At 44.8% G+C, this 136614-nt stretch overlaps 15 protein-coding genes, 1 non-coding gene and 1 pseudogene across 28 annotated transcripts in view; 11 read left to right on the top strand and 6 right to left on the bottom strand.

The window, feature by feature from the left end:
• The window catches only part of LOC120695190, a 19929-nt gene extending 5073 nt beyond the window's left edge, over positions 1 to 14856 (top strand). The window contains exons 9-23 of the mRNA XM_039978490.1: positions 1528 to 1596; positions 1713 to 1813; positions 1922 to 2006; positions 2128 to 2226; positions 2919 to 2987; positions 3070 to 3201; positions 5574 to 5668; positions 5769 to 5864; positions 6289 to 6305; positions 8888 to 9441; positions 10741 to 10842; positions 10978 to 11235; positions 11401 to 11526; positions 11643 to 12230; positions 12446 to 14856. Of these exons, the coding sequence (XP_039834424.1) occupies positions 1528 to 1596; positions 1713 to 1813; positions 1922 to 2006; positions 2128 to 2226; positions 2919 to 2987; positions 3070 to 3201; positions 5574 to 5668; positions 5769 to 5864; positions 6289 to 6305; positions 8888 to 9441; positions 10741 to 10842; positions 10978 to 11235; positions 11401 to 11526; positions 11643 to 12230; positions 12446 to 14224 (4170 nt within the window). The 3' untranslated portion in view covers positions 14225 to 14856. The remainder of the gene's footprint in view (positions 1 to 1527; positions 1597 to 1712; positions 1814 to 1921; positions 2007 to 2127; positions 2227 to 2918; positions 2988 to 3069; positions 3202 to 5573; positions 5669 to 5768; positions 5865 to 6288; positions 6306 to 8887; positions 9442 to 10740; positions 10843 to 10977; positions 11236 to 11400; positions 11527 to 11642; positions 12231 to 12445) is intronic.
• Positions 14857 to 17823: 2967 nt separating this feature from the next.
• LOC120671086 (arogenate dehydratase 1-like) lies at positions 17824 to 19585 on the bottom strand. The gene has a single exon (XM_039951327.1). It carries the CDS (start codon positions 19451 to 19453, stop codon positions 18200 to 18202), a length of 1254 nt encoding a protein of 417 aa, XP_039807261.1. The 5' UTR covers positions 19454 to 19585; the 3' UTR covers positions 17824 to 18199.
• A 3109-nt stretch (positions 19586 to 22694) lies between these two features.
• LOC120671076 (delta(14)-sterol reductase-like) lies at positions 22695 to 29621 on the bottom strand. Its single transcript, XM_039951315.1, has 13 exons — positions 29475 to 29621; positions 29246 to 29363; positions 29056 to 29126; positions 28006 to 28062; positions 25799 to 25890; positions 25550 to 25597; positions 24710 to 24830; positions 24585 to 24631; positions 24342 to 24423; positions 24050 to 24126; positions 23824 to 23943; positions 23342 to 23416; positions 22695 to 23260 (listed from the first exon to the last, which is right to left on the bottom strand). The coding sequence occupies exons 1-13, from the start codon at positions 29526 to 29528 to the stop codon at positions 23107 to 23109; spliced, it is 1116 nt and encodes a 371-aa protein (XP_039807249.1). The 5' UTR covers positions 29529 to 29621; the 3' UTR covers positions 22695 to 23106.
• Positions 29622 to 30117: 496 nt separating this feature from the next.
• On the bottom strand, positions 30118 to 47562 carry LOC120671059 (nuclear pore complex protein GP210-like). Of its 2 annotated transcripts, none has more exons than XM_039951298.1 (36): positions 47218 to 47562; positions 46322 to 46587; positions 45757 to 45926; positions 45450 to 45666; positions 44762 to 45108; positions 43842 to 44021; positions 43569 to 43707; positions 43336 to 43484; positions 42690 to 42801; positions 41658 to 42253; positions 41425 to 41548; positions 41016 to 41296; positions 40664 to 40768; positions 40520 to 40582; positions 40234 to 40425; positions 39918 to 39977; positions 39783 to 39851; positions 36339 to 36464; positions 36146 to 36265; positions 35846 to 35965; positions 35615 to 35770; positions 35477 to 35539; positions 35278 to 35405; positions 34587 to 34998; positions 33900 to 34002; positions 33621 to 33751; positions 33412 to 33483; positions 32992 to 33073; positions 32766 to 32873; positions 32523 to 32664; positions 31812 to 31895; positions 31515 to 31725; positions 31378 to 31432; positions 31196 to 31290; positions 31048 to 31108; positions 30118 to 30834 (listed from the first exon to the last, which is right to left on the bottom strand). In XM_039951298.1, exons 1-36 carry the CDS (start codon positions 47412 to 47414, stop codon positions 30464 to 30466), a joined length of 5907 nt encoding a protein of 1968 aa, XP_039807232.1. In that variant the 5' UTR covers positions 47415 to 47562; the 3' UTR covers positions 30118 to 30463. The 2 variants fall into 2 exon arrangements, with proteins under 2 accessions (XP_039807232.1, XP_039807239.1); XM_039951305.1 differs by having other exon boundaries at positions 30136 to 30834; positions 43842 to 44024; positions 47218 to 47561.
• Positions 47563 to 67949: 20387 nt separating this feature from the next.
• On the top strand, positions 67950 to 75788 carry LOC120671033. Of its 3 annotated transcripts, none has more exons than XM_039951269.1 (9): positions 67950 to 68205; positions 69281 to 69699; positions 69862 to 69998; positions 70724 to 70837; positions 70918 to 70986; positions 71719 to 71833; positions 72816 to 72976; positions 73051 to 73180; positions 73709 to 75788. In XM_039951269.1, the coding sequence occupies exons 2-9, from the start codon at positions 69385 to 69387 to the stop codon at positions 74249 to 74251; spliced, it is 1584 nt and encodes a 527-aa protein (XP_039807203.1). In that variant the 5' UTR covers positions 67950 to 68205; positions 69281 to 69384; the 3' UTR covers positions 74252 to 75788. The 3 variants fall into 3 exon arrangements, with proteins under 3 accessions (XP_039807203.1, XP_039807195.1, XP_039807210.1); XM_039951261.1 differs by having other exon boundaries at positions 73622 to 75788; XM_039951276.1 differs by lacking the exon at positions 73709 to 75788 and adding an exon at positions 73584 to 73672 and having other exon boundaries at positions 67951 to 68205.
• A 901-nt stretch (positions 75789 to 76689) lies between these two features.
• Positions 76690 to 79967, bottom strand: LOC120671052. Its single transcript, XM_039951288.1, has 4 exons — positions 79512 to 79967; positions 79121 to 79273; positions 78203 to 78408; positions 76690 to 77311 (listed from the first exon to the last, which is right to left on the bottom strand). The coding sequence occupies exons 1-4, from the start codon at positions 79917 to 79919 to the stop codon at positions 77104 to 77106; spliced, it is 975 nt and encodes a 324-aa protein (XP_039807222.1). The 5' UTR covers positions 79920 to 79967; the 3' UTR covers positions 76690 to 77103.
• A 4986-nt stretch (positions 79968 to 84953) lies between these two features.
• LOC120671022 (manganese-dependent ADP-ribose/CDP-alcohol diphosphatase) lies at positions 84954 to 86899 on the top strand. Of its 2 annotated transcripts, none has more exons than XM_039951244.1 (3): positions 84954 to 85481; positions 85582 to 85642; positions 85778 to 86899. In XM_039951244.1, exon 3 carries the CDS (start codon positions 85822 to 85824, stop codon positions 86776 to 86778), a length of 957 nt encoding a protein of 318 aa, XP_039807178.1. In that variant the 5' UTR covers positions 84954 to 85481; positions 85582 to 85642; positions 85778 to 85821; the 3' UTR covers positions 86779 to 86899. The 2 variants fall into 2 exon arrangements, with proteins under 2 accessions (XP_039807178.1, XP_039807185.1); XM_039951251.1 differs by having other exon boundaries at positions 85566 to 85642.
• A 1854-nt stretch (positions 86900 to 88753) lies between these two features.
• LOC120670999 (serine/threonine-protein kinase AFC2-like) lies at positions 88754 to 93744 on the top strand. 5 transcript variants are annotated; one of them, XM_039951196.1, is made up of 12 exons: positions 88777 to 88981; positions 89892 to 90084; positions 90601 to 90627; positions 90815 to 90968; positions 91104 to 91152; positions 91243 to 91357; positions 91703 to 91794; positions 92251 to 92386; positions 92485 to 92549; positions 92630 to 92727; positions 92820 to 92922; positions 93118 to 93744. In XM_039951196.1, the coding sequence occupies exons 1-12, from the start codon at positions 88886 to 88888 to the stop codon at positions 93268 to 93270; spliced, it is 1281 nt and encodes a 426-aa protein (XP_039807130.1). In that variant the 5' UTR covers positions 88777 to 88885; the 3' UTR covers positions 93271 to 93744. The 5 variants fall into 5 exon arrangements, with proteins under 5 accessions (XP_039807138.1, XP_039807130.1, XP_039807150.1 ...); XM_039951204.1 differs by lacking the exon at positions 89892 to 90084 and having other exon boundaries at positions 88754 to 88981; positions 93118 to 93699; XM_039951216.1 differs by lacking the exons at positions 91104 to 91152; positions 91243 to 91357 and having other exon boundaries at positions 88779 to 88981; positions 93118 to 93699.
• A 373-nt stretch (positions 93745 to 94117) lies between these two features.
• Positions 94118 to 98476, top strand: LOC120670968 (uncharacterized abhydrolase domain-containing protein DDB_G0269086-like). The gene is made up of 5 exons (XM_039951160.1): positions 94118 to 95487; positions 95579 to 95655; positions 96002 to 96113; positions 96212 to 96328; positions 97970 to 98476. The coding sequence occupies exons 1-5, from the start codon at positions 94234 to 94236 to the stop codon at positions 98318 to 98320; spliced, it is 1911 nt and encodes a 636-aa protein (XP_039807094.1). The 5' UTR covers positions 94118 to 94233; the 3' UTR covers positions 98321 to 98476.
• Positions 98477 to 98860: 384 nt separating this feature from the next.
• Positions 98861 to 102401, top strand: LOC120670986 (E3 ubiquitin-protein ligase RGLG1-like). Of its 2 annotated transcripts, none has more exons than XM_039951185.1 (11): positions 98861 to 99170; positions 99263 to 100022; positions 100138 to 100222; positions 100343 to 100483; positions 100573 to 100686; positions 100768 to 100865; positions 101166 to 101266; positions 101403 to 101510; positions 101640 to 101746; positions 101839 to 101918; positions 102107 to 102401. In XM_039951185.1, the coding sequence occupies exons 2-9, from the start codon at positions 99783 to 99785 to the stop codon at positions 101641 to 101643; spliced, it is 891 nt and encodes a 296-aa protein (XP_039807119.1). In that variant the 5' UTR covers positions 98861 to 99170; positions 99263 to 99782; the 3' UTR covers positions 101644 to 101746; positions 101839 to 101918; positions 102107 to 102401. The 2 variants fall into 2 exon arrangements, with proteins under 2 accessions (XP_039807119.1, XP_039807111.1); XM_039951177.1 differs by having other exon boundaries at positions 101622 to 101746.
• A 127-nt stretch (positions 102402 to 102528) lies between these two features.
• On the top strand, positions 102529 to 106412 carry LOC120670977 (28 kDa ribonucleoprotein, chloroplastic-like). The gene is made up of 5 exons (XM_039951171.1): positions 102529 to 103100; positions 103803 to 103904; positions 105412 to 105696; positions 105880 to 105946; positions 106102 to 106412. Exons 1-4 carry the CDS (start codon positions 102633 to 102635, stop codon positions 105940 to 105942), a joined length of 918 nt encoding a protein of 305 aa, XP_039807105.1. The 5' UTR covers positions 102529 to 102632; the 3' UTR covers positions 105943 to 105946; positions 106102 to 106412.
• Positions 106413 to 109651: 3239 nt separating this feature from the next.
• On the top strand, positions 109652 to 111103 carry LOC120670957 (tyrosine-protein phosphatase non-receptor type 23-like). The gene is made up of 2 exons (XM_039951152.1): positions 109652 to 110125; positions 110783 to 111103. Exon 1 carries the CDS (start codon positions 109725 to 109727, stop codon positions 110106 to 110108), a length of 384 nt encoding a protein of 127 aa, XP_039807086.1. The 5' UTR covers positions 109652 to 109724; the 3' UTR covers positions 110109 to 110125; positions 110783 to 111103.
• A 545-nt stretch (positions 111104 to 111648) lies between these two features.
• Positions 111649 to 116487, bottom strand: LOC120670947 (protein TRIGALACTOSYLDIACYLGLYCEROL 3, chloroplastic-like). The gene is made up of 11 exons (XM_039951140.1): positions 116269 to 116487; positions 115622 to 115718; positions 115390 to 115518; positions 114994 to 115089; positions 114793 to 114870; positions 114637 to 114698; positions 114474 to 114549; positions 112790 to 112897; positions 112492 to 112667; positions 112330 to 112414; positions 111649 to 112211 (listed from the first exon to the last, which is right to left on the bottom strand). Exons 1-11 carry the CDS (start codon positions 116379 to 116381, stop codon positions 112170 to 112172), a joined length of 1062 nt encoding a protein of 353 aa, XP_039807074.1. The 5' UTR covers positions 116382 to 116487; the 3' UTR covers positions 111649 to 112169.
• A 547-nt stretch (positions 116488 to 117034) lies between these two features.
• On the top strand, positions 117035 to 119878 carry LOC120670937 (GPI mannosyltransferase 1-like). Its single transcript, XM_039951134.1, has 4 exons — positions 117035 to 117385; positions 117910 to 118092; positions 118703 to 119256; positions 119342 to 119878. Exons 1-4 carry the CDS (start codon positions 117100 to 117102, stop codon positions 119654 to 119656), a joined length of 1338 nt encoding a protein of 445 aa, XP_039807068.1. The 5' UTR covers positions 117035 to 117099; the 3' UTR covers positions 119657 to 119878.
• A 387-nt stretch (positions 119879 to 120265) lies between these two features.
• TRNAR-CCG lies at positions 120266 to 120338 on the top strand. Its single transcript has one exon. It is a non-coding gene; the product is annotated as a tRNA-Arg (tRNA).
• Positions 120339 to 120686: 348 nt separating this feature from the next.
• On the top strand, positions 120687 to 122023 carry LOC120695189 (annotated as a pseudogene).
• A 158-nt stretch (positions 122024 to 122181) lies between these two features.
• Positions 122182 to 126702, bottom strand: LOC120670911 (probable UDP-3-O-acylglucosamine N-acyltransferase 2, mitochondrial). Of its 4 annotated transcripts, none has more exons than XM_039951121.1 (11): positions 126652 to 126702; positions 125019 to 125163; positions 124705 to 124906; positions 124537 to 124613; positions 124155 to 124204; positions 123732 to 123796; positions 123384 to 123435; positions 123247 to 123317; positions 123080 to 123146; positions 122626 to 122697; positions 122182 to 122510 (listed from the first exon to the last, which is right to left on the bottom strand). In XM_039951121.1, exons 2-11 carry the CDS (start codon positions 125143 to 125145, stop codon positions 122436 to 122438), a joined length of 858 nt encoding a protein of 285 aa, XP_039807055.1. In that variant the 5' UTR covers positions 125146 to 125163; positions 126652 to 126702; the 3' UTR covers positions 122182 to 122435. The 4 variants fall into 4 exon arrangements, with proteins under 4 accessions (XP_039807055.1, XP_039807049.1, XP_039807059.1 ...); XM_039951115.1 differs by lacking the exon at positions 126652 to 126702 and adding an exon at positions 125991 to 126131 and having other exon boundaries at positions 125019 to 125796; XM_039951125.1 differs by lacking the exon at positions 126652 to 126702 and adding an exon at positions 125303 to 126100 and having other exon boundaries at positions 123224 to 123317.
• Positions 126703 to 136614: the final 9912 nt, after the last annotated feature.

Genomic DNA, 136614 nt, shown 5'->3' with positions numbered 1-136614 from the left:
CCTGCGGTGGGAAAAATTGATTCCTGTGGAATTGGACCTGAATCGAAGCATTTGGGGGTGGTTAGCTCCATTAGTTTGGCCATAATCCTCCTAGAATCGGTCCCAACCAGGGCCTTGTTTTCCTCTGGGTGGGCCCACTGTTCTGGTATCTTGAGGTCAATATTTGAAAGGATTTAAATGTCAACTTGAAGGGGGTGAATAGTTGAAATCTGAAATTTCTACAACTTAAAAACAATTCTGTCAGTAAACTATGGAATGTCTGGAGATTTGTTCAGAATCTCCACAACTTACAGAGATTCCACAGAAATCTTCAGAGACTTCGGAAAATTTGCTAGAAACACAATTCGGCTACTCAAACTCAACCAAAAGTAGATCAGACAAATTTCCTGAGTTTATGGCCTTATTTCCACCCCTTCTACCCAGATACTTGCACTAAAAAACTTTCCAACAAGTAGATCGACAACAAACCCTAGACAAGCTCACTCCAAGCAAAAACTTCAACAAATCACAAGAAATGAACACAAAGACACGAGGATTCGTTTACAGAAGTTCAGTTCCGCACGTGGAACCTACGTCTCTGTTGAGGTACCCAAGAAGAATGTTCTCTTCTTGAGCTTGAACCTCCCCTTAGCGACTCCAAGGTCTGGCTAAGGTTACTTACTAACTTGTCATGGTTGTACAAACTTCCTGGGGCACACCACAAGCTTGGGTGCTCGACGGGCGACGCCTAGCCAGCTAGGAGCTTGAAGCTCCAAGAGTAACAAACAACAAACATGAAATCCATCGGCTTGGCATAGAACGAGATGCTCAAGAGATTGGAAATCAGCTCACTAACACTCTCACTTGCTCTCCCTTCAATCTCCCTCACCAAATCTCACTCGGAGCACTAGGGAGGAGTAAAAGGTGTCTTGAATGCTCAGGGAAGAAGGCAGGTCGAGTTAGGTCGAAGAGAGAGATACCCCCCTCACCCAAACCTAGCCGTTAACTAGTTAAGTTCCGAAGACTCTGGACCAAAGTTTCAGAGACTATGGACAAGTCCCCTCCGGAGTCTCGGCAAATGTGTGGAGACTCCACGCATGTCCAGACTCTGGACAAGATTCCGCAAACAGCCTGATTTCCAGAGACTTTGTAGAATTCTTCGGAGACTCCGAACAATCTGTAGAAAGCACTATAAGATATCCCAAGTGTTGAGCAAGTGCAAAGGTGTCTCATAGGTTTGTTAGATCATCTTGAGCACCTTATTTTACCGTAAAGCAAGTAAATTTCCTGCCCCTCTTGATAGTGCGGCATTACTATACTCAATTTCAAAAGTAAAATATTTAAATCCTTATGAGTTTCCAGTTTCCACCTTTCATTTCCTTTTTGGTTAACGTCTCCATGACTTTGTCCATCTACCACCGGTGATACCTGCTCATTATTCTTAACAATAACATCAGTCCCACATGAATGCGTCATTAATCCACCAAAACTCACAAATTGGCCCTAGATGTTTATTTCAATATTGAAACCAACTCCATATTTTCACAGGATGTTGCAGTCAAAATACTTATGGAGCAGGATTTTCATCCAGAGCGCTTCAGGGAATTTATGAGGGAGGTCTGTTGAACAGTTTTAATGTCGTTCGACTTTGTTATACCCACACAACTCTATATTCACATGGTTTTTATGCCTTTATGGGGTATCAGCTAATGTGTTTTTTCTTAATTTGGTAGGTTGCAATTATGAAAAGTCTGAGACATCCAAATATTGTTCTATTCATGGGTGCTGTCACTGAACCGCCGAACCTATCAATAGTTACAGAATACTTGTCTAGGTTTGGAAGTTCCTCTTGGTTATACCTTTGTTTATCTTTATATTATGATATCATAATGTTTTACCCACTAGGCTGCTTCAAACAATTCATGCCTATCTTTCATTTCAGGGGCAGTTTGTATAAACTTTTGCATAGGAGTGGTGCGAAAGAAGTTCTGGATGAGAGACGCCGATTAAACATGGCATTTGACGTGGTATTGTGTTATCTCATTTTCCCTACCTGTTCCTTCCACAGCTTTACATGCCCATGTTGTGAAATTAGAGCTATGCATTGTTACTTTGATACTTTCTGAACCCACTCTGCTGGTTCTACAGGCCAAAGGAATGAACTACCTGCATAGACGCAGTCCTCCTATTGTTCATCGTGACCTGAAGTCTCCAAATCTTCTAGTTGACAAGAAGTATACTGTCAAAGTATGGTCAATTAACTGCATATCTTATTGCATTTAGACAAACAAAATTTGCATGTGCATTTTGTCAGCCACATCAATGCTTTGCTGACACAATACACAGCTTGCTAAATATTCCTGTGCACGTCTAAACTTGCCCTAGCCTATGAATCTAATACTATCCAATCCTAGCAAACATGTGCTTTTTAGTAAGAGAATAGAGCTATAATCTTCCATGTTCTTGTTTTCTGTTGGATAGCCTGGGATTTGCTCCAGCCAGTTACGACTGTCTGGGGAATTTGTTCATTTTCCCTTCCATCACATGGGGATTGAGTCTAATCCCATTGCTACCAAACAAGCCCTTAAGTGTTGGCAGAGAAAGTTACTGAGAGAATAGGCAAAGAGTTCTAATGATTTTGTAGTAGTGGTGATATTTACAATCATGATTCCTTTTACCCTAAGCTCACATTGTCGCTCTTTAGTTAACATATTTAGGGGAACATCTGGGAGAGATGCTAAGTTCCCTAAACAAATATGAAGTTGCTCAAGTCTTGCCATAGCATGTGGATTTTCATTCCATTCTTCCTAGAGGATACATCTTAAATAATCTTGAATTTAATGTTGTCTTGACTTGGCTTTCTATTAAGTTTTTCTGATCACAACATTATATTAGAGTATCTACTTGGCCAAACCTTACAAGTTTTAACTATTCCCTAGGTATGCGACTTTGGCCTTTCAAGATTAAAACCTAACACCTTCCTGTCTTCCAAGTCTTTGGCTGGAACTGTAAGAGCCTTTCCACTTTTTCTAAAGTTCATCTCCCATTAATTGAAAAGTATGTCTTTGATAATCTTGTTTTAAATTTCAGCCTGAATGGATGGCACCTGAAGTGCTTCGAGATGAACCATCCAATGAAAAATCTGATGTCTACAGTTTTGGTGTCATCCTATGGGAACTAATGACATTGCAACAACCATGGTGTAACCTGAATCCTGCCCAGGTAACTTCACTATCTGTTATTCCCATTGGTGAAGTGACAAAACCTCTCAGGTAACTTCATTGGCAGGAGCTTCCAAGCTCAAAGAGTTCCTCGATAGGCCGCTGCCCCCGGCACCTTAGGTCCTTGGGGAGTGGTCTTGTGTTTTTTGTTCCTTTTGTAAGAGTCCACCTAAGGGTGTGAGTTGTACTGAGTACAGGGGTTGTCTAACCTCTGTACTCTTTCCTTTCTTCTATCTTAAATGAAATGACGTGCAGTCCTCCTGCGCCAACAACAACAACAACAACAACAACAACGTAGTCTTTTTTCCCAAGCAAGTTGGGGTAGGCTAGAGATGAAACCCGAAAGAAATAAGTTCAAGGTTCAGGCACAATGATAGCTAGTCTCCAAGCGCTCCTATCCAAAGCTATCTCTTTAGAAATATTCCAATCCTTAACGTCTCTCTTAACCGACTCATCCCACGTCAGTTTAGTTCTACCTCTACCCCTCTTTACATTATCGATTCGCTCAAGAACCCCATTACGCACCGGCGCCTCAGGAGGCCTTTGTTGGACATGTCCAAACCATCTCAGCCGATGCTGAGTAAGTTTCTCCTCAATTGGTGCCATCTAGACTCTAACGTGCCCATCTAGACTAACGTCTCCCCTCTCATGCCTAGTCGCGCTGAAATCGCACATCATGTACTCGGTCTTGGTCCTACTAAGTTTGAACCCTTTCGACTCTAACGTGCGTCTCCACAGCTCTAACTTCCTATTAACTCCTGTCTTACTCTCGTCAACTAGCACCACATCATCAGCAAAGAGCATACATCAAGGGATCTCACCTTGTATATCCCTTGTGACCTCATCCATCACTAAAGCAAATAAATAAGGGCTCATTGCTGACCCCTGGTGTAGGCCTATGTTAATAGGAAAGTCAATGGTGTTGCCATCACATGTCCGGACAAATGTCGTCGCATCCTTGTACATATGCTTAATGAGGGTAATGTACTTAGTTGGGACTTTGTGCTTCTCCAAGGCCCACCACATGACATTTTTCGGTACTTTGTCATATGCCTTCTCAAGGTCAATGAAGACCATGTGCAAGTCCTTCTTCTGCTCCCTATATCTCTTCATCAATTGTCGTATTAAGAAAATCGCCTCCATGGTTGACCTTCCAGGCATGAACCCAAATTGGTTTTGGGACACACTTGTCACTCTTCTTAGGCGATGCTCGATAACCCTCTCCCAAAGCTTCATCGTATGGCTCATCAGCTTAATCCCACGGTAGTTAGTACAACTTTGAACATCGCCCTTGTTTTTGAAGATAGGTACTAATATACTTCTCCTCCATTCTTCCGGCATCTTGTTTGACCGAAAAATGAGATTAAAAAGCTTAGTTAACCATACTATTGCTCTATCTCCTAGGCATCTCCACACCTCAATGGGGATACCATCAGGGCCCATGGCTTTACCTCCCTTCATCCTCTTCAAAGCCTCCCCGATCTCTACCTCCTGAATTCTCCTCACAAAACGTCTGTTGGTATCGTCAAAAGAGTCATCTAACTCAAGGGTAGGGCCCTCACTCTCCCCATTAAACAACTTGTCGAAGTACTCTCTCCATCTTATCCATAATCTCCTCATCCTTCACTAGCAGTCGATCTGTCCCATCCTTAATGCATTTGATTTGGTTGATGTCCCTTGTCTTCCGCTCGCGGACCCTAGCCATCCTATAAATGTCCTTCTCCCCTTCTTTCGTGCCTAGCCGCTGATACAGGTCATCATACGCCTTACCCTTTGCTACACTCACAGCTCGCTTTGCAACCCTCTTCGCTAATTTATAGCCCTCGATGTTGGCTGCACTCTTGTCAAGGTGGAGGCGCTTGAAACACTCCTCCTTAATAGCCCTTTGCACCTCGTCGTTCCACCACCAGGTGTCTTTCCCCTCCTGTTTGCCTCCCCTACTCACGCCAAACACCTCTGAGGCCACCTTCCGAACACATGTTGTCATCTTTAGCCACATGTCATCTGCGTCTTCTCCTTCTTCCCAAGGCCCCTCACCTAGCATCCTTTCCTTAAACGCTTGTGCCGCTTCCCCTCTAAGCTTCCACCACTTTGTTCTCGCAATCTTGGCATGTTTGTCCCGGTGGACACGTACCCGAAGACGAAAGTCCGCCACCACAAGCTTGTGTTGAGGGGCAACACACTCCCCAGGTATCACCTTACAATCTAAGCAATCACGTCTATCCTCCCTCCTAGCAGTCCTCCTGGCGCCATTCGAGAAAAAAAGATTGTTGAACACATTTTTTGTTTATCCACAAACAGTACGCACCTGAAGTGGTGCATACTGCATACCATATTGTATTGACCTTTATCTGCCTCGACACTATTTTGCAGGTGGTTGCCGCTGTAGGTTTTAAAGGTAGAAGGCTTGAAATCCCTAAAGATCTGAATCCTCTAGTAGCCGCGTTAATTGAATCTTGCTGGGCAAGGTATGCATTCTTATTCCACTGATATACCCCTTCCGTTTTACTTCTCTGAATTTTATCACAAGGACCTGGGCCTATTGTACTAATGCTATGTCTTTTGTAGCGAGCCATGGCGAAGACCCTCATTTACAAATATTATGGAAACTTTGAGACCATTAATTAAGGTTCCAGTGCCGCAGTTGAGTCGATCAGATTTGTAGTCTGCTTTATACAGTTACAGGAAGGTGTATTTTAGTGAGTTGTCCTGATAAGATCAACACAAGGGAGGGTTTCGATATTGACCTGCTATAATTGAATAATCCATCGACAGTACCACTCTACTCTGAGAATATGGTTTCCGTCATTTACACTAAAACGAATTGTGCAACTTCTTTCCACGTCTTAAGGTATGCTGCCATTTTCAGGAGTTCTGTTCCTTGCCAACATTTGTAAGTATCTATGGTTTGTTAAATGTGCGATTTACTTAGATATTTTTAAGAAGATTGAGTTCAGTTAAATACAAAATCAAACAGTATATACAATGTACATGAGGTAAAGGAATGCTGATGCTAAACCCAGACTATGTAGCTGCAGTGCTGTACTTTCCATTTTGTCTTCTGCTCAATTCACATGTTTTCTCACAGTGTATGCTGTATAGAACGTTAGAAATTTATTGCTTGGGGTTAAAGGAATGAGTTAATACATATTGAGGTTAGACGTTTTAGGCGAGTAATGCATATATATCAGTTGCTGGCTACTTCCATCAACTGCAATAACTAACTGAATGCTCAACATTATATTTTTGAATACCTCAAATACACAGTTTGATTAGTCTGGCCTGATAGCTGTTGCTACTAGTATTTGTGATAATGGAAGTTCCTTGGATTTCTCAGTCTGCATTTAAATTATTAGGCATAGTTGGTCTAGGCTTCTTCACTTTTGACTGGCTTTATGCTACAAGCACCAAGTTGATTGTGCATCACAATGCTTAACTGAATGTTCTTGTTCAACAGAACTTGTTTCTGGTGACTAATATTGTTTGTAAAGGTTGAGCGTTCATTGCTGTTTGCTGAGCTCTTACTGCTCCAACTTAATTTGCAAGTTAATTTACCCTTTTTTACTTGAAAAAATAGTAGTGCTGACGAGGCTATAATAACTACTTACAGGTCTGCATGTTGCTTTATTGGATATCGGATGGAACTATTAGTCTAACTTCCCCATGAGATGTAGGATGTGATGGTCTGCTAATTTGGATTTTCAATTTGTTTTATATTCGGAGTTCACCTGTGGTGATTCTCACATGAGAGAGTGCACTCTGGGGTTCGAATCCCCCGGCCATGTCCTGTAAATTCTAGTTTCTCATAGATTTCTTTGTACAGTATGTAACTAAAGGTAGCCATGAAAACAAAAGGTTTTGGCCGACTTGCTTGAGGCCTTCAGTTCCTATACCACCTGGACCAAGCAGTGCAGTTCTGTAGAAGTTGATGCAAGTCTGTATGTATGCCCGTTTCTTCATTTCTTGTAATGTAACATATCTTAAACTTAGGCGAGTGATAGTGATGATATTGTTGTCACCGAAAGCTGAAGATCACCAATAAAACATGAATGTTTTTGGGTTTCAGCCATGCTTGTGCTGTGGGTCCACGGCTTCACTGATTGCCGGATATTTCGTCCGTGCAGCAGATATGTCTGACCTGATGGGATAATTTCGGTGTCACGGAGATATCGTGCATATAATTTCGATCAGTGCATGCAAGTTTCTCTACGTCTCAGCATTTTTTTTTTCCTCACAAGCTCTAACATAGCACTCTCCGCATCAAAGAAAGTAAGACATATTTCGTTTCATTAGGCTAAGGCTTTGGCCGACATTACTCTATTAATTGGTCGTTTTGATACAAACTTTTAATCATGAATAAGTACTTTTGAATATGAATCTAACAACACCAATTTCAATCATAAAATTTCATATATACTAATAAAGTAATTTTTAGTTAAAGCATTGTTCTTACATTCTATTATACTTTCTCCGTTTCAAATTATAATTCATTTGACTCTTTAGAAACCAAGTTTGACCACTCATCTTATTTAAAAAATTTACACAAATATAGTCAAATTTAAATTCTTCTTGAAAAACTTTTATTAATAAAGCAAATTGCAACAAAAGAAGTGATATTTTACACAACTTTTTGAATAAGACGAGCGGTTAAATTTGAAGTTAAAAAGGTTAAACGAATTATAATTTGAAACGGAAGTAATTTTTAGTGGGCGAGTAACTTTTTGAATAAGTAGTGTTCACATCTTGAGTAGACACTTCAGTCACAAATCCCAGAAATGGAAAGGGGCTGAGTGATAAAAGGGCAGCAGCTGCCCGGGTTGCGAGCCTGCGACGGTGCGACCTGCTTCTCTGTGTCCTCTTCCTCCTGGCTTCGCGGCTCGCGTGCCTCCCTCCCCACCTCCTGGCCTCCCCTCCCTCTCCCCAGGCAATACTGACATTACGGTTGACCGTAAGTTGCAAAAGTCACGGTCGACTCCACCTACTCCACTGCATGGTGGATCCCACCACTCCTCCTTCTCCTTCTTTTTCTCAAGCGCTCCCGGCTCCTTTCCCTTCCCCTTTCTTCCTCTTCCTTCGTCCTTCCCTGATCCAGCGCAGGGGGACCCGAGTTGGGCGGAGGAGGCGCAGCAGTGGAGGGGGGTGGCGCCGCCGGTGGGGAGGCGCTGCAGGGGCATGCCGCCGGCGAGGTGGCACGGCGGGGCGGGGAGGGGCGCCGCCGGCGGGGAGGCGCTACGCGGGCCCGGGGTACTGCTCACCTTGCCTGCTGCAGTTTCCCGTTGTGGCGCGCCCTTGTTTCTCTCGTCGCTGCTCCTAGTGCAGAACATCTCCTCACCTTGAACCTGCTAGCGCCCTCGACGCAGGTGCTCCTGGAGCTTTTCGCGAGTTTTTTTATGTACATTTTTTGTTTCTTCCATTTGATAAATTTCTCTCTGTCAAAATTTTTCTCGCAAATTTTTTTTTATCTCACCAATTTATTTCTTGGAATTTTTTCTACCCACTAATTTTTCACTTGAATTTTTTTAACTCATAAAAAAATATCTGAATTTATTTTTTTTTCAGAAAACGACAAAAAAAATTTCTAAAAATAAAAAAATACTGTCAGAAAATCGACCGTACCGAGACTCCCGTACGGTTGACCGCAAAATATCAGTACCCCTCTCCCCATCTCGACCCGAAACGCTGACGCGAAATCAAATCAAACCGGCTGCTGCGTTCACTGTCCGAACCACCTCCCTGCCTCCTCTTCCTCGCTTGCTCCCCCAATCCATTCCTCCCGATTCCCAAACCCCAGAGGCGGCGCGGCCACCGAACCCTGTTCCGCGGGTTCGGCTTCGATTGCCTCAGCCGCGCCTCTCAAACCCTAGCTCCCTCCCCCACATGCTGCGCCCCAAACCCTAGCTTCCCCGCCATGCGCGCCTCCGCCTCCGCGGCCCCCATGGAGGCCTCCGCCTCCGCCCGCAGATCCGCGCCGGGCCCCGACCCCGGCGCCAAGAAGCCGCGCCTCGCGCAGCCGCCGCCGCGGGACCCCAGATCTTCGTCCTACGCCGCCGCCTCCAATGGCGCCGCCGCCAGCGCCGCCGAGCAGGCGCTGGTCGACGAGCTGCTCGGCCAGTACCGGACCGCGCTCGGGGAGCTAACCTTCAACTCCAAGCCCATCATCACCAACCTCACCATCATCGCCGGCGAGAACCTCCAGGCCGCCAAGCCCATCGCCGCCCTCATCTGCGCCAACATCCTCGAGGTGACCTTTGCCTTTTGACTCCCCCTCGTGCTCATCAAACTACCCCCTTTCCCCCTCAACGCACCATGTAAAAGTAATTACTAAGGCGCCGTCAGTCGTAGCAAGCACTGTCTATGTCTGATGCTAGATACAGTACATGTGCTATAGGTGGTGGTGTAGGGTTACGAGGCCTCTGTGCATTGTACTGGTGTTCATGCTAGCTATCGAGATCAATCGCTATTGATGTTGTGAAGGGAATTTCTGTGTGTAAAATCGCTGCAAAAGGAAATGCTGATTGACCTCTCAGACAATCTCTCTCTCTCTCTCTCTCTCTCTCTCTCTCTCTCTCTCTCTCTTGCGCCTGCGTCGCTCACTTTGATGCTAATATACGTGGTTTTATATATTTTATGTCATGAAGTTCCTTACTGGACTTGATTTCCCAAGATTTCATTCGCTATTTAAATTTCGGACTCCTGTGAAACGGCAAAACAAATATGAACATTATTGTTGGAACCATCCTCTACTAAGAGAGGGCTACAGCAGTTATCAGTGGTACTAGAATATCATAAGTTATCGGCTTATGTTTGGACACTGTAACAGGCTTCAAAACCATTTCATTCCTATGCTTCCACAAACCTGGGCACAGATTATGTCATTACGCTGCATTACCTGTTATGCTACTCTCATACCAACTGATGCTCTCTTGGCTTTTTTTGTACCCTATCTGATGAAACGTTGAATCTCAAAGGGTCTCAGAACTCAGAAAGTTCTACTCCAAACTGAAGTTTTTGATATATTGTCATGCAAATCTGAATGATGTATGGATGCACTGATGAAAGGACAGGAAATTATGAAGTGTAATAATCTATGCCAGAAGTGTGTCTGTGGCACGCGCCGGGCTTCTCACATTCCTTGATAACTGCCAAGCATTTGGTTGTCTTGGTTGTATTACTTCTTTCTGTAACTTTGCTGCTATCTTCAGGTTGAGGCGGCATATTATTTAGGCTCTTTTTTGTCCCCTTGTTTTTATGCTAAAAGGAAAATTACTGGATTCTTTGGAAGTAGGATCGAGTCCTAGTCACCGGAGAAAAGGGCCACACCATTGGATATGTTCTGTCTTCAAATCATATTTGCTAGCGTTCTTGTCTTGAATTCACATTCGAGGCGTATCAGTGTTGTTGGTTTTTTCCTGTTGCGCTGCATTAGTATAATCTTGCTTTTGTTTTTAGCTCTATCCACTATCTATAATGTTATGTGATTGTTATCCACTACGGATTGAGGGGCATACCTATCTCATTTGGCAGTTGCTTGTGCCTGTAGGTTCCAAGTGAACAGAAGCTACCATCTTTATATCTACTTGACAGTATTGTCAAGAATATTGGAAAAGATTATGTTAAACATTTCTCTGCAAGACTACCAGAGGTTAGTATCTCATGCTATACCATCTTCTTGACGTGGGAATAGAGGCAGTTCCAACCCCCGGAACAATAATTCTGAGAGTGTAACATGGACATCATAATGAACATGAGCTTCCTTGGTGTTTTTTTTTGTTGCTAGGTTTTCTGCAAGGCATATAAACAAGTTGATCCTTCTATACATCATAGCATGAGGCATCTTTTTGGAACATGGAAAGGAGTGTTTCCGCCACCTCCTCTCCAAACGATTGAGAAGGAACTTGGTTTTCAGTCATCTGCCAATGGATCGTCAAGTGCTGCACCATCGAGGCCTGATTCTCAGTCCCCGCGGCCATCCAATAGCATACATGTTAATCCAAAATATTTGGAAGCGAGACAGCAACTCAATCAACCAACTAAGGCAAGCTATATATTATTTCTCAACTTATCTGGACATACCCGTTCACTCCTTTGGCAGGAGAGACAATCAAATCGTGTACTGTGTGTAGCATTGAAGTTACCACTTTGTTCTATTGCACCTCATGTGATTTTGTTTCTCATGTTGTTTTTCCCTTACTTTGGACAGGGCATACTGGGAAGTGGTGCTAAGGCAGCTGTAATTGCTGATGCAGGCGATGATGTTGAGAGGCCTAACAGGCTAGGTACTGATAGAAGTGCAGGGCGACGATTAGATGCTCCTAACGCTAGGCCTGTGAGTTCTTATTATCTCTTTGGCTTTTTTGATACCTCTTGATGTAAAATGCAAGAAAGCCTCAATGCTCATTGTTTCATTCATATTTTCATACTAGTTTGACTATTAACTTGCAGAACATTCAGCGCACTCAGAGGGACCCTTTTAGCAATCCTGTAAATGAAAAGCAGGCAGGTAGGGATGTCAGGGGCCTTGGATTGTCCAGCATTTCGCAGCAAGCTGTTGTTGGAACTGGTCAAGTTCGCTCAAAACCCAAAGGTCAAGATGGAATCGGAGGGCTGTATTATGGCACTGATGTTGGCTCTTCTGAAGAACAATTTGACCGGCGCAGCAACTTTTATTCAAGCAAGGATGTTCGGCCATCAGGACCTGTACGTTTGGATAGCGCACTTCTTCCAACTCCTTCCATTAATTCTGATAGAATTGGTAGGCCTTCATCAAACAGAAGTTGGAAGCACTCCGAGGAAGAAGAATATGTGTGGGATGACGTACATTCTCAAGCAGCAGATTATGGTGGTAACAATACTGTAAGAAAAGGAGAATGGATGGCCGATGATGGCAACGCTAAGTTTGCAAGCCTCCAAAGGGCTAAATGGCCTGAGGTGGGAGCTGTTGAACATTTAGACCCAAACATACATAAACTAGATAGCTTACCAAGATTTGGACTTGCCACAGGTCAAGATAGAAGACATGCAGCATACTTGGTATGTGAACCTAAGCTATTGGAGAAGTATATTCAGTAATCATGAAATGTTCATTACTGTACATAATAATACCAGAGATGTTTTAAACTGTCTACTATGTTGTCTTTTTTTTCCCTTTCAATCTGAACCATTCACAATGAAATTTACTTTATATATATCTCCACTTTTTGTTCTAGTCAAAAGACTATAATGTTGTTGTCTTTTTAATTGCTCAGGATCATGAAGAGTACATTCATGGTAGGCATGAGGTGGAACCAAGAATTGATAGGGAAATTAGGCCTGATGGACAACAGCTCCCACCGCATCGAAGTTCCTCTCTCTGGGTGTCGCAGGAAAAAGTACACCCAGACATTGGGCTGGATCCTAGGATATCAAGGTTTTCCAATCAGCCAGGAGAAAGGTCTACAATTTATACTGGCACCATGTCAGCAAGTATCACTTCATCTGTATCTGTTGGGTTATCAGGAGCCTATGCTGGAAGATCAAGCCTAGATAGTGCAAACAGTGTACCAACAAGATCAACTGAGACCTTTGGGCAGCAGAAGCACAGATATTGGTCATCTTCCCCTCCACCAGTTCACTCACCTTCATCTACTGCACCCTTTGCACATCAGAGTTCTCCAAATCCTGCTGAGCCTGATTTTTATCCCTCCAGACCATTTTCTCAATTGGGCCAAAATCCTCAAGAGGAATATAGCCAAAGAGTGGCAGCATTTGCTAAAGATTCTCATTTTATTGCTCAGAATGCTGGACTTACTCAGGGACAACCTAGTCTACAGGCAACCCAGCAGGCACAAAAATATCCTACCTTACAGTCAAAGCCACATATCAAGCCAACTGATCAAGTGCAGGCAAGCTTTTCACGTGAAAATTCTCCTTCGCTGTGCAGACCTTCCATCCAGCTTGGAGAAGTCTCTTTGCCCACTGATTCCACCCCTATAAGGTCAGATTTGACAGGTGCTAGTAATTTGTTGGCTGGTCTCATTAAGAGTGGGTTCAAACCAAATAACCCCGGCGATCTTGCAAGTTTGAGGGCACAGCCTCTTGTTCCGAGTGGACCACTTCCACATACTCTGCCATCTGCTCCAATGGCTTCTTCATCACTGCAAAATGCAGCTGGTGAAAATACCACTCTGCAAACTCAGATAACCAACACTGCGCGTCCACCTTTACCACCGGGTCTGCCACCACCTCCATCAACACAGAGTGCGGAGAAAGCTGCACCTCTCTCAAGTCTTCTCAGTTCCCTGGTTGCAAAGGGATTAATCTCTACGCCAGCCACTGATTCATCCACCGCTGTCCCTTCACAGCCAAATGAATCAAGTGTCAATGCTACAAATGTCACAGCTGCAGCTATGCCTTTGCCAGCTCAGATGCCTTCAGTTGGTAAGGAGGCATCTAATTCAGTTTCATCTGCCCCAACAAACGTTTTGTTACTCAAAGCTGTTGAAATCAAGACAGGTGACCTTATTGGCCTGGAGTTCAAGCCAGAGAAACTTCGTAAGTACAATGAACATGTGATTAGCAGCCTCTTCGGTGACCGAAACTATCAGTGTAAAATCTGTGGTGAGAGGTTCAGTCTTGAAGAAGAATTGAGGTCACACACGACATGCGGTGGGTCAAGGGCATCTGAGACTAGCTTTGCTGGAATTGCACCTAAAAAATGGTACCCTAGCAAGAACAGTTACATTGATGGATCAAATGAAATGGAGGACAGCGCTGAGGCATCTGATGTGGATTTAAGTTCTGGGGAAGTGTGCGAGTTTATGGTCCCGGCAGATGAGAACCAAATCATCTGTGCACTATGTGGGGAGCCATTTGATGACTTCTATTCTATTGAGAAGGGGGACTGGATGTACAAGGACACAGTATTTCTGGAGTTCCCCAATGGAGAAAGCAACTGCGGAAGCAATGTTGAGGGCAAAGAGCAGGTGCCCATAGTTCATGTAAGATGTATGCCAAAGGACTCAAATGACGGCATGGAGGTGGACTAGCATATTATCGTGTACAGCAGCTGAAGCAGCCAGCTAAGTCTACTGGGGGCATTGAGATGGAGGGAGCGAAGAGGTTTGCACGAGGAAATGTGCAATGGCAGCTCATCTGTTGCAATGGGGCTGATGTCATACATGTAAATGGATTAGTGGGAAAGGTAGTATTGAAAACAAAATTTTGGTCAAGAGCTGAAATCGTCCATTTGTTTTATCGTGCCCTGTAGAAAGTGCTTTACACAAAGAATAAAGCCCCCCAAGGAGCACTTTGGCCATGTGAATGAGAATAATCGAAATCCTAATATTTTTGGTCTCCATCAGAGGGATCTTTCTGATGACAGAAAGAAAAGCTTTGTAAGAGCATGTCAAAAGAGTGTATTGTTTATTTACGAGGAAAAGGGGGATGATGCCCCGCATGTAATTCAGACACTGGTTTCTGACGGACACTTGCTCTCATCATTTTGAGTAGGGATTTTGTACTTGAGAAGAAACTGATAGTAATATAACATGATAGGAAGGGCAAAATGGGTTAGTTGTGATTGATTTGCTAGACCTGTCGTCCTATTTTTCTTTCCAGTGCCATATGTTTCTGGTAACGCGTTTTCGAGTTGCATAGATGAAATTCGACAGACAACAAACTCATTTCTTGGATGATGGACCTGATTGCCTGAATATCTTTTCTTTCTTATAACCAATGGATGTAAGGCTGTCACTCCTCTAATTTTGGATATATACTGTCTGGCAAAGAATATTATTCCATAATTATAAATTTGTCTTACAAGTCGCTTCATTTACCAACCTACTGTCCCCAGCTAGACTTCGAACTTGTACATGCAAAGATAATTAGGGGGGGCACTGTTTCCACATGCTTTGTAGTTTATTTGCGCTAGCTGTTCTCTTTTGGGTTAGTTGGATCCATGCCACTACAATTTCACGATTTTTGATTTCATGTTGAAATCGATGCCATTGAGTGGCATGATTTTCAACGTGAAACCCAATTTCACGGAGTTGTGGTGGCATGAATCGAATTTTCCCTCTTTTAAACTTCGTCAACCTGGTTACCGCGTACCTATACATTACGTGTACGGGAACTCAATTATGTGCTCCAAAGTCATTTTCCTTTGCCGGTAATCTGTCTGCGAATGTCCAGAATTGCCTTGGTCGGGACGGGGGGGGGGACTGGGCGTTTGTGTTGTTATGCCTACTTTGAAGTACAATTGTGCTTTTGCCCTTAGTTTTTAACTTGTGATTTTACCCTTTATTATTTATAAATTAATACGATTTACCCCTAATCAAGGGGCAAAATAAGGGCAAATATGCAAATTCTCAGAGCAAAATTGCAATGACTTGTGAAAAATAAAGGGTAAAATCACGAAATTAAAAAAAATGAGGGTAAAACTACAATTGCACTTGAAAGCAGAGACAAGAACATCATAAAAACCTAACAATTATATGCACCATTCGCCGCTGTTTAAGAGTTTCTAGAGTTGCATCTTTTGGGATGGAGTTAGTCAAACTTGTTTAAATTGAACCATAAAAAAATTCGGTAAAAATGATACATAAAAAAGTTATATAGATTGAGTTTGCCTGGTTCAAGACTCATCATACAAAAAATGTTTACACATGACATATCCTCTGGTCTTGATTGGGACTCCTGCTTTCACTTTCTGCAATTATTCGCGGGGACGAACTGCCTCTACCAGCGACCATAACCGGGATCACATTCCACTGCCTCCTCAAATTTCACCTACCAATAAAAATCTCGGTGGTAGTTTGCCCTCACGATGGGATCCGCTACGATGCGTTTAGTGTCGTGCGAAGACAGGAGCATCGTCTCTCGTCGGAAACGGCTCTCCTTTGGTACTGATCTGTCATGCATCGGATAGCAGAGCGTCAGAAAAGGAAAAAAAAAACTAGCACGATGTTTATCTTCCAACTAAGAAGGATTCACGCTTGTACAATGCTAGCCTCGACGGTTTGCTTGCAAAACCGAGCGTGTGTGGTGTGTATATATTGTGCCTTTTTTGTGTCATGTGAAACAGGTGTGGTTGTTTTTCTGTTAACTGACTAAATAAGTGCCAGTCTGCGGATCAAAAGGGGAAAAAAGGTACCATCATGCTGGAAATTGAACAATAGAAGGCAGCCGTTGCTTGCTTGTCTCGTGAGAGGACCCCCTCACTCCATATGATCTACTCTGATCTAGACTCAGGAGCTGGAGTCTGAGGGTGTGTTTGGTTGGATGTGTTTGTAAATGAAATGGTTCAAGTTAAATGGTCATCTTTTATTTGGCCGGGTGAACCGTATCAGCTCATCAAGGATGAAGCCATCCAACTCTTAACATAATCTTGTGCTAACACTGACGAATAATATGGGTCAGGAAAATTAATTGGATCACATCATCCAATCCTCCTCCGTACATGAACCATTTGCAAGATCCGACCAAACACACCCTGAAGGCCACGAATGGTCAGCCCCAGAGATTTTTAGGGCTCGAGATCTCCCAAACCCGTCAGTGGCAAAACGGCAAATGGTAAGGCTGTTTCCAGCAGACCTCGTATCCCATCCCGCATGCGGAAAAAACGTATCCGGAGTCAACTGTAGCATGTTCCAGCAGATCTCCGATGCGGATGTGCAAAATAGGAACCAGCCCGTCGCGTACCCCATATCTGCGCGCTTCTCTCTCCTTACCGGATACAATCTTGCCTAGATGCGCACGCTGCTGGAACACCCGGATTCTTTCCGAGTTGCAGGTGGTGGGCCAGAATGTGCATCCCATGTGATTTCCGCATCCGCAATGGTGTGCTGCTGGAAACAGCCTAACCCCAGAGATTTTTAGGGCTCGAGCTCTCCCTGTTTAGTTGGTGAAAAATTATTTGTTATAATGTTGTAGCATATTTCATTGTTATTTGATAAATAATATTTAATTATGGACTAATTAAACTTAAAAGATTCATCTCGTGCTAATCAATTAGACTATGTAATTAATTATTATTTTAAGTATTTAATACGTGTCCGAACATTCGATGTGAACGGATACTGTAGAATTTTTTTTGAAAACTAAACAACGAATCGGAGAAAGGCGAGTGTCGGTCTTGTCTGAATAAAATCGAGCGCTCAACGAGGACGGCCACCTACCAGAAAGAAAGTACCAAATCGGTGAGGAAGCGAGCAACACCTAGCTAGCTTAGCTGCCCACCTGCCGGCCGCGGCCTCCTTCGTCAGCTCCTCTCTTTCTCCACTCCTCGCCAAGTCCAAGTCCACTCGCTCTCGCACCAACCACGCCGCCGGCCGGCCCTTGAATCTTCTCGCGTCCTCCCCAGCAGAGCAGATGCCAACGCGGCAACGCCAATCCCAGCAGCCAACAACAGGAAGAGATTGTGCCCTTTTTCCTTTGTTATCTTGTTATCACGCGAGAGCGAGACAAGGAAAGAGATGGCGTTTTGATCGGTGAGCCGCCAATCCTTCAGGACGCGACGAGACATGTCTGTCAAGCAACAGATGTATCATGACTCTGCTGTAATTATGAAATAGTAGTATGCTGTAATTATGAAATAGTAGTAGTAGATGCACACTGCCTTCGGCAGGTTGGAGCCGGAGAAATAGTGTGAGAGAAAATACTATTGGTCTGGTTGGAACTGGAGTAGTGTAAGAGAGAAATATTGTTGGGCTGGAGCTGGCTGCCGAACCGAGCGGCAGACAGCAGTGGCTGTTGATGGTTTTCACTTGATTCCTTCCAAGGTTTGAAGAAGAAAGAATCTACTGTAATTACATACACCCACAGCATACAGCAAGAGCCCCCCTACATTTCACCGTTTCTTCGGATTTCACTACAAGAATTCAAAAGCTAGGAGCATCGAGGAGAATCATCGACCAAATGCAATGCAATCCTCCTCCAAATCGAAAGCGAATAAAAGAACATTTTCTTGCGCGTTCCTCTTTCTAATTAAACAGAAGCGTGGCGATCGATTCACCATTGATTGATCAGTGCTGGCTGGTGCTGCTGGTATTGTCGACGCGGGAGTAGGGCGCGGCGGCGGCTTCCCATGGCGTCATGTCCATGGGGTAGCTGCCGAGCACCCTGAGGAAAGAGGTGAACTCCTGGATCTCGGCGAGCGCGTTCTGCGCGCGGACGTCGGCCATGGAGGCCTGGAAGTCGATGTAGAACATGTACTCGAAGTGCTTGGCGGTGCCGACGTTGGCGTCGTCGACGAGGCGGATGGGGCGGTGGCGGTGCGGACGGCTCTCGATCTTGGTGAGCGAGATGTCGCGGAAGGCGAAGGCGGAGAGCACCTTGAAGAGGATGGAGGTGCCGTCGGCGTCGTGCGCGAAGACGATGCTGGTCTTGAAGGGCCGGTCGGTGCGCGGGACGATGGGCTCCCGCGCGAGCATGACGAAGCGGGTGACGTTGCCGGCGTCGTCCTGGATGCCGTCGGCGAGCACCTGGAGGCCGTAGAGCTCGGCGGCGCGGGCGGAGGCGATGGCGGCGGTGTCGCGGAGCCCCGCCGCGGCGACGTGCTCGGCGGCGCCGGCGGTGTCGTCGAAGGCCTCGCGCGCGACGTTGAGGCCCATGGCGTTGAGCGTGAGCTCGCACTGCGCGAGCGCCTGCGGGTGGGAGATGACCCGGGTGAGCAGCTCCCGGCGCACCCCCGGGAGCGCGAGCAGGCAGTGGTGGACGGGGAGCTGGACCTCGCCGACGATGTGGAGGCGATGGCGGAGGAGGAGGTCGTAGTTGCGGTGGATGCTGCCGCCGAGCGAGTTCTCGACGGGGAGCACCGCGCGGTCGGCGATCCAGAGCTCCACGGCCTGGAAGGCCACCTCGAACTGGTCGCAGGGGATGGCGTCGCAGCCCGGGTAGGCCTTGGCGGCGGCGGACTCGCTGTAGGCGCCCGGGACGCCCTGGTACGCCACGCGCAGCTGCGACCCGTGCATCGGCGCCGGGGACAGGTCGCTGATGCTCAGCGGGCGGGGAAGGTTGGAGACGGGCACCAGATCCAGCTCCGCGGGCGCCGGCGCCGCCTCCAGCGCGGGGGCCGGCGGCGGCGGCGGCCCGTTCACCCGCGGCGCCGGCTGCCTGCCCGAGTTGCTGGCGCAGGCGGCCTGCCAGCCGGCGCGCGCGGAGCGGGCGGCGGCGCGGCACGGCTGGGCCTGCAGGCGCGCGGATCTGCACCCGCCGCCGGGGCGGAGGTGGCGCGGCCCGGCGAAGAAGGCGTCGAGCACGGCGGGCGCGGCCTCCATCGCGGCGGCGGGTGGATTCGCCGGGCGATTTCGTTCCCCGCGCTTCGCGGCGCTTTTTTTTAATTTTTTCCCCTGTACTAGTCGGCTGGAGCGGTAGGTGGGTGGGCGGTGGGTGGCGGAGAAGGCAGCTCAAGCCACCCAAGCCAGCTAGAGACGAGGGGCTCGCGCGGGCGCGGGGTTTAATACGGTCGGGCTCAGGACGGGGGCGTGTGTGGTGGGCGGCGCGGCGGACCCCTCGCCTTGTCGTTGCGTTGCGTCTGGCTGCGCCGCGGCGGCCGGCGAGGTGACGGGTGGTGTGACGCCGCCGGGGATTGGTGGGGGCGGGCGGATCCCAACAAACGCAACGCCGCGGAGACTGACTGACTGGAAGCCGTTGCGCTCCTCCTCCGATCCCATCCCACTTCCCGCCACGAAATGTACTGCGGCTAGGGGTAAATTATTAGTCGCGGAGGCAAGTACCAAAAAGTTTTTAACTTTGGCTGGACAGAGAGAGACTTGGACGGTGCGTGCATTCTGTTCCGTTCCCCCGTCTCTGGACTGACTGGTGTGGTGTTTGGTGACAGCGGCGGCCGCCTGATCTGCCCGGCTCTTGGGCATCTTTGCAATGCGATGCTAGCAGCAATCTTTATTTCGAACGTGTTCGAAACGATTGTTATCGGCTTCGGCTGGACCTATTTTACGCAAATTAATTAAGATTACTGTGTGCTGCGAGATCTTCCGAACGATTGAGCGACCCCTTCTCGCTCGTCTCGGAACCCATTCGGCGTCACGGTTTCAGCCTTTCAGGAAGAGTACCTCACCCGTTGAGCTGACCACGAGCCGCTCCATCTTTGCTGGGGGCGCCCCCATCCAATTCTCTTGGCACGCTGCATAGCTGTTTGTTTGGATCACGAGACTTTTGTATAAGTCTCTCGAATTTATGGAGCTAAATAACCAAATAGGAGGAATTTTTTGAAGCTAAAAATATATTAGGAGTTAAAGAATGAGAAATCCCACTTGAGACTTTTTGAGATTTTTAGCCTACAATTTCATCCTACCCTGTGGTCCCCACCTCCTCTATCTCCATCATGGCTGGCTGCATGCATGCAGAATAAGGGTAGTAGGGTATTTTGTTCACTTTATTTAATGTCTTTTAGTTCCTCTAAGGCTAATCTCAGTGGAAGTTTCATGGAGAGTTTTATGACACTAAATATCATTAATTTTGCTAACGTGGCAAGGAGAGAAAATGACGAAGTTTCATAGAATGTGAGGAGAGTTTTTATCACCATGAAACTCATCTGGCACGGTTATCTAATTTTCAATTTAAATATCTAGGTCCATAAAACTCCCACTAAAATTGGCCTAATCCATGAAATCAAACAGGTAGACACTAAACATTTTAGCCTAGGGACTAAAAGTAATCTAAAGATTTTTTTAACCAAACAGGACCTCAGTTGCAGCAACGTGCAACGTGGCAGGCCACCCAGAGCCGTATGCGCCACGCCGGCGCATCTCCGTCCGCATGCCGCGCCGCATCCGTCGACACCAACCCGTACAGGAACCTGAACGAAAATGTCTCGTCCTGCCTTTTTTTTTTAGTTATTCGGATAGAAGAAACGTACTACTAGTGTCTCGTCTTGCCTAAGGTCATGTATAAAATTTTAGGTGTAAATCGATTCTAAAAAAAAGTTTTAGGTGTAAATCTATTTAAAATTTTTTAAGTGTAATTGTAGCACTTTCGTTTGTATTTAATAATTATTATTTTATTATAAATTAATTAGTCTTAAAAAATTCATCTCACAAATTATAAACAAATTGTATAATTAGTTATTTTGTTTAGCTGCATTTAACACTTCATGCATGCATTAAATGATTCGATGGAAAATCTTGTAAAATTTTAGAATTGTGAAGGAACTAAACAAGGGCCGTGTTTAGTTTCTCTCCCAAAAATTTTTGGAAACAGAATCTTGCCATTTAGAAGTACTAAATGAAGTTTATTTACAAAACTTTTTATATAGATGGGTTGTAAATCGCGAGGCGAATTTAATGACTATACTTAATCTATAATTAAGCCATACTTAACAAACAATTACTGTAGCATCACTGTTGCAAATCATGGATGAAGTAGGCTCATTAGATTCGTCTCGCGATTTACAACCCATTCGTGCAAAAAAAAATTATAAATAGATTTCATTTAGTCCTCTATACATGTGTCCAAATATTCGATGTGATATTTTTTGGTGTAAAAATTTGGGATCTAAACAGCGCCAAGGTCTAAGTTGGCTTGGAGCTGCCGCGTGCCTTCCATGACCATGCGGCCATGCCTCGCTGGACGCGCCACCCCCTGGACCTGGTTCCACTTCACACGTGTGTTGAAGACTAGTACCAGACCCCCTGGACCCGGTTCCAACGCAACGGGACGGCTCCCGGGGAGGATTCATCCCGTCTCACCCAATTTCAAAGCACTGAAGAGTATGATTAGGAAGGAGGTAGAGCGGCCATGGTTCCGAGTGACAACATCACCGCTAGCACTCGGATCTACCATGTTTACATATAGTTAAGGGTGTGTTTGATAAAGCTTCATTTAGTTCTAATTATTTTCGGAAACTAATTCTCTGAGAGAAGTAATTCTGCGGTTGAAAGTGATTCTCTTTGATTCTCTAGTATACAACAACAACATAGCCTTTTTTCCCCAAGCAAATTGAGGTAGACTAGAGATGAAGCAAGTTGGCGACAACATAACCTTTTATTCTCTAGTATAAGCTCTTAAAATCAAGATGGAGAATCTCTTCACAGAATTAGGAGAATATACTTTTTTTCAACTCCCAACCTCTTAGTTAACTTCACATAATCAGCATAGAATCACTTCTATGTGAAAAACTGTTTCGGTGAGTCCTTGCTAGATTCAGCGGAGAATCAGCTCTGAATTCTCTGCCAAATGGACCCAACATCCCTATCCACATTCGCTTGCCAAAAATCCAACTCCCTTCCAGCTCAAGGAGGATACAACCCTTGCTGCTCACCATTTCCTGTAACCACCTCATGTATCTCCACGCAAAAAGGACAGGCCTAATTTCTCGTCCAACGATCGAATTCAACAGGTAACAACTACTAGGAGTCTTTGACACATCAGGAGAGCGACAGAAACGCAGCTTATGTACACGCAGTTCTCTGAGCAGCCTGTGTGCTGCTGGTGTCTTGTTGGGCTGCATAACATCCACCTGTTTTCCTTAAAAAAAATATCCACCTGTGAATGCTTGTGTGAATGCTTGAGGCTGGAACTTTCCTTTTATCATAAAAAACACGCAGGAGTTCTGAAGTACACATCACCGCCACATGCACACGCATCGCTCCTGCCGTGCCACACCCTCTGCCGTTGCCAGCAGCAGTACAGTACAGTTCAGTTCCATTCTACTCCTATCTCCAGACAAATCAAGTACCAACACCCTCACCTTACCTTTGCACACTGCAACAACAACGTGGTGCCTCGACTCGAAACATAAATGTCCCGGGGATAACATACAAGAACTCAGCAAGCGCCGCATGCACACATAAGGTAGGATCCTCCAAGGCACGAGCTTCGCCAGGAGACCACCCAAGACCAATAGACAAGGCTAGGATGACCTGCTGCTTCAGCATTGCCGACTGTCTAAGTGCCAAGTAACGACTTCCAACTAGTACACATAAGGTAGGATCCTCCAAGGCACGAGCTTGCAGTACTCTGCCCAGATCTCCTTGTACTTCTGCGAGCACCTGGCTTCGTCGCGCCTTTCCCTCCAGATCAGTAGAATCAGCAGGTACGTCGGGTAGAAGTACGGGATTACAGAACTGCAAACAGAGGATTTCGACATTGGCTATCACTAGCATCCAACTGAGAAGATGGAAGCATAACAGAGATTCAAATGTCACCTGAATCCGCAGGGCAAACTGAACGAAAGTGCTAGCAGTAGATCTCCGAGATAATTGCAGTGTCTTGCGATGCCCCTGTAATTATTGGATGCCTTAGATCTTTATACTTTTACATTCACAACACAACTCAACAAACTTGATCTTTCTTTAACGGAGAAGGAAATGTCTGGGCTATCAAACATTTCAAAAAATATAATGACTGAAGAAGCAAGATACAACACAAGCACAAATTGCTACATCTCTGAATCTTACATAAAAATCATTTGGGGCCACTATTATCTACCTCTAGAAAATTTGCTTCTCACTCTCAACTTATCAGAATTAACTACACATATAGATATGCCATCTAAAAGAAACCTGTGACATATGGCTTTTAGTTATTTATAATCTATGAATAGGTTTTTAAGACAGCCTATAAATATTATGTGATTAACAAAGGGACATTGGGTTGCATGAATTGCACATGATGCATGTGCACTTACCAGTAGCCGGATGCAAGTAGCTTTCCCCCAACGACTTTGGGAGGTTTTCCCCATATAGGAGCTTTGGGGTCCTTCTTGAACATATGTTTTTGCTTGTTAGCTCCTCTGAACACCAGGTAGCTGTGTGCCGCATGGTATAAAGTATAGTGAACAAGGTTAGAATGCAAGGAATAGGCATGTAGCAAATATAATGCAAAAAAAGGTTCTGGAGAAAGAGCAAGAGTACCCAATAATGAAGATGCAGAAATTAGCTACAGAAGCTAAAAGTGATAGCTCCACTTCATTTCTCAAAAGCCACCAACCCTGACCAAAAGAAAAAAAATCATAAATTGTTGATTAGTTAAATTCTCAACCTACTGTTTTCATGCAGGAGACATCAATGATCTTGCATGCACGAAATCTGACAATTGATAAACACAAATCAAATTGATGTTAGGGTACGATTGTCTGCCTAAGGTACTCAATAGCTAGGATCACAGGTCAACATTTTCCATAAGAAGCGTAAACAAAATATATACCTGAATAGTGAAGGTGAAAGGAATGAAAACTAGATCACCAAACACCAGCATGAAACCCAGCCTTTCAGCAATAATGTCCCACCTGGATATAGCAATGAAAGAAATAAGAGGTCTCATCATTTTCGTTCAGGAATACTGGAATAGTAAGTTGATTATCTTTAATCTTCCCACAAGAGATCTCAACATATATTGTTCAGGATCATCGTTAATCTATTTACCACTGACCACATGTGATATACTTACGTTGAGGTCATGAATTCTTCATGGACGAAGTAATCTATAATATACCACTGCATGAACAACTATAATTAATTTTACAAATAATGGGTTAGAAGATGGTCAATTAAGATGATGGTTCTGTCCCATACCGCACAAAAGAATTGGTAGAGAATGACCGAAAGATTGACTGAACCAGCTAGATAGCTCTTCGCAAACAAAGAGAGGTTGATAAATAACCATGCCATCATTCCTGCCCTCACAAAAAAGAATCTGCAATGATTGAAAACATAGTTATCACGAACAGTTTATTCACGTCAGGTTATTTGTGGCGTGGTGGTCTGGTGGATAAGACCTTAAGGATTGGAATATCTCTAAAGAGATAGCTTTGGATAGGAGCGCTTGGAGACTAGCTATCAATGTGCCTGAACTTTGAACTTATTTCTTTCGGGTTTCATCTCTAGCCTACCCCAACTTGCTTGGGAAAAAAGGCTATGTTGTTGTTTTTGTGGTGGTGGTCTGGTGGATAAACAATACAGTACACAGAGGAGAAAATAAAGAGAGTACTCATACAGAATGTCTAACCTCAGCATTCCATTTCTTATCAGTATTATCGACTCTATATCTTAATACACCAAATTAAATAGCTACGGAACTTGACTTTCAGCACATTCCACACAACATCAATTCTTCCTCATTTCTAAACACTAAGTAGCATAATAAACAATCACTAAGAATTCCATTTAAGTTGACCAGGTAGTCTTCATAGACTACATGTATAAAATCAATTGATGCAAGTATGAGGTATGAGTTGACTACATTAAGGAACCTATGAATTTGGCAAAGGGTCAAACAGATTGTACATAAATCATAGGTGTATGTCAATCAACCAATAGCAAAACTCTCTTGGTAACCTTGATCCTATTTCGAAATTCTGACACAGCAGCAAGTCATATGCAAGCAAAAATACAAGAACGAAATTGCCAACATACTTGAGGTCAACTCCCATAAAATGAGGATTAAGCTGCACTCCCAACCACCTATTTAACAAAGTGATCAACACAGCAGGTATCAGTGATAACTAAAACAGAACTGCAATCAAATAAGCCAGTCATATTTTTAGATTCTCTATGCTTGATCTTTCAACAATAACAAGAATTTGTACAAAAAATTTTAAGTGTACAAATAAGCCAGTCATATATTTATATATTAGACACAACATAGGGTCTCCTAGAAGTTACCAATCTTCTATGAAGTTCCCACTAACATGTGGTTTCAAAGAAGAACTTTTGTGGCGGGACTTGGTGCCGGCAAAGTATAGTCCGAAGGAGACCTGAAATTAAAGAGTGAGATACCAATCAAATAGCTTTGATACAGTCTTGAGAATATAACAAAATACTGCATGATGAAAATATGAACGATGCTGGCCACATTTTTGCCAGCATCTCCATCGTGGCCAAACTAGCGGAAACCAGGGGGAGGAGCCAGAAAACATCAATGAGGGAGGCCAGCTTGTAATTGATTGATCATTAGGAGGGTCAAGCTTTAATTTTCACAAATTTACACGGCGAAAATTGGTGTATTTCTACTTTATTCATCTAGCCCCCTCGGCCTCTCCCCTCCCTCCCTCTCACCACCTGTGGCGGAAAAGTCTCACTTGGCCATTCCATCTCAAATCATTTTCTTGTGAATCTCTATCCAAATCCCCTATAGATTATTCATTTGATGATTTTTTTTTATGTTACGAAATCATAGTGGCAAGTCCTTGGGAGAGGGTTATCGAGCATCGCCTAAGAAGAGTGACAAGTGTGACCCAAAACTAATTTGGATTCATGCCTGGAAGGTCAACCATGGAGACGATTTTATTAATACGACAATTGATGGAGAGATATAGGGAGCAGAAGGACTTGCACATGGTCTTCATTGACTTTGAGAAGGCATATGACAAAGTACCGAGAAATGTCATGTGGTGGGCCTTGGAGAAGCATAAAGTCCCAACTAAGTACATTACCCTCATTAAGAATATGTACAAGGATGCGACGACGTTTGTCCGGACATGTGATGGCAACACCACTGACTTTCCTATTAACATAGGCCTACACCATGGGTCAGCATTGAGCCTTTATTTATTTGCTTTAGTGATGGATGAGGTCACAAGGGATATACAAGGTGAGATCCCTTGGTGTATGCTCTTTGCTGATGATGTGGTGCTAGTTGACGAGAGTAGGGCAGGGGTTAATAGGAAGTTAGAGCTGTGGAGATGCACGTTAGAGTCGAAAGAGTTCAGATTTAGTAGGACCAAGACCGAGTACATGATGTGTGATTTCAGCGCGACTAGACATGAGGGGGGAGACGTTAGTCTAGATGGGCAAGTGGTGGTCCAGAAGGATACTTTTCGGTATTTAGGATCGGTGCTACAAAAGGATGGCGACATTGATGAAGATGTTAGGCATAAAATTTCAGCTGGCTGGTTGAAATGGCGGCAAGCTTCTGGCATCCTTTGTGACAAGAGGGTGCCACAAAAGCTAAAAGGCAAATTCTATAGGACAGCAATTCGTCCGGCGATGTTATACGGTGCTGAATGTTGGCCTACAAAAAGGCGACATGTCCAGCAACTGAGTGTAGCAGAGATGCGGATATTGCGGTGGTTTTGCGGGCACACAAGGAGGGATAGAGTCCAGAACGAAGTTATTCGGGATAGGGTCGGGGTGGCACCAATTGAGGAGAAACTTACCCAGCATCGGCTGAGATGGTTTGGACATGTCCAACGAAGGCCTCATGAGGCGCCGGTGCGTAATGGGGTTCTTGAGCGGGTCGATAATGTAAAGAGGGGTAGAGGTAGACCTAAACTGATGTGGGATGAGTCGGTTAAGAGAGACCTTAAAGATTGGAATATCTCTAAAGAGATAGCTTTGGATAGGAGCGCTTGGAGAATAGCTATCAATGTGCCTGAACCTTGAACTTATTTATTTCGGGTTTCATCTCTAGCCTACCCCAACTTGCTTGGGAAAAAGGCTATGTTGTTGTTGTTGTTGTTACGAAATCATAGTGGCAAGAAAAAAGCGTGCACACATGAGACACACCCATGATCAAGGCCAATTGGGAGAATCTTTCACTCGAATTAACACTTAACTTATCTTATAATTACTTAATTCTGAACATATAATAACCTAAATATTGACATGGAGAGTTAAAGACCAGGTCATTAAGTTGGAGTGTTGGACATTCAGATGGTCTGGAAGCTCCATTCGCCCAAACGTACAGCGAGCGTAATATGCCATCTAAAATCTTTGAATGTTTATTTTGCATATGCATGCAAGGTACCCACTTCTCTTTTCCATTTTACACAAATGATGGCATCCAGGCACCCAAAATGTACATCAAGCAGTTAGAATCTTCATAAGCAGGTGCTTATGACATGGAAAGGTCCGACCAAGGTGGCACTTACAACGACACTAAAAATGAAGGTCGCGGATAGAAGCTCGAGTCCCCTGTCAGCCACAACCTGCAAGCATTGACAAACAGGAACAATCAATCGATAAATTCCTCACACCTAAGTGAACTCACAATTAGCATAAACCCAATAGAAATTCCACTATGCTCATCATCTGAATAGGACTTCCGTTCGGTCCTCGCTGAACCGGAGTGTAAATAGCGCAGCAATTGAACAGTTGAACACCGACGTGCAGGGCACCGGGATGAACAGGGGCGGAGCCATGTTGATTCCTGGGTATTCCCAGGAATACCCAACTTTTTCTAGCAAAAGTTTAGTGTATATCAAGTAAAACCATGAGTATAAAATATTTTGGGCCAAATACTCCATTTCTTGGGTTCGAATTCAATCGAAAGCATAATCCTAGTCTCCCAGTTTCTTCAAGCCAGCCCACTGCCACTCCAAACCACATCAAGGGGTGCAGCGTGTCTCTCACTCAACCCCCAAGTTTCACTGAGCCCTTCCCTAAAATTGATTTGAGCCAGCGTGAGCGACCATCGGTGGAGCGCGGCAACAAGGGCCAGAGCCAGTGCGGCGGGAGCACCCTACATGGCTATGCCATATGGCCAAAGCTTTTTTTTTTTGAAAAGTAATATGGCCAAAGCTTGAATTGTGAGCGTTGGCATCAGCAAGGGGTAGCTGGTGGTGGCACGGCAGCCGGCAGGCCAACAGAGGGGGCCGGCTGCCAAGAGCTTAGAGCTGAGCCTCTTGAGAGCTGCTGCGCAGCGCAACAGTGTTTGCACAAGGGGGACAGGGCAAATGATGGAGTATCAACATAGTAAAATATCATTTTTCTTATTTTTCTAGCTTAATTTTTTTAGTTAGTATTTGCATCGTTACTGCATATTGTAGAGCTCTATAAATTGAAGAAGAAATCAATTGATGAACTTTAAGAGCCCAAAACATGGGTAGCCTCCATAATGATCAATCGAGCATTTTGTTTGAAGTGGGAATACCCAACTTCAAAATCCTGGCTCCGCCACTGGGGATGAACAAGGGGCTCACCGTGGGAGTCATCCACCCCATGTAGACGCCGAACGCGCAGAGCCCCAGCAGCAGCAGGAGCGAGAGCAAACCTGCGGTTTACGCACGCACGCAAGCATTATTCAGCTGAGGAGAAGAACACCAGGCAATGCCGCTGGTTGCCCCATAGGGGTTCAGGGATCGGCCGCGCGTGGCGATAAGCATTGCCTACCATTGCAGCGGTAGTGGAGGCGGGAGGAGTCCGGGAGGACGGCGCCGGCAACGAGCTTCCCCGGGAGGATAGCCCCGGCGGCGGCGAGGTAGCCGAGGTAGGCGAAGAGCACCACCACCTGCACAGCACGGAGCGAGCACCACGAGCGCACGGTGAGTGACCGACGCGCAGCGACCGGAACCAGACCAGAGGAACGTCAGCGGCGAGCGATGAGGGACGAGGCACCCACCGCGCTACTGGAGGGCACCAGCGCGGGGAGCACGGCGGCGGCGGCGGCCTCCATTCTCCTCCGTCGCGGCGGGGATCTGTGGTGGCCTGCTGGGGGGCGCCTGCAGTGTCAATCAGTGGCGCGTGGTTCGCGTGGACTTCGGTCGCTGTCAAGGTTTTGGGCTCGACTCGGCCCAAATAAAACTCGGGCTGCCATTCCTTTTTCAATTTACAATTTGTTTACTCTACTATTGCATGGTTTTCTTATAAAAATATATTATGGCATGCTTTGTCTTATATACTTTTACCCTACTTTTAATCTTAGGACATTTATTGTAGTCAGACACATCACGTGCTTGCCAGATGGGAGTGCACGGAATCTGTGGAGACGAAACTGACGATTGCTCTGACGTGCGCACAAACGAATACGATTTGTAACCTCTGCGAGCTGATGTATCCCGTGATATGTTTTTTTTTTTTGGCGGGTACGTATCACGTGATATGGTTCGGTGCAGATCTAAATTATCCTTGTTTATAACGAGGCCCCACATGTGTAGTAGATACATATAGGGACACGATGTTATGTCATTTGCCCCGAGGCTCGAGTGTCCATGAAAATAAACTGGCATAGCTTTCCCAAAAAAAAAAAAAAGGCATCCAAGATCTAGCCGAACCATCAACGGTAAATACTACAGAAGAAAAGATGATTGTCTGAGCTACCCACCGAGGCTCGAGTGTCCCATGTACCGACCTTAATTTACATGTGTCCGCCAGAAGTCGATTAAGAACTAACAACAAAGTTTTTACACCTCTATCGTGGAGGAAATAGCGCCCGGACATACATCGCTCTTCACAGATGCTGCCACAACCTGAAAATCGGCAGCATGTTCTCACAGCAGGACATGCGCGTGCAAGAACTACATGGCTCCACAAGCTACGGGCCTAAATCACCCAGCAATTAAACGTTACAACAAACCACGCCAGCCCCAACGCTAACCTAGCTACACAAGCTCAGTACGTGTTCTGAGGGTTGAATCGCCTCCTGCCGTCGCGCTTGTAGTAGGGCGTGTCGTCGATGGTCCTCCGCACATACTCCATGAATGGCTGGGGCGTGTGAGGCGAGTGCTGGCCGTTAGCTGGGGATGCAGGGTCGGCCATCGGGGTGAGACTGGCTGCCGGTGCTCGCACTGGTGTGGATGCTGCCGCGTTCCTTGGCGGTGCACGTCTGCTAGGCCTCTCCAGCGACTTCATGAAGAAAGCAACCGTAACTACCGGTACAATGATGCATGTGAGGATAACCGCAAATGTGGTCAGGCCCCATGATGATGAAGGCTCTGCCTCCTCTCCTGTATCATAGCTGATCTCGACTTCTTCAGTCTGGCCTGCAGAAGGGGGGAGGGGAAAATAGTAACTACCAGCCCACCGCACTGCAATCTCCTTTGGTGTGTGGAACTGAAATCATGAATTATGTATGCACTAAAAACAAGAAATGATTTGGACTCCCCAAAGATGGTTCAGAAAGATGGTCAAGACATCTTAATTCTAGGTGATTAGCTTGTTACAAGGATTTATGCAAAGAAGATTATATAGCATACCAGTGGCAGGAAGAACGATAGTGACCTTGTCAGAGAAGGGTTGCCTTTTTAGCGCTTCAACCTACAAAAAGATGAGATCAGTGCATGGTTACCAAAACTAGACATTGATAAAACAAAAGAAGATGATGCCTTGTCAACTGTGACTCACCCTGTAGACAATTCGACTAGGAACACCCTTGTTCTCATTTGTGTCAGCACGGCTGACTGAGAGTAAATCTTTAGCATTCCAGAATAACTCAACATCTAGAACAGGACACACAATAACTTGACTATCAGTAGAAGGACAAGACAATCCCAACAGGTAAAGTTAAACAATAAGCTTTCTCATACCTGTATTTCCACTGATAGTAATGATGCTATGATTGCAACTTGGAGTCAAATTTAACTGCACAAGATAGCCACCCTCCTGTAGTCAATGCAAACAAAAAGCGCCGATGCACATGAGCAAGGAGGGAGAAGGCACCTACCTTCCCAGGTTCTTTGATGTAAAATCCCTTGACAAAAAGGGCATGTGCAGATCCTGTCACCTTCGGGTCTTCCTTTAGATTTGCACGAACTAAAATGTGTAAAAATCCTTCCTTCGGGTTCAACTTCACAGGTAGCAACTGTGCAGGTGGATATGGATGAAACAGGCAATAGGATTTCTTTGCGGCATGGTCAGTCCATGGCTCAACATACCTTAAGGGAGCAACAAATGTCAGAGCTAACTAAAATATTCAGGAGTTAGAGGAAGATGTGCGGACAATGATGTGAAGGAAGCATACCCAACAAAAGAAGGGTCAACCATGCATTCAAACGGGACATCAATTGGACTTGCAGAGGATCCAGTGTTGTGCTCAGTTGAATCACTTATTATAAAAGGAGAATGAAAAGGGTTAGCATAAGTGAGTCAAGAGTATCCAAAATACAAAAGTATGCATTGGTTTTCACTTTTCAGAATGGAGATACTTGCAGATACGTGTAATAAACTCACTCATAGTCTAATGCCATCCTTTTACACATATACATATTGCGCCTCTCCTTTTAGATCACAAACTGAAGCAGAGAACTTATGAATATGCAAGTACTAAAGAACCATTAAGTTAGTTTAGGTGGGCATTTTCCATAGTACCAAACACCATGTGCCAACTGTGCACTACAAATCAGTACTCCCTCCGTTTCAAAATGTAGGTCGTTTTGGCTTTTCTAAATTCATAGTGTTTGCTATGCATTTAGATATAACATATGTCTAGATACATAGAAAAATATATGAATCTAGAAAAGTCAAAACGACCTACATTTTGGAACGGAGGGGGTATGTTACAGTATTCACATATTCCAATCTAGTATAATATATAAACTTATGTCTCTTCAATCTTCATGAATCATGACGCAACGCAAGGACATTCACAAGGAGATAAGTAACTTCAGCTTTGACTATATTTTAATTTTAATTAGCAAAAATGTGGAAGCAAGAATGATACGAGCTTACAAACCTGAATCTTACAGAGAACTTATATCCATCGGGTGGGCCAGCAGCATTAGTCAGCATCTCTCCAGGAGCATCGACAACTATTTGGTTCACCTTGAGCACACTGACAGTTGTTTGCACCTTAAGATTCGAACCTTTGAAGATTACTGTTTAGAAAAAAGAAAGTGAAAAGTATCATCAACAAAAACATGGAATCTAGTTGATAATACATTATACAGTTTACTTGGGCACATGTTCTTAAGACAACCTTCTGCTACACCTTCACTACGTGCCTGTGCTTCACCAGTTACCCGATTGACAAGCACGATCTTTTCATTGCTACTTAACCAGTGACCAGATCCACGCGTGTCCATACCTACAACAGTAGCAATGTTATGACCTAAAAAAATATACAGTTGATAGGATAAAGTCAAATGATTATATAGAAAATTATATAGAATATATTAATAAGAAAATAGTTTCAGTGAACATACTGTCTCCAATAATAGTGAAGTTCAGGTGCTGGCCAGAATGAAGGATCACATCCCTAGGATACATTTGTGCACCAACAGATACCTAAGGAGTAAAACATTTAGAGTAAAAAAATGTGCTTGAGTGCATGCACTCAATAAAAGAAGAGAGAGAAGCAGCATCACTGCTTTTATGCAGCTATCCTGTTTAATGTCACTGTCACGTGCACAAAATGTACAATGTTGCTAATTTGGACAAGTGTACAGAATTCACAATTCAAAAAAAATGCCCACTAGTGGGTTTGGCAAATAGAATTAACAGTACATAATTATATAGCTAGCAGGTATCAAAAAACCCATTCCATCTTCGAGTTTGAGCAGCTGTAAACTATAATGAATCAAACACAGCATGAACTGACATTGAGTTATAACAAAGAACTTTACCATTATGAAATCCACTTTATTGGGAATATGGTTTACGTGCAGCCTTATAAGAGCTGTCCCATGACTTCTCGCCTTCAAGTAAAAAAAACGATCAAGAATTCAGTTTTTGTAAAAGACTAAAGAGTGTTTAAACGTGCCCAAGCTTGTAGTTCTAGAATTAAATGGTATTCCTGAATTGACTAGAAACACTCTTGTGTGCCACGACATACCTGAAGAACAAAACGTTCATGTGTGCCAGGTGAACCATTAAAATCTCTTGGCATGAGAATGGACACAACATCAGGATAATTTGTCTCGATCTTTACAGGGGCTACTCCATGAGCTTCATGGAAGGTATAACCTGATGAAAAGGGACAAAAACAAAGCATGTGCATTAAGAATCAAAGTGTTTGACACATACAAAGATGCAGCTTCCTTGAAGATCACTGATCAATGGGGACGAAAAACAAAACATGTGCATAATATAGGCAAAGATGCTATTGATCTACCTAATTCATCAGCATATTTTATATCCAATTCAACTCTATCATTTACGGATAGATAGGCAATCTGGACTGATGATTCTGCAGCAGTTATCCGTGCTTGTGCAACCTGAACAGCAATGATCACAGCATCAACATCAAAGAAAACATCAGGCATAAAATCACTTACTAACTTCAATCCACATAAATGTAAAGAGAGGGTATTAGTAATCCCATGACCAAGGATGTTGCAGTCTGACAATCAATGGCGCTCCTTTAAAAAGATGGCCTTGGATGTGATCTGCTTTTAAACTTTCCTTTGGCATTGAAGAGATGTGGCTTTTTTACTTGCACTTTTGGACACACTAATTAGGTACTGCATAGCAATGCGAACATAAATATTTTGCTAGATTAGTAAAGATTTCTTATGACTATTTGATTCCATGGAACAGCAAAATGTAGCGCCGTAACAACAAACTGGCCCTCAATCTTATGACAAGTCATCAATCGTCGGACAAATATAAGGATGGCTATACACAAGAACAAACTGTATTGTGGTTAGTCCCGCTTCTGTAATTTTTTTTTAATTGGCCTTTATACTCTATAAATGAGTGTAACAAAGTACAGTTCAGAAGAAAGATGCAAACACAAATAGGGATCTTCATAAGTAAATGATTGGCAGTCAAAATAAAATAACATGACTCAGCATCCAACCTCAGCAACTCGTAGACATGATGCTATTTCTGTTCTTCCAGTTGAATGGTCTTTTGCTTGAATACAATCAACTCCATTGCTTTCTCCAGTCCTAATCTTACTTCCATCAATTATGCTAGCAACTTCGATCACAGAACCACTCCTACTACTGCCCCTTAGCAAAGAATACCCAATGGAACTTTCCAGGTCAAGTGAGTCTGGTTCTCCAAGTGAATTTGCTGATCTAGGCAAAAGGCTCGTAGTAGTATAAAAGGGTGGGAATAGCCAAGTCATGGGAAGTACAAGTGCAAGGGGAGGATCTGGAACCACCAGAATGGTCTTGGAGGCATTGTATGATACAACAGATCCAGTGGTGCCAGGTAGCAAGAAGTCACAAGTAACTGAAATGGAAACTTTGGTTTTCCCAGCAGACCTGTCATAAGAATGAAATAACATATTAAGGCACACTTGTTGCTATCAGGTTTACTAACTGATGCTTCATTGTGTGTTTGAACCAAGAAGAAGTGAGGGAGGGAGAGAAGCTTCTCCACTGGTCTCTAGTTTAAGTCTATGAGAGCACTCCTGAATTAAACTAAAGATCAGGCGCCAAATAAAAAAAATACAGTACGTTTAAAATTATGGTAGCCAAGAATCAAATGCTTCTACACAAAAGCAATCCACTGGAAATTCAATATAGTGCTCTATGATGTACCTTCCAATCACATGATTGATAAAAGAATTGCTACTGCCATTGGAAAACCATGGATCGTTTTTTCCTTCTGAATATAGCCCTTGGCCAAGTCTGTATTGCCAAGATTTAGCTGATTGGAATATCACAACCTAAGGCAGAATAACTTTTTAGTAAAGATAAACTTTATATCCAAGGAAAGTAGAGTATTCTGAATTCTGACCTTCTCATCTGCTATCACCCAACTGTAACTTTGGCAAGTTTCATAGAAGGAAAATAAATCTCCCTGAGAAGCATTGTCATGTTAAAAGAATGACAAACATGTGGAGATAAGCAGATAGCAAACAGGTATCAAGTAGACCTTAGGCAGGGAAGGATAAATTGGCATGCTACAACCAATACAAAGACGATCACTTTGAGTACTCAGAATCATAGCCACTGGGATATCCACTTCGACTTGTCCAAAAGCTTCACAAACTAGGGTGCCTCCGTTTGCCAAAATAGCAGCACGTACAGTCTACATAGTGCAGATAGCTCAGTGCATTGAAGGTTTCAAATTCAAGAATCAGTAAATGATCTCAGGTTGACTTACAGAGTTCCCCACAGCCTTTGCAGATAGCTTCCCAGTAGCATTTTGAACTTCTACAATTTCCATGTTCAGACTTGAGTACTCAATGTAAACTCCAGTTTTTGGACCACCTTTAACGGAAAGCTAAGGAGGAAGATAAAACTCAGGAACCATAATTCTCTTCACATTAAGTAAAACTGAAATGCCAATGATCTAGCAACAGCATGCTGGCAGTGCCACCCCAAAAGGAACATAAAAATCTTGAAGGGGGTATATATATAGTTGGGATAAATTTATAGAAGAGAGCAAGTCATTAGTGATTACCACAAAAGAGACACCTGGAGTGAGGTAAATATACTTCGGATGTATTTGCAATGGTTTGTACACCTCCACCTTTACGACCTGACTCAAAACTCTTTGTCCAGAGTGTTGCCTAGTACTGACCTGAAGATTGGACATAGTGAGGGCCGTCAGCTAATAAGTAACTGAAGCTAACATATATCTATTGTCAACCTACATATAGAGATGTTATGCCAGTTTTTGCAGCTTTGATTGAAAATTTGGGTCCATCCATTGAGTCCATTGGACTAATAAGCTCCAGAATCTCGTCAGCAAGGTGCAACTCAATGCCCATATATTTGAACTGCAAAGAATATCATGAAATTAGCAAACTCAAATAAATATAGTATTGAAGTATAAGAGAATTGCCCACCTCTCCCCATCAGCTTAAGCTTTTGGGTTGAATTGGTTGGTGCATGTTGTTTGGGGAGAAAAATACCAAAAGGATTTCTCTTCACGCAGGAAAATAAATTGAGGGCGTGCCGGTGTAAATAAATAGACAAAAGAACAAAGTAGGGAACACATATTTCATTCATATTTTCCAATACATTTGCGCGCTCCATAGCCAACCGCAGGGCAGATCAAACATGGGTAATGTGGTCTTCTGGTTCCCAGGGCCTCGGAAGCACCTAGTTAATTACATCCGCAAAACGGGCTCGCAGAACACCTCCAATTAAGGTGCAATGGCCGCCTTCCTCGGTCTTCACTTCATGTTCTCCATGCATGATGATGATTATTGATAAACATGGGCGTCAGCTTTATCATGGCTTTAGTAGTCTCATCCGGTCTAAATTCTGGTGACATTGATGCACTTGATGATGACGACCGGCTGCCACTCTTAAAGCAGGCCAAGAAGCTGAAGGGAAAGAACGTGCCCCACCCTTCAGAGTAGACTAAGATTGCTACTGTGACAACATCAGCACAGTCTACATGACCGCCAACTCCACCCATCACCGTCGCACGAAGCACATCGAGATCGACATCAACTTCATCCGCGAAAAGGTCACCTTAGGCCAAGTTTATGTTCTACACATCCCGTCCTCCACCAGTTCACGAACATCACGACCAAGGGCTTACCTGTTGTTGGAGGCCAAAATTGGCAATAACCGAGGCCGATCGGTCAGACCGGTTGGGCCGACCGGTCAGACCGGTCTGGGCCTGTAATCCGAGTAGGGTTAGGGTTTTGTGCTAAGAGTCCTATTGTAACCCGATTTGGAAGGAGTACGTCCTCCCCGGCCTATAAATATAGAGACTGCGGCCGATTGAGGGTTTTCTAACCACAATCGAATCAAAACAATCTCTTTTACCCTTTTACTCAAACCCTAATCTTTTCCAACCCGCTGTTCTTTGCTCGTCTCTACGGCGTTCAAGGGCGTCTTGGGTGGCCTGCCGATCTCAAGGCAACCCTAGTTCTTCAAGCTCCGACGGGGTCCCTCTTGAGCTCGAGGTTCTAGGTTTTCGCGTGTTTCTGCCTCCAACCTGTCTGACCGGTTGGAGCGGCCGGTCGCCGTCTGAAGCCCGCTGGTGATTGATCGTTGCGATCCGCGCGTTCTAGCGCACCGGTGTGTTAACCAGATTAGCGTCAACATACTTTTTGGCGACTCCGCTGGGGAAGAAGAAACAATCTACATCGGTTCCAATGGCCGGTGAGAAGGGAGATGCTTCCAAGGTAGATTCGGCGAATACCATCAACGTCAGTTATGAGGATCTGTCCGAGGAGCAGCGCCAGAAGTTCGAAGCCGACTTGAAGCGGCAGAACGAGATCAAGGCAAGGATGCTAGCATGCTATGGGAAGACTCGGCAAGGCGTGATCAAGGAGACGTTCGTCATGCCGTCGATCTCATCTACTACACCACCACCGCCTGCTCCTGCAGTCTTCAATGTAAGTTCTTCCCCTCAAGATCTATACAGCATGTTATTATCTGATCTTGGGAAGATCAACGATGCGCAGCTATCCACGCAAAATACCTTAATTGATCTATCTGAGCGTATGGATAGTGTTAGGAATATCAAGGCCCATACACTATAGGCCCATATGGCCCATGTATCTAACCTCTTCATATGTACACAGCAGAGCTACTGCTCTCTCTCTCGCTCATTCTTCTCTCCTCTATCCAAAGGTAACATGGTTCAGAGCAGGTTGGATTAGGGAGAGCTCTCCCGCCCGAAATCTCATTTCCCCCCACCCCCGGCCGCAGGTCGTCTGCCGGCCGCTCATTTTGCCGCCGCCCTTCGTGGATCTGTCGTTTGCCAGCCCGTCGCTGCTTCATCCTCGTCCTTAGCATTATTTTAGGCCAGTGCTGGATTTGTAATTCTGTATTCTTAGAGTATGTTTAGGTACTTGATTTTTGGCTTGCATAGCTCACCAAAAAAGCAGGGGGGCATATGTTGGAGGCCAAAATTGGCAATAACCGAGGCCGACCGGTCAGACCGATCTGGGCCTGTAATCCGAGTAGGGTTAGGGTTTTGTATTAAGAGTCCTATTGTAACCCGATTTGGAAGGGGTACATCCTCCCCGGCCTATAAATATAAAGGCTGCGGCCGATTGAGGGTTTTCTAACCACAATCGAATCAAAACAATCTCTTTTACCCTTTTATTCAAACCCTAATCTTTTCTAACCCCTTTGTTGTTCTTTGCTCGTCTCTACGGCGTTCAAGGACGTCTTGAGTGGCCTGCCGATCTCAAGGCAACCCTAGTTCTTCAAGCTCCGACGGGGTCCCTCCTGAGCTCGAGGTTCTAGGTTTTCGCGTGTTTCTACCTTCAACCGGTCTGACCGATCGCCTTCTGAAGCCCGCTGGTGATTGATCGTTGCGATCCACGCGTTCTAGCGCACCGATGTGTTGACCAAATTAGCGTCAACACCTGTATAGTTATTCACTGACTTTAGGTCCAGTCTTTGCATCCGGGATCCTCTACGATTAGGGTGGGTATTGGGAAATGGCTATCCAGGATCCTCCCACTACAACTACGGGTGGGTATTGGGAAATGTATATAGCCAATTATTTATTCTTTCCATGTATACTCTTTCCACGTATAGTGCCATTGCCTATTTATATAATGCCCCCCCTCCCATTAGGGTGTGAGGTGTCCTCCATAATCTCTCTAGACAAAGGTCTCAAGTTCGAGTCCTAGCAGGCGTGATTAAATAAAATAATTGCAGCTGACTCCTATTTCCACATTTGAGGCCTAGCTGAGCCTGCACGTGAGGGGAAGTGTTGAAATATAAATGAACTGCCCATCTCTCCTCATTAGCTTAAGCTTTTTGGTTGAATCGGTTGGTGCATGAAACTCAATAGGTAGCCACTCAAATGTGCAAACACCGAAGCAGACGCTGTGAAATTATTAAGAACCAAAGAAGGAAAACAGACCATACACAATTAATAATTGTATTTGCAGGATTGGACCAATAAGATAACTTCAATAATTAATGGAATTGGTTTAACTGATTGAACACAGCCGAAAAGGTTAATGTTTTTTAAAAAATGTTGAAATGCATTTACTAAATGCAGTGTTAAGACAAATATAAATCAGAAAAGTGTTAAAATATACAAATATATAAAAAACAAATTTAAAGCACACAGGAGAAAATATGAAGTAAACACATAGTGCTCCAGCAAAAACCTGAGAATCGCCAAATGTTTGTCCATCTTGGGTTCCAGCCAATATTTGAAAATGTTTTGTGCTTCCTTCCTAGAAATGAAAAGGAATCAGCATGAAAACAAAAGCAAACCATAATAAAAATGCAGATCCTTGTACCATAAGGCTGATGTGCTCTTCTGCAATTATCTGAATCCAATCGACATTTGCAACTCTAGCCTGCAAACAAAGCTATTGTCAGTTTGAATTACAAAGGACTAAAAGGAAGAATAGCGGATCTTTGTTGATGACGGATAATATGATGAGAAACAAATGAATTAAGGAGGTATATAACAAAAGTTATCATTATCCCAAGTGAAATGCTAAATAAATCATGGACACAGGTACAAACATAGTATGCAACAGAAGGCGCTTGGTTGACTTCAATACAAAAAGTATCAACAGAATAGAGAAAAAAAATGTCAAAGAAATGTACCAAAGAATGAGTTGTTGCTCTGGGAGAAAGGCCAACATCTTGAATTGTGACGATAGCTTTGCCCAAGCCATTAGCTCCAAGAATCAATTGAGAACATAAGGATTTTCCTGGATGTTTAACTATTTGCACCACATGTGTGTCATTGGTAGAAGCATCTAGGGAGCACGTTCCACCAGTGACAATCAAATTTTCCTGCAGCACAAATTCATAAGAGCATAAATAGCTAAGGGGACTTCATATTACTTTGGATCATGAAAAGGATCTACAAGACTTGAGCAGAATGCACCTGTGCGTCAGGATGGAAAACTAACAAGACATATTCTGGAGTGACTCTCAAGGAAGAAACAAGCTGTTTGAAACACAGGCTGAGTGAGAAAATTTAGCCAAATTGAAGAAAAGCATTTACAAAAAAAAAGTCCAATCAAATTACCTGCAACTGAATAGCATCTGTGAGAGTACGAAATGTGCCTTCTTCCTCATGAGTTTGGCCAGCAAATTTGGTTGAGAAGCCAATGACTGTAGCACGAACAGTGCACTGGAGGTTCAAAATTGAAAATGATAAGACATCTGTTTTTAATCCACAATTCATACAACTATGCTGTACAACCATAGAATTGGTCTCTTCCATACAGGGTGGTTGAATCACCCGGACTCAATAAGAGAGAAAATGTGTGCATACTGCTGTAAATGCAAGCTAACGCCAGGAGTCTATTGATGCAACTAAATAAAGTAAAAAAACAAAGTTCAAAACAAGGCAATTTGTGATAATGGACTATACTGACCACTCCTGTAGAATTCTGTAGGACAAGAAACCTCTCCCAAGCTGACTCATCAAACATTTCAGAAGATTTGGTTTCGTCAAAGTAGGCAAGCCCTTCACATCCAGTGGCCTCCCATTTCAGGCAAAGAGAAGATGAATTAGCAAAAAACCTTCCATTTCCATGTCTACCCACTGCAGCTAGACGTATAGTTCTTCCATTGGAGATTACAACAGGTGATGCTTGCAATCTATCAGGACCTCGGTCAGCTTTGCTAGCAGCTTCCAATATATCAAGTTGGTTTTCTGAACAGGTATCAGACATAACCATTTAGCAGGGTTTACAGAATGGAAGGGAACAGTAAAATACTTTCATCATGTACATTTTGTAATCTAAAGATTAAAGTGGATAAATGAAAAGAACAAGAAAGTACCATTTTCATTCGCTATCAATGTAATTTCTGATGGGAAGTCACACACAACAGAAAACTCTGATTTGGCTATAGCAGGCACAGGATGATCTTTCCCAATCATGTTTCCACGTGAGAACAGCAGTTTCTATGGGACAAATGTGTTAAATTGAACATATCTCAGTGAAGCAATTCACTAGTGTAGATTGCAATGTAGTGCATAAGTGGAAGTGCTAACATCCATTTTAAGTACTTACATAGTTCACTTTGCTTGGGCAAGATACTTGGTATATTCCACTAGATAATTTCTGTACAGCAGTAGAAAAAGTAACATGATTTTTCGATTCACCAATCACCTCAACTGTTTCAACAAAATCAACCACTTGGTCCCACCGCTCAGGTCCTCCAAAGAGAAAAACATCCATTGCTGATCTAGGAACTAAGTAGAGCTCCTTTGGAATGTTGCTATCCATCTTCTCAATCCTACTATGTATTCCAGACAAGTCAAACCAGTACCCACCAAATTGGTTTCCGTTTCCCCCTTGAAGAACCACCAGAGGATAATATGCAGAAATTTTTGAAGTTGCCTTTAGAGAAATGGGTCCAAGAGTCTCAATATTAGAATATGGATCATAGGTGAACGTTGCAACTACTGTGGATCGGCCAGCAGCAGATGCATTTAGAGATATCCAGGCACAAGGATTGCCATTTTGTCCCCAAGAATCAGCACTACGTTTTATGTCCTCAACGCTTGAAGCCTCCGCAGTGTTAAGAATGTGAAAAGACTCATTATCAGATAGTATACTCCACCTTATAAAAGCATTAAAATGGTCACATCGTGAGAATGAGTGTCCTGCAGAGAGAAACATCAACAATAGCTATTAGAAGAACATAACAGTTTGTGGGCAAAAAATTAATTAATTAGTGATACTGATACATATGCTAACAAATATAAGTTTAGCATAAGCTTCTGTGGTCCTCTAAGAAAATGATGACATTATGGTTTGCAAGCTTTGCTTCTTTACGTGAAGCGCTGAATGAAGTCAACGAACTATACTATTTGCTGAGATTGAGGACACTATGAAAGAGGAGTCAGCAGGACAGATTAGAGTATGAGGCTCCAAAATATCACATTCTTGTACTAATGCCATTTTTTAGGATACATGATACTTTCTAAACTTTATCCAGAGGGAGTACCATATAATCCAAGTCATGTGAGCCGCAGTAAGTGTTTTTTGTGTCTGTGTTGGGTGGGTTTTGTGGGGGGGGGGGGGGGGGGGCAAACATACCGTTAGATGTTTTTAGCGCCGCAGAAGCATGAAGTCGTGTTCCAACAGGTACCTCCACAGGGAAGACTGGCAGAATAGACAATACTGAAGGAATGGAGACTTCAACAATGATCTGCATTGCCAAGAGAAAAAAATGAGCTAGCGGATTCCAAAACTTCTGGAGATAGAATATCAAGATTGAAGGAAAGGTCTCCGATGAAACAAGATTGTCATGCGCCATGAAATAAAATGAACCCCAGCATGAAACTACAAATAGAAAAGTAATCAATTAAGATGTATGCATATTTAGTTTGTGATCGAATGCATCTGTAGATTACATCATGCAACTGGGGTATATTTTGTCTATCTTGTTGGAGTATATTGAGCCCTTGTGTATAGAGGCCCATCTAGAGGCCCATGTGTTGGATCTATATATACCCACCCATCTAGGGTTGGAGGAATAGAGAAATAATTCCCGTCATTATATCTGAACATGAGCTAATGCAGATACACACTTCTGTAAAAACACTGATCCAGTAACTTCATTGCATGTACCGCTGGCAACCAAATGAAGGTGTATTGCCTCCTTAATTTGATGAATATTGTCTCCTTAAAACATTGAGTTCAGGGGATATCAGGATTTAAAAAGAAAATTAGATAGACAAACCTCATCAAAGTTCAAGAAATCAAAAGCAGAAACTACTCTGATGACAGCTTGACCAGGCTTTTTTGCACGCACGATACGAGAGTCAGACACAGAAGCAACATCTTCATCAGAGGAAAATAACTTGTAGTCATCCAACGTCTTACCACAGCCTTCATATGAATACAAGACAATATAATCAACTCAAATTACAAACTAAAAGTTGTAAAGAATATGCAGATATTACAATAACCAACCCCCAATTGCCTTCAGTTCAATTTCCTGGTAAACTCCAGGAACCCAGGGAAGGTGAATAACATTGGAGTTCTCCAATCGTTCATCCCAGAATGCCTTCACCTTACTACAAACATTAACCTCTTGCATAATCTTGAGAGCCTAACATTGCATCGGCCAATCAGGTAATCAGCAAGCCATGAATTTTGATGATAGTATTCCCAAAGTTGTCGTAATAACCTCTACTTGACAAGATAGCAACAATATACAGTTATACACACATGAGCCGGGTGTACCTTTGCTGGTCCAGATGCCTCTGTTCGGTAAGTTAAGGAAGCAACTAAATGTCCTTTACCCTGGGAAACAGGATTTAACAATCTAGAAGTTTGCACTTCATAAGAACCTATAGAACTGTCTGGCACCCGTGATAAGCTCCAGAATTCCATGGTACTACTCTCCAGTTTAAGCTCATTTTCCTACTAGCCAAAGAAAAAGAATTAATAAATAGAAGAAGTTTCCATGCAGATGGTTTTCTGAACAAAAAACAATTTCGCACAATAAACTAACTGCTCAAATGATGTATTTATTTGATGTGAATATGCGCTACACAAGTTTCATGCAATACTGCACCAGTCATCTGTGTGAACCAATGACGTGTGCTTATTATGAAGAATGCATCTTGAGGCAGCAGGTAGTGATGGGCCATGTATAATTTAAAAATCTCAAGTTACTGAGAACTGCACACTGATAGGTGTAACACAGCAATGCATGCAAATAGAAATGTAATTATGCTCCGGCAGTGTTTGTTCGAGCTCTAGGAACCCTAGCTCAGTTGGTAGGATCACGGAAAGTGTGTACATACAACCCTATTCACCTAGGTTCAAGTCCTCTTCTACTCAAATTCGGGGCCTATTTCTTCTTTATTGACAAGGCCACCTACTTCCTCCTAGGTTGGTGCAGTTACTTGTTTTTTCGAGTTATTGCACTTTACTACAAATCAGATAAAATTATATTTTTCCTGCATCACATAGCATACAGTGATTGATGGAAATTGAGAGCATGTGCTTGTGGTTCTACAGGTCATCCGCATGTTGACCATGAAAATAATTTCCAAGAATGTTCCTGCACATCTAATCATATTTGTAGCATCCATGTATCCAATAGTAATAACATATATAAAGAGAGCAAGGAATCAAATTCATCATATGAATAGTACCTCTGTAATATATATCTCCCTAGCATCAAATCCCTCTGCAAACGCTTTGGCAAGGACCATGTACTTTCGTCCAGGATAAACATACCAAACTTTTGAGGATGGAATATTTGTTATCCCATGAAGATGAACAGAATCATCCATAATAGGGGCCAGATAAAGGAAGAGTGTTCGTGGAATAATAACATGTAGAGATGATACTTGTTCATGGCCTTCTACTCTTGTGTCTTCAACAACAACCTTAGTAAATCCCAGACTCAAAGCACGTGAGATACCCAAGGAACTATCCACTTGGGCCACAGAAGAGTTTGTTGCATGCCATCGATGATATGGTGACGGTAATTTAACCGCTAGTGAAAAGGTCGAAGTGGAAAGGATATGTTAGCTTCCAACACCAGACATGTACAAAATTAAGTGCTGGCAGAAAAGTTCTAGTGATGAGATCAAATAATAGATGACATTAAACTACGATACATAATCTAAAACTGGAGATTTTAGCCCTAATGTCAAATTGATCATTTTTGTCCTCTGAATATGATTCCATGTGTTTACGTAAAATTATTCGATCTATTGTGATTCTCTTCTGAAATGTTCTAGTATATGTTCCTCATGAAACACAACTAAGTTACACTCCTTGCTCAAAGAGTTTGGTGTCAAACGATGACAAAACTCAATCCGTTAAAGAAGGTACCTTGAGCAACTTTTTGTTGAAAAACCTTGAGTTTAAACTTCACCAAAACACCAACTGTCACGAGAACTGGTGATGGTGGCTCTAATGACATAGCTTCAGCAACAGTTAATGTGATTGTGTCAATCACATGCTCAAACTGAGGCTCAAATAACTGAGCTTTAACAACCTCTTGGCCGATCTCAATACCCTTCACCACAAAGAAATCTGAACCGAGATTCTGAACAAATGCAGCAACAGAATTCAAATATGCATCCTTATGTAACAGATCAGTGGTCAAGGAAATTGGAAAACAAATGATAAAGTGTACCTTATCTTCTAGCTCAAATCGAACATTCATATCACCACAAAAGCCACCACAGTCACTCAAATGTGTTTCTTTGAGTGGAATATGAACAAGATGATGGCTACTGTTATCAAGCAACCTTGGGGAAAGCTGCCATAAGAACTGCAATCCCACCAATGACGAGAATACATTTTCTGAACCAAATGAAACAAGATTAAGTATGTTAACATAACAGAACATATCAGTTACTGGAAACAGTATTTATATATATATATATATATTTTTTTTTTTTGTGTTGTTAGTAGCTCATGTATGGTTTCATGTCTAGCCTACACCCAACTTGCTTGGGGCTAAAAGCTTTGTCTGACCGGAAAAAGGTTAAGAAAACTAAATTAATGATTGTTCAACAAGGAAGTTCTTAGACCAACAAGAACTTTGAATGATGTTAACAACCAATTATATAGAAAACCTAAGGTACTGTAAATCAAATGATTGAAAAAACTAAGGTACTGCATAGAAAAGTAGTATCACGTTTACAGTTACTATGGCAATTTCACATACAAAGATGGAAAAGATTTATATGAATTACCTTCATCATCGAAGGCGTGAACACGCAATGTGGCAATTTCATCTAGGTCAATTTTAACAGCATGGTGGAAAATCCTGACCCGAGAGATCTTGTCCACGAATACTTTGCAGTGTATCGTGATTCCACTGATAATATCAGTAGCATAGACAGAAGTCTCCCTCCGGCCATTGTAAGGGGAAATTGATGCCAAACGAGCACTGGTCGAGCATCTGCTGCTATCATTGTACTCTGGTTTAACTGAAATAAGATCATGATGATCCCATGACCTGTAAACAAAAGAAATTGAAGACATTAACCTCTTCATATGTGAAATGGGAATTCCCCAGCTCTAGAGAGGACAGAAGCAGTTTCTAAATTGTGGAAAATCCATGTGCAACTGGCTACAGATCCACACACACAAGTAACGATGGTTCGACAGGCAAGTCAATACAGATACATAAGTACATTGCTCGCAAATAAAACATCTAGGCATGAACCAACGAAACACAAATAATCAATGCCCTGAAAACGTGAGCTGTACATTCCACATTCTGCTCTGGTCTGGTCAATAACTTAATCGAAGATGCATATCAACACCAGAACGGTACAGAAACGTGGCAACTAAGTTACTCCAAGTAAGGGATTAAAAGTTCAGTTCCCCAAACCATGAGCGCTGCTATCATATGGCTTCACCAGTGTTCGCATCAGGTCACTCGGCCACGCTCAGGCAAGGAAGCAAGCAAGCGTATGGAGCAAATCACTCCACATAAACCATCACTAACCACTAAATGCAGCTACAATCATGCCTCGATTCGCTCCACAAAGCAGCGTCGCGGAACGGCACTCAACAGCGAGGCGAGCGATCCCGCTGCACGCGTAGCAAAAATAGGGGCGAAGGAAGGCTGCAGAAAGCATACCAGGAGAAGCATCCGTCCCCGCCGATGAGGCGGTACTCGACGGGCTTGGTCATGCGAGGGGGCAGCAGAACGCTCAGGTCCGCCATGTGGGGTCCGCCAGCGGGGTTGGCAGCAGCGGAGGCGGACAGCAGCGCCGCCACGACCGCGACTGCGACCGCCGCCGCAACTGCCGCCGCAGCGGCCGGCGGCGACCCCATCGCCGCGGGAAGCTTCTCGCACTCTCCGCTGTGTGGAACCTGGCCGCTAAACCCTAGTTGGGATTTGGGAAGGGGTTTAAGGTGGGGAGGGGAGGGGTGGCGCAGCAAGAAGGAAAAAGGTAGCTCTGCGGCGAACGGGGAAGGGGGAGGAGGGAGGGTGGGAGGGGCAGGGGTTTGGGCGAAAGCCTTTTTTGTGACCCTTTCTGCCCTCGCTTTTACCGTGGTAAACGTTTGGGCCGTGTTTAGTTGCGCGTTGTAAAGTTTTTGAAAAGACATCTTTCTACATTTGAAGTACTAAATATAGACTAATCACAAAAATAATTACAGAACTCGTCTGTAAATCGCGAGACGAATCTAATGAGCCTAATTAATTTGTCATTAGAGGGTATTTACTATAGCAATTTAGCATCTAATTACATCCTAATTAGGTTCATTAGATTCGTCTCGCCATTTACAAACCGCAGTCGCAATGTGTTTTTTATTTTGTCTAGATTTAAATCTCCATGTAGGTGCCGGAAAAAAATTTGGAATTTTGATTTTTTAACTAAACACGGCCTTGATGAAGTGAAGTAATTAAGAATCAAGAAAGCTTAAAAGATTCGCGGGGAAACGGAAAGCACGATGAGTTGCTGGTAAAAGCGAGGGTGGGCGGTCGTGGAGCGACGCCATTGGTCCGCGTAAAACGAGAAACAAGGAACTACGAGTACTACGTGCACAGCAAACGTGGTCATCTCCTGCCGCTATCCCATTTCTTACGGTAGTTTTTTTTCCTGGAATATACAGATGTGTTTGGTTAGACTGACCTGCTGAGACGCCCGCGGAGGCGTCGCGAGAGTCATGTGGTGGGTGGGCGGGCGGGCCACGTGTGTGGTGGAGTCGACTGGCGTCGAGAAGCGTCGACCACGTGGGCAGGCGGGTGGGCGTCTGCTGAGGTCAGTCTTAGGGACAAATGAGAAGGTTAGTCTCATCCCACTTTTTCCTGGAATATTTGCATGTCTAGCATTCAAATGCGTAAATTGCTATAGTTGTGAAATTACATTTTTATCTCTAAAAAATGAAGCTGATATGATTAGCAGTACCACGGTTGGTAACATTGGTGTGCAGCGAAGACGGTGTCGCCTACCACTGGACAGAGTCTCTATTCGTACTACTCCCTCCATTTTTGATTCTAATGCTATCTCCAATCATTCCCCCATCCAACTCCCCCCAAACATACTATTTACTATATTTTACTACCTCCCTCCAACAGATTCCTCTCCCTATAACTCCTCTCCAACCATTCCCCACATATCTATTCCCCCTATATATTATCACTCATTAACTAACTATTTATTTAATATTTTTGAATTTAAAAAATCATACAATATTTATACTGTCATAATACGCATTATCATCATATTACGGGGCTCAAACAGAATTAATATCACGAAGAAACAGTGTGATTAGATATATAGAGGGAGTTGGAACTCACCCTATATATGGAGGGAGTTTCAACTCCCCCCGTATATAGTGGGAGCTTTGGGAGAAACCGCTGGAGCGGATTTCCCCCTAAAACTCCCCTACGTAGGGTGGGGGGACTCTTACAGGGAACCGTTGGAGGTAGTCTAAGGCGCGCGGCTGTAGAGCGGAGAGACCAAGGAGAAATCCGCCGCCAAGGTTATTTACCGCGCGCGCTACTAGACGCGATTTCATCGCAGAAGCGGCCGCGTAGCAGTGCGCAGGCCTAAATTTGCATGCGCATGTCATTGGCTGATCTTTCGTTTCATTCGCTGGTAGCCAGAAGCTAGCAGTCAGTGTTGTCCTACGAGAAAACAAGTGTGGTATTGATTCCAGTGAGTCTTATACAAACAGGATTCAACTAAACAACGTAGTTTAAAAGATAATTCAGGCCTAAATATTGCTTTTTTGGGAACATTTTGGCATTTTATTCGGAACACTGTGAATTCGTTTCACAAACAATTTTGAATGTTTGAAAAATTTTATTGGGAACTTTTTGGGTATTTTCTACAGAACACTCTGAAATGTTCTCAAAACAATTCTCTAATGTTAAGGAACATTTTCTGGAATGTTTTGCTAGCATTTTAAAAAGTGCAAAACTATTTTCAGAACATGTTGGCATTATTCAGAGCACTGTGATTTGTTCTATACAAAATTTGACTTTGTTTTATGGAACAATTTTTGAACGTTTGACAACTTTTTTTGAACTTTTTGGGAGTTTTATACGGAACACTCTAAAATGTTTTCCAAACAATTCTTGAATGTTCAGGAACATTTTCTGAAATGTTCTGCTAACATTTTAAAAAGTGCAAAAAAAATCAGAACATTTTGGCATTTATTCAGACCACTATGATTTATTCTTGAACAAATTTTGAATTTGTTTTATAGAACAATTTTGAATGTTTGACAAACTTTTTTCGAAATATTTTGGCATTTTATTTGGAACACTGTGAATTGTTCTCGAACAAATTTGGAATTCGTTCTTGAAATAATTTGTAATGTTTGACGAATATTTTTCGGGAACTTTTTGGGTAAACATTTTTACGGAACAATCTAAAATATTTTCAAACAATTCTCAAATGTTCAGGAATAATTTTTGGAATGTTTTGCTAACATTTTAAAAGTCCCTAGAGTTGTTTGGATCCAAGGGCTAATTTAAAGACTAAAGCATACATCCCAATCATTGGCTCTACCTTCCATGCAGGGGGGTGAGGAGAAAAGTGACTTTTTGGCGAGACCCACTGAAAGGATATTAAGATGCCTAGAGGGGGGTGAATAGGCAATCTGCAATTTAAAAACACTTAACAAAAGGGTCAGACACATACTAGCCCGGATACTCCGGGTATATGCCCGGATACTCCGGGTTTGGTGGTCCGGAATATCCGGAACTATATCCGGAGTCTCCGGGTTTGAACAACCTGAAATAAAACTACAAGAAACTCTGCAAGAAAAGTAGATCGAGCTAGATAAAGAGTACCAGGGGTTCCTTAAGGATGATATCCAACAAACGAAGTTTACCAGAAACTCGTGAGTGAGTAGATCGAGCTCAAACCCTAGAAAAGAAGTCTCACAAGCAAATGACAACAAAATCAAGTAAACTAAGACAAAGGAGACACGGATTTGTTTCCCGAAGTTCACACCCGAAGGTGCTATGTCTCCGTTGAGGAAGGTTTCGAGAGACGGTGCTCAAGAACCCCTATGCTCCTCTCCCAAGGGCGAGATCACCTCTCAAGCCCAAGGTTACTTACTATGAATTCCTCGGCGAGGAATGGAGATTACAAACTTCTTGTGCAGCTCACAATCTTGGTTGAGCAATCACAAGCACGCCTAGCCGTCTAGGAGCCCAAGGCTCCAAGAGTAACAAACTTGAATCCGCGGGCTTGACCAAAACCAAGTGCTCAAGAGATGGAAATGGGGCTCACTAGCACTAATCCTTGCTCTTGCTTGCTTCTCACTCAAATCCCTCAAGGGAATCACTCGAGAATGGAGAAGGGAGAGTGAAAGAGCTCTTTTTGGCTTAGGTTTGAGTTCTGTTCGTCCAAAGTGGTAAGAGAGGAGGCTGAAGGGGTATGGAGGGAGTATTTATAGTCTTCAGCCCAAAAATAGCCGTTGGGCGAAAGGGTACCCGGAGACTCCGGGTGTATGCCCGGAGACTCCGGGCAACCCTGATTTTTCAGCCCAGAAACAGCACCCGGACACTCCGGGCAATGGGGTCCGGAGTATCCGGCCCTATACCCGGAGTATCCGGGTAAGGTAGGGAAAAACTTCGGTTTATGGCTCCTTTGAGTTGTTTTGTGGCTCACAAATGTTTGTATGGGTTCTCTTGAGCACAAGATCTAAATCGAAACCCTTGAACCAAGTCCCTCTTGATAGTACGGCGTTCCTATACTCAAATTTCAAATTCAAAATCTAATTTCTCGAGTAAACTTGAACTCCGCTTTTTCATTTCCTTTTTGAGGGTCGTATATCGTCACTTGATTCACCTATACAAGTTCACCTCCTGCACACATGCTCAATTACACGATTAAACGCATATGTGTTTTGTCATTAACCACCAAAACCCACTTAGGGGCCTAGATCACTTTCAATCTCCCCCTTTTTAGTGATTGATGACAACCCATATATACCTCATTTGATAATCATAAAGCGAAAAACATCTAGCATATAAGAGCTCCCCCTAAATGTATGCCATGAACTTTGAATTTCAATTTTGACTTGACATGTCAACAATTGGCATATTTATCGAGAGAAACACAAAGGCTCTTATAGGTTTTATAGTGGGGTGAACAGGTGAGTGCAAAGAATATGTGTGATGCAAATGACATGTTATCCACTCAATAAAATGTGTATCTGTCAGCTGGACCCGAAGACTCCGGGTATAAGTCCGGAGACTCTGGTCAAGATATCCGGAGAATCCGGCCTGTAGCCCGGAGTATCCGGCCTTTCTTAACCAGAACACAGAAAAACAAAAAATAGATAAACCACATCTCAAATATGTCACACACTAGCAGAGATTTCTTAGAAATAACTCAAGTTCGACAGCTAAGCACAGAGTAGCACTCATTACAAAGGTTCTCACACCACATAGTCCTTACAAACGATCAAGAGAGTTTAAAACGGAATGGAAACGACATAAGTTCGATACAAAGGCGACACATGCCCAAATGAATACATAAATGACATTTTCACTCCCCCTTTGTCATCAAGTGCCAAAAAGGGAATGAAAATAAGCATGAAGTCCATCTACTCATCATCTTCATCTTGGGCGGCATCCTCGGAGGTATCCTCATCTTCATCAGAGTCGGGGTGCTCACGATAGCCCAAGGGCTCATCTTCTTCGGTCTCTTCATCCTCATCAAAGATCTCTTGGCCACTTGGAGGAGCACGGCGGGAGGAAGAAGTACGGCGACGAGGAGAACGGGGCTGACGACGAGCACGTGGAAGTGGAGCATGAGTAGCGGCAATAGAAGCCTCATCGGCGGCATCCCACTCAGCAAATGGATCATCAAAGTCCGGGAGCTCGCGGTGAGGATCCAAAGGAAGTCCCAAATGACCCCGAATCTCATTGATGGACCTTGAGTTCTCATGCACATCATTTGCAATATTTCTACACATCCTAAATATGCTGCGGAGGGCCCTCTTCACAAAGGAATCATGATGACGGTGACGAGACGATGAAGAGGCACCAACAGAAGATGGAACAGGATCATGTCTTGGATTCCTTGTTGCACCGGCATGAGCTGGAGGAGGAGGTGGTGCATCACCTGAGCGGGCACGCAAGTGAAGAGGCTCATGCTTAACTGTCTTTGGAAATGTGACCTTAGTCACCCTCTCTATCATATACATGATGTATGGTGCAGCAGGAAGAGACTTCTTGGCCTCAATCATAGTCCTTCTTAGCTCATTCCAAATGAAGTCCATAATGCAAAAAGGTCTATCACTTGGCAAAGTCCGGGCTAGAAGATTTACTGCATAGTATCTAAGTGCCACGGTATCTCCATCCTTTGCATCAATGGTTGCTCTAAAGAATTGATTCATTGCATAGTAAACCGGTAAGAGATGGTTTGCCTTTCCTTCTTGAGCACAATAGGGATTGAAGAACAAGGTGGGTACTTGATATGTCTTGAGTTGTTCCTCAACATGAATGGGATCTCTCTTTTCATCCTCAGTGCCAAGTCCAAGTAATCTAGAGAAGGTCATGTAATCCACTCCATATTTTGCTCCTTCGGTGGTCCAATAAAATGCAATCTCATTTTCATCATAATATAAAGAAGAATGAAATTGAGCAAGGATCTCTTCATTCCAATCATAGCGAAAACCCATAATATCATAGAGACCCATCTCCTTGCACTTTGCTATAGCCTCATTAAAGAATGGATCCTTCATGTTCTCATAGTATTTCCAATCCACGTACTTGCAATGAACAATGGGAGTACGAGACTTACGCATCACAACTGAAGAATAGAAGTCTTCGAGAAGCTTGCACCAAAAGCGCCGCTCAAGACCTTCACTCTTGTCATATCTGTAAACTTTCTCTTTGCGTGCCTCCCTAAGTGCCACATCTTGCTTGTAATAGTTTCTTTCCATCTCTACTGTGAAGCCAGGCACTATCCCAGGTCGATGAAGCCTTGGAATGTTAGGATAAGTGCGCTGCCCGGGAGGGTACTCAACTACCAAACGAGGAGGGGTCTTAGGACATATGTCATGAGCAATACCCTTGCTTGTTGGAGTTGGACGAGATGGAGGAGCCGCTGCTCGGCTTTGCAAAATGTAAGGAGCTTTCCTTGGCTCCTTAGAACTGCTCCCAGCGGGTTCCTTCCCGGCACGATGATGTGGACGCAACTCCCTTGGAGGATTTCGAGGAGCATCTTCCCTTTGAGAGTGAGGATCATGACGCCTCTTTTGTCTCCGTTGCACTGCGTCTTCCAAGGACTCACCAGCGCGTGGCCTCACCATGCCTAAGTAGATAACAAAGATCAAGACCAAGCTGGATAGAATTAAGAAGAAAAAAGATGTGATGGTGGAGATCAAGTCCGGAGACTCCGGTCATATCCCCGGAGACTCCGGCCCAGAGGGTCCGGAGTATCCGGGTGTGTATATCCGGAGTTTCCGGACAAGAGCGCCTGAGACCCTAGGTTTCAAGAATCTAAGAGTTTGACCATGGGATTTGAATGAAACTTTAGCCAAAGATTCCTACACATGTTAGGAAGAGATGCCCTAAAGATTTTTCAAAGAAACCTACAACATTGGGAGATCGGGCGATTCGATGTTCAAAAGTACCTTTGAGACCGTTGAGAGCGCGGGAACTTCAAATCCAAGACTTCCCCGGAGTTTCCGGAGGGGAGGAGAGTCTTCCTTCAAAGATTTATGAGTTCTTGATGCTTGGAAGAGTGAAATCGCCCCTAAGGCGTGAGTGGGAGAGTTGAGAGAAGAGGGGGCGGCGGCTGTGGTAAAGGAGTGAGGGTAACCGTTTACCCCGACCCCCCCGCGGTATATATAGTAAAAACCAGATATCCGGAGTATCCGGCCCCAAGGCCGGAGTATCCGGATAGTCCGGAGTGTCCGGGCCCTGGGCCGGAGACTCCGGCTCCCCCTGATACTGAGCAGAAAGAAGTTCAAAAGAACTTGATCTAGATGGATTTGGCTAAGATAGATTTTGTAGATCTAATGGTGTGAGAGAAATTACTCAACTTGAGATCAGCCAACAATCAATCAATGGAAATAATGATCTCAAGTGAGTAAAGTGAAGAACCAAGCCTTTTATAAACACAAAAACACTCAATTTTTGAAAGTTTTCAAGATCTTTTCATTTTGATAATCACTTAATCTATGATCACTCAAGTGTATGCAGTAATTCAAACTAGGTTACGAGAATCCAAGATGTTAAGTTCACTTCTCAAAGCACAAAACCTTGACTCATCTAGAGGCTTAGTAAAGATATCGGCAAGTTGCCCGTCGGTGCTTACATGTTGTAAAGCAATATCTCCCTTAGCCTCATGATCCCTTAAGAAGTGATGACGAATGTCTATGTGCTTTGTTCGGGAGTGTTGTACCGGGTTGTTTGCTAATTTGATTGCACTCTCATTGTCACAAAATAGAGGAATTGCATCAAAATGACAACCAAAGTCACTCAACGTTTGTCTCATCCATAAAAGTTGTGCACAACACGCACCGGCGGCGACATATTCGGCCTCCGCCGTGGACAAGGCAACCGAGTTTTGCTTCTTGGAGCTCCAAGCTACTAAAGACCGGCCAAGAAATTGACAAGTCCCCGTAGTGCTCTTTCGATCCACTTTGCAACCGGCATAATCCGAATCGAAATAGCCAAGTAAATCGAAAGATGAGCCCTTGGGATACCATAAACCAAGGTTAGGAGTGAAAACTAAATATCTTAGGATTCTCTTAACCGCCATCAAATGACATTCTTTCGGATTAGCTTGAAATCTTGCACACATGCACACACTAAGCATAATATCGGGCCTAGATGCACAAAGGTAGAGAAGGGATCCAATCATGGAGCGATATACCTTTTGATCCACGGCCTTGCCATCTTCATTGAGATCGAGATGCCCATTGGTTGGCATGGGTGTTTTGATGGGCTTGGTATTTTTCATATCAAACTTCTTGAGCATATCCTTGATGTACTTGGTTTGACTAATGAAAGTGCCATCCTTGAGTTGCTTGATTTGAAATCCGAGGAAGAAGGTCAACTCGCCCATCATAGACATCTCAAATCTCTTAGTCATAATCCTACTAAAATCATCGCACCAAGTTTTGTTAGTAGAGCCAAATATAATATCATCAACATATATTTGGCACACAAATATATCTTTATCAACTTTGCGAGTGAAAAGAGTAGGATCGGCTTTGCCTATTTCAAAGCCTTTCCTTAAGAGAAAGTCCTTAAGGCATTCATACCATGCTCTAGGGGCTTGCTTGAGCCCATAGAGCGCCTTATGGAGCAAGTAGACGTGATTTGGGAATTTTGGATCTTCAAAGCCCGGTGGTTGCTCAACATATACCAATTCGATGATTGGTCCATTAAGGAAAGCACTCTTCACGTCTATTTGATATAACTTGAAATCATGGTGAGTAGCATAGGCAAGCAAAATACGAATTGACTCAAGCCTAGCTACGGGTGCATACGTCTCACCAAAGTCCAAACCTTCGATTTGTGTGTAGCCTTGAGCAACCAACCTTACTTTATTTCTTGTTACCACACCATGTTCATCTTGTTTGTTTCGAAAGACCCATTTGGTTCCAATGATATTTTGCTTGGGTCTTTCTACTAAGGACCAGACTTCATTCCGAGTGAAGTTGTTCAATTCCTCTTGCATAGCCATCACCCAATCCAGATCATCCAATGCTTCTTCCACCTTAAGAGGTTCCAAAGAAGAAACAAACGAGTAATATTCACAAAAAAGTAGCCAAACGAGATCGAGTGGTTACCCCTTTACTTATACTTCCAAGAATATTATCCACGGGATGATCCTTTTGAATTATGTGATGAACTCTTGGATGTGAAATGGAGGATTGATATTGGATTGGTTCAGCTTCTCTATCATCTTGAGACTGATCTTGATCTTGAGTTGACGCCTTGCCTTGAATATCCCGGATACTCCGGTCTGGAGTCCGGATACTCCGGTCAGGATGTCCGGAGTCTCTGGCTTCATATCCGGAGTTTCCGGGTTTTGCAGCGGATGTAGAGGTAGATGGCCCTTCAAACATCAACTCATCATCATTGTCCACTTGTTCTTGAGGCTTTATTTCACCAATCGCCAATTTCTTGATAGCTTGACTTGATGATTCTTCCATTCCTACAACATTATCAACTTGCTCCCCTTGAGAGCCATTAGATTCATCAAAAGTCACGTCACACGCTATTTCAACACAACCGGAGGTTTTGTTGAAAACACGATAGCCATGAGCATTTCAGGCATAACCAAGAAGAAAACCTTCATCAACTTTAGGTGCAAACTTAGAGTTCTTGGGCTTCTTGTTAAGAATGAAGCACTTACTTCCAAAAACTCTAAAGTAAGACACATTAGGCTTTTTCCCAAGTAGGAGCTCGTATGCCGTCTTGTTCAAGATCTTGTGAAGATATAGGCGATTGATTGCATGACATGCCGTGTTGATTGCTTCCGCCCAAAATTGATCCGAGATCTTGTACTGATCAAGCATTTTTCTTGCGGCCTCGATGAGAGTTCTATTTTTCCTCTCAACAATTCAATTTTGTTGAGGAGTGTATGGAACCGAGAACTCATGACCAATGCCCTCTTCATCTAGAAATTCTTCTACATTAGTGTTCTTGAATTCGGTGTCGTTGTCACTTCGCACTTTCTTGATCTTAGTCTCAAATTCATTTTGAGCTCTTTTTGCAAACTTCTTGAAGGTCTCTTGCACTACACTTTTGTCATGCAAAAAGAATACCCAAGTGAAACGAGAATAATCATCAACAATGACAAGACCATATTTGTTACCACCAATGCTAATGTACGCCACCGGGCCAAAGAGATCCATATGTAGAAGTTCAAATGGCTTGACGGTGGTGACGATGCTTTTTGATGGATGTGGAACACCAACTTACTTTCCGGCTTGGCATGCACTACATACACGATCTTTCTCAAAAGAAACGTTTGTTAGTCCTAGGATGTGATCCCCCTTTAGAAGCTTGTTGAGATTTCTCATCCCAACATGAGCTAGTCGGCGATGCCATAACCAACCCAAGCTAGACTTTGCTATCAAGCAAGCATCAAGTTGAGCCCTCTCTTGAGAAAAATCCACAAGATAGAGCTTTCCCTTGAGCACCCTCTTGAAAGCAACGGAGTCATCGCTTCTTCTAATGACGGTCACACCTTCATTAGTGAACAAACAATTGAAGCCCGAATCACAAAGTTGTGAGATGGACAACAAATTGTAACCAAGTGACTCGACTAAAAGAACTTTTGAGAGAGAGAACTTTGAGTTTAGATTAATGTTACCGGTACCAAGCACCCTTCCCTTTTGATTTCCCGCAAAAATAATGAAATGATCTCCACTTGATGCGGTTATTGTTTCAAACATACTCCTTTCTCCGGTCATATGATTTGTCCATCCACTATCAATCACCCAAGTTGATCCACCGGAGGAGTATCCCTACAAAACAAAATTACTCTTTTCTTTTAGGTACCCAACAATACTTGGGTCCTTTAATGTTAGTCACAAGAACTTTGGGCACCCAGACATGCTTTTTCACTTTTGTGTTCCACGTACGGTGTCCTACAAACTTGGCAACCACTTTACCACGGTGGTTCCTTGTCAATACATAATCGGCATAAAAGGATACATGAGATGATTCTTGTGCCTTGATCTTAGTTGGGTTAGAGGCCTTGAACTTATCTTCTTTGAATGAGGATGCAACAATCTTAGCACCCTCATCACATGTTGTGCCTCTTTTGATAAAGTTGACATGACCACTTTCTTGAATTACATCATTTGTCTTATGAATGGGAGTGGTCATGTTCACTAGACCTCCTTGTGCACCCAAGGCGGTCTTGTTTTTGTTCTTGGTAAATGGAATGACATGTGGGGTTCCTTGCCCATTCCTACCAAGTCCCTTACCCACTTCAAACCCAAACTTGCTCATGTATCTTAACCCAAATCCCTTGGTGTGTTTCTCAAATTCACCTACCCTTGTAAAGGGAATTTTTTTGGGACTTGAGTATGTGATGGAGCCTCTACTTGCAATAAGTGAGTGAGTCTAGAGATTTCTTTCTTCATTGCATTCATCTCAACATGGTTAGTAGCACAAGTTTGAATATCGATATTAAAGCATCGTGCACATCCATTACTTGTAGAAGGACTAGATGAATTGGATGTCTCTTTAGCCTTAGAAGTACTTTCCCAAAGAGTATTAAATTGAACCTCAAGTGTCGTGTGATTAGCTTGTAAGCTTGTCATGCTCTCTTGAAGTTTCTCATTATTCCTTCCTTAGGAAAGTGTTAGTGTCATTGACAAAAGAAAATTTTCTAATCAAATCATCCACTTTTTCTTTTTCACTAGAGAGTGACTCTTTCAATTCAAGAAGAGTGCCATCCTTGATTTTGATTGAGTTCACAAGCATCTTGTTTTTCTCCCTTTCATAGGCGAGGTCCTTTTCAAGAGCCTTGAATTTTTCTCTCTCAAGTCTAAGCAATTCTTCTTGTGTTTCAAGAGTCTCATCCGCTTCATCTAGTTTCATAACTAATTTCATCATTTTAGTTGCAGCCCCTTTACCATATTTCTTGACTAGTTTAGCAACTTCTACTTCATTATCCAATTCATCATCCGATGTGTTTGGAGATGTTACCTTGGAGTTTTTAGCCATGAGGCACATGATAGGAGCTTCATCTTCATCGTCGGTGAGATCTCCAAACAAGCTTGGAGGATGTGGAGATGATGCCTTGAAAGCCATGGTTGCAACATCTTCTTTCTCGGACTCACTTTCTTGTTGTGAATCCCATTCTTGACCAAGATGAGCTTCTCCGGCTTGCTTCTTGTATCTTGATCTATCTCTCTTGGATGTGTTTTCTTTGGTGTCTTTGTTTTTCTTCTTCTCTTCCGGGCAATCGGCAATGAAATGCCCAACTTTGTTACACCAAAAACATGGCCTATTAGATCTTCTTGGCTCATACTTCTTGTTCTTTCCAAAGTTTCTAAAGTTGCCTCTCTTCAATACTCCTGTGAAGTTCTTGATAAAGAAAGCCATTTGCTCATCATTAAGCTCTTCATCATCATCACTACTAGTGCCTTCATTTTTTGAGGATTGGTTTGCCTTTTCTTTGCCTTTTGACTTAGCTTGAAGTGCCAACCCACTATTCTTGGCCGCTTGTTCTTGAAGCTCGTCTAGATCTTGGTTAATCTTGACTCTCTTTAATTGATCATGGTGAGCCTCAATTCTTCCAAGGACATTCTCGGCGGTGAAGTGCTTGAATTCTCTTTCGGCTCTAATCAAGCTAGGTAGAGTAACATCCCTAGCCATATACACGGTCAAGAGCTTGTCCACAATCTCACGGTCACCCCACTTGTCACCACCAAGAGATTTGATTTGATTTGTTATTTTCTTCATGCGGTTGTACATCTCTTTCACACCTTCATCCTTCTTCATGGAGAACAAGCTCAATTCATCTTCTAAAGTTTTGATTCTTGATTCTCGTACTTTTCTTGATCCTTGATGGTTCACTAGAAGAGTGTCCCAAGCATCTTTGGCGGTTGGTGCATCCTCTATCTTGTCAAACTCTTCGGGACTCACGGATGTGTGTAGGATGTTCAATGCTTGAAAATTCCGTTGTAGCACATATGCTTGAACCGGGGTTGGAGTTTCATCTTCATTCGGAATTTCACATCCAACTTCCACAACTTTCCAAAGATCCTTGTGAATTGCATTTATGTAACCGAACATCTTAGTCTTCCATTGATTATATCCGGTACCATCAAAGAAAGGTGGCTTGCCCATATGAATTGATGTATTGTGCTCACTAGGTAGAGAAAAAGTGTAATCATGAGCAGCTCTTCGATAATCACCTTTGCCTTTTAACTTTGATGAGCTGCCCTTGTTTGAAGAGCGTGAGGCTCTTCTCTTGGAATCGGTGTCGGAGTCATCACTAGAGTCAATGATAACTCGGGAACTAGTATTTTTCTTCCTTTGCTCCTTCTTCTTTTTCCTCCATGCCTTCCACTCCTCATAAGACATCTCATCATCGGATGTCTCTTCTTCACTTTCTACTCCACCATTCTTATTCTTTCCCTTCTTGTTGTTATTGGATGGCTCTACATTCTTGTCTTTGTCTCTTTTAACACTAGGATCACCTTTTTCACCTTCATTAACTGGAATCTCTTGATTCTTTTCATCATCCGACATCTTGACCTCTCCGGACGGTTAAGCCCTTTAAATGGAGAGCCAAGCTCTGATACCAATTGAAAGGATCTTAAGATGCCTAGAGGGAGGGTGAATAGGTAATCTGCAATTTAAAAACACTTAACAAAAGGGTCAGACACAGACTAGCCTGGATACTCCGGGTATATGCCCGGATACTCCGGGTTTGGTGGTCCGGAATATCCGGAACTATATCCGGAGTCTCCGGGTTTGAACAACCTGAAACAAAACTACAAGAAACTCTGCAAGAAAAGTAGATCGAGCTAGATAAAGAGTACCAGGGGTTCCTTAAGGATGATATCCAACAAACGATGTTCACTAGAAACTCGTGAGTGAGTAGATCGACCTCAAACCCTAGAAAAGAAGTCTCACAAGCAAATGACAACAAAATCAAGTAAACTAAGACAAAGGAGACACGGATTTGTTTCCCGAAGTTCACACCCGAAGGTGCTACGTCTCCGTTGAGGAAGGTTTCGAGAGACGGTGCTCAAGAACCCCTATGCTCCTCTCCCAAGGGCGAGATCACCTCTCAAGCCCAAGGTTACTTACTATGGATTCCTCGGCGAGAAATGAAGATTACAAACTTCTTGTGCAGCTCACAATCTTGGTTGAGCAATCACAAGCATGCCTAGCCGTCTAGGCTCCAAGAGTAACAAACTTGAATCCGCGGGCTTGACCAAAACCAAGTGCTCAAGAGATGGAAATGGGGCCCACTAGCACTAATCCTTGCTCTTGCTTGCTTCTCACTCAAATCCCTCAAGGGAATCACTCAAGAATGGAGAAGGGAGAGTGAAAGAACTCTTTTTGGCTTAGGTTTGAGTTCTGTTCGTCCAAAGTGGCAAGAGAGGAGGCTGAAGGGGTATGGAGGGAGTATTTATAGTCTTCAGCCCAAAAATAGCCATTGGGCGAAAGGGTACCCAGAGACTCCGGATGTATGCCCGGAGACTCCGGGCAACCCTGATTTTTTAGCCCAGAAACAGCACCCGGACACTCCGGGCAATGGGGTCCGGAGTATCCGGCCCTATACCCGGAGTATCCGGGTAAGGCAGGGAAAAACTTCGGTTTATGGCTCCTTTGAGTTGTTTTGTGGCTCACAAATGTTTGTATGGGTTCTCTTGAGCACAAGATCTAAATCGAAACCCTTGAACCAAGTCCCTCTTGATAGTACGGCGTTCCTATACTCAAATTTCAAATTCAAAATCTAATTTCTCGAGTAAACTTGAACTCCGCTTTTTCATTTCCTTTTTGAGGGTCGTATATCGTCACTTGATTCACCTATACAAGTTCACCACCTGCACACATGCTCAATTACACGATTAAACGCACATGTGTTTTGTCATTAACCACCAAAACCCACTTAGGGGCCTAGATCACTTTCACCCACGCAGAAATAGCCACAATAAGCAACTCTTGGAGTGGCTAATTTTTTGAGGTGACATAATTCACTTTAGTCCCAAATAACCCTATATGTTTGAATCCTTTGGGACTAAAAGGGGTTAAAAGGGGATAGGTTAATTTTTAGCCCCTGGATTCAAACAGACCCTAAGTTGTCGAACCGGTCCTATACCCGTGAATTTCCGCCTTTACTATTTATCGCGCGAGAGAGCCGGAGCTCGCAGGTCGCAGAAGGCTGTTGGCGTGGGCAGTGTCTCTCGATTTGCGTGCACAATATATCCATTCAAATACAAATTGCTCTGTCTACTAACTAATTATTCAAATTAAATTTTGATTGCACAGTTGTATTTTTTACGATGAGATCTTCAAAACTAGACCACATTTGATTATGTTTAGATGATGCTTTAACTAAAACATTTTTAACGAAACAATTTCTATTTCGAGGTATTTTTATTTTGTTTCAGAACATTTTATTTGGTTCCGGAACAAATTCCATCTCTAGAATGTTTTTATCTCCGATAGACTTCTGCGGTGGTACAGACGGCTAATTGCACGTGCTATGAATAGACGCTCCCAAGCCGAGACGACAATTTCTATTTATCGCGTGCGCTACCCGTGTGCGATAGAACACCACAATCTAAACAATCTGAATTGTTTGATGACCATTTTTTAGGAACTTTTTAATTACACATTTTCATCTAAACAATCTGAAATGTTTGCTGACATTTTTATAAACTTTTTTAGTTAAACATTTCTTCTGAACAAATTGAAATGTTTTCAAACAAATAGAAACACTTTAAATTGTTCTCAAACAAATCTGGATGTTTTTAAACATTCTAAATAATCTAAAATGTTTGATGGCCAATTTTTGGGAACATTTTATTTAAACATTTTGTTCTAAACAATCTTAATTGTTTCATGTTTGCTTACTTTTTTGTGGAATTTTTTAGTTAAACATTTCTTCTGAACAAATTGAAATGTTTTTCAAACAAATAGGAACACTTTGAATTGTTCTCAAAGAAATATGGAATGTTCTGAAACAATTTAAATAATCTGAATTTCTTTATCTCCGTTTTCCATTTTTAAGTGTAAACATATTAAAATTTACAAAATAGAAAATAAGGCAGCAAATGGCAACAAATGAGAAAGGAATTAGTTTCATGGGCCTGCAGCTTCCTCGTCTTCTAGCTTATTGGGCCTCCCTCTTTGGTGTCCGCTCGCGTGCGCCAGCGCGCGCGTTCCGCCGTCCGCTCGCTAGCTTCTGCGATGAAACCGTCTAAAATCGCTTAATGCGATGTATAGACGCCCCCGGCGAGTGCTGCCTCCGGCCTCCTCCCCTTAAGGTCCGGCGGCACTTGGGTGCGCCGGATCGAGGGCACCTCCCTTTGCTCCCCTCTTCCTCCTTCCAGAGCATCTGTAAGTCACCAAAATCGATTCGATTTGAGTTGTAGCTATTTGATTCGTGTAGCAATAGTTCGATTTATGTGGCACTTGTCCCGTTTGTGTGGTATTTGTGTTCAGAATAGGGTTAGCTATCAATAATATGTATTTGTTCTAATTTCTTTATGTTGACCTTGGAATCAAAAATGCTTACTTGGAGATTGATTTGTACTGAATTGAATAAAATATTTGTTTGTGCTTGATTGAAGCATGGATGATAAGGCGGATTGGTGTGATGCCAATGTGAGGCATTTCATTGATATCTATAAAGGAGAGATCTATAAAGGAGAGATAGAAAATGGGAATATGCCTTCGGGAATCTTCACTAGGAATGGATGGAAAAATCTGAGAGCTAAGTATGAAGAAAAAACAGGACCTGAGCAAACATAGAAACAATTGAGGAAAAAATTGGACAGTATGAAAAAGGAATATACTTGGTTTATGGAGTTGAAGAACAGTGCTATTAGTCTTGGATGGAACGAGGCAAAGCAAACGGTTGATTTCTCTAAGGAATGGTGGGATGAACACCTTGATGTAAAATATGTACCCTTATTGTCTATTATTCATATATTAATGTCTATTATTCATATATTAATGTCTATATGGGCCGACTTGCTATTTTTTATGTAATTTCAAAGAAAGGTATCAAATGCAACTATGTGAGGTTCGGAAAACAGGGACCGAAGAACCTTGATGACCTGCACATATTGTTTGACAAATTTCATGTTAGCGGTGCGACTGCAACATGATGTTTCCTCCGATAGTGCTCAGACCGGTCTGAGCTAGAGAGGACCCAAACCAAGATAGAGAGCTTCACCTAGTCCACTAAGCCAAAACTTAGTCCACTAGGTTGCTTACATTTAGTGATAAGGGATTTCTCTCAAAGATTCTCACTTAGGCAACCTATGAGCTCTTTTGAATGTTGTCAACCAACAATTATTGCATCTCTATTGATAGTACGGCGTATCTATACTTAAGATTAAATTAACATCGCATCCCTATTGATAGTACGGCATATCTATACTCAAAATTAAATATAAAAAACAATTCAAGCACTTGGGCTTTGAATTTCTTCAGTCATGCCATACTTTAACTTTCTCAAATTTGGGACTTCAACATTGCATATCTTTTCGAGCATTTCCATTTTGAGCTAACGACTTCAAATTTTCCATCATTCATAATAATGTGTACTTGAATCCTTAAGTCACTCCAATTTATCAAAGCAATTATATTTGATGCATTGCATTGCTTTCCTCGGTAAGATTTAGATATGATTGACGGTGGGTGAATACCGCTAGCAGAGATTCGTGGGACCTCCCTTTAGAGATTCGACCAGGGGATTAACAAGCAGCAGGGTTCCTCCTCTGGAGGGGCGAAAATGACATGGTGGTTTAGACAGATTCAGGCTGCCCGGAGGCGTAAGACGCTATGTCCTGTGTGTAATAGTTCTTTGTTCGTTCTTCTCCTCTGAGCTCGATGGGTCTCAAAGGATCCCTTTCCCTTACATGTTCTACTACTTCTCTATTTATAGCCAGCTTGTGGCAGGATCAGTACACTTCTGCACTGGTGTGAACGCCCGCCCGCGGAAGGAGGGGCATCCTGCTGTCGTAGCCTATAGAGTCGTCAGGGAAGGGCATCGGTGGGGCCCTTTTTGACACTCCCGGGGTGACCCTCCATGATGTCTCGGGACGTCCCCGGCTTATCCCGGGCAAGTGGTCGCCCGGGATGGTGCTGTCATCCACCTCGGGTCCGCAACTTCCGCTACCCTGAGGTAGTCTTGACGTGATGGGCGGTGATAGATGCGGGCCCTGCCCCACCGTCCATAGCCAGTTGATGGGACATGGCTCAAATGTCCGTCCTCTCAAGCCGGCTTCTTCGCCATTTGCGGGCACGGCTCCTCCGTAATCATGATATTTTTACGGGAAAGTCGTGCCTACCTTGGGCCTCGCGCCGGTGCGGCAGCGCGGCGCTCATCAATGAGCCCAGCTATCATCCGGTAAAAACTCTTTTTACCGGCCGTCTTCCTTCGAGGAGAAGGAAATCATCCCCTCTGGTCCTCCTTGCGGGCACTGCACTCGGGCCCCGCCCGCCAGGCAGACAAGCTGAGGCCTGCACCCCTTGTGGGCTTGAGTCCTCCACTCCCTCTTTCTCCTGCTGACAGGTCGGGCCCACCAGCCTTGTGTTTGTCCAAAGTTGGGGATATCCTGGTTCCCGTTACGCTGGCAATGATAGTTGAAAACCCCATGGATACTAACCACTTCATCTTAGTAATTTGCACATGGTCTCAAGCCGTCTCTTATCCACAACTTTCTTATTCCCTCGCTCTCGGTTAGTTTTTTCATCACTTACTATTGCCTCATCATTAAGTTAAGCTTTGCACATTGATAATGAATTCCATTTTAAACTCCTCTTCAAGTATTTGTTCTAGTTTTGCAGTCACATAATTTTAATATTTCGCATCTCATGTGTGCCAAGTCACAGATAGAAGCCAGCATTGTCATGCATGAACTCTTGTTTCTATTTTACTTTACATTTTGCTTGACTTTCAACAATGTATCCCTTTCATTTAATTGCATATCACATGAGCTAATGTCATAAATTCATTTACAAATAAATTCTTGCTCAACATTTCTTTAACACACATGTTAATCCTTTAATCACGTTGTTATTCAACTCACCAAAATCTATTATGAGTCAAGAAGCACTTTCAATCTACCCTTTTCGGCGATGGATGTTAATCCGATTAAAGTTTACAAATAAATTAAATAAAGAATCTCGGCAGCCCACTTGGTATGCCGGCCCCTTCTCTTCTCCCTGCCTTACGAGACCGAGCACCCAAGCCCTAGCATAAGCTATATTGGAACCAAGCCAATGATCTGAGATTGAGGTATTTGATGAAGCTCGAGTACTTCAGTTTGCATGGTATGTGCATGCACGCTGCTAGGGGCGGGCCCACTTGGCAAAGAATACCCATCATTTTTGCTGATCTATAATATTTGAAGGTATAATCAAATGTATATATGCTAATAATAGGTATAAGACAACTATTTTGCTTTGTGTTTTGAATTTTTGAATACCCAACATTTAAATCATAGGCCCGCCATTGGCTGCTACCTCTATTAACTATAAATTTCCAACCGTCGAAAGTTAAAAAAATACTATATAGCTGGAGGCTAGAGTTTTGTATTAGCTAGCCAGCTATTGTATTGCACAAAAAAATAGGTACACAACAATACTCTCTCTATTCTTTTTGATAGTATATATTTGATCTTGGTACAATGATCAGGAAGAAAAATTTTGCTTACCATCTCATTAATCACAACTCCTCATTTTTAATGTTATCATATATGCCCACTAATTTTTTAAAGGAAACTCTACACAGGGCTATTTTCAAGATGTCAACTCAAATGGACTATAGAATAATTTAATTTTGAAAATAGGACTATCAAAAAAAAGGAGAATAAAACTAAATTCTCATATATGCTTCTTTTTCTATTTATTTATCTAATTAAATGTATGTTTCGGACCAATCTCAGTGCACAATTTTATTGTACTATTACGAAGACTGCGAACTTGATATAACCAAATAAGATGAGTGTTATAGAGATGGAATTTCTCTCACATTCTATAAAACTCTATATTTTGTCCTTATAATGATCCTGCTACGTCAGTAAATTTGCTAACGTAACATATCTATATCTATATCTATACCTATTATTAAAGCGAGTAAGGTTTTCACCCAAATTTTTGGTTCGCTATGTTGGTTTGGTCTACCTATGTTATTGACATGTGGGCCTTAGTCAATCCCATATACGAGTCGGACCAACCCTCTCCGTTCACGATTCGATCACGTAGATTTCTAAAAATTAACACATGGGCACCAATACGTATCCGATACTTATATCAACTTTGTCCGTAGCAACGCACGAGCATAATTGCCTAGTAATATGTAATGTTCATAAAACTCCTCCTAAAGTTGTGAAGTCTTGGTCGTGGTAAGAGCATCTCCAAGAGCTTTGTATCTTGGGTGAATTAGTTAAAAAAAAAAAGAAAGACAAAAAACATCCTATCCAACAGAAACTCTATTAACCTCGTCTTCTATCCTCGTTTTCTATCTAGAGGGTGCCGCTGGGCATATTTGCCTAGCGTTGAGTACTAGCCATTCCTTTTTGAATTTTGAAAAAATTGTTGGATTTCATATTTTTTTTGCATGCTATTTTATTTTATATAATAGTTATATCAAGATTTTAGCTATATATAAATACAAGAGCTAGATGCTCTAAGTAGGCTCAGATCGACCTCGGCTCGGGATCCTCCAGCTTTAGCTGGCAGGCTCGCTCCAGCTCGGCTCATTGACATCCTCTCGATCAGGGCTCATCCGCTCAGGGATGACGACTGGACGACGGACTGGGCGTTCATCTCCTCCCTCTGTTTCTTAAACCTTTCCCTTCTCTCGGACCTCTCCTCCTTTGCTCTTCCTTCCCTGGCGGCGACGACTGGGCGAGTGGCGGCGCCATTTGTCCTGTCTTCGCCCAGCCCTTCGCCGGCGACGAGCGCATCCTCCAGGTATGCCCGCCCCTTCTCTTTCCTTCTGCTGTGCGAGCCGGAACACCCCGAACCCTAACAAAACTATTTGTATTCGGATCTGAATCCAGTTACAATATATTTCCTACTAACTTCGATTTCGTTTGCAAGAATTATCGGGTGTACATGTGTACACCCATGTCCTATGCTGGGTCCGACCCTGGCAGAAAGCTGTTTTTAGCCCACTCAAATTTCTCACCTTTCGGGTCGCTTCTATGTAAGGACGCGCTGTTCTGTCAATATATCCTTTTGGTTTTGTAATATTATGTACACATTTTGATTTTTCTTTGTTAGAAAGTGGAACTTAATTTACCTTACCTGATTAATGCTTTAAATCGTAATTGCGGATTGTAAATGCTATTTATGTGAAACAAAAGTTGAAAAACGACGGATTGAATTGATATTACCGATGAAAGGTGCATGATAACAAAGCATATTCACTCCATTTTTCTGGTATCATGCATATCCAGAAAATTCATGTGGTCATGCAAAATTAAGGTTCTGATTATGTGTGATTCAATATAACCATAATACCCCTTAGATTCCCAAGTTACCATAGAGTTGAGATATCCATTAAACAAATTAGAAGTGACCAAAACATGTCATTAGATTGAATGATTTTAGTTTCCCCTGGCTCTTTTTTTTTCCTTTGATCTTGCTGGAATTGGTAAATATATATAGTAACCATTTGTGTAATTGTGTTAGTTAATACATAACAGCGATTGTGAATAAACTGATCAGTATCAGCAAGTGTAGCATTCAAATCTCATCTTGAAACATTTGCAAGTTTAGGACCTAGCAGTTTAAATTAACATTGTGCCATTGTGTTTGATCATGCTAACTATGTTCAGATGAACAAATCTTTATATCTTCATTTCTTTGACTTCTTTATGGGGCCTTACAATGATTATCTACCTTTTGGACAGCAGTTTTATGATTAGACTAGCTTTGGTTTGTAGAACTAGACCACCATTCAGCCGATTGAGCTGCTTAAATGTCCTCGTTCCCATTTTCTTTGAGCTGATTAGCTGAAGATCTAACCTATGTTTCATTTTAGGTGCGTATGGTTGTCTTTGACGTCCGAAATAAATCAAGGTTGAAGTAAGATTAAGGAGTTATTCAAAAGCACAAGGTTTCCAGCCTTTCCAGTTAAATGATCAAATGACCTGTAGAATGTCAGCAAGCAAGCAAAAGAAACGACAGATAAATTGTACCAATTCAGAGCAATATAGGCCAGTGAAGAAAACCAAATTTGACTCATCCAATTGTCTAGTAAGTTTGAAGCCTCATATTGGTCTTAAATGGGACCAGTATCTGAGGAGAGTTGTGCCAGAAAAGGAACAAGTCGGAATTTTGTGGTCAGACTTGGCCCCTTTCATAGAAAGCCAGGAACATTGTTCTGGCCTTGCTGATGTTACATATGTTCCTCCAGAAACTTTTTCTCTTGAGAGCCTGAGAGGTGTGCTATCTTATGAGGTATGCCTATCGTTTTCTTACATTGATTCCAATGAACTTTGGAGATAACTTACAATGATATGTTTTATTTTATGTTGATTCCATTTATCTTCTATAGTTGCCTTGACATGGTAATGTCATTATTTTGATGGTGTTAGCCCCCTATCTTGTCCTTGATTGTAGGTATGGTCTACATGTCTGACAGAAACTGAGAGAAAGTTTCTCAAACAATTTCTTCCAAGCGAGACTGATGCAGAAGAAACTGTACATTTGTTGCTTACAGGAAAAAATCATCACTTTGGAAATCCTTTCCTGAGCTGGCAAGTCCTCTATGATTTGATTCCTATTGGTCCTTTTATTTTCATTTCTAGGGTTGTAGATGCATACAGCTATGCCTTCTGTTTGCTCTGATGTGGACATATGTTACTTTCTGAACATTCCTGCTGCGAGCTACTTGTCTAATGTCCAATCCAGTGTATGTGAAAAAGTATCTTGTAGGGTTTTGAAATAGGTACATGTATGCTATTTCCTCCCTGGCTCCCACAAGTCCTGTTTATATCAGTGCAACATATGGCAACAAGATCCATCTTTGTGCTTTTGAAATTTGTTTTTGTGGGCTTAGGATTTGCTTGTACATTGGAGGGATTTTCAAGAATTGGCGAGGGAAGGGATGTGCTGTTTTGGGCCCAGCGCATGGAGGCTGGAGGGCTGGTTGAGGGTTTCCCTTCTAATTCGTGCTTTGCTCTTTGTCGATAGACAACCCCTTCATCGAAGCAACTAGTGCATGGAATTGATCATAACAATATCTGTTTGGGTTTGGCATGAGCCCTAAGCAACTATTACATTGAATCCAATCATAACAATATCTGTTTTTGTAAAAAAAAATGTTGGGACTAGAATATTACATACCGTAATCCTTTCTTCAAATATACTTCTGGCCTGAAAATTGTCCTCTCAACCTTCTATCAGTTTGGCTGCAGTGCTGTTTTACCTCTTGACATGTTTGTTGGATGTGGATCATTGATTAAATTATTCAACTATATAGGTCATCTTCTCTTTGCTATGGTGATATTCATCCGGATGCCATACTTGACAAGGAGAAGCACATAAAAAGGGATGAGAAGGCGTATCGTTTTAACTTGCTTAATTACCATTCCAAGTATGCCCAAACCAGAGCAAGTCCATTGTAAGTTTACCATCTAGGTGATCCCTGATATTAATTGCAAAGTGACTGTGCAGCATGGTTGACACCTTGAAGAAATGGAGGAAGAGATGGCTAAGCGGCGGTGATATGGAGACTTTGTTCAGGTTTGACTTTGCTTCAAATTATCTGTCTCTTGGGTTCTTGGTTGATACAATTATTTATTTTCTCGATCTGCTCTGGTTCCCTTCGTATAGGGTTGAATTAGCTACACAAGTTGTTTTATTTTGTTAAATCCTTTCACTGGCCAAATCTGATGGTGCATATGCTGACCCGAGCTGGCTTTGACTGTAATTTCAAAATCTTGAACCTTTCTGAATCCCTTGCCATACTACTACTCATGTTGTAGACCAGAATGAGTGCTGTTTCTCTTGTTGTCTGATGTGCCCTTGTTTGGTTAGTCTACCATGGTTACCACCTATTATAACTTGTATGCAAGATCAACGTAGCACGCTAGTTGGTGTCATCCTTTTCTTTTGTCTGGTCGTTTCTCCAAGAGTTTTAGATGACCGATCTATCGAGTTGGAATGTGCATTTGTTACAAAAGCTTTCTAGATAAGCTGGTTGGCACATGACAAGTTTCAGTACTGAATTGTCTCATGTTTTGGTTTTATGGAAAAGAGGGTTGGAGGTGCACCTAAGGGTCACCAATTTACACCCCTAATATTATTTTTGAACTTGAAGTAGAATGTCAAGTGCAAACTCAATGATCTTTGGGTGCAAGCCTACTTTAAACATACTAGGCTTCTATACTGTATTCTGAGAAGCTAACTCAACATAATAATGAATTTCTGCAGAACTTACTAATTGATAAGCCACTGTTTATTATGCTTTTGCAGGGATAACCCTGGTAATCAGAAGCAAGTAATTATGCAGCTGAAAGCTACTAAGAGTGCAATGCCAATGAAGGTTGCACAAAGAATTGATGTTTCAAAGTTTATGTCATACATCAAGGTAAAACAGCTTTCTCATAAGAAGGGTGGCAATGATTTTTACTCAGTTTCGCCCACAGGAGCCTTTTTAAGAAAAATAACAGTATCTCAGTCATCTAGACATGTACCTCTGTGATCGGCATTTCTTTCTGCCATTTAGTACGGCTGCGAGATAAGAAGCATATCAGTCCTAAGTTTGTGTGTTCGCTCTGTGATCGACACGATTTTGAAATATTTTTTCCTTTTTTTTTTGAAATCTGGTATCGCTGAACTGAAAGAAGAGAGGCTGAAAGAAGAGAGAGATGTTTCTGGTCCATGTTTTCTACAGTACTTGGCTGTCTCTGCTAAATGTTTTTTGAGGTATTGTGCCATCCTGTGGCGTCAAGGGCACGCCTGGATGCCTAGGCAACTAGGTGTAACTAGGACCCCATGGTGCCCTGTGCTGCTGAGGTCATACCTGGACGGTGACACCTCAAAAATTATGCCTCTTGACAACTGATTGATGTGGGCACTCCATTCTGTCACATTAAATCTGTTATTTTCCATATAATCTATTTGTTTTTCCAGGCTGTAACTTTCTTAATTAACTGTTAAGTCTGTTACCTTCTTTCGTATGTTTCTTATGAAGAATAGTGTTAGGGGTGTGGTAATGTGCAAACTTGGTTTCGAACTGGGTCAGAATTTCCTAAATTAGTCTGCATCATTGGAAGTGATGCTATCTGTGAAAATGATTATCAGCAATGACTGGCCTGTTCGTTGCCTTTTTTAATGCCTGGCTGTTACTTCTGTTGTCATTCTTAAGTTGGACATTTCACCACCAATATTGATCAAAGTGCATTAATACAAATTGTAAAATATAAAATATATAATCAAAGAAAGTAGTTTTTGAAGATGATCTACTTTGTTCTTAGATTGCTGAATTACAGCATCTATTTCAGAATTTTGATCATCATTGTATGATGGATTTTACTGAATGCCGTGGTACCTTTTGTAACTTTTTCCAGGTTAGTAGGACACAACTCAACCATATCAAGAGATTGAAGCAATCTGGGGATGGCATTCAGACCAAGCATGTTTCACGTGTAATTGGTGGCCTTGATAAATCCCATGTAAAACCATATGGAGCTTTATTAGAGGATGAACAGAGGAGGTTGCATGAACATTGGTAAGTAATGCTTTAATTTATTATGTATGTGTTATGTAGATTTTTATTCTTATGAGGAAGTATTTACATAACAGGTTGAACATGTCGTGCAATGATATACCTTCTGCTTTTGAGGTTCTTAAGGACAGGAAGGTGCAGGTGGAGAAATCAAGAAAGTTATTAAGCCTTGAGCTTGAAGAGAAGAATGTATCTGTCTCGAGAAAGGTTCGCTGTGACTTGTCCTTCAATTCTTCTTCTTAAGTCTTAGTTTTAGGGCTCGAGAGAGGTCCTTTACTTGAATGTATAGAAAAAACACAGTGGATGATAGCAGTTCATGCTTACTTCTGTTATGTATCTTGCCATTTTACAATGTATCATATCATTCACCAGTGTAGCAGAATTCCTATTCAATGCTAATGCTATAGATGAGAATACCATGACAATAAAGATACTGAATTTGTAATAGAGGCATCTAGTATGAAAGATCTAGGTACTTTGTAGTGCTATCTTATTTATATAAGGTAGTTACATTGCCATTTTCTTAAAAAACTATACTTTGTTGTAATCTTCTTAATGGAAATAAATACTTGTAACAAAACAATCTCAATTTATTTTTTATACCGAATAGGTGATTATGGTTTATTTATGTTTGTTTATGATGAGAAGGCAGAGCAATTAACAGACATAATGAAAGAGCTAGGACAACCTAGTGCTAGCGAAAATGATGGTACCTCAATTTTGCAAAATAACCAGGTAAAACACTCACCTCAAAGTATGTTGCAAGGTGGGGATGATCAGAACACATCTCTTCAAGACTGCGATGATGAGCCAACTAAGTATATGGAAACCTCTATTTACCATATTGGCAATCAGAATGTGGAAGATCACGACCTCATGGTAGTCAGGGGCACTGACATAACTAGTCAGGGGAAGCAAAACTCTGATGTGCAGTATCATAATGGTGTCAGCTGCGTAGATAAAGGCATTTCCTGGTGTGGAAACAACCCTGACAAGCAGGATGATGATCTCACAGATATCAAATTGTGTAAAGATGGCCTGGATGTTAACAGTGAAGATATTGAAGAAATCAGCTACAAAGGTGCAACCAATAACAACTGTAGCTCAGAGAATCAAGAGATTAAGTCCATTAATTATACAAACACACATATTGACACTCTTGACTGCGGAAATTTGCAACTAGAAGATCTTGAAGGTCCATCAGTTCATGCTCATGAGCAAGATCGGGACCTGGAAAGCATCAGCCATGATGTTTTTGAATCACAATTGTGGCCGTAGTGCAAATATTTCTTCAGAAATGAGTTATCCAAAGACACACGATGTAACTGTGAATCAAGTAGAGACTGAGAACGTTATGATGATACCGTCAAACAGTTCTTTACTATTACTTAAGTCCTCTGGAGAACAAATGCACGTGGAAGATTTTCTGGATCTAAATGACCAAGTAGCAAACGGTGAGAAAAACAGATGGCAGTTGGCAGGCCCTCTCCAGTCCCATTATCATCGTCCAGAGATTATAAATAATGGCTCAGGTAACTTGCAGATTACACAACCTTATCTCTCTTCAGGACAACAAAGTTCTTCAGGTTACATGGATAATGGCGTTATAAGTCAGCAGCAGGATCAACTCGCCACGTCTGCCTTTATAATGGACAACCCATCATCAATTATTGAGCCATTCTCAAATCTGCAGAGCAATGATACGATCCAGATGGCAAAGGACATTGGGGCAGCTTCCTACCCTCTTCAACGTGCAAATAGCATCGAACCTGGTCTGCATTCTTTGGTGAATAACCGTTTGGCTCAATCTGCCCCATTTCCCAGGTCCTTGCAGGAGCAGCAGCAGTTAATTGTTCAGAATGATAATTGTCTCTATGGACAACTTCACAAGGATTATTGTGCTGATGTGAGCTTTCCAACTAAAGCAAACCCTCCTATATCTGAGCAGCATTCTTATGCTGCTTTTGGTCCGATGGATAATAGGTATAACTGGTTCCCTGATGGTTGTCAGTTGCATAATAATAATACGTCAGGATTGGAGTCTGGTAACTGCTTAACCCAGGCCTTGCCAAGCGGAAGCAACACCGATGGAACTCTGTTCAGCGCCATATCTCAGTACAAGCAACCATCAGTACACCTGGGACATGGTGGGTCAAGCCGCTGCCAGGTCCTTGAACCAAGGAATCAGGTTTGTCCACCACAAAATTTTCTCCCTAGGAGTCAAGACACAAACCCTCCGTTTTCAGATATGCATGGCTACACCCAGGATATGGCCAGTCGCACGGGCAGTCAGATAGCACCTGTAGGCTCTCTGGATGGCTCACATTGGACAAACTTCATACAGCAGAATCCTGCAATGGCGCCTGACTTCACAAACAGGCCGTTTCGAGGGCCCTGGACCAGATAATTCTTTAGGCACTAACTGAATTGGTTAATAAGGAGATTGGGGACAGGCTGGAACAAAATGTTTTCCAGCATTGATGACTGACGTCATAGTGGTTTTGAGCAGCTTGAATGCCTGCCCGAAGATGGGCGCTGGGAATCTGAAGATTCAGGAGCTGATGATTCCCGTTTTTGCGGTTTTCTATTTCTGCCTTTTGATAATAAGCTGTGCCCCAATTCCCATGTGTAGGCTGCCTCTGTAGTGCCCTCAGCAAACCAAAACCTGATGCCGGGTTGTGCTGTCCTTAGCTATGCTTGGCGCACCGGCCATGCCGTAATGTGTCACTATTGGTCTATTGCACTTCATGTCGCCCGTTGTACATCTTTGCTGGCGTGTCAACTGTTGGTTAATGAGAGCTAAGAAGAAAGGTCAGGCCGTGGTTGACAATTTTGAACATTGCTTGTGCGCACCAGTTTTAGAAGTGGTGTGCGTTTTTTTTTCTCTAGTCTTTTTTTCTTGGTTGACATTCCGGTCATATGTGAAGATGTCACTTCATTCCAGTTTTGGAGGTGTCAATAGCAGCCAGCTTCAGATACACTGCTAGTTTCGCTTCGGTTGGGAGGTGCTACGATTTCTTTCGATTCAGTCGTTTAACTCGCCTGCAGCATCGTGGTGCATGCGATGCCTCTGGTCGGACACGCCGCACGTCAAGCAGACTCGGACCACACCGAGGCAAGGCACGGCACTCTGGGGGCGGCTGACCCTCCGGCGGGGCGCGCAGAGGGCAATTTGGTAAATAGGTAACGGATACGTACGCACGTATCGTTGATAACCCGTGTACGTACGCCTAGAAATTAATAGTATAGCATCTTGGTCAGATTACTCAAACCTCTCCTCGCCGGAGGAACGGGCACCACACGTACCTCCGGAATCCCATAATTCGCCGTGTGCCAAGAACGTCGCCGTGTGCAAAACCGCGGGCACACGGCGAAAAACAGCCAGTGTATATACTGATGTACATGCTGACGGCAAACTTGACAAAGAATGGATTCGTATGTACAAGATACATTAGCACACAACAAAAATAGGGCTGTGCTGCCTTCAAAAGGTTGAATGAGTGTTGCTATACATTTAGCACCTGACAATGATTTTTTTAAAAAACAATCATTACCCCTCTGAATTAGCATAACTTTTTGAATGTTTTCCTCACGCAGGAGAACTATGAGATGCGTATCATTCACGCAGGAGACCTGTGTTTTTGCGAATCAACTCCAAAAGCAAATATTATCAAGTGCGTATTTGCAGAGAGCAGCTCTTTGTTAAAACAGAACGCTGACCAAATCTATCGAACTCGTAATTTTCACAGAGCACATATCAGCTCAGGGTCAGACCAAGGTAACTTACAGATCAACTCTGATGCAAATATTATCAAGTGTGTATGAGCAGACAGACGGATTGCTAATCAATGGAACTAGCTAGCATCTGACATCTACTTACTTTGCTAGTTACAGTAGTCAGTATTTACAAATTGCAGCAAAAGAAAAATACCTTCAACTGACAAATGGCCCATGCCAGTTCAGAAGAGGCAGTCTTGGATAGCACAGCAAATAACAAATGCAATCCCCCAGATCTTGTCTTAGAGCATTCTGAGACAAGGCCGTATTAGCAGCATTTCCCAGTTCTGTCAAACCATGGATAAGTGTCCGGCCGAGATGCGAATGGCTTGTTCCAGAGAGACGGGAATTCTTCATGTTTGCAGATAGATCGCAGTTCCGATCAAAAGGATCCATAAAGTAGCAATCGCCCATGCGCTCTTCTTCCATTTGTTTGGCCGTCGCAAGAAGGAGAAGTCTCCAAAGATGTTTGGAGAAGGCTGAGCTTGGTTGCTAGCAGCAATCATCTTTCTTTTCTTGTCCTCTTGTTCCTTGATTTTGTCGCTCCATGTTCCGGCATACCTATTTCGCATAATAGCAAGCAGCTGTTATAGTAACATGAACGAGAAGTTTTGTATCACTGTCCACTGCTTGAAACGAAATGATGGGGACAGGAAAGCAGTATCGCGCAAAACTGCAAAAGTCTCCATAGAGGAGGATGCTTGCAACCATTTACTATGGTGGTCATTATCTCCGGTTTAAGCATACAGATAAGGGGTAGGAAAAAGGTTACTGGTTCTAGGATGTACCATAGAAGCCGGGAACGTGGCCACGTTCCTCGTTCCATGTTCCTTGTTCCGGAACGGGAACGGGAACGGGAACGGGAACAATTTAGTGTAAAAATCCTTCATAAGCGTTGTTCCTCGTTCCGGGAACGTTCCGGTTCCGGGAACGGAAACGGGAACATGGCTACTAAGGGATGTACAGTACTAGCTAAAGAAGGATGTCAACCAAGATAAACAAATAGCTATATCTTCTCTAAGGAAAGACATTATTCCATAGCCACATGCAGGCTCTAAGAAACAATGAGACAAAAACTCATTAATTAGAATTGCTGGTGGATTCACCATGCAGCCTTCAGTCAAAAAGAGATCATATAGGAATGAACACCATAGCATTACGAATGAGATTTCAAGCAGATAGCAAGCACCACAAACTTAAAAAGGATGCAGCCGAATTTACATAGTTTCAATGAAGAAAATATTTGCACACTTGACATGATTACAACTTCATATCTATCTGACCTTTTGCAGTCTACAAAGTTCATATACGCAAGCTGAACATAAGATGAAGACTTCTCAGTTTGTAACTTCAATAGGCACCAAAAAACTAAAATAAAGCACATGTACAAACAAATAAATTCCATAGCTGAATGGCAAGGGAGAAAGTAGCAGTCTCAGATAGATAACTAACCAATCCCAGCTGCTCCCAATTTGTGGTATTGAGACCACCTCGTCATTCGATATCTTCAACTTGGGAGCCTCTAAAATGTATCTGAGTTCAGCTGCTTGCCGCCTGATATTGATCATGGGGTGGCTACTCTCCAATTCTTTGTACAATGCAATGCAATCCTTGTGCCTCCTGTTGGCCTCATATGCCATTGCAAGCCAAATTTGGATCTGGATAATTGAATAAGAATTATATATATACTGTGTCACAAAGATGTCTACATAATCGTAGCCATATAGCTACAAGCACAATCAAGAGTTTTGTCAAGATTAATTGGATATTTCAGGTTACTCCCTCTGCTGATATATCATCACTTAGTCAAATATGTGTAGATCAATTCCAAACACCATGCTCACTATAAATGATGAATTGATGATTGCAATTGTTTGTTGAGAAAAGCTGGTCGATGTAAGATTAGGGTGCAGCCAAAGATTGTACCAGCGTGCTGACAGCCACATATAGTTAATGCTACCCACTCCGTTCAGCATCCTTAGCCACAGGCAGTTGCTTCTACACTGTCCTTGGTTCTAGTTACTTCCTTTTACCAGACATCGGAGTGTTGAATTTTGTCTTAACTTACCAAAAATGATCATTAAGCATGCAGCTAAGGTTAGCAAGCCCGGTGGGACAAGAAGCTTCAACATGACAATAATAGGTGAAGATACATAGGAATATATGATGCTAACATGTAGTTTTACAACATTCTTGGTCAAAAGTCACTAGAAGTATGCGCTAGTACACTCTATTTTGAATCTGTATTCTTTCTTGTTTTCAACTCACTCAAAACAAACATTTAAATATGCAGTGGTAAGTCTATACAAGTATACATACGCAGACCTCAAACACATACACATACACTAGTCATGGGTCGGGATATATTACCTTGCCACCTAGGAGAGAGGAGGGGCGTATGATAGTAAGTGCAGCCTCCAAGAATTCAATTGAGCGGCCATACATTCCCCTCCCGTATGCCTTTTGGCCCAATTCAAACATTTGCTTGGCCGTCGCCCTCCTTTCCGCCTGCTCTTGTGCCACCTGCAAATTAGAGCCCACGCAACAAATGATTTCTCCCCCATGTTCTAGCGTACGTGTTCTTTTTTGTTTTTGGTTAGGAAGGCAAACACTTTTTTTTTTGGTGCCTTGCTTCCCTCAGTCACCTTAATAGCCGTTTGGCATGTGCAGAGACTATTGACAGTTGAGTGACTGTCGTTGTAGGAAGGTGAGCTCTAAGTGGTAAGGAATGTGAGGCTAGGAGTAGGAGTGTAGGACCGACCTTCTGTAGCTCGCGGCGGACGCGCTCGCGCTTCTCCTCCTCCGACTCCTCGGTGGCCTCGGCGGCGGCCTGGCTCTGCAGCTGCTCGGCGGTGCGCTCCAGCTCCTCCATCTCCTCGGCCTCCTTCAGCCGCCGGTTCAGCTCCGCCTCCCACTCCCTCTGCGCCTCGTCCTCCGACGGCTCCCCGGCCTCGTCCCCGCCGCCCGAGGCGGCGGCCGCGAACCTGGCCACGTGCCCGCGCCGGCCGCTGTTCCGCAGGACGCAAGCGGCCGCGCCGAGCCCGAGCCGCGGGCGCAGGGGCGGCGCCGGGGCCCAGCCGCGGAGGAAGAGGCGCGTCCTCCGGCGGCGGGTGGCGGGGTGCGCGCCCAGGCCGGCGGCGTCGCCGAGGAGGAGCCCGGCGCCGCCCATCGCCCGCAGAGGAGGGGAGGGGGAAAACGTGGAAGGGAAATTTTTTCCACCACCTGTTTTCTGCGCCCGTTAAATAGCTTCCCGCAACGGACCCTCCGTCCTCCGGCACGGCACTCATGTCGATGACATGTGGGCCCGGGCGTTGGAGAAATTTCTTTCGCCGGAGGGAAGCAAGCGAGGAAAGAAATGGCGCGGGTGGTAGGCTGGCTGGTAGCGGAGGATTCGTTGGTGGTGACTCGGGAGTCGGGCGTGATTGGTTTACGGAGGAAGAGGAGCGCAGGCGTGGCTCGCAGCCTTTGCAATGAGCTAGACTGGTTGGAGATTTTGTTTGGTCTTTTTTTTTTCTCTTTCATCTCAGTCCGACATTTGCAGCATACTGTGAGCCTGGCCCGAAAAAGCTTTTTGCACCCATCGGCTAGGCTGGAATGCTAATCACGCTCACACTGCATCCTGTGGGCCAGATGCAGCTCTGCAGGTAACCAATCACACTCGGATATTTTCGCGGACGTTGGCCACCTCCGACTGTAACGCCACGTCCTCTCCTTCAGTCCAACAGGCAGTAGCCAGCACGGCAGATTAGTCAGTAGTCCCCGTAGCAAGCAGCTACTGAAAATTGATGATTTAGGTGCACCTCCAATTCTTTTTAATTTAAATTTTTATATTATGTTTTTTAACTAAAATTTTATTTAAAAATAATATAAATATTTGAACTAAAAAGGATTGGAATCACCAACTTGCAGCCCTAGCTACTCTAATTGTAACGTGTGGAGACCTTCAAGTGGCCAAGCAACCGAATCACGAAAGCATCAAGCTCATGATGTCTCCAAAGCTCCAAGGAGCATGAAAGAACGAAGAACGTGTAAGGTGTTCCTTGTTTTCTCCGTTTCAAATTATATATCGGATTGATAGACCTAGATGTATAATTTGCCATACATCTAGATCTAGATATATAGTAAAACCAAATCTATGTATCTAAATTTGCTAAAATAATCAACAATTTGAAAACCAAAGGAATAATATGTTGTGGAAGATTGTCCTAATTTCCAAATGCGAATAGCCAATGTTCTAGTCAGATCTAATCCTTTTTGTTTCAGCTTCTAGGCACTTTTGAATCATTGGTTTTCGAAATCTTCAAAGGTCAAATGCACCTAAAATTCTGGGCACTTTTAAATCATTGGCTTTGGGAATCTCCAAAGATCAAATGCACCCAAAATTTAGAAGCTAGAAAGACTATGGCAAGGTGCTTCTAGATTTCAAGAGCATTTAATCTTTAAAGATCCCGAAAGCCAATAATGATTAGAAGCTGAAACAAAGAGGGCCGTAGTGTGTGGGCTTTTAATTTCAAGCTTCCTGCTCCGACACCATGCTGGTCGTGCTCGCCGGAGTGTCGAGATCCATTTATGTTGAGCGGCTGGCTCATCTGACTCCATCTGCTTTAATTTCGATCTATCTGCTGGTAGTGCCGAGATACATTCAAACGTGGATTGCAGGCTTGGAGCTTTCTTTTTTTTTGCGAAAAGGAAGAGCTTTACCGAATGACTTGAGTGTTTACATCCTGAGCAACAATGTGCTCGACGCTGATAGGACAGCGCTCACGCCAAACTGCACTATGGTTTAGCCTCTTGGCTAGCTGGGCTAATTCATGTGCTAATTTATTACAAGCTCTTCCAATATGGCGAAAAAACACCCCGGGGATTCTGCTTGCTGCCTCCATGGCCTCTCTGATAACGAAGCACGAGGGCGAGCGCTGGGACATAGGCTTGGACAGGTAGTTGACGACCGCCACGCAATCGGACTCAAGGATGATGGGTCCCGAAGTCCACTCAGCCGCCAGGAGCAGCCCTTCTCTGCATGCTTGCGCTTCATCTTCTTCAGCAGATCCCGCATTGAAAACCTTCTTCCATGCAGACAGCACAATCTTACACAGGTGGTTTCTTATAGCCACCCCAATACCTGCCTCACCTGAATGTTGTGAGAACGCTGCATCAACGTTTACCTTTAGCCATCCATCATCCGGGGGTTTCCACCTCTCCTTTGCCAGGGCCGTGTGGACAGCCCCAACTACTAGCGGCACTGCTGGCTTTTTGCCCTTGTGATCGTCTCCTTCCTGTGGGGAGCTGCCAGTCAAAGCCTCCCAGTAATTCATCAGAAACCTGATCGACGCTTCCTCGCCGACCCAACGTCCTGAGTGTATCCACTCATTGCGCGCGAACCAGACTCGCCACAGGATGAGCACAAGGCGGCCGGCCTCCTCCTTGGTCGAGGCACCAATAACATGCAGCAACCACTCCGGCCCTGGAGACAACAACAAACGTTCGTCAGGAATTGGCCAGGAGGCCCTCATGTTCTTTCGTAGCATGGCAGCATGAGTGCATCGAACAAGGGCGTGAAACTCCGTCTCCTCCTCCATGCCACAGATGCCGCAGACTGGCGAATGCTCCAAATGACGACGATGCTTATTGGACTTGGTAGCCAGCCCACCATGGATCACCTTCCACGCAAAGATGCAGGCTTGGAGCTTTCCCCTCTCTAGCAACTAGTTTTTCATTGTTTTACGATATTATTTAATTGACACTATCATAAATAAGTTTGGTACGTTTTGTTGCTAAGGACAAAATGGTGAAGCAAGCAGCTTGTTCGAATTGTACTGAACTTTAAGACATTCACGTATTAGCGATACTGAACGATTACAGAAGTGTGCGCAAGCGCAACAATTTCAACAAAAAAACCATCGCACATCTATTTTCCCTAAGGACAAGAGTACGGCAAGTTTTGTGCACTAAAATGTTGAATTGTAACACAAAGTGTTTATTTCACAAAATATTTATCATTGCTGCAAATGACCGCCACCGCGGACACGCCAGGCAGATTCGCCTGTTTTCTTTTTCCAACGGGGTTCCATTGTCGAAACATAAAATCCTCCTTAAATTTTGAAGACCTACAACTTCTGCTCTTGCCCAAATGCAGGCCCAAATGGCTATTGTGCCGTGCCTATGTTGGATCGGGCTCGGGCTTTCAGAATGGGGCAGATCCGATCAGGTTGCATAGATCCGTACTCTTCTCCTTCCTTGACGCTTCCTGGACGGGAGGGCGCTTCGAGGTTCTGCGATAAGCCAGCGGTGCGCCGGACGGCGCCCAATTCAGAGAGATCGCCGGTGAATCTGACGAAGTCTATGGATTCAGGCTATAGCTGAAACGGCTCCGGCTATGACTTCTGTGATGGAGTGTCTTTTTTTTAAAGTTAAAACCGTTTCTGAAAATATTTGGTTTTATCTTGTATTTTGTAAAATGAATGCAATAGATGAATGTCCAATATGCCCATGATCAAGTTTAATAGACCCTTGATCTACTGTAGAGCGGTGCGCCGAACGAGCCACGTTTTTTCAGCTCCACAGGTTTCTCCCCTACTCTTGGCTGTAGCACCTCGGTGCTGATTTCAGCTCACAGTGCTGCACAATGTCGCACTACTTTAGCACAGAGCCGGAGCTGCCTCCGACGGAGCTATGCCAAATTGCCAATGATGTTCTAAAGGTTAATGTGGATTTGTAGCTATGAAGTGGAATCAAAGGAAGGGAGGATTGTGATTTATCAGAGATGAGAAGGGAGGGGTCCTATTGACGTCATGGAAGTATATTAGCGATGGCTGCCATGCTGAGGAGGTGGAGGCCCTAGCGTGCAAGGAGGGTCTGAAGCTGGCAGTGGAATGGTGCAACTAGAGTCTGATCACGGAGTCAGATTGCAGTTCTCTCGTTGGTGTGATGAAGAAATGAGAGAGGATTCATCGCAGTTGGACTTCTTGCTGGAAGAAACCTTGGAGTGGGGTGAAAAGATAGTCCACACGAAGAGAGCGCGGAACGGCGTAGCACATGAGCACGCACAATTGGCACGATGAACGTGGCACTTGGTGGTTTGGTGATTCGCGGCACCTACTTGTGTAGAACATATAATTGCTTAGGATTGTAAATCACTTTCAGAGTAATATAAGTCTTTTTTTTTCTAAATGTAAAATAAAAAATAATGAATAAGTTAAATTATAGATTAGAATATGTAGAAAAGGTCAATTTTTCATAATATCCTTATTTTTTCCTTCTTATTTTCTTTTCTTCCCGTTCTCTCCTGGAGGCTTTTACATGTATACCATTATAAAAGTTAGCCTCGACGTCCACACCACTAAAATGTTCGGAGACACCTCTATACCATCACGTTTTTTTTTTGACATCCATACCATTCCGTCCACCTGATGTTAGAATTTAACGGTTTATTTATCCTGACAGGTGGGACCCATGTGTGGAATTGACCATCTTACCCCACCACCTCTACTCCTCTATCTGGCCCATTCGTGGCCTCTCCATCCCCGTGCCCGACCCCGCGCCGGTGGAGGGCAGGGAGCAGCCGGTGGAGGGCAGGGCGCCGCTGCTGGGGACGAGCGGCGGCGCTGGGCGTGGGTGCGGCGTGGCCCGCTGCCGCCAGGGACGAGCCGCGGCGCTGGGCGCAGGCGCAGCGCGGCGATGCCCGCCGCCACCGGGGACGAGCCGCGGTGCTGGACGCAGCGTGGCGAGGCTGGCCGGGTCGGGGCGCCCCGAGTCGAGGGCGGCCACGGCGAGGGCGGCCAACGCGGGCGCCGCACGGCGAGGGCGGCCGCGACGAGGTCCGTCGGGCGGGGTGCGACGAGGGCAGCATGGCGAGGGCGGTCGCGGCAAGGACGGCCGCGCGGCAAGGACGGCCACGCGGCAAGGGTGGCCATGGCGCAGACATTGTGGGGCGCAGACATTGTGGGAGGAAGAGGAAAATGACATGTGGGGCCGCTCATCATTGAGAGAAATGAGTTAAGTAGTTTTTTGGCATCTAAGGGTATGAAGGTCTTTTTGCAGCTTCATTAGCCTCTGTTATCACCTCTTTCGTCCAAAATATTATGGCGGTTAAAATAAAAATGTGATGGTATAGAGGTGTCTCCGAATTTTTTAGTGATACGGACACCGAGGCTAACTTTTGTAATGGTATAAGTGTAAAAGCCTCTGCAGGTTCTTTCTCCCGAGGCCCCGCCTCTGCCTGCCTCAATCGCCCGATCAGCACGCCGCCACCGTGCCGCGCCTCCGGCCGCCGCCGACCCGCCCGGGCTCCCACACCCCCGGCCGCCTCCGCCTCCGCCCGCGCCGTCGACCGCATCTGTCCGCGCCGCTGGCTGGCCGCCACACGCGTCCCCCGCTCTCGCCGCTAACCTCCGCTGGCACCACCCGCGAGCCTCTCCTGAGGTCAAAACCGGCAAGCGAGGAGGAGGGGTCGCGGGGAGCCAGTTTTTTTTTTCGGCTCCTCCTCCTCCTCCACCAAGTAGCCCCTCTCAGCGGGAATTAACGGGCTTCTCCGCCGAAGCCGTTTTCCTCCTCGTCGTTTGGTGGGGTTCTTGCAGAAGCCGGTGGAGAAGCCCCCGAAGAAGCCCTTCCGGTGGATGCTTTCGGCGACGGCCTCGTTTCGCCTCCTGTGAGCTTTGTGAGCCACTTCTCCCTCGGTCTGGTGGGGCGGAGCGGAGATCCATCCGGGCTGGGTTGATTCCTTCTTTTGCAGGTAAGTAATCTTAGCCTCATAGCTTCTATCGTTGGATTCCCTTGTTGTGAGAGGCCATTTTGTTATCAGTAACCAACCCATCAGTTACTTGTTCAATTAGGTTTTGGTGGATCGATCTCCGCGGACACGTAATACCTAGTACTCCGTCAGACCCAATTAAGGTGCGCAGGCAGTTCATTTCCCATAAATTTTCAGTCTGAAAGTTTTCCGTAAAATTTTGGGTTCAAGTGTTCAACTGAAGCCCCATTGCCACCCTTGGCTTCAGTGTTCTGAATGCATCTTGTCTGTCTTTTTAGTTCGAGCATAGGGATAACCTCTCCCTATATCAGAATCTCCGATTATGGCTGTGGCAAATGGAGTGGTTGGTGCTTCTGCAAAGGAACCCGTGCTTTCGTTTGGTGTAATTGCTGATGTGCAATATGCTGATATCCCAGATGGCCGCTCGTTCCTTGGCGTCCCGCGCTACTACCGCCACAGCATCAGTGTCCTCCAAAGGGCTGTCAGTAGATGGAACGAACATGGCAACACTAAGTTCTCGATCAACTTTGGCGACATCATCGATGGCTACTGCCCAAAGGACAAATCGTTGTGGGCAGTGCAGAAGGTCCTTGATGAATTTGACAAGTTTGACGGGCCGACCTACCACATGTTTGGCAACCATTGCCTGTACAACCTTCCTCGCAGCAAGCTGGTGTCTTTGCTGAAGATGCCAACCAACTCAGATCGTGCTTATTATGACTTCTCGCCATGTCCCGAGCTCAGAATTGTTGTTCTGGATGCTTATGACTTCAGTTGTCTTGGCTGGCCTGATGACCATCCTGTGACTGCAGCAGCAACGAAGCTCCTGGATGAAACGAACCCAAACACTGACAAGAACAGCCCTGATGGTTTGGTTGGCGTCGCCAGGCGGTTTGTGAAGTTCAATGGTGCAGTTGGCAAGGAGCAGCTGTCCTGGCTCAATGATGTCCTCCAGGACGCATCGGCACTCCATCAAAATGTCATTATATGCAGCCATCTCCCAATGGATCCCGGCGCATCTTCCCCAGCAGCTCTCATGTGGAACTACGATGAGGTGATGGATATTGTTCGCCGGTACAGCTGTGTCAAGGCCTGCTTTGCGGGGCATGACCACAAGGGTGGCCACTCTGTGGACTCGCACGGTGTGCATCACCGCACTCTCGAGGCTGCATTGGAGTGTCCTCCAGGCACCAGCGCATTCGGGCATGTTGAAGTCTATCCTGACAGGCTGCTGCTTGTTGGTTCTGACAGAATGGCGGATACTGAAATCCCTTTTTGAGCCATTAGAGTGATCTGTCTAGCACAATAAAATTCTTGTGACTTCATTGTTTGACGAAATAATGTCATTGAAACTAAATTATCTTCAATAATGAAATGAAATCCATATGATCATTAGCTTCTGTCAAGGATTGTTCGATTGATACTTGTAGACAATCCTATTGTGTTGCCCTTGTCTGCAGCTACTCTACACAAATTGTCTAATATAATAATCTGTACAAGGGATCAAAGATTGCTTGGTTTGGAAGGACTAAAAGAAGCAGTTGCAGCCATGGGTTGACATCATATTTTCTCAATGACCTGTCCAACCACAGAAGGGTGATCAAACTTGATATCTGTAGTTGTTAAAAAAAAATGATATCTGTACTGTTAAAACTGTTTCATTTTCGCTTCTTGGCTTGATTTTTCAGACTAAATTTTTGGTTGCATTCACAGCATCTTCATTTTGGAATTCCTTGTCTAAGTGCACATGAGGTTGATCAAAACTTGATGCTTGTTCAGCCTCCAGATTATTCATTATTCCTACAGTTTACAGTTTCTTGTATTATGCAGTTTCATATTATGCCACATGTGTCCGATTCAGGGTAAAAGTTGATTGCAGGGGCAGAAATTTATGATCATACTGTCGCTATATCAGCAGCTGTGCACGCATCAGAATAAGACACGAATCTTGGCGCAGCTGCGAGCTCCCTTGTTTTTTTTTGATCGAAACATACCTGTATTATATGTTAAGGAAACAGTACAAAATACACGTACAGGTACATTCCACAAGGATACAGAAGACAACTGTGGCGACCATTTTGCAAAGAGGCCCCTAAGGAACAAAGAAAATGCACACTAGGCTCTAAAACCTCTGCAGGACGCAACCTCCCGTCGTCGCTGTCGCCGGCCATCGCCGGAGAAGCACCACCGCCAACCCAAGGTCCGAGAAGCCCAATCGCCACCGGGCTTTGAAAATAGCCGCAATAGAAGAAGCAAACGCTGACGCCGCATCGGCCGGGGACGCACCCCGAGCCTCGCCGACCATGGACAGGGACTCGTCGCCGGCGACGGAAGCCGCCACGAGAAACCCGAGCCCTATCCACTCTCCAACCATCCGCACGGCCCGAAGCTGCCTTCTTATCCTGGATCCTAGAAGCCGACGAACTCACCTTCCCTCTGGGCCGATGAACCGCCGGCGAACAACTCCTGTACAGGAACTCCACAGCGGGAGCACCACCTCCATGGGCTCGACTTTGACACCGGAGTAAAGCGCCGCGGGGGCGAGGAAGAGCACGGGAGGACTTATTCCACATTGGCGCCGCCGCCACCACCGCCTCGCCGTCGACGCCGAGAAACCTAACTCTAGATGTACTAGGACCTACTAACCTACCACCCACGCCGACTGGGACAAGCGCAGCGGTCCCCGCCACCTCCCGACGGCCCTGAGGCCATCGGAGGAGGCGGAGGGGACTGCCAGCCCCGCCGGCGACGACCGCGATGCGCCCTTCTTCTCCCCTCTCAACTGTAGCTAGACGAGAGGATTCGAGAGGAGGGAGGGCCCGTACTGCAGACTGGTTATCCTGACGACGAGCTCCATTGGTTTGGTCAAGGCCCTGTTTGGTTGTCTCGGTAGCATAGGTAGCACAAATTTTGACCAATAATTAAGGGTGCTAAATAAAGTTAATTTATAAAACTAACTCCACAGCTTTGCGCTACTTCGCGAGACGAATCTAATGGTATCTTTGGCCGCATAATTAGAGGTAGGTTACTGTAGCTAATCATCAATTAATTGCCATCATTAAATTCGTCGCGAAAAATTATGTTCATCTGTGAAAAAATTTTACAAATAAACTTCGTTTAGTACTCCATGCATATAAAATTCCCTCGTTGCGCTAGTTGCGCTACATGAAACCAAACGGCGCCCAAACTACTAGACCCACCAGAAAGCGTACGCTACCTCCCTACCGCACCCGATCCCATCCCCCGATATAACGGGCACCGCACCACTTTCCCCTTCGCGCGTTTTCCTCGCATTGCCTCCGCGACCTCGTCGTCACAATTCCCCCATTTCCCGATTCCTCTAAAACTTTCCCCAATCCCCCCTCCCCGATTCGGAGCACGCGCTAATGGCGACGAAATGCGCTGCCGCCGCGGTCAATCTGGCCACCGGCCGCCCCCGCAAGCGCGCAAGGCTTGGCTGGGACGTGGCTCCGGCTGCCGAGGTAAACGCCCCTTAGCGATTCCCCTGCTATCCGATGTGCAATTCAGGATACGTTTTGCCTAAATATGGCCTCGCCTCTCCGGGAGGCGATTTCGCATGGATCGAATCGATCATCTGTTTCGTTAGCTATGTCAACACCTTGTTATGATTTGTGGATAAATGGATCCTCTAGATCTAGTGGTGTTGAATTTAGAGCCTGGATCTGCAGAATTTCAAAATTAGCATGTTAAGGTTCTGGACAGCGCTGTAATTTTTTTAGCTTGATTGACTAGGATCAGGCTTTTGTTTCAGGTTTGACCTAGAGCCTGCATGCTTTTCTTTCTTTCATTTTTTGGGAACACACCCTGGAGCTTGCACACAGTTTGTTTTAAAATATCAGAATATTGAGGTCGATGCACATTAGATTTTGCATCTGTGGATGATTACCCTTTTATGTTCTGCTTTAATTTGTGGACTGGACTAGTGGCATAAATTTGCTCCCCGAAATCATGAAATAGGAACATGGTTTGAGATAATTCATCCAGAGCATTCTGTTGCAATTATTATTATGCTGGATCTACATGATTATGATCTAACTGAATTAAATTATCCAAAGAAGCACCCACTGATAGCATTTCTGAATAGTGATTTATGAAAATTTGCATGTTAGTACAAGTAATTTGTAGCTTGTCGAGTTCCCTTTTTGCTGTGTGCAGTGTGCTTAAGTGTGGATGGAATGAATGGAAGGATGCACAATACATGCTTTCATGTTCTTACTTACAATCTGTCATGTACTATGCCTGTGTTCCTTGTGCCATTCTCATATCTCCTTTTTATTATTTGGCTAACTTATCGTTGTTACCATCACATGGGGAAGTATTTGTTTATATTTTTCTCTTGCATGAAAAAAATGAATGGATGGATGTGTGTAGGCTCAGATAGGAACATTTTGTGGGCAAGAAGTTGGTGATGTGGCCAGACTGCTATTGTCAGCAAATCCTTCCGACCATACTTGTTCGTCTCTGCTCCCGAAGGGTGTGGCTCGAAATGCTTCCCCTCCTTGGAGAGAAGACGATAAAGATGGCCATTACATATTTGCTGTTGGAGAGAATTTGACCTCTCGCTGTAATTACACTTGACTATCATTATTGGATGAATATCTCTGTGATATGTGATGGTTATCCTTCTTGGATTTCCCTTTTCGATTCCTTTGAAATTTTTTGTGAATTCCTTGTGTTAGCATTTTTTTTCTTTGGAACGGACATCACAGTTTAAACCTGTTATTTATCTTCAACATACCTCAATGCTAACATGGTTGATCTTTTTGCTGTCGTACCCATGAGACCATTTTTTTTAAACAACTAGCAATGGGTATTTAAAAAATGTTTTCTTACTTGAATGTTCCTATTTCAGTTTGTCTTTCTAATCAATAGTTGTTCAAAGCTTTCAAGGCCGTCTGTGTTGACTTACTTTATAGCTAAACCCAGATATATTACCTACCGTTATGTTTTTTCTTGGCATAAGCTCCTTTCTTCTTGGTGCATTCTCGGCTATCTGTTTTCTTATTCCTAAATGCTCTGAACATGATGTACTCATAGAAATGGCACTGTTCTAATATATCTTTTTTTCCCCTTTTTGCAGACAAGATATACAAAAAAATAGGTGAAGGTTAGTATTTCTTTTTTTATCATGTATTCATATTGTAAAATGTGAACTGTTTAATTTTAGTTTATGAAGTTGTGAATCTAAAGGTGGTGGTACATTATTTTCTCTGAAGGATGGTGTCCACAGAAACTATTTCTATGATGGAATTGAGAAAACTTCCCGTAATATTTGATATCTTTTTGTGGTTTAGGTACTTTTGGTCAGGTACTAGAGTGTTGGGACCGAGAAAGAAAAGAGATGGTGGCTATTAAAATTGTTCGTTCTGTAAAGAAGTACAGCGATGCAGCAATGATAGAGATTGATGTCCTGCAGAAGCTTGCAAGAAATGATGCAGCAGGCAAACAGTAAGTCCTACTTTACTGGTCCCCAAAATGACACCAAAGAAATAACTTTCTAGAATTAAATTATGAGCTGTCTTAAAAACTACTATGTTGCTACTGTAATGGAGGAAGGTCACATGCTTACGAGTGTTTTTGCAGTTGTGTCCAAATACGGAACTGGTTTGACTATCGTAGCCATATTTGTATTGTAAGTATATGGTTGATTTATAGAATTTTCCCCAATCTGTCAAGTAGACATTGGGGTCAAATCAATCAATAAATTTCGGTGAATGGACAGGTCTGCGAGAAGCTTGGCCCAAGCCTATACGATTTTCTACGGAAAACTGGCTATCGCCCATTCCCAATCGATCTAGTACGCCAGATTGGAGAGCAACTTTTGGAATCTGTTGCATGTGTGTAGAGACAGTACTCTGCAAACTTCAAATATGTCATTTTTTTTCTATTAAGATTCTTCCCCCACTTTTTCTTATTCCATCTCTGATGTCTTAATTGTCTTTAGCTTCAACTGAATATTTTGAGTTCAAAATATGTTAACACATGAAAAACAGTGGATAGTGCTTTTCATATTTTTCTTTTCTTTAGCAAACTTTTTCATCTTTTTCAAATATTTTTTTTGCTATTTTGATGCTGTTTTCTTTGCCATTTGGGATTATCTATCTTTTATGCCAGTACTTGTAACATCGTTTCACATAACTTCTTTCTCATGTATCCTGATGTTTGCTTTTCCTTCCTTGCAGTTATGCATCGCTTGCAGCTAATTCATACTGATCTGAAACCAGAGAACATTCTCCTTGTTTCTTCGGATTATGTCAAGTTACCTGATCCCAAGGTATTTTTGCCATGTACATGATTATGCTTAACTACAGGAAAGATTTTAGACATATTTTGACCATGCTCACTGCAATGGATGCATTTGCATGTGGAAAGGAGAGATGGCCGGCTGGGGGCCTGAGCTCTTGGTATAGCAATAATTATTTTTCCTTCTTAGTCTTGCTTGATTCAATGGGATACACCAGCTCTTGTTTTTATAGAGCCTGCCCTTACAAACTTGATCTCATCTGGCTATGACAATCCAAAGTCTACCCCTTACTCAATTTAGCTAACAAGCAAACTAATTTAATCTAATTGCACATGGTTACTGCTTGTGTGCTTGGACCTACACGGTGCTGTCGCTGCTAAGGCACAGCCCATAAGACATACCAGTTTACTATCGAGTTCATTGTGATTTTTCTTGAACTATACTGTCTGCTTCATTAGTTATCTTCACTACAAATTTTCAATCTAGGATGGATCATTCTCAAGGAAACTGCCAAAATCAAGTGCCATCAAGTTGATTGACTTTGGAAGCACGGCATACCATCACCAGGATCGCAGCTATATTGTATCTACTAGACACTATCGAGCACCTGAAGTTATTTTGGGTATGAAATTGACTGTAGTTACTGCCTAATTGCATACATCCTTTTCATTGCTTGTGGATTGGGAGCTTAATATTTGTGTCACTGTTGTAACTTGTAAGGACATGGATGGAGCTACCCATGTGATATCTGGAGTATTGGTTGTATACTCATTGAGCTTTGCTCGGTATGTATTTCTCTTATTTTGTTTGTCGGTATCCTGGAGAAAGGTGCATGTCTGATTTAATCATTGGCCTTGTTTTACAGGGTGAGACGCTGTTCCAGACCCATGAGAACTTGGAACATCTCGCAATGATGGAGAGAGTTCTAGGTCCTCTTCCGCAGCACATGCTGGAAAGAGCCGAGTATGGTTTTTGTTACCTGTGCTATTGGCATTATTAACCCCTAATGCTGCCTTTGAGACTTAACTCTATCCGTTTGCTTTTTATAAACTCAGCCAACATGCAGAAAAGTACATCAGAAGGGGAAGATTGAACTGGCCAGAAGGAGCAACAACAAGGGAGAGCATTAGAGCTGTTCTCAAATTGCCTCGCCTGCAGGTAAATGTGACTGGACTCCTAATCCCTGGCTGATTGATGGTTCCTCCTAGATTTTCAATTTTCTTCACTTTATTTTCCTACCTTGCTATTATGCACAATGTCAGTTTCTTATTTGGAGGCAGTACATCTGTTTCTCCTCGCCTTAGAACCTTCTTAACTTTTTTATTGCTCTAACAATGCTCCTTTGTCTACCAGAACCTGGTGATGCAGCATGTGGATCACTCTGCTGGGGATCTCATTGACCTGCTGAAGCGCCTTCTAGCATATGAGCCCTCAGCCAGGTTGACTGCTGAAGAAGCGTTGAGTCATGGCTTCTTCACAAGACATGGCAATAGGCGGTCGCTATGACATCCCTGATTCTGAAGAAGCGCGAGTCATGTGGCTTCTTCAAAAGATATGGCAGCTATGCCATCTGCGATTCCACTATGCCATGTTCATCCGATCAAAAAGGAAGGGCAATCTATGAGGATTCAAAGGCAACAGATACAACCGATAATTCAGATGATATCTGAGCTAGTGCTGGTAGAAGTAGAAGCTTGTATGTTGTGATTGACTGAGAAAACAAAATTGTAAAGCTCCCTTAACAAAATTGTAAAGCTCCCTTAACAAAATTGTAGCAAAATCATAGAGAGATGCCGGATTGATATACCGTATACGTCTACTAGGAGCACATGTTGTGTCTGAATACTGCAGTGTGGAGTTGCATACAAACCCGAGTTTGTTAATCAGCTGTTACAAATTGTTCGGCACAATGCAAGTTACAAGTCGCAGGTGAAATGAATATTTTTTTTGAAGAAATTGAAATGAAATTTGTTTGTCGTTTCCGACGCGTCCACTTCAGTGCGGAGTTCCTAAAGCATCGGATTATATATTATACATATACATTATACAAGATGAAGATTCTATCCTTTCACTAAAAAAAACGAAAAAAAAGGGATTTCCTTGTTTATCTTGCCAGTGTGTTTCATCAAACTCCTTTCTTCCCCGTCTCCGGCGACCTCACCCAGGATGATGGGCACTGAAAAGTAGCAGGTCGCGCCGAGGCGTCGGGTCCGAGTTTCCAGAAGGAGTCCAAACAGCCCAACAGAGCATTTCGTTTTCCTGTGCAGAAAAAAAAATAAAATAAAAACCGGACCGGCACCTAATCAGGTCAGCTGGTTCCCACTTCCCACCCCCGCCGTGCCGGCTCGAGTCGCGCGGTCGCGCCCAATACACCCGACCCCCCGCAAGGAAGATACCTCCTCGTTCACGCGACGACACAAACCCACCCCCGCCGCCGCCGTCGTCCAGGCCGCGGCCAATTCCGGCGCCATGGCCGACGACGACGACGACGCCGCCGCCCTCTCCGACGTCGACGAGGACCCCCTTCCGTCTCCCTCTCCCGCCCCCGCCCGCAAAACCCTACCGCAAGCCCAGCCCCAGCCCGACGCCCAGGCGCAGCAGCAGCAGCAGCGGCTGCTGGACCTGGCCGCGGAGCTCGAGGAGGAGCGCCGCCTCCGCCGCGCCGCCGAGGGCTCCCTCGCGGACACCGAGAACCGCTTCGCCCGCCTCAAGGCCTTCGCGCAGGACGCGCTCCGCAAGCGCGACGAGCTCACCGCCGAGGCCGCCGCCTCCGCGCGCTCCGTCGCCGCGCTCCAGGCCGAGGCCGCCGCCTCCGAGCGCTCCCTCGCCGCGGTCCAGGCCGAGGCCGCCGCCTCCGCCCGCTCCCTCGCCGCGCTCCAGGCGGAGGCCGCCACCGCCTCCTCCATGCTCTCCTCCGGCTTCGAGAGGATCTCCGCCAAGGCCTCCCCTTCCTCGGCCCCCGCACCGCTCCCGACCTCCCAGAAGTACTCCGCCGGCCTCCCCGCCCTAGCGTACGGCGTCCTCAAGCGCGCCAACGACATCGTCGACGACCTCCTCGCCCAGATCGACGCCGCCAACCGCGACCGCGACCGCGCGCGGGAGCAGATGGAACACCGCAACTACCAGATCGCCATCGAGGTCTCCGAGCTCGAGGCATCGCTCGCGTCCAGGTCCGCCGAGTGCGAATCCCTCTCCAAGTCCCTCTCGCAGCAGCAAGCCGAGATCTCCGATCTCCGTGACAAAATTGGCTCTCTCGAGGGGAAGCTCGACGCGCAGAGGCCCGTGCTCGCGGAGCAGATCGGCTGCGCCTCCAAGCTGTACGATGAAATCCGGGAGGTGGTCAAGCTGGTTGATGCCGATGCTGCCAGCACGTTGTCAGACTCGGTTTTTGTGTGGAAGGAGACAGACGTTGAGGAGAGCCTCAAGGTGTCCCTGGAAGGGACGAAATTGGCCTATGAGCTTGCGGCAATGGCCTTGGAGAAGGTTGGGGCATTCATTGATGACAAGGAGAGCAAGCTGAGGGGTTTGGAGGACAGGGTGGATGAACTGATTAAAGAGAAGGAGCACATTGGCGTGCTGCTCCGGAGTGCACTACAGGCAACTACGAGCGAAGTGTTAAAGGTTGCAGAAGATGGGTTGAGGGAGGCCGGCATTGAGATTGGACTCGACGAGCGAAAGGAGCACAGGCCAGGGAGTGTGGAGAAGGACGAGGTCTATACCCTGGTAAGTACAATAGATATTGCCATCCATGGTATTGCAAGTTCTTGAGCTTGCGTAGTGCACTAAATTGTTTGTCATGTAATCAACTTTGCAGGCAGGGGCACTAGAGAATACCATGAAGGAGTCCCAAGTTAAGATCGTTGAGCTTGAACATCTTGTCGAAGCACTAAGGTAGCTATTATGACTTTTAATTTTGGAACTGGTGACGGATATTTAGTTCATTTCCTGATCCAAGTTCGTTCACACCTAGTTCTAGGGGTAGAGAAGTTTTCAAGTACCTGTGCATCTGGTTCATATTTTCGCTACCTGTTGAACTTTAGTGACTTTTAATGAACTTAGAAGATTGTTTTGTTAGATTTTGTGTAAAGTGACCTTATAATTTTTTTAAGACATATATGCTTATTGAACTTCTGTGCACAAAAAAAAAACATTTACATATTGCTGCGAGTGTGGATGCTTTGAACCATTGCAAATTGCTTCCTGCTTCTGATCATCTATGTAATTTGTTGGTTTTAAGGGCGGAGTCTGGCCTACTTAGAACAAGGCTGGAAGGGCAAGAAAAAGAGATTGTCCAGCTAAGAAAGCAAATAAAGCACCTTGAGGAGAAGGAAAGGGTGGCAAATGAAAGTGTAATTTTCTTCCCCATGTCTAGTTTGATGTTTCAAGTACACCACTTATTTTTCAGGTTATGATCAATGGGTAACCTCTTTCTATGCGCACTTCTCAGGTTGAGGGCCTGATGATGGACGTGACAGCTGCTGAAGAGGAGATTAAAAGATGGAAGATGGCAGCAGAGGAGGAAGCTGAAGCTGGTAGATCTATTGAGCAAGAGTTCCAAATTCAGGTGCTTCAATACAAACATATTCCATGTATCATGTTTATCACCTTTGCGTCATGGTTATCTGATAGAAGCATTTCTTTTGGAGCAACTTCTAGCACAGTGAGTCTGTCCCATGTGCAATCAAACTACCACGATTAGTTTGCAATTTATATATATGTTTAATCAATGTATTGACAGTGATCTGCATCACAGAATGTAAGAAAGCACAAAGGCTTGCCTGCAATTCCTAGAGTAGCATACATGAGAATAACATTGAACAGACTTATTCCGGTAAAAAGGATATTCAACAGATTTTCCTCTGCTACATGTTGCAATTTACCCAGAAGACACATATTGAAAACTCTTGTAAATCATATGTACTTCTGTGTGCCATCTTGCACTTGTAAACTTTAAATTTGTTTTATGTGGTTATAGGTTTTATGTTACCCCCTCTGTTCATAAACAAATGAATTAATTAGCTTATCTCATACATATTTTAAAATGGAGGGAGTATGTTTTTGCTGTCCATACTTAATGTTATTATTATTCAAGCATTCCTAAGTGCATCCCTAGATATGGCCCTGTCAGCTTAATCAGTTAATCATATAAATAATTTCAGTTTAGAAACAAGTTAGGTGCCTTATGCTGTTATCCCATTACAGATAGACAAATTTTTCCTATCGATGTGTAATGTAAGCAATGCCTTGTGCAACTAGTGGCAGCAGATGCAGCTGAACCAATAGCCAGCACAGCGCCATGACAATTGTGTGAAGCATTCAGCAGTCTGCAAGGGGGGCCCTCATATAGAGCCTTTGAATCCTTGATATAATGCTATGGCTTGAGAAAATTGCTATTATAGGACTCGAAACAAGTGGCTTCGCTAAAATAGGACTCCTAACATTTGCTTCGCTAAAATAGGACTCGAAACGTTGGCACTTCGGAATACATGACATTTGTTTTCATTTTAATCTCATTTTCAATACTAATTACTAAAACACATGTATTTCTTGTATTGACTGTATTGCCCTTCTGTTCTAATCGATTCACGTACGCATCTCTCCGACGTTTCGCCTCCCTCGCGAGAGACGCCGCCGCCCGCGATAGCAGTGACGCGCGAGGTCCAGCCCTAGCGTTGCGCGAGATCGGCGCCTCCCTCCGACGCCCTCTGCCCTCCCTGCGCCCAAGCCAGGCAGCACGCCGGCACTGCAGCGATCCGGCCAGGCGCCCAGGCCAGGCCAGGCAGCGCGCCTAGGCCAGGCCACGGCAAGCGAGCTGGCGTCTAGAACTCCAGATGAGGCCACGGCAAGCTAGGCCAATGGCCTTTTAAGCCCAAGGGCAAAAGAGTCATATGAGACAACCAAACATGTATTTAGGATTATCAAATCATTAAAATGAGGAAAATGTCATGTATTCCGAAGTGCCAACGTTTCAAGTCCTATTTTAGCGAAGCAAACGTTAGGAGTCCTATTTTAGCGAAGCCGCTTGTTTCGAGTCCTATAATAGCAATTTTCTCGGCTTTGGAATTTGTGTTCAAGAGAACATACATAGATTAACTGATGCAAAGGAATGGATTGTTTGTTTATGATGGTGAAGCACCACTTTCAACCATCTTTTTTACTTTAGACTAGTTGAGCTCAATCTAATTAAGCTTTGTTTGTCATGCAGATCTCTTCTCTTAGGAAGGAACTAGATGAAGCAAAGCAAGCTATGGTGGAGCTTGAAAACAAGCTGAAGTTCAAGGAAGAGACAGCAACCGCAGCGATGGCAGCACGTGATGCTGCAGAGAAGTCACTAAAGCTAGCGGATCTGCGATCGTCCAGGCTGCGGGAGAGGCTGGAGGAGCTTAACAGGCAGCTAGAGGAATCAGATAATAGAACTGACTCGGTCAATCGCAATGGCCATCGGTACATGTGCTGGCCATGGCAATGGTTAGGACTGAACTATGTGCGGTTACCTCCTGCAGAGACAGATCAGACATCCAATGAGATGGAGCTATCTGAACCCCTAATAATATAGGTGTGCCATATTTATACAGTTTACAGATACAGGTCTTCTCCTTCATTTAGAGAAGGTGGAATGGTAGAATTTTGTTTTATTCGCGTTCTTGTGTAGATGTTTTCCCAATTTGTTGATGCTTGTTTAGTGGAAAACCAACGAGGCCTGTTTAGTTCATTTTGCAAAAAAATTTTGCAAAGGAATCTTGGTCATTTGAATTAATAAATGAAGTCTATTTGCATAACTTTTTACATAGATGGGTTGTAAATCGCGAGACGAATCTAATGATGCTAATTAATCCATGATTAATTAATAATTAGCGGATGGTTACTGTAGCATCACTGTTGCAAATCATGGATTAAATAGACTCATTAGAATCGTCTCGCGATTTACAGCCCATCCATACAAAAAGTTTTGTAAATAGACTTCATTTAGTACTTCAAATTAGCAAGATTTCTTCGCAAAATAATGCGTTTACGGCGTTTTTGCGTTTACAGGTAAAGAACTAAATAGGGCCTAATTGTAAAAGTTGATATAGTGAAGATGCTGAGATTTTCCATTCTTTGACAAGAATGTTCCATTTTAAGGTGAAACGGATGTCACTTGGTCTTCCGTGTGATAATAATTTATGCTGCTACTGGATGACACACTGCAAAGGGGAGGTCCAAAGTTTCAGTGTACAAATAAAGATGCTGAATACTCGAGAAGCTATTCGTGGGAATAAACAGCAGAATGAAACTGCAAAATTGATGTCTGAGCTGCTGGCCTCCTACTGGATGTAGTAGAGGAATGGCTTGAACAAGACGCCACTCCCGGTCAACAGCTAAGTCAAGTCGTGTGCCGTCTCACTGCACGCGGAGTGCCTTTTCAGGTAATGGTTGTTCTTGGAATTATCTGGCGCTCTTCTGCAAACTGAATATTGTTACATATTGCTGGTGAGCTGTATCTTGAACCATCATCCAGATTATCCCCAGGAAAGTAGAGTTCTGTGCTTGAGGTTTTTTCTGAAGACAAACAAGTTCTGTCCAGGACGCCAACCAGCAGAGAGCGATGCATATCCCAAACAACCCAGCAACAAGCCTTTTGCTCCTTTTTCCAGGTATGAACGAAATGGCATTGCCAATCTTCCTTGCTGCTTTTTCTTTCCTGCCGTGTCTCCTTTATCCGTACACGCGAAAGTTGGACATGACGCATCTTTGCAAAACTTAAGAGCGAGCTCGTCTGTGCAAAAATTTTTAGTAATAATGTAGTAGTAATAGTACCCTTAAACAAAAAACTGAATGGCAACAGAGGAGCCAATAACACCATGACACCACCACACCGAAGGCCACTCGTTTCAGCGTGCCCATCGACAACATTTGCGCGTCGTCGCCATCGCGTCGCGGCCTCTCCAAGTCTGCTGCTGGGTCGTCGTTGCCTTGCAGTTTCGTTCCGGGCCAATCGCCTTCACCTTCTCCAGATATAAAAGGCTCCACTGCTCCAGATGCTAGTGCGACTGCCCAAGCTTGCTTGCTTGCTTCTCCCGGCCGATTTCGCTGGCAATGCCCATTTCTTGCTTGATTTTGAGAGCTGTAGAGCCTTTACTTGTAGCCGGAGCCCGGAGATGATCTTCTCCACTTTAGTTCTACTGTTCTGCTTCACCTGGTCCATTCGTCTCAAGACAGCCGCCGCCGCCGGCCATGGATCAGCAAGAACAGACCAGAACTACGGCACCCTGGATCAGGTCAGCTACATGTTCACTTTTCACAGTTTCACTTTACTTCTTACCCTCTGTATCAGAATCACAGATGCATGCCTGGCACTGCTGCCGTCTTGGGCATCTCTCTTTCCTCATCCAGGTGAAGGAGAAGCTCCAACAGGTCGGGCTCGAGTCATCTAACCTTATAATCGGGGTGGATTTCACCAAGAGCAACGAATGGACAGGTAGGAATTTCAGTCAGTTTCTGCTTCTGATCTGACCAACCATGGATGGATGGACCCCATTGTTATTTTTCCTTTTCTCCAGTCATCTGACTGCAGTATACGGGTTAACTGAAATTTCAGGGAAGCATTGTTTCGACGGGAGAAGCCTGCATCACCTCGGCGACGCTCCGAACCCTTACGAGCAGGCGATCGGCATCATCGGGAGAACGCTGTCAGCGTACGACGAAGACAACAGGATCCCATGCTTCGGCTTCGGGGACAGTAAGTCCTCTGATTCTTCATCATTCCATCTCTGCATCTGATGAACCAGAGGGTAGTGGTGTCCTCATTTTGCTTCCACGCGCTTTTAGCAACGACGCACGACCGGAACGTCTTCAACTTCTACAGAGATGGCCGGGCGTGCAACGGCGTTTCAGAAGCACTGCAGCGATACAGAGAGATCGCCCCTCACGTTCGGCTCTCTGGTATGAAGCACTTTCAGACTTTCAGTCATTTCGTTTCTTCCCCCCTCGCTCTGACTGATCGGTCAGTGGGTTCTGGTTTAGGGCCGACATCTCTAGCTCCTATCATAGAAACGGCAACGAGAATTGTTGAAGCTTCTAGGCACCAGTACCACATCCTACTGATCATAGCTGATGGCCAGATATGCGTGCCATTTTCTGTGCAAATGCTCTGATTAAAAACTCATCGAATATTTCATATGGCAGTCAGATTCGAGCATTTTGTTATGTATGGTACTCTTGTATTGTGCTACTGTTTTTCTTTGCGTTCTCTTAGAAATGAGAAACATCAGGATTTGTGCTCTTGCGGCGATTAACTAAACAAAGTATGAAGAGTGTGGTCGTTGTCCATTAATTGTCGATTTGCCCTTCTTTAGTTTCTGATGATTTACCTCTGCTTTATTGGCAAATTTTTAAGCTTGTATTTGCTCATTTTGCCGCAGGTTCCGACACGTGCTGGTGCTCATTCAGCAAGCTACCCGACTGAGGCAAGATCCATGAACTACCTTGAAGAAAGGACTCTTCAGGCTCTCATACGTGCTAGGTAACTGTCACCTAATTGATAGAGACCTGATGTCTTCTTAAAGGTCACCTAATTCTCCTTGTTGACAAAGCTCCATCCACTTGCAAAGATTCATGCTTGGATATAAATAAGTTGTGATACGGTTTGTTTATTGCAGTAATTTCCCTCTGTCTATTGTCCTCGTCGGAGTTGGTGATGTGCCATGGGATGATCGCATCCACTGCCACGATATGACGATAACCGGCGTTTGTTCGATAATTTCCAGGTGTGCGATATAGTTACACAATGCTCTCAGCTAGAGGAGTGGTCTTTCTCTCTCATGCACTTGATTTGATTTTTTTTTCTTTCTATTTCTGCCATTGGTAATACCTTGCAGTTTGTGGATTTCACCTAGATAATGTCAAAGGAAACGTCGCAAGCCGAGGAGGAGGATCAGTTCGCGCTGGAAGCTCTGAGGAAGATACCAGCCCAGTACAGCACGATAATCGACAAGTGGATCCGGTATGTGTCTGGACAAGAAACTGATGATGCAGTTAGATGTTATAAGTTTGTTGCTCTAGAGTTGTGATTGTTTCCAATGGCGTGATCTGCAGTGAGCAGGCCGCAAGCGCGCCTCCGGGGACTCCTCTTCCCCCACCTTGCTGAGACGGTTCTTGTGTGTGGCGGTAGCCGGGTAGGTTTATGATCAGATCACACTAAACCTGCACTATGCTCGCACATTTCTCTGAATTTACTTGGGCGTGAATCTGAATTGTATCAAACTAATACTATCAATCACACAGAAAATTATCTGGACCTAGGTATAGGTGAGCATGAGTATGCATAAATAAACTGACGAAGCCTTGTTTCTGATGCACGCAGGTGAAGCGTCGTAAACGAATGGGGGACGGCAGATGATGTACAGTCTGAACTCTGGAGCTTGCTACCACTTGGACTTCAGTCAGTTGACACTTGACAGTCGGCATTAGCTTAACCGTAGATTTCACATCAGAATTATCTTGGACCGACGGTTTCATAAGTCGTACTACTGGGATCTGTAAACATTTTTCTATTCCTGTATATTTTTTTTCTTGATGTGATGACGTGATACGTATAGAAATTTAGCAGATACTAACAAACTATTTGGGAACTTTTCGTTGTTGATTGCCGATTAAAATGTGAGTCGCCACATACACGGCCTAGCCCATGTAGGATGGGGATTTTTTTTTTGAAATGGCAGGATGGGGAAAATATCGGCTCAATCTTTTCAACAAAAAAAAAAATCGGCTGGTCCAGTCCAGGCGTCACAGTCCTCATCGCCCCCAAAAATCCTCTCCCGGCTCGCTCCTCCCTCCCTCTCTTATCCCCTTCCCCTTCCCCCCTCCTCCCCCACTCGCGCGGCGCCACCATGGCCTCCTCCGTCGCGGCGGTTCTCCGCGCCCTCGCAGCCAGCACCTCCGCCTCCCTCGCGAAGCCCAGCGCCACCCCGTCCCCCTTCCTCGTCCTCCTCGCCCCGACCCCGCCCCGCCGCCCGCTCGGCCTCCGCTCCGCCCGCCGCCTGCCGCTCGCCCGGCTCGCCGCCTCCGACTCCTTCGAGTCCTCCGTCGGCGTCGACTACGCGGAGCCGGCCCCCGCCGAGTCCGAGCGGGAGGGGGAGGAGGAGGAGGAGGAGGCGTTCGCGTCGGGGGATGAGGAGGAGGACGCTGCCGCCGAGGCGTCCGCCTCCGCCGAGGAGGCCGCGGACGAGGAGGAGGTCGGGGAGTACGTCGAGCCGCCCGAGGAGGCCAAGGTCTACGTCGGCAACCTGCCCTACGACGTCGACAGCGAGCGCCTCGCGCAGCTCTTCGAGCAGGCTGGTGTCGTCGAGGTCTCAGAGGTGAGGCCGACCGTTGCTTCCGCCTCCTTGATCCTTACGCCATGCATAAAAATTGCCTCGACTGAAACTTCTCTGCTGGCGCCTCTGTTCTGTAGCGGCATCACTTTTTTAGTCGGCTAGTGTAAAATGTTTTTATGCGGTGTGTGGTGAAATGCACTTCTGGAGCTGCAGACGTGCAGCAACTGTGGTCTACTTGCCTGACTTATGATCTTTTACTTCAGATATTTAGGTTCCAGTATGTTGTAAGCTTGTAATGTGGTATTGCGTCATGAGATGTTCTTGCTGTGCGTCGTGATGTTGCTGCAACTACAGGTTCTTACCGGAACAACATCTTTGCTAAGTGATTAAAAACTGTTACGCTCGTTTAAGTAAAGGGTTCTAAACCTTGTGCAGCTTTTAGTACAAATTTTCAGCCTAGGGAAGTAGGGCACTGAACATTTACACTTGACACTTGTTGCTTATCCCCTTTCTTTGCCTCTTCACGCTATGGAGGTTCCTACCTTTCTGTATCTGTCAGTTCTGCATTTAATGGATATATTTAGACGATAATCCTGGTTCAAGGATATTCATGATTACCTCTTTCGAATATATCTTTCTGACTTCCTGTTCCCCTTGACTTGAAAAAGGGATTTGCTCTTTTTCTCTGAAATGAGCTTAGTTTGCTGTTTTGCTCTGAAATGAGCTTACTTTGTTGGTGTGCAGGTCATTTACAACAGAGAAACAGATCGGAGCCGTGGATTTGGGTTTGTCACTATGAGTACTGTCGAGGAGGCTGAGAAGGCTGTGGAGATGTTCCATCGCTATGTGAGTGTATTTGATGGAGCTATTTTTCTTGACAGATTCTGGGTTTAGTTATGGTTAAGATAGCCTGTTTCCTTATGCTAGGTACAAGTCATTTAACCAAATTTGCACACTTGTGTTATGCATGTAATGCTGTTCGCAGTTTGCATATGAATATGCTTCATGTAAACATTAATATACGGCTAGGGCTTAGGAGTATGGGTTTCTCATTCTTCAGGCATGGAGGCTCAAATGGGTAAGGCACTAAATTCATCCGCATTGAAAATTTGTGAAATATGCTAACCCCTTGTCAGTGGCGGACACTGGAGAGAAAATTTAAAGGGGGGCAGACAAACATATGAAATAGTCAATTTCATCTTCAAATTTTCAGCCGAAGTTTAACTTCATCCCTAAATTTTCAAAACAATTATTTTAGCCCTCAAACTTCACCATCTGGCTCAATTTACCATGTTGGCACATCTTGTCACATCTAGTCAGTTATGGTTCATAAAAATTAACATTTCTATAAATTTGATGAAACTGAAATAATGTACAGTTTTTAAGAAAGAGAATTGATCCAAATATATTTATTATAGACGTACAAAAGTTCCTTTTGTGAAAAAAAATCATGTAGACACAAGTTAAAGTTTTGTTGTGTTATTTTTAAGTATGTGCGAACCTATATATATTGCTTGTTCGAAGATAGGAACAATTGGATGCTGATATGGCATGCTAACGTGGCAAGACATGTAGAATGAAGGACTAAATTGAGCTGCATGAAAAAGGTTGAGGACTGAAACTGTCATTTTGAAAGTTTAGGGATGAAGTTGATCCTCAACTGAAAGTTCGGAGACGAGATACTCTGCTAAAGAGAAACCAGTCTTTTTTTTAGTTTTGCATTGATTTTCTTTAAAAAAAAAGCTGACCTAATTTTATCAATGAATTCTATACTATTGCATAGTTTTCTTCTTGTTGAGGGGGGCCATGCCCCCCCCCCCCTCGTTCCGCCACTCCCCCTTGTAGAACCCAGAAGTCATTAAACAAGTAACAAAGTTAGCACTTTCCCCACCTTTCTCCTGTACTTCTGCAGCTGCTCTCTCAGCTGGTGTTGGAAAATATAGTTGTCATTGTTTCTAGCACAGGAGCTTCAATTTGAAATGGACCTAAAAATCCTTCCCCAGCTCCCCTCCCATGTAATGGCTTGGAACAAAGAGCTAAGTGCTCCTAGCTCTGCTATGAGAGTATGGGGTAAGCCTTGCACACATGACACGCTGTAAGGACTTTGATTTTAGACATACATCATGGTGTTTATACTGTTCAAGTGAAGGCTTTGTTGTAAGTGAACTTCAGTAGTGATTTACTTCATCTATATGCTATGCGTGCTAAAGTGGTATAAGGAACCCAGTTCTATGTCAGTATGAACAGCTAGCTATATATCGGAATTTCATGATTCTACCCTGTATAGATGCCTTGTTTATAACTTAAGAATGTACAGTTACATGTGTAGCTGATTACCTGTTTATGTGGACAGGATGTCAATGGAAGGCTTCTTACTGTAAATAAAGCAGCTCCTAGAGGTTCTCGTGTGGAAAGACCTCCCAGACAATTTGGCGGTCCTTCCTTCAGGATTTATGTGGGCAACCTGCCATGGCAAGTGGATGACTCTAGATTGGTGCAGTTGTTCAGCGAGCATGGTAAAGTGGTTGATGCCAGAGTTGTCTATGACCGAGAATCTGGGCGTTCGCGGGGATTTGGTTTTGTAACTATGGCAACACAGGAGGAATTGGATGATGCTATTGCTGCCCTTGATGGACAGGTCAGTGTCGATTCCCTGCCATTTGCATAACCATAGTAACTGGATGAAGCAAATTTGTTAGTACTGAAATGATCAGTGTCAGTGAGGCTGTGGAGGCAATTCTATCTCTTCCTTTTTCTATAACCTGGCCAAATTAAAGTTTTCGTACCCCAAAAATATGACTCTTCATCCTGGATTGTACAGAGTTTGGATGGCCGTGCCCTGCGGGTGAATGTTGCGGAGGAGCGACCGCGGCGAGGTTTCTAGTGAGGCTGACCTCACCAGCCCCCCAACCTGCGCCCGCCCGCCCGCCACCGCACACCTCGGCGCACACATGGCCCGGCCGCGGCCCCGCCACCTCGGCGCGCCCGGCCGCCACGTCGCCCGCCCGCCCGCTACGGCGCAAGCTGCTGAGGTTAGCCTGAGGATGTGTCTGGGTGGACAGCAGACTTGTTCCATAGGAGCATCATAGCGTGGTCTGATACTGGTTTAGACCCTCCATTCTCTTTTCTTGTGTTCTGGGCTCCCTATCATCCTGTCTTATTGTGAAGAGGAAGTGTTCTCTGCTATTTCATTAACTGTTGGTTGTGTTCATGAGTTCATGTATTGTAGGCTTATGGTGCACCTAGCTCAATTTGTCGTTGCAATTCAAAATTTTGTCTGACATCTGTTCGAGAAAAACAATTGTGTATGTGCAGTTTGGCTCTTCTGCTTTCTGAACGAGACATGTTCACTGACACTGCTACAAATGCATCTGCCAGGCACGTATGGGCCCACATGTCAGTGTTTTAAGGGAAGAATGCACGACTAATGCAGCGTTAAAGTTTTTGTTAATGGCAGTAGCCGGTAGACATTAGGAAGGACACGAGGCCTTAATCTTGCTAGAGCTGATAGACAAAAATTTCCTTTAAAAGGGCTAATCATATTTAAAGGCACAAGTATTTTTGTTTCTTTTTATGGGGCATATTAGGACTTTAAAAATCCAAACCTCATAAATTAGACTAAAATTGTCGAATTATATTCTTGCTTAGTGTATTCAATAACCTGGGGGTTGTATGTTCTTATTTTGGGCGGATCCTCCAAGGTGGTTATTTTTTTTTCTGTTTCTACACTTTTATTCTCCTTTCCTACTTCTTCCTTCTATTCCTCTATGTTTATATATTTATATATTTATATATTTATTTCTTATTTTCTTTCTTTCCATTTTGTTCTTAGATCACGCGTAAGTTATTTTTTATATTTGTAGTTCATCATTTTTTCATAATTCATATAACCCCTCTTTACTTCTTATATAAACAGATGTTAACAAACTTGTATTTATTTTTTCTCATAGTTAAACTATCTGTTTGCATTATATTGGTGTTGTAGCTTGATTTATTTACTTTATATACTAATTTATTCACTATGTGGAGATATTTCATTCTCTTGTAAAATTAATTTGATCATGTAACACGTTTGTTCTGTATATAGAGTAATTTATTCACGTACATAGCCCTTTGTTCACTTTTATATACTAATCTATTTGCAAAGCTAAATTAGACATTGTTCGCCAGAGATTTATTTGTTCACAGTATTCAGTTTTTATCTTTTGTCCAATACAACCAAAATTTCACATTTTATTTGTGCATTATGTTTAATTTTCTATTTATTCATGGTGTTCAAATGTGGTCAGCAAATGTTATTCCGTAATGAAAAATATTATCCAAATATAGTAAAGCGTAGTATTACTTTAAAAATCTTACCGTAAGTAACATAACGGTGCAATCAAAATTTAATTTGAATGCTAGGTTCAATTTATTTGTTGCATGCATCGACTCTCGTCTCTTTTCAGCCTTATATATATATATATATATGATTCCTCGCGCGTTGCCGAGGAATTTGAGAGAATTTTTTTTGATAAACTATAATAAAAATATTATAATTTTTATATAAAATGCTATGGACAACATGTAGTAAGACAAATAAGCATTTAGATTGAGTTTGCAAAAAAAAAAATAGTAAAGAAAAGCTCGTATAAATGATGCATTTGTAGATATTACATTGAAAGCCATAAGAGAAATCTCTTGGATGAAAAATAAAAGATTTTTGAGTTATTCTTTGGTTAGAGAAGAAAGAAACGAATAAGACATGCATTTCATGGATATAAGATGTCCACGAAGCTGATTGGATCGTTACAATAGTGAAGGTGATGTGGCTAATCCAGAGAACAAATAAATAGTAAAATCCTTATGGATCCCAATAGTGATGCACATATTGGCGTGGCTGAATGAAGTAATAATATATTTTAATTACTTTTATAAATGAATAAACTTTTATAAATTAATGCTTGTATGTTGAGAGAAATATATAGTGGGGACCAACTATATAGATTTTATAGATTAGGATGAAAATCTGCCCAGTCTCTCTTTCAATGAATACCACTCTTTGCAAAACTCCACAACTCCTTATTTGTCGTCCATTTGTTCAAAGTAGAGAAAGTAGGTAGGCATTATTTTTGTAGAGATTAAGATTAATGAAGTCACTGTAAGAAAAATATACCCATGCACAGTTTAGTACTCAAATATGAGTAAATAGGTTTAACCATGGGTGTATCCAGCGGTGGGTGGAGCCCTCCTTGAGCCCCCCTCCATTTTTTAGGAGGAAGGAGGAAGAAGGGAAGGGAGAAAGGAAGGGAGAGGAAGAAGGAAAATCAACTCTTTTAATCTATTTCTGGATCTGCCACTTGGTTTAACTATAATAAATTTAATCAATAAATGCTTAATTTGCAATAAGGCTAGTCCCATTATGTTCTTTTAGAAAGCTAGTCCAATTATGTTGGCTTCAATCAAGGTCAAAACTATTCATATGCATCTGAAATAGCCCAGGTGTCCCTCGCAAAAAAATAAAACAATTGTAAAAGGAAATTGAATATAAAAATAAAAATAGAACCCAGCAAACTGGGTTCCTTATATGTCTTCTAGAAGATAGATAAGAATGCTATCTTTAAAGCCCAAGGCCCAATTAGCACATGATTAGAGGGTCATCGTGCATGCTGCATGCCCGCGCAACTGCCGGAGGAGCGCTATCACCCAATCGCATGCAGCCAGCGCGAAGGAGGAGGGGCAGGAGTCCAACGAACAATATGCAGAAGGGAAGAAGCAAGCCGTCAAGTCAGTGCTGATGCTCAATCATGAGCTGTACGGTGCTTTGCTTCTCGCTAGTTTCTTCCAATTCTAATAATACCATCTTTATTTTTTTTGAATTGATTCAACATTCTGAAAAGAGTAATTCTACATTTTGGATAAAGTAATTATACATTTTTAGAATAAATGTTGAAGTAGTATACTACATATGTTGAAATGACCTATTCAAGATGTCAAGATAGTATATTGAAATGTTGAAATTCTAAAACAAAATTCTAAAATAACATATTGGATCTTATTATGTCCCATTAATTCTAATTCTAAAGAATATTTTAGTTTAAACGGGATGTAAATCAGATTTACGGTTTACGAGAAAATATGATTTGAACTTTTGAAGTTAGGAACTTATTTTGTTTTGCTATCCAACCCTATTCCTCCTCTCATGCTTGCCTCCCTGCTCCGCTACTCCCCGCTCCACGCAAGCTACTCCCCGCTACTGCGCATCAGATGCAACTCTGTATTTGCAAACATTTGAAGATTGTTCCAAAAGATACTCCCTCCGTCCCATAAAACAAGTAATTCTAGGAATTTCAAGACAAATTAACAAGAAGATAAAATAACTATGTTTGCCCCTATATATTGTCTATATTTGACACTAATTAATTCTTGCATGCATATGCACTTTTTAAATAGAGTAGGGTGACTTGTTTTTTTAGACAACTTTTTTGAATCATAAAGTGACTTAGTTTTTTTTTTGATAGAGGGAGTATATAGAAAACACGCAGTAAGTTGGGCCGGAGCCCATGGCGCACCACAAGCCCACCCACGCCAACCCCAAGCAGACCAACACAACACAAGTGTCAGCCCAGCCCGGCCTCCATTTCCCGACGAAACCCTCTCTCTCCCCCTCTGTCTCGCACGTCTCCGATGGCCGCCGCCGCCGCGCCGCTCCGCCGGCTGCTCCTCCGCATCCGCGACCCGCCGCCGCTCCCCTTCAACGCGCTCCTCTCCCGCCTCCCGCCGCACCTCCAGCAGGGCCCCACCCCGACCCCGACCCCGGCGCCGCCTCCGCTCCCGGCCTCGACGCCGGCCCGGACGCCGCCCGCGAGCCTCCGCGACACCCTCCTCTCCTTCCACCCGGGGCTCCAGATACACCCGTGCCTAGATCCGATCGGGGACGCCCCCGCCGTGGAGGAGGGCCGTGGAGAGGCGGCGGAGGTGTGGGCGGACAGCGTGAAGAAGAAGCGCAAGCGCAAGATGAACAAGCACAAACTCCGCAAGCTTCGGAAGCGACTCCGCCGCCAGACATGAGCTCTTTCTCCGCTCTGGTTAGACCTCTCGCCGTTCCGTCTCGTCTGGTGGTTTGGCCTCTCCTTTGCTTGCTGATCCGTGGAGACAGAGGAATTGCGGGGTGAATGATAGATAGGGCTGTGTAATGAATGAATGATTTTAGTCTCCATTTGTGCCCGTTCACTATGCTAAAACGATTTTTGATGAGTTGATTGATCATCTTTCATACTGAACACAAATGTTTATTCAGTACTCTGTTATTTACGGTGTGCAAATGGAAAATGTTGCATTGCTCGATGTATGCCTGTCCGATCGTTTTATCATTCCCTGCTTTCTTGATGCTGTAGAAGTATTATGATTAGGTGACCTTTGTTTCTGTATAGGATAACCTAGAGAGGTTTTAATTTTGCAAGCATTGCTGCAAAGCCCACTTTGTTCTTCAACAAGGGATAATTGTGAGTTGAAACAGACATTGATGCTAGCTTGTAAAATCTGTCTCTCATTCCATTTTTAAGCTGTGTGCCTATGCCGCTTTAAGGATATCTATGCTAGGTTGCTAGGGACTCTGTAAATATTAAGTCCATACTTGCAATTATATTGCTGGTTCAGAGAAGCACAGTATTCTAGCACAGCAAAACCTTGAGCTCACTTGTGCTGTTCTGCTTTCTAATTCTTGGTTTTGTCTATATGATTAGGTATGCAGGTTGTTGGACTTGAAACCAGGGTCTTCAATGCCATTGCACGCTGGTTCTGGGCTGACCACCGCGCCGGGTTTTTGTTTGGCAGAGGAGCTACTTGTTCAATAGAAGCCATCAATTGTTGGGACTAACAGTCTAGAAACAATGACAGAACTCATATCGAAACAGAGCCAGGAGCTAGATTTAAATCTTGATTTCTGTCAAATAAAAGCTCCAGATTCGGTTGTTTTATTGCTGTGGAAGTGCTTCACAAATTTTATTTGAGGGAACCTGAACTTTTGCACTCTGGGTGCTGTTTATCCTGTTGATATCTGACAAGTTACACCGTGTTTAGTTCCAAAAATCAAAATTCTAAAAAAAAAATTCCGGCACCTGCATGGAGACTTAAATCTAGACGAAATAAAAAACGCATTGCGGCTGTTGTCTGTAAATCGCGAGACGAATCTAATGAACTTAATTAGGCTGTAATTAGGCACTAAATTGCTACAGTAATGCTACAATAAACAACCTCTAATGACGGATTAATTAGGTTCATTAGATTCGTCTCGCGATTTGCAGACGAGTTCTGTAATTATTTTTGTGATTAGTTTATGTTTAATACTTTAAATATAGAAAGATGCCTTTTCAAAAACTTTACGGGAGAACTAAACACGGACTTAGTTGAGGCCTGCCTTTTAAGGTATCGCCTGGATCTATACTTACCTTTCACCTTTGTTTGTTCATGGTGAATTTTGGAGTCTGTCGCAGTGGCATATGATAGTCCTTTGATGTTGCGCATGTTCCTGGAGACCTGCTCAGTGCTCACACATTTCATTCGAGTGGTGAGATGTAAAGCTTGGCACAAGGCGCAAGCAGCGCACTCATTTTAGGCACAGCAGTGCGGTCTCATTTGACGTTGTTAAAAGATAGTAATAAAGTTCTACAAAAATCAGCAGGTAGCTGCTTATCAACCTGAGTGCCCAAATTGGGTACACACGACTACCATCTTCTGAACGTTCAGACTAACATTAACAAGTATATGAGAATACTGGAGGATTGGCATACTGCTATAGGTGACAAATACATTCACATCAGGTCACTTGTAAAGGACCGAAATGTTCTGGCTTGGATTGGCGGCTCAGTGCAGTTCCCCCAAAGAATGATGTAGAAACTAATGCTTATTTGAGCAGCTGGTATCACTACTACGCGCAAATTGAGTGCCGTGACTGATCGATGCTGTTGCAGATACCATAAGGCTCAATGGAATAATGGCAATCTGAATGTGTTTACATATCCCAGCCATTGCTGCAAGTGCGTTTCAGATTCTTGATGCTCCAGATAGTGCTGGGATGATCTGAGGTATACAAAACCACCTAAGTTTTGAGTCACTAATGTGGCTGGGTCTTCAGAAATATTGTATGGGCCCATCCAAGCTACCTGATGCAAACTGAAATTCACAAGTGACTTAAATATCAGATAATGCCAGGTGCTAAAACTGGCTAAATAAAGAGTTAAAGATTAATCTCATAGCATGCTCTAAAACATCAGAAAACTTAGTGCATGACCTGTTGAACAATTGGATTAGTTGATGTTGTGAACTCATGTGTCATTCCTTCCCAAACTACCTTCCCCTCATGAAGAAACAGCAACCTGAAACAAATATCAGATACTAAACTAGCAATTGACTAAAAAGACCATGAAATGAAAAGTGTAGCATTTGTTCTAACCTATCAACAGCTCTTCTTATTGTGCTATGCTGATGGGTCACAACAACATAAGAAGCTATTTTCCCTGGCTTGCCTAGAGCATCCCGTCCAGTCATATGCACAGAACGTATAAGGTCTTCAACAACAGTTGATGCAATAGGGTCAAGCCCAGCTGTAGGTTCATCGTATAAAAGGACCTAGCCGAGGAAGAAATTTGAGAAGTGTAAACTTATGAAGAGTTCTGGTTCGTACTTCGTAGTGCATCAGGTAATAAAAGGAGGAAAATGCCTTGTTAGCTCTTAATCAATCAGGGACATACCTCTGGCTCGATTACATCCTTTGTATCATCAAATATTATCGAACGAGCTAGAGCAACACGCTTTTTCATGCCACCTGACAACTCGGATGGCATGCGATCTTCAACACCCTGCCCAAAATGATCATGTTTTATCAATTTAATTATGACTTCATGATCATCAAATATTCTAAAGATACAACAGAAACTGTATTGCAGCAGACCAGTTCATCTACTGCTGATTTTGTGATTCTCGTTTTAACAAACAAGAAAGCTCCTGCAAAATTTGTTTTTATTTTTATTTTTTGCTCTTGACTTAAAGGTACTGTGTTATTGCTTGTATGCATACGACATGTACTATATAAACCTTATAAGATTACTCTTGCATCAGTCTACTATTAGAAAGCGTCTGTCCATAGCAGTTGGCAGTTCATCGAAGAAGTTTCCCATCATGCAATGTACTCAATGTGACAGAAAAACAATTTAGAAAATAGTCCAAATAGGTAAACAAGTGAGCTGAGGGGCATCTGTTTTTTCTCCGTTGTTGGTGGTGGTGGTGTTTGTGGTGGGGGTAGCCACAGCGTGTATAATCACAGCCATGTCCCATCCCAACCAATGCTTGATTTCTCATTTTGACTGCAACAAGCAAACTCTTGATGGTGGGACCCACTCTGTTGATATATATTCAAAGCTTTACTTCCTGGCCATGATATCACATCACACGAACATTCAATGCCCTTCATCCTGCTTTACCCATCCGTCTGCAGCAAAATCATTTTGTATTCGTCTGGCTATGCATCTATAGTCGCCGGTGCAGGGTTTCTTTTTTTTTTTTGTGTTGGGGGAGGGGGGGGGGGGGCATGGCGCCATGGCCCTAAACGAGTAGGATAGGATTTTAGTAAGTGAACTAAATTAGAGTACGTAACTTAAAGTTTTTTTTTAAGAAAATAGTTTGATATAGTCCAGCTTCATGTTGGAACTGGATATATAGTACTACTCTAGTGCACATCTATTATTTTTATTTAGGACTTGTCACAACTTTGTTTCAAGAATCTAATTTTAAGCTCAAGATGTATTTGGTTGGAGAACAAGACAGGATGGGATGAATCCATCCACCAGCACCGCAGTCGAGCGGCCACCTACTGCGATCTGGCACGAACTGTGAACTGACCTCTGGACTAACCTACTTGCCCGTGCATCCTCAAGTGTTGCCTCACCGAAATCAAAGCTGGAGCCGCTCAGCCCTCGACCCTCACCTTGCCATAGCCACTCGCCGACATCACCCTCAAGCCTCGCCTCCCCAAAGTGCACATGAGGTTCTCGTCCACGTCATGACACAAGACACTGTTGATGTCGAATGGTCCAGTCCGACCGTCAGATTGATTTGTGACCGAGCCATCCTAAGTATAGAGTGTATATTTGCTTCCTACGATGATTGTATAAATTCTTATTGGCCCCCCTTAATATTAATCCTAGCTCCGCCCCTGTGCTGGTGTAATGCATGGATGATTGCAATGTGCTAAACGATGCTTCAATAGGAGAGAGAAAGTTGAAGCATCGTTTTTCGGTATGCTGTGGCTGCTCCAAGGGCTGGCTGTTGCATAAATATCATATGCCTTTCCTCCAGAAGAAAAACAAAATGGCACTCTAATACTCGCTTATTATGAAAACAAGTGCTTACTTAAATAAATATGAAAGCTTGACTTACCTTTAATCCTACCGCAGCCAAAGTTTCTGTCACTAATGTACCAATGCGGTCCTCAGGTAAGCTTGAATTTTCATATCTAAAGAAAAGAATGGATGGATCAGACATGAAAGCTGAACATGAAGCAATTACTGGAAAAATGACTCTTAGTATGCATCTCCCTTACAGAAGGAATCCAACATTTTCACGTACTGTGAGAGAATCAAAAAGTGCAGCACTTTGAAAGACCTGTATCAAAATACCATATTAGAATGTTCAAGAACATGCAGCTATAAGGAAATCATGCCATTTCTTTCTTCAACAGAGTACAAGGAAAGTGTACCAAACCAATGCGGAGACCCTCAATATCCTCGTCGCTAACTAAACCATGTCTTTTCTTTCCACAAATGATTACCTCACCCTACATGTTATTGCAGAGCCAGAGAGAGAGAGAGAGAGCACAATTAGCTTTGAGTTGACCAGCCTGTAGTGATAATGTAATGATGTACTGCTGTAACAGGGGCAAACTAAGAAGATAAACAACCTTGTCTGGAGCCAGCAGCCCTGCCATAACCTTCAAAATAGTTGACTTGCCGGTTCCTGAAGGACCAATTATCCCAACTGCTTCACCATGTCTAATCTACACAAAAATGTAAAATTATTTTGAATCATAACTAACTACAAGCCAAACTTACCGAGTCCTGAAAACATCAATCAGTCAAAGATAAAAGTAAAAAAAATGCATAGTGACTGCAATGAGGTGACTAAAAAGTAGAATAAATAATATTCCAACTACGAATTGTGTGCAATTGGGAATTGAGAATTACATATGGATATGATGGTATAACTATTCCATTTTAATGCTATTTATGCCGATCACTGGTTCCAATTTGAGTTATGAAAAGCATATGAGAATGAAAGTGGAAAGAGACGGACCGACCTTGAAGCTGACACCTCTCAATACATGTTTGTCTCCAAATGACTTATGGACATCCCTACATTCTATGAGTACATCATGGTCATCATCAATCTGACCATTCAAATCCCTGCTCCTTGACAAGGTTGAACTCTACAGTACATGCCCAAGAAAAACAATTCATCAAGACAAACTTCATTCTATGGCAATTCAACTAAATACTAAAAAAAAAATCCACAAAATTGCAAGTGCACACCTCATGCAGATTGTCAATATTGCCCAAACCAGGACTTCTCGCAGCCAAAACAGGATCAAGACCTGTCTGCCATCTTCTCAATGGCATGTCGCCTATCCTGCAGAAGGAAGAAATGGAATGAATTACCACTGCATCATAATTTTACAGAACTACAGCATCGATGTCATGAAAATTAAAGATAAAATAATCCACCAGATGCAAGTGGCTCAGCAAGATAATCTCTAGCAGATAGAGATTAAATTTCTTTATTTAAAAACATTCGATTATTTTAGTACAGGCAATCGATCTGGCTACAAAGCATTGACCAAGTTATGGAATTTAATCATAATATGGATTGTCGAATTCACGCCAAAAAATCCGTCTGATTCTACGACCCGGACATTAGAAGTTCAGACGAAAACAGATAATGCTAAGCAAGATAAGTAGTTGGCTAGCCTTTTTCTTTCTCCTAATGGAAAACGAGAAGAAGTCAATTTTGTTCTTGGAGCATTTGAAGCAACTACAATTTGTTTCTAGAAAGAGCACCTGGGGGAAAAAATGCAACCAGACCAGATCGGCCGACACACAAAAAAAGGTGCCGGGCACGGCTCCAGAAACTAATGCGGCGACACAAGAAAGGAACAAATCTCTGAGAAAGAAATTTTTGCCTGAACGAGAGGGCGGAGCGCAAAGTTGGGTCCGCGGACGGGTGGGAAAGGAAGCTGCCGCCGGCGGGGAGGTGCGGGTGGCGCAGAGCGGCGGGGATGGACGGCGACGCCATGGTCGTGCTCGGGCGGCGCCGCGTGGTGGGTGCGGGGAAAAAGCGGTGGCCGGTGGGCGACGGTGTGGATGGAATCCACCACCTCCGTGTGGAAGCGGACGGGAAATCAACGGTCTTTCAGGGGGTTTTCCGGAAGGGAATATATAGTGAAAACTACAACTTCATGAAAATCCGTGCAAACTATGGCAAAAAATTCATCTAAATTCAAAAAAAAAATCACACATCTAGATGACACGATGATACACAATCTTGTAAAATATCTTGTCCAAACTCAACTTTGTCTGTGAGATATAAAAAGAACAAATTTCAAACTAGGAAGTTGTCTAGATGATTTATTAGAAATTTATTATTTTTATATCTTACAAACCAAGTTGATTTTGGACAAGATATTTTATAAAGTTGTGTATCATCATATTATCTACATGTGTGATTTTTTTGATGAATTTAGTCGACTTTTTTAAATGGTTTACACGAGTTTTCATAAAATTATAGTTTGCAGTAGATATGTTCCCTTTCTAGAAAGAGGCAACTGACATGTGAGGCCAGGAGGAGTTGCCGCTCCCTCAGATTATGCCATCCAAGCCGTTCGTTCGTGATCCAACGGTCCACGCACGCCTTTGTCATCGTGACATCCAAAAGCCGAGCAGAAATTACGCGACTGCCCTGCGCATCTCACGGCCCCGCCTCCCGGCTCCGGCAACGAATACGATCCCCCCCGATGGCCTCCGCCGGCGGCGGCGCCTTGACACTCCGGCGGGTGCTGCTCGCGTCTGCCGCGCTCCGGCTAGCACTGGTGGTGTTCGGGGAGTGGCAGGATGCCCACCTTGAGGTGCGCTACACCGACGTCGACTACCTCGTCTTCTCCGATGCCGCCGCCTCCGTCGCCGCCGGCGGGTCCCCGTTCGCCCGCGCGACCTACCGCTACTCTCCGCTCCTGGCCTTCCTGCTTCTTCCGAACTCGCTCCTCCATGCTGTCTGGGGCAAGCTCCTCTTCTCCGCCGCAGGTAAACGCCGCTCTGCTCACGCGCTGCATCTGTTTCTAAAACTCTTTGCTTCCCTATCTGTTGTGACGCCAATGGTAACTAATTTCAGTATATCTTTGTCAGTACACCTAGTTTATCGAACGTGTGCTTGATCTACTGTTCAGTGATGTTAGTTCTTGTGAATTGAGAATTGCTACATGAAAGATTTCAGTGTGTTAGTTTTTGTGCCCATTTCTATCATTTATATATTTCTGATCATAATACAGATATTGTTCAACCTGTGATCTTTATTTTCACTTGAAGGATGTGGCATTTGGATTGGATGCAGTAAAGTCCTTTTTTTTTTAGACCAAAAGTCCTTTTTTCTTGGCCACACACTCGCACTTAATTTAGGAAAGGAGCTTTTGATACTGAAGCAGTAATTGCAGTAATTTGTTATGATTTGGGCCTTTGGGGACTGCTGATCTGTATATATTCCTTTTTTTTCTGTGAGTACTTGCCTTGGTAAACTTTCTGATGGTCATATATGATTATTTGTTCTGCAGATTTGCTAGTGGGATTGTTCATAGACACCATTCTGAAACTACGTGGAATCCCTGAGAAAATGCGGATGTGGTCTGTGATAGCTTGGCTGTTCAATCCCTTCACATTCACCATTGGCACAAGAGGAAACTGCGAGCCAATAGTCTGCGCTGCCATGCTCTGGATTCTCATATGTTTGATGAAGGGTGTAAGCTCTGATTCTCTTTTGCTGTTTGTTCAGTTTATTGCTAACTTTGTATAAAGTTGTTATAAATGGAATATGATAAAACCACTGCAGGCATCCCATTACGTGCTCTCAATTCTCATAAACCTGGTTTTATAACTGTTTTTTTTTGTTCTTTCATGTAAAACTTGGGATATGATTGTTTTCTAAACTCTGTATGTAATGTATTAATAGACTTGGTTTTACTTATAGTCAATGAAATCTATACTTACTGAATTTTGTTTGTTACTTTGAAGTTTATGGGTATTTATGTCACTTGTGCAGACATCTAGTTTACCAGGATTTAACAACTGAATTATGGAATATTCATCTTTTTTTTGAAACTGGAATATTCATCTTCTTATATGTAATGTGTGTATTTGTTTCTCCTTGAAGACATTAAATTCGTGATCAATGTTTTCTCTGTTCATTAAGTTCTTGTCAGAACAACTTATGTTGTTTTCTCGGCAGTTACATTGGATAATATCATGAAGAACTTGCTGATTTTCATCTCAACTCTAGGAAGAAAGATTGCCAATTGTTAATTTGTTGGGTAGATCAGCAGGGTATATTACATTTTAGGTCTTTTGCAGGTAGAGTATTGCAGGCAGCATTCTGGTATGGGCTTATCGTGCACTTCAGAATATACCCAATCATATATGCGATTCCTTTTGTAATTGTTCTCGGGAAGAGTTATGCCGGTCCTTCTGGTAGGCCTACTCTTACAATGTGGAACTCCGAACAACACTTGCAAAATGACAAAGCCAGTCAAAGAGAAGGACCAACATCAGTACTGGCCATTCTACGGGATTTCCTTTCAAACTTTTTGACAAGAAATGCAATCCTATTTGGGCTACTCTCAGGATTTATGTTCTTTGCCTGGACTGGTGTTTTCTTCTATCTTTATGGGTGGGACTTCCTAAACGAAGCATTACTTTACCATCTTACTCGGACTGATCCAAGGCACAATTTCTCGATATATTTCTATCATATATATCTACATCATCAACAAGGGTTCTCAAGTATTCAGAGGCTTGCATCGTTTCTGCCTCAACTGATCGTGCAACTGGCACTCATCGCTCGATTCTCTAGGGACCTTCCATTTTGCATGTTTCTCCAAACTGTTGCATTTGTTGCTTTTAACAAGGTATACCGTGAATCATACATACATTTCCAATATTTTTGCACTCTGGTACCTTGCGGTATTGACTTTCAGTTTGTTCAATGGGTAGGTGATGACGGCACAATACTTTGTGTGGTTCTTCTGCCTGTTGCCCCTCATCCTCCCTTGGAACAGCATGAACCTTAAGTGGAAAGGTCTGGCCTGCATGCTAGTGTGGATGGGGTCTCAATTGCACTGGCTCATGTGGGCTTACCTGCTGGAATTCAAGGGCAGAAATGTCTTTGTACAGCTCTGGGTTGCAGGCCTCGTGTTTCTAGCTGCCAACACCTTTGTTATGCTCATGGTGATCAAGCAACACAAGTACACCCCACTCTTCTCGTCACCAGTGAAGCCTGGCAGCAAGGTTGCTACCAAGAAGGAATAGCCTGCGCGCTTGATCTTTCTATTTTGCCAACTGATGTGTGATTAGAACACGGATCTTTTTTTTTCCTTGTGTTTGTGTTCTGTACCAGATCATGTTACTTACATCCTGTAGTTTTGCCGGTAGCTAATATGGTGACGTTACATGAGAAATATTTTTTTGTTATCAGAATCTACAATTAGTTCTGATTCTATAGGTGGCAAAGGTGGCTGGGATTGGCTTTGATTTGGTCAGCTGGTACCTGAACCCAGGTGGTTTTCTCTGCGTGAACACAAAGTGCTTGTATACCTTTTTGTTTTTGTTGTTTCTAAGCGTGTGTGCTTTTTTCTAAACTTTCTACCATGACAACCGTTGGATTCATGTAAGCAACATGATTGCCACATCTATTTACACGTGTTCTGTCAAAATGAAAACGAAAACTCTGCGGTTCGCAACAATGCTCTTCACTCTTCAGGTAAGAACTTGGGGCACATTTCACGTGTGTTTAGAACTCTGCTCAGGAATTCTCCATCTTATTGACATTTATGCACTCTGTAGAAGACATCTTGCTTTTGTCGGGCAAACTTGTGTGACAGTAGGCTTAAATATCGTTGTACATGGCCTATGCATCAGGACCGCGTGGCCTAATGGATAAGGCGCTCGCCTCCGGAGCGGGAGATTGTGGGTTCGAGTCCCATCGTGGTCGACATTATTTTGACCAGTTGCGCTCCTTCTCTTTTTTTTTTTCAAACAAAAAAATAATGATATATCCAACTCTAAAATGTCCCATTGCTTGACCACAAATCGTTTTCCGACGATTCACGAATTTTTGTTCCGAGACGGTCTCGAATCGGCATCTCTCGTCCGGACTCGTCGGAGACTCCAACACCTTACCGGCTTACCCTGCCTCTACAAATCATATCGCGTGCGTGGGTGCGTGTCCTACGGGAGACGAACGCACGCACGCACGGTTGCATCCATGGCCGCCTCCGCCGTAGCGCCGCCGTCGCTGCTGCACCGAGCGCTCTCTTTCCATGGACGAACGGTTACATCCATGGCCACGGACGCCGCCTCCGTAGCGCCGCCGTTGCACCGAACGCTGTCGTGCCCGTCTGCCTTCTCCTACCTCGACCCGCCGCCGGTGTCCCCGGCCGAGGCCGTGTACAGGTTCGCCCACGGCGAGGTCGGCGACGGCGACGGCGCGGACCTGTACGAGCAGCTGCATTCCCTGGAACGGGAGCTCGACCGGCTGGAGCAGCGCATGCGCCTCGAGGCGGCCGAGCCCCGGCGCCAGGTGAGGTCCGCGGAGGACTCCCTCAAGGACGAAAAGGGTGGCACGCCCCTCGTCTTCGGCCACGTCGTCGAGCTCGTCGGCGAGGACCACGCCGTCGTCGAGGAGGCGGCCGACGACGGCAGGTCGCGCGGCTACTACGTGCGGGTCGGCACCACCACCGTCGACCGTGGGCGCCTCAAGCCCTCGGCCACCGTGCTGCTCCACGCGTCCCCGTCGCGCGCGGTCCTCGAGGTGCTGCCCGCCGGCGCCGCCGCGGGCGCCGCGGCGTCCCTGCTCGTCGCGGACGGGGAGAGGCCGGGCGTCACGTACGACGACGTCGCCGGGTGCGAGGCACAGAAGCGGCGCTCCGCGACGCCGTGGAGCTGCCGCTGACGCGCCCGGAGCTGTTCGCGCGCCTCGGCGTGGACCCGCCGCGCGGCGTGCTCCTGTGCGGCCCGCCCGGGACCGGCAAGACCATGCTCGCCAGGGCCGTCGCGCACCACACCTCGGCGGCCTTCTTCCGCGTCAGCGGCGCCGCGCTCGTGGCCAAGTTCCTCGGCGAGGGGCCCAGGATGGTGCGCGACGTGTTCCGGCTCGCCCGGGAGAAGGCCCCGTCGATCGTCTTCATCGACGAGGTGGACGCCGTGGCGACGGCGCGGTCGTCGTCGTCGACGGGCGGCGACCGCGAGGTGCAGCGCGTGCTGGTGGAGCTGCTGGCCCAGATGGACGGGTTCGACGGCGACGGCCGCGCCGGCGACGGCGTGCGCGTGATCATGGCGACGAACCGCGCGGACGCGCTGGACCCGGCGCTGCTCCGGCCGGGGCGGCTGGACTGCAGGATCGAGTTCCCCCTGCCGGACAGGCGGCAGAAGTGGCTCATGTTCGGGGCGTGCGCGGCGGGGATGAGCCTCGACGGCGGCGTGGACCTGGAGAGCCTGGCGGCGCGGCACGACGGGATGAGCGCTGCCGAGATCGCGGCGGTGTGCTTCGAGGCCGGCATGCGGGCGGTGCGCTGCGACCGGAGCGTGGTGACGCACCAGGACTTCGAAGAGGGGTATCGCGCCGTCGCCAAGAGGCCCGAGTACGGCGCCTATTACGAGCTTAGCTTCTACAGCTGAAACTACCCCTGTAGCACTGTCAACCTGCTCTGCTCTTTTGTAATGTTCATGTCAGCTCAGATTCTTGTGTAAACTATGTGCATTGTTTGATTGGTATATCCGTATATTTATGACCATTAAGATAGACGATAATGGTGCAGAGTTTCCTTGTAGCCATGTTAAACAACCCAAAAGTCAAAGAAAATCTTTTGAAAGATCAAATTCCATTGCATAGCCATGTTAAACTATCCCCTCGCTCTGAAGTACAGGTGATCCGGTTTGAACCTTGACCCAAACCCTGTACCCTAAATCCTAAATGCAAAGTTCCAAACCAAGCCAAATACACGCAGCTCTGTCAAGATGAGATACGACAACACTGGCCAAGTACAACCTCAGCCAGGAAAAACGTTTGGCACGGGTGGATTGCTGGACGCTATCTCTTCACACCATCCTTTTTTGAGAACAAACGCAAGTTTGCAGTTTGCCGGCGCCATTCATTTATCGGTACCTAAAGCATGCATATGGAACTGTTAGAATTAGGTTATTATTACAGTATAAGTACGAAGACAGGAACAAAAGTTGGCACTAATATGGCACTAATATGGTTGTTCATATATGCTTACAGCTGGGAATCCACCATAGTCACCAGGCTTCTGAATATCCTTTGTCACAGAGCTATTTGCGGCAAGACGAACCTGCAAAAAGATTGCAGAAAGAGTGAGAACGACAACGACGAAAAAGACCCTGATGGTCAAGTAGAAGACATTTGAGTGTCATTGGCTTAATTTTCATCATAGGACTAAAAGGGATAACATTTCTTTGACCAAATTTTTTATTTGCTGAAACCATCAGATGTTTTATTAGGCCGTAATCAGCTGCTCAACATGAAGAAAAGAACAACTAGAATTGAATCAGAAGAGCTAAAAGGATTCAGAAGTGCTCTGAGCAATGTAGCCAGGAACGATACAACAATAAAACATTACACAAGGCAACCCAATGTTCCATTGAATTCAAACTAGTTTGATATAAGGTGCATAAAAAGGCAAAGCCAAAAGCACGGAGCTGAGAAAAGAGCACCTTCGAAACAATGGAGACGTGGTCCCGAATTGCCACCCTACCACCCAACGTAACATAGTCCCCCAGCCTGCATGCTCATAACAGGATGAAACTTGAAAAATAGCCCAGAAAAATCATCTAACGTTCCTAAGCAGAAAAAATTACCCATGAAATGAAGATAAACATACGTGGCAGAACCAGCAATCCCTACTTGCCCACAAATCATGCAGCACTTTCCAATGACTACATTGTGACCTATCTGCAAGAGAAATTGTCATTCCGAAGGAAAGGGAGAAGAAATCAATCAATGCAGGAGGGATAATACCTGAACTAGATTATCAATCTTCGTATGATCTCCAATCAGTGTCTCTCTCCAACTGCAGTTAATAAAAAGTGACAAACGTTTTCAGTAAATACAGCCAAACATTTGTGTGGGTAAGGTTTGGGGCTTAAAAACAACCCTTCCCCAGACCCCGCACAGTGCGGGAAGCCTACGGCACTGGGTACGCCCTTTTTGTTTTCAGTAAATACAGCCAAACATAAAATCAAATGCAAAGAGTTGATAGCCCAAACTTTTAGTTAAATGAAAATCATGGGCCAACAACAGGAGAATCGCAACCACATTCTCACCTCTGAGCATTTAAAATTATCCAATGTAAGGCTAACAAGTTACCTGCCTCTGTCAATGCATGTATTTGCGCCTATTTCTACATGGTCTCCGATTCTTGCATACAGCATCTGACAAATAGTGAGATTTTTCAGTATACATGTATTATTTGATTTGATCCCAAATAGCGTCCACATAAAGATTCTCAAATAAACACATACAGAGATATGCCAGGTTACTAAGCATTGGAATTCAGGTTAGTAGAATGGATTAAGTGTTATGAATGCCAGACTAAGCTTTTCCTTGTACCTATATAAAATAATAATGAATTTGAATATTCGTATTAACACAAGCCATAAGGCACCTCAGTTATGTACTCAACAATCATTTCACTAGCGTTGAATTTGGCTTCTACTAATTAATAACCTTCGCAGAAAGAAACAAAGAAAAATTTTACCACAGTGACAATGGTGAGCAGTGAGAACTAACCTGTGGTTTCTTCTTAACCTGTCCAACCTCGTCGACAAAAAATCCAAAACCTGCAATACAAATAAGATGTTGACATCAGAAAATCATCAGAAAGTATAAATTACATTTTCAAAAGGAGTAAATAAAGCAATCTTTACAGTGTACTACAAGTATATTTTTTAAAAAAAGGAAAACCAAGAAAAGGTTTGTGAGTAGCTGAAAGGCAAAACAGAAATGACATTCTGCAGTCCGCTCGCAGGAAAAAGAAACTGTGCCTCACAATCTTAAGTGAACATGTATATCTGACTGAAAGAGATTTTAGCACATGCTACCAGCAACCTCGTATGTTCGTTTTAGCATAGCACAGGATGATCTTAAACTCTAATTGAGTACAGATGATTACCATCTTGACCAATACAGGCTCCATTATGGATAGTACAGAATTCGCCCACTGAGCAATTGCTTAAGACAACGTTGTACCTACACATTTTAATTTTTAACACAAGTTTGATTCTTAGCAAATCGAAAGTGGACATATAGGTGCTCAAATCGAGTCCAAGAATCAGCATACCCGATCCTAGTTGACTGCCCGATGGACACTGAAGGCCCAACAACGGCTGCAGAACCAACAACGACCTCCTTACCAAGCACAGCCCCGGAGTGCACGACGGCGCCGGCCTCCACAACCACGGTGGGGTCAACGGAGGCAGCCCTGTGCAGGATGCCCCCGCCATTGTGCCACGGCACGAACTCCACTGAAGCCGTGCCAGCATCTGAACATTCAGCGAGTCACAGGACACACAAATCTCAAAACCAATAAAATGGCTCAGAAAATCAAGAAACTGAAGCTACGAGGCAGTTGGATTAGAGTCAACGATTACTTACTGCTGCAAGCAGCGGAGACGCCGCCCAGGGACCGCGCAAGGTGACTGGCGCCGCGCAGCGGCACGGCGCGTAGTGATTGCGCCGCCTCCGCCGCCCTTCGGACGGTTCTAGGCAGGATGGCTGCCATCCTTATGTTCCTGAGCTACTGAAAAAACAGCCAATGAACAGAGAAATTTCGATATTTGACACTCAATTCGCAAGCCTAACGCGATTTGACACACTTTTGAAATATGACATCGCATGCGAATTGTTTCAATTGGGGGGTTTCCTTCCTATTTTCTCACCTTTTTGCATTTTCCTTCTCATTTTCATTATGCAAAGACATGAAGAGACCAAATTGCCCCTGACCTTATCCTTTCATCCAATCCCTCCTCCCGTGCGCCTCTCTCTCGCATCTCTATCTCTGTCTCTCTCGCAAGAACAGGCGGCACCGCCGACGCCGCAAGAACAGGGCGCTGCTAGTCCACTTCAGAAGCTTGAGCACCGCTGGAGCTCCACCTCCGGTGTGCTTACGGTTACGGGGTCCGGCGTGCCGCGGCGACTGGCCGGCGGTGGCCACCCGGCGCGCTGCGCGAGGACTTCTCGAAATCTGTTCGTTCCAAATAAGAACAGGTTGTAGAGACGCAAAGTGCGCTCAAGCTTTGCTTCTTCTCCCCCTCATTGCGAAGCTCCCGGCTGTCTCACCACTGATGCGCTGCCTTCGAACTCCCGTGCGTCAGTACTCAATTCAGATTTCAGAAAAGTTGCACGCCCTCTGAACTCTGAACCTAGGAACAAGCTGATGGATACATGATTAGTACAAATATAGCATGATGAATGGACTCAACCGAGCCATTCCATCGTCGAAACCGCCATGATGTTCTCCCATCTACCAATTACCCCGGCGAAGTGTATAAGTGAATTGCTCGTCGAATTGGCTTAGCATGAGCCGAGAAGAAATTAAAGCATCATCTTGCTCAATCTACTGCACACCTGCTAGCTCAAGCTTCCGAAGTGGACTAACGACGGAGGCGGCTGCGGGTGCTGGGGGCGGCGGCTGCGGGTGCCGGGGGCGTCGGAGGCGGCGGCTGCGGGTGCCGTGGGCGTCGGCGGCGGGGCAGCCGGTGCCGGCGGCGGGCCCGTGCAGGAGGCGGCGGCGGGTGCCGGGGGCGTTGGCAGCGGGCGCCGGGGGCGTTGGCGGCGGGCCGATGTAGGCGGCGGCGGCACCCCTGTTTCTTGGAGATGAACGAGAACAGAGAGAGAGACGCGTGAGAGAGGCCCACGGGAGGGAGCCACAGGCTCTGATTGGATGAAAGGATAAGGTCAGGGGCAATTTAGTCTCTTCATGTTTTTGCATAATGAAAATGAGAAGAAAAATACAGAAAAGAAGAAAAAATAGGAAGGAAACCTCCCAAATCAAAACAATTCGCGTGCGGGATGTCATATTTTAAAAGTCATGCGAATTGAATGTCATATTTTAAAAGTCATGCAAATTGAATGTCAATCATGTTAGACTTGCGAATTAAGTGTCAAATATCGAAATTTTCCAATGAACATCAATCACCCTAGCGAATGTTTTTTTTTGAGAGAGAGAACGGGAAACATGGCAAGGCAGAAGAAATCTAAAGCCATATTAGTCGATCCAGATGAAGACCTTGCTGTAGGATTGTGGGAATGGTAAAGACAAGTTGCGTCGATCCTTCTAAACGAAAAGACGGCCGCATTTAGTCCCGAGAAAAATCTGAGCTCTCAAATCGAGCCCGCATTTGATGCTTTTTGTTTGTGTGGATAGGGGGCTCTGGCTGACTGGCTCTACTCGATCGATCGATCTGCGCTTGAGCAGCTGATGGCCGCCTGCGCTTGAGCAGCTGATGGCCGCGGCTGTGCTCTGGCCACCTGCGGCGGCGCTAGCCGAATCCGAGAACGAGAAGAGCCGCTCGGGAGAAGGAAGGGGCCATGGGCGCTGTTGGGCCGGACAATGCGTTTCTGGGCCGTGACCCGGTTATCATCATACGCGGTCCACTGCATTTCCTAATCCAATTGTAAAGGCTCTCTAAAAAAGAACCTCACTCTGTAAAATTTTAGAAAAAAAACTTAGGGTGTGTTTAGATGCTGTAAAAATTTGGATGAAATTTACTAAATTTTAGAAAAAAAGCTTAAGGTGTGTTTAGATCCTGTAAAAATTCGGATGAAGTTTACTGTAGCAATTTTCAACCGAAGATTAGAAGGACTGAACATGATGGATATAAAATAATGAGACAAATCTATTAAGCATAATTAACCATCATTAAAGGTTATTTACTGTAGCACAGCATTGTCTAATCATGGCCCAATTAAACTTTCAAAGATTCGTCTCGCAATAATTACACCCAGAGTTATGGAATGAGTTTTGTCAGTTATCCATATTTAATACTCCTAATTAATGGTCAAACATTTGAAATTATTATAGTGCCGAAAAAATTTTGGGATCTAAACAAGGTCTTAAAATGTGGAGTCCAACAAACTCTGCATATTGTTTGCCTCCCCCATCCAACTCGGGATAACCAGCGCCTCCCTCGGCATCTTTGACGAGCGGTCCGCGCTAGGCATTTCCCCCTCCCGCGCCCTCCCCGCCTCTTTCCCGCTTCCCTGCCGCCGATTCCCTGTCGCGGTGCCGCCATCACGCCGTCGACCCATCTCACACTCCCTGCCACCGTCGCGTCGTGCTTCCCTGCCACCGTCATAGCCGATTCTCTACCATCATCACGCGGCCGGCACCATCACGGGCCTGAAAGCTTCCAAGGCCTCCTTGAAAGTGTATGTAGTCCCTTAATGGATTTTTGGTGAGTTGAAGGATAATATGATTAAAGGTCTAATTTTTATTTGTTGAAGATATCGTGAATAAAAATTTATTTGTAACTAAATTTATGTAATGGCTCATGTGATGTGGAATAAAAAAAGTGGTTATTTCGATGAATGTCAAGCAAAGGGTTAAAGAAATAGAAACAAGTGTTCATTCATGACAACGATGGCAGCTTGGCACATACGAGAAGTGACCTACCAAAAATATGATTGCAAATTAAGACAAGCACATGAATTATATGATCGGTCTTGTTGAAAACTTGAGATATGGGAAAATATCTGCAAATCAAGACCAAGCAATCAAATAGAAGTTTCAAATGGAATTCATTGTTAATGCACAAAGCTTATTTTAATATGACAAAGGTAAGTGGTGAAGAAAACCAACCGAGATGACTAGAACGAGGAACTAAACAAGCTTCGGTAAAGCAAAGACTTACCATGCGCGAATTGCTAAGGTGAAGTGGCTAATGTACGTGGAGTTTTCGAATTATCATATCTAAGTTTTACGAAGGGAAGCAATGTGATACATTAAATATATTGTGATTCAAATGGATTGACTTATGGATTCAAGGATATATTCTCTTAAGAGGTGGAATTCCTAAGTCGTTAGCTTAAGAAGATATGCAATGTTGGAATCCCAAATTCAAAAAAGTCAAAATATGGCAAGATTGATAATTTGTATTTTAAACCGTGCTCCTCCTCCTCCCAGCCGTGCTTCTCCTCCCCTCTTCCTCCTCCTTGCCTCCTCGACAGCCTACCTCTTCCTTCTCTCACGCGACGCTGGCGGAGGTGGGAGGAGCGGCGTGCACAGCCGCGAGAGGAGTGGAACAACGTGCGGCCATCGAAGAGCGTAGCAGCATGCTGATTTTTTTGTTTTTTAAACGGGCGGTGATCCCTACGATGTAATGCCACTTTATTTCATTTTCTTTCAAATTATTTACTCAGAATGCCATTCTAATTTATTTTCAACTTTTTAGATCGATCTAATAATCCAAAATATATATAACTTGCATTTCTCCCCACGCCGCCGAGTTTAATTCAACGCCCCTAAACCGGCGGTGAGGGAGGGGGGACGGGGGGTGTTTCCAACGGGCAATGATGGGATGATTGTACTAGTAGTTTGTTTGTTTAGGTACTGGTTTGCTTTTGCTGGTTGGTGATATCGTTGGTAGGGAATTCATTTCCACTACCAACAAAATGGTTAAGGATTGCAGCGGATCGGGTTCGGGGTGGATATTCGCGGTTTTTGGGGTTTGCAGGTTCGGGTTCTGATTTTCGCCCGCAAATTTGTGGGTTCGATACTCGAAAAACTTCGGGTTTGGGGCGGATTCTAAATCTAACCTGCAGAGCTCTATCGAGACCTAAAACAATGAGCCCAATAGAAGCCCACTACCAACCCTAGGTATATAAAATCTGAAAATCCCCTTACCCACCCTCGTTCCCTCTCGCCTCTCCCTCACCCCGTGGACCACTCAGCCGCCGCCCCCTCCCTGGCGACAGCACGACACGGAGGACCGGCACTGCTGACCACGCCTCGCCCCGCCCGCTCGCCGGCTCCCGCGGGCGCCACCGGCCCCGCCCCGCCCCGCCACCGCCCACCCCACCTCGGCGTCTGCCTCGCCCCCGCACACAGGCCGGCAGGTGCAGAGGTGCCGGGTGCAGCTTGCCCCTTGCCAGATCCCCCGCACGGTGGAGGGCCAGAGGTCGCCCGCGCCCCGCACGAAGGTGCGGAGGCACCCCGCACGATGGGGGCAACCTATTATCCTTCTGGAACGCTTATTTGTAAAAAAAATTAGGTTTTGGATTATCCGTCGGGTTTCGGGTATCTGCAGATTTCGGTTTTGGGGATAAATTCTGACCCGAATTAGAGTTCGGGGCGGGTTCGAGTTTCAAGTTCGGGTTTCGGTTTTGGGTGCCCAAGCACCCCACCCGAATCGAACCCGACCTGTTGGCATCCTTAAAAATGGTTCGGTTGTACTTAAAACCCTCGGCCATTAAAAAAGCGAAAAGACTAATGTGTGAATCCGCCTCGGCAACTTTAAAATATCTCTTGGCAATTATTTTGATTCTTGTAGTGTCTCTGACAGAACAAGACGTAAAGACCGATGAAGTTTCGGTCTTTTACACCAACACCATTGCGGTAACGTGCAAGACAAACGGACTAACACTAACGTGCAGGGCGGTTGGATCAGACAAAAAGTGAAAAAGAGAAACAATTCGTAGATATAGGAACTCTGAAGTTTGACGTCAAATGTTTCAAACTTTTGTTTGCTTCATCCTTCACTAACGATTGATTTCTTAGTTCACAGGGCATCCGAGACTCGCTCCCGATTGATTTTTTTTAGGACAGATACATTACTACACGTCATCTGTCTCATAGATCGTCTCATGCAATGCCACATATGATTTTTGGTGATATGGAGGAGAGAGAACAAGGTTCTAAAAAGAGGTGGTTGCCTCGCAAAACAACTGCCTCATAGACTAAAATATAGGAGTATAAGACTACTTCCCCCATTGTATGAGTTGTTGCCATGCAACTCAAAATATTTCTTTATTTCATCCACAAATTAAGGGATGTGGTATAACTATAAGACAACTTGTCGGTACCCCAGGACTGGGGTACCCCCTCTTGCTGTGTCTAGGCAAGGATCTTGTAGTTATCCTTAACTACATCCAAACAGCCGGACCCCTGCGGTCCGGAGTCCTGTTCTCCCAGCAGCGGCCCGGACCGTTCCACAGTTGGGAAAGATCCGGAGACACCACGTGTCCCGGAAGAGGCAGGAACTCGTGCGCAAGCAGCCGGGGCTCCGGACCTCCCAAGGGGACCGGACCCCCGCAGGGTCCCGGACCCCTCATGGGGTCCCGGACCCCCTGTATAGTAACCGGACCCCTCACTAAGGGAAGAAATCGGCACCCCGCGTCGGGGTGGTCTGGAGACGCCACGTGTCTGCAAGATATGGCCGTTTGGGTTTCCTTACTAACGTTCACCCATCATTGCATTCATTGCGGTAGGTGGACGTCTGCATTGATATGGCAAAAGCTGAGACGTTTCATTGACCAGGGGACACTATTGATCGCGTATTACCAAGGCAGTGAAGCCGCTGGCGCCGCCCATACCGCATCTGCCAGCCTGCCGTGACAGATGGATACGACGGCTCGGCTTCGCCCATTATGACGCTACATAATAGCCTCAGCAGGCCACGCCGCAAGCTACGCTACTCCAACGGGCGCCTCGCTGACGGGACAAGAGAAGACCCCCCTGAGTCAGAGGAGCAGCAGTACTCATATCGGAGGAAAGATTCGCTACCACTGTAGCCACAGTCACGTTGGGCCCACCTGTCGGGGCATCAACGTCCTATGTATCCGCTCCCCCTTGATCTATAAAAGGAGGGGGCGCCGCTAGAAGACCTCAGGCTGGGCAAGGGCCAAGGCCAGCAGAGGATAGGTTCATACACACCACCAAGAACAATACATCTCCCAGTGGACGTAGGGTATTACGCTCCGGCGGCCCGAACCACTCTAAATCGTGTGTTCTTGAGTCCTTGTCTCAGCGTAGATCCAGCCCCATCGCCTAGTACTTCCCCGAGTACTCCCTCACTGGGAATAGGCGGGTGCGTTCCGCCACCCGGCTGTGGGTACCCCTAGAACCCCCACAACATTTTGGCGCCGTCCGTGGGGAGCGTCAGGCGCAGGTTGGATCTTCAGGCCTCTGGGCTGTGTTCTTCCTCTGCAACGACGAACCTGAAGATGAAGGAAGGCAGGGCCACACTCACTCCACCTGTCTTGGCACCGGCGCGGCAACGCCCTCGGTGCGGCGGCGCACGACAGCGACGCCTGCTGTGCGTCGCCACTGCGACACCTCGGAGCCGGCGCAGCAGCGCACAGCGGAGGCGCCGCTGGGCGCTGCTGCCCCTATGTCGACTCATGGTTTTCTCTCAAGCAACGGCCACACCTCCTCTGCGGTGGCATGGTGTCGGCTCAAGGCTTCCTCTCAACATGGAGCCTGGAGCCGACGGCCATCTCGGAAGAAGTGGACCGTGTCGTCCTGCCGTCTCCAGCACCGGAGATCCACCTCAGCGTTGCTCGGTGCTGCTGCAGACAGGACCCCGCCACCTCGCGCGAGGGCCCCTGGCGCTAGCACCAAGGACAGGCCGGCGAACGACCGCACTTCTCCACGCGTCGCACCGGTCCATCTGCTGCGCAAGGGTTCTGGTTTCCATCGGCAACGGCGACGGCAGGGGGAGGGGGCCTCTTCCATTCAAAGCCAAAGAATTTGTCTCATGCCATGTAAGCATGTGACAGCTCTTAAGGCAAGGAGGGGTCCCCCGAGCTCCCGAGGTGATGCTGGATGATGCGGTTCAGGCACGTCCAGGGCGCCTTCACCTCGGGACGCTGTATAGCATGCAGCCGTAGGTTACTCCTAAGAAAAGACTAAGAGAATTCCTCCTTTGTAATAACGTGGCGCCTACGTGTGTGTCCAGAGCGGTCAAGGTCCGACCTTGTAAACCCGACCTCTGGCCCTATCACACAAACAGGCAAAAAACGGTCCGGAGCGGTGGAGGTCCGACCTCGTAATCCCGACCTCTGATGTATACCGTGACAACCACAATAATAAAGGGGATTTTCTTTCTCAGTTTTACCTAGGCTCCACCCTGATTACATTTATTCGCCTTGGTTTAACTATTCTTTCCTCTTGAACGGAGTTTTCCTTGTTGCTAACAATCCAAGTTAAGTTGCTAGCTTATGGTCAGGTGAAGACACCCCTTCTAGCTGGAAGGCAGTCCGGACCCCTGAGGACCTGCTCTGGAGAAGTGGTGCTTGTATCCTGGGGTAGAGAAGCTCCGCGTAGCTTAGCCTGGTAATGTACCCTAAGTTTACGTACTTCACTACCCTGTTACAAGTACTCTAGTATCCAGGACTGCTGTCCTTAGAGGTCCCGGGCTCCCTTCTAGTATAAGGCTTGGTTTCTTTACACCTTACTATGAGGTCTGGTAGCATGCTTCATCAGATCGTCAGCAACGGTCGCTCCAAGTCCACTCCGGTGGCCCGCTCCGGCGGAGACCGCTCGCCACGGTCGCCCAAGTCCACTCCGGTGGCCCGCTCCGGCGGAGACCGCTCGCCACGGTCGCTCCAAGTCCACTCCGGTGGCCCGCTCCGGCGGAGACCGCTCGCCACGGTCGCTCCAAGTCCACTCCGGTGGCCCGCTCCGGCGGAGACCGCTCGCCACGGTCGCTCCAAGTCCACTCCGGTGGCCCGCTCCGGCGGAGACCGCTCGCCACGGTCGACAACTGCAAGTCCACTCCGGTGGCCCGCTCCGGCGGAGACCGCTCGCCACGGTCGCTCCAAGTCCACTCCGGTGGCCCGCTCCGGCAGAGACCGCTCGCCACGGTCGCCCAAGTCCACTCCGGTGGCCCCGCTCCGGCGGAGACCGCTCGCCACGGTCGCTCCAAGTCCACTCCGGTGGCCCGCTCCGGCGGAGACCGCTCGCCACGGTCGACAAAAGCCGGGTCCGGGAAGTGGTGCTTGCTCCCAGAGCGATCCGAAGTCTGTGTAGCCGCTTAGCTTGGTTCCGTACCCTAAGCCTACACCTTCGTCGCCCTATGGAGAGCACTCTAGTACCTAAATCTGGCAACAGGTGTACCGGCCTCAGGGGTCCGGGACTCCCGCTCTCTACACGAGCACATCAACGCGATCAAGTTGCGTAGAAACACATCCTGATAGTGGCCCCACCCGCGGGTTCGTACCTCTCCCGAGGTGGGCCCGGGGGCCACTGTCGGTACCCCAGGACTGGGGTACCCCCTCTTGCTGTGTCTAGGCAAGGATCTTGTAGTTATCCTTAACTACATCCAAACAGCCAGACCCCTGCGGTCCGGAGTCCTGTTCTCCCAGCAGCGGCCCGGACCGTTCCACAGTTGGGAAAGGTCCGGAGACACCACGTGTCCCGGAAGAGGCAGGAACTCGTGCGCAAGCAGCCGGGGCTCCGGACCTCCCAAGGGGACCGGACCCCCGTAGGGTCCCGGACCCCTCATGGGGTCCCGGACCCCCTGTATAGTAACCGGACCCCTCACTAAGGGAAGAAATCGGCACCCCGCGTCGGGGTGGTCTGGAGACGCCACGTGTCTGCAAGATATGGCCGTTTGGGTTTCCTTACTAACGTTCACCCACCATTGCATTCATTGCGGTAGGTGGACGTCTGCATTGATATGGCAAAAGCTGAGGCGTTTCATTGACCAGGGGACACTATTGATCGCGTATTACCAAGGCAGTGAAGCCGCTGGCGCCGCCCATACCGCATCTGCCAGCCTGCCGTGACAGATGGATACGACGGCTCGGCTTCGCCCATTATGACGCTACATAATAGCCTCAGCAGGCCACGCCGCAAGCTACGCTACTCCAACGGGCGCCTCGCTGACGGGACAAGAGAAGACCCCCCTGAGTCAGAGGAGCAGCAGTACTCATATCGGAGGAAAGATTCGCTACCACTGTAGCCACAGTCACGTTGGGCCCACCTGTCGGGGCATCAACGTCCTATGTATCCGCTCCCCCTTGATCTATAAAAGGAGGGGGCGCCGCTAGAAGACCTCAGGCTGGGCAAGGGCCAAGGCCAGCAGAGGATAGGTTCATACACACCACCAAGAACAATACATCTCCCAGTGGACGTAGGGTATTACGCTCCGGCGGCCCGAACCACTCTAAATCGTGTGTTCTTGAGTCCTTGTCTCAGCGTAGATCCAGCCCCATCGCCTAGTACTTCCCCGAGTACTCCCTCACTGGGAATAGGCGGGTGCGTTCCGCCACCCGGCTGTGGGTACCCCTAGAACCCCCACAACACAACTAAAAAGACAAATCATTGTAGAAGTTTGTCTAGTAAGTTTTCTCAAGATTACATGTCGCTGCATGAGACCGTCTTAAAACGACGCCAATGTACTTGCCCTTTGCTAGTTCACGAGGCAACCGAGCGTGCCGTATTATTCATAGACATAGAATGTAGGCAGTATCGTACAATTTCTTTTGATTTGTATCTTTTTGAAATTACTTTACTTATTTATTAGCACTTATATATAGAAAAATACAATTGTCGGTACCCTGCAACTGGGGTACCCATTCCGACTGTGCCAAAACTCGCGTAGTTATCCGTAACTACGCCCTAAGGAGCTGAGCAGCCGGACCCCTGAGGTCCGCCTCCATCTCACCGGACCAACGGTCCCGGACCCGCTTCCCGCTCGGGGACGGGTCCGGTGTCACCACGTGTCCCAGATGTGGAAATGCTCAGCATCTGTGGCCGCGGACCCGGACCCCCTGCAGGTGGGTCTGGGACCTTCACGAGCCATCCGGACTCCCGCAGATGGGTCCGGGACCTCCACGTGCCTATCCGGACTCCCGTGAGCTCTCGGCTCAGCTAGCTGCTCGGGAGGGGTCCGGAGCCGCCACGTGTCACGCAGACGCGGGCGCAAGCCTTCCACTGAAAGCTCCCTCTCACACCCGCATTAAGTGCGAGTGGTTGAGGCGGGCTCTGCTGCCTCTGGGCACGGGGTAGTTTTTGTCAGTCCACACTGTGGATCACCAGTTACCGAGGCGGCTCGTTAGTTACCAAGGCAAGCATTAAAGACTCAGCGCCGCGCGCATGGGCGACGGATCATGATGACCAGCTACTGACTGGAGCAACAGTGCACGCTGCTACAGTGGACTGAGTCAGTAGTTCGGCGCTTCATCATAAGCTCGACGCGCAGCTGCAGAGGTTAGACTCTACTCCGACAGGACAGCTCAAGACCATCCCTGGTCAGAAGCTACGCATGGAAGCCGACGACAAGATCTCCGGATCTAAGGCATTGAAGGCCAAAGTATAGTTTATAATACATCGTCGGGCCCACCTGTCGGGGTGCCGCTCAGTGTACTGCTCCCCTTGGGCTTATAAAAGGGAGACCACGCACGGTAGAAACGGGGGCACTGGACACACTAAGACTCTCAACCTCTTGAGAGCGCAAGCAATACAACACACAGTGGACGTAGGGTATTACGCTCCGGCGGCCCGAACCACTCTAAACCTCTTGAGAGTGCAAGCAATACAACACATAGTGGACGTAGGGTATTACGCTCCGGCGGCCCGAACCACTCTAAACCTGCTGCGTTCATCGTGTTCTTCCACCAAGATCGAACTAACCCTAGCTAACCCCCGAGTACTCACCCTCTGGGTTTAGACGGGTGCACTACGCCACCCGGCTGTGGGTATGCAACTTGCGCCCGCGTCTGCGTGACACGTGGCGGCTCCGGACCCCTCCCGAGCAGCTAGCTGAGCCGAGAGCTCACGGGAGTCCGGATAGGCACGTGGAGGTCCCGGACCCATCTGCGGGAGTCCGGATGGCTCGTGGAGGTAACGGACCCACCTGCGGGGGTCCGGGTCCGCGGCCACAGGTGCTGAGCATTTCCACCTCTGGGACACGTGGTGACACCGGACCCGTCCCCGAGCGGGAAGCGGGTCCGGGACCGTTGGTCCAGTGAGATGGAGTCGGACCCCAGGGGTTCGGCTGCTCAGCTCCTTAGGGCGTAGTTACGGATAACTACGCGAGTCTTGGCACAGTAGGAGTGGGTACCCCAGTTGCAGGGTACCGACAGAGGCCCCCGGGCCCGCCTCGGGAGAGGTAACGAACCCGCAGGTGGGGCCACTACTGTGAGCAACTTGGTTGCTTCTGGTGCCCAGCGGTGCGCGCCGCAAGAGTCTTGTCCTGCGTCGTCCATCCTTTGGGTCACCTGCTGCATCATCACGTTTGGACCTGCA

The sequence above is a fragment of the Panicum virgatum genome, chromosome 2K, assembly GCF_016808335.1.
Source record: "Panicum virgatum strain AP13 chromosome 2K, P.virgatum_v5, whole genome shotgun sequence".
Classification (NCBI taxonomy): Eukaryota; Viridiplantae; Streptophyta; class Magnoliopsida; order Poales; family Poaceae; genus Panicum; species Panicum virgatum.
The sequence above is the reverse complement of the archived record's forward strand: the minus strand, read 5'-3'. Positions and strand labels throughout refer to the sequence as shown.

Excerpts from the sequence above, each read along its gene's own strand:
- LOC120671052 (XM_039951288.1), bottom strand. The coding sequence starts at position 79,919 with ATGGGCGGCGCCGGGCTCCTCCTCGGCGACGCCGCCGGCCTGGGCGCG. Across the intron at positions 78,409-79,120 it reads CCTCTCTCCTAGGTGGCAAG|ATCCAAATTTGGCTTGCAAT; the intron begins GTAATATATCCC and ends TCAATTATCCAG. Across the intron at positions 77,312-78,202 it reads ATTGGGAGCAGCTGGGATTG|GTATGCCGGAACATGGAGCG; the intron begins GTTAGTTATCTA and ends TATGCGAAATAG.
- LOC120671076 (XM_039951315.1), bottom strand. The coding sequence starts at position 29,528 with ATGGAGGCCGCCGCCGCCGCCGTGCTCCCCGCGCTGGTGCCCTCCAGT. Across the intron at positions 29,127-29,245 it reads CCTCCACTACCGCTGCAATG|GTTTGCTCTCGCTCCTGCTG; the intron begins GTAGGCAATGCT and ends CGTAAACCGCAG. Across the intron at positions 25,598-25,798 it reads GGGAACTTCATAGAAGATTG|GTGGTTGGGAGTGCAGCTTA; the intron begins GTAACTTCTAGG and ends TTTGTTAAATAG.
- LOC120670968 (XM_039951160.1), top strand. The coding sequence starts at position 94,234 with ATGGCCGACGACGACGACGACGCCGCCGCCCTCTCCGACGTCGACGAG. Across the intron at positions 95,656-96,001 it reads CATCTTGTCGAAGCACTAAG|GGCGGAGTCTGGCCTACTTA; the intron begins GTAGCTATTATG and ends GTTGGTTTTAAG. Across the intron at positions 96,329-97,969 it reads AGCAAGAGTTCCAAATTCAG|ATCTCTTCTCTTAGGAAGGA; the intron begins GTGCTTCAATAC and ends TTTGTCATGCAG.
- LOC120670947 (XM_039951140.1), bottom strand. The coding sequence starts at position 116,381 with ATGGCGTCGCCGTCCATCCCCGCCGCTCTGCGCCACCCGCACCTCCCC. Across the intron at positions 114,871-114,993 it reads GGCTGCTGGCTCCAGACAAG|GGTGAGGTAATCATTTGTGG; the intron begins GTTGTTTATCTT and ends AATAACATGTAG. Across the intron at positions 112,415-112,491 it reads ATAAGAAGAGCTGTTGATAG|GTTGCTGTTTCTTCATGAGG; the intron begins GTTAGAACAAAT and ends TATTTGTTTCAG.
- LOC120671059 (XM_039951298.1), bottom strand. The coding sequence starts at position 47,414 with ATGGGGTCGCCGCCGGCCGCTGCGGCGGCAGTTGCGGCGGCGGTCGCA. Across the intron at positions 41,297-41,424 it reads ATTGATAGCGAATGAAAATG|AAAACCAACTTGATATATTG; the intron begins GTACTTTCTTGT and ends ATACCTGTTCAG. Across the intron at positions 40,426-40,519 it reads TTTTCCATCCTGACGCACAG|GAAAATTTGATTGTCACTGG; the intron begins GTGCATTCTGCT and ends TTTGTGCTGCAG.
- LOC120670986 (XM_039951177.1), top strand. The coding sequence starts at position 99,783 with ATGCTAGTGCGACTGCCCAAGCTTGCTTGCTTGCTTCTCCCGGCCGAT. Across the intron at positions 100,484-100,572 it reads ATGCTTCGGCTTCGGGGACA|CAACGACGCACGACCGGAAC; the intron begins GTAAGTCCTCTG and ends ACGCGCTTTTAG. Across the intron at positions 100,687-100,767 it reads CCCTCACGTTCGGCTCTCTG|GGCCGACATCTCTAGCTCCT; the intron begins GTATGAAGCACT and ends GTTCTGGTTTAG.
- LOC120671022 (XM_039951244.1), top strand. The coding sequence starts at position 85,822 with ATGGCTGTGGCAAATGGAGTGGTTGGTGCTTCTGCAAAGGAACCCGTG.
- LOC120671033 (XM_039951261.1), top strand. The coding sequence starts at position 69,385 with ATGACCTGTAGAATGTCAGCAAGCAAGCAAAAGAAACGACAGATAAAT. Across the intron at positions 70,838-70,917 it reads TTGCTTAATTACCATTCCAA|CATGGTTGACACCTTGAAGA; the intron begins GTATGCCCAAAC and ends GTGACTGTGCAG. Across the intron at positions 70,987-71,718 it reads GATATGGAGACTTTGTTCAG|GGATAACCCTGGTAATCAGA; the intron begins GTTTGACTTTGC and ends ATGCTTTTGCAG.
- LOC120670999 (XM_039951196.1), top strand. The coding sequence starts at position 88,886 with ATGGCGACGAAATGCGCTGCCGCCGCGGTCAATCTGGCCACCGGCCGC. Across the intron at positions 90,085-90,600 it reads AGAGAATTTGACCTCTCGCT|ACAAGATATACAAAAAAATA; the intron begins GTAATTACACTT and ends CCCTTTTTGCAG. Across the intron at positions 91,153-91,242 it reads ATCGTAGCCATATTTGTATT|GTCTGCGAGAAGCTTGGCCC; the intron begins GTAAGTATATGG and ends GTGAATGGACAG.
- LOC120670937 (XM_039951134.1), top strand. The coding sequence starts at position 117,100 with ATGGCCTCCGCCGGCGGCGGCGCCTTGACACTCCGGCGGGTGCTGCTC. Across the intron at positions 117,386-117,909 it reads GCTCCTCTTCTCCGCCGCAG|ATTTGCTAGTGGGATTGTTC; the intron begins GTAAACGCCGCT and ends TTTGTTCTGCAG. Across the intron at positions 119,257-119,341 it reads CATTTGTTGCTTTTAACAAG|GTGATGACGGCACAATACTT; the intron begins GTATACCGTGAA and ends TTCAATGGGTAG.
- LOC120671086 (XM_039951327.1), bottom strand. The coding sequence starts at position 19,453 with ATGGAGGCCGCGCCCGCCGTGCTCGACGCCTTCTTCGCCGGGCCGCGC.
- LOC120670911 (XM_039951121.1), bottom strand. The coding sequence starts at position 125,145 with ATGGCAGCCATCCTGCCTAGAACCGTCCGAAGGGCGGCGGAGGCGGCG. Across the intron at positions 124,907-125,018 it reads CGTCTCCGCTGCTTGCAGCA|ATGCTGGCACGGCTTCAGTG; the intron begins GTAAGTAATCGT and ends CTGAATGTTCAG. Across the intron at positions 123,147-123,246 it reads GGGATTGCTGGTTCTGCCAC|GCTGGGGGACTATGTTACGT; the intron begins GTATGTTTATCT and ends ATGAGCATGCAG.
- LOC120670977 (XM_039951171.1), top strand. The coding sequence starts at position 102,633 with ATGGCCTCCTCCGTCGCGGCGGTTCTCCGCGCCCTCGCAGCCAGCACC. Across the intron at positions 103,905-105,411 it reads TGGAGATGTTCCATCGCTAT|GATGTCAATGGAAGGCTTCT; the intron begins GTGAGTGTATTT and ends TTATGTGGACAG. Across the intron at positions 105,697-105,879 it reads TTGCTGCCCTTGATGGACAG|AGTTTGGATGGCCGTGCCCT; the intron begins GTCAGTGTCGAT and ends TGGATTGTACAG.
- LOC120670957 (XM_039951152.1), top strand. The coding sequence starts at position 109,725 with ATGGCCGCCGCCGCCGCGCCGCTCCGCCGGCTGCTCCTCCGCATCCGC.